Source organism: Corylus avellana, chromosome 3 (assembly GCF_965113065.1).
Source record: "Corylus avellana chromosome 3, dhCorAvel1.hap1.2, whole genome shotgun sequence".
Taxonomy (NCBI): Eukaryota; Viridiplantae; Streptophyta; class Magnoliopsida; order Fagales; family Betulaceae; genus Corylus; species Corylus avellana.
The window spans coordinates 24041675-24183083 of NC_142492.1; the positions used below are offsets into that span (position 1 = coordinate 24041675).

General features: G+C 34.9%; 14 protein-coding genes, 1 long non-coding RNA gene, 4 other non-coding genes and 1 pseudogene across 27 annotated transcripts; 9 read left to right on the forward strand and 11 right to left on the reverse strand.

Annotated features, from left to right (window-relative positions):
* Positions 1-1176: 1176 nt before the first annotated feature.
* On the reverse strand, positions 1177-6889 carry LOC132173930 (phosphoacetylglucosamine mutase). The gene is made up of 9 exons (XM_059585612.2): positions 6713-6889; positions 6337-6602; positions 5762-5881; positions 5415-5557; positions 5079-5327; positions 4466-4884; positions 4204-4379; positions 1882-1978; positions 1177-1530 (listed from the first exon to the last, which is right to left on the reverse strand). Exons 1-9 carry the CDS (start codon positions 6771-6773, stop codon positions 1376-1378), a joined length of 1686 nt encoding a protein of 561 aa, XP_059441595.2. The 5' UTR covers positions 6774-6889; the 3' UTR covers positions 1177-1375.
* Positions 6890-8028: 1139 nt separating this feature from the next.
* On the forward strand, positions 8029-8535 carry LOC148586978 (uncharacterized). Its single transcript, XM_088514433.1, has one exon. The coding sequence runs from the start codon at positions 8029-8031 to the stop codon at positions 8533-8535; it is 507 nt and encodes a 168-aa protein (XP_088370559.1).
* A 222-nt stretch (positions 8536-8757) lies between these two features.
* On the forward strand, positions 8758-9224 carry LOC132176191 (allyl alcohol dehydrogenase-like protein). The gene has a single exon (XM_059588327.2). The coding sequence runs from the start codon at positions 8799-8801 to the stop codon at positions 9087-9089; it is 291 nt and encodes a 96-aa protein (XP_059444310.1). The 5' UTR covers positions 8758-8798; the 3' UTR covers positions 9090-9224.
* Positions 9225-11261: 2037 nt separating this feature from the next.
* LOC132175911 (eukaryotic translation initiation factor 3 subunit B) lies at positions 11262-14580 on the reverse strand. Its single transcript, XM_059588002.2, has 3 exons — positions 14154-14580; positions 13527-13673; positions 11262-11419 (listed from the first exon to the last, which is right to left on the reverse strand). The coding sequence occupies exons 1-3, from the start codon at positions 14487-14489 to the stop codon at positions 11297-11299; spliced, it is 606 nt and encodes a 201-aa protein (XP_059443985.2). The 5' UTR covers positions 14490-14580; the 3' UTR covers positions 11262-11296.
* An 872-nt stretch (positions 14581-15452) lies between these two features.
* LOC132175023 (Vacuolar protein sorting 55 (VPS55) family protein) lies at positions 15453-18240 on the reverse strand. Of its 2 annotated transcripts, none has more exons than XM_059586821.2 (5): positions 18058-18240; positions 16858-17009; positions 16684-16723; positions 15822-15906; positions 15453-15723 (listed from the first exon to the last, which is right to left on the reverse strand). In XM_059586821.2, the coding sequence occupies exons 2-5, from the start codon at positions 16957-16959 to the stop codon at positions 15531-15533; spliced, it is 420 nt and encodes a 139-aa protein (XP_059442804.1). In that variant the 5' UTR covers positions 16960-17009; positions 18058-18240; the 3' UTR covers positions 15453-15530. The 2 variants fall into 2 exon arrangements, with proteins under 2 accessions (XP_059442804.1, XP_059442802.1); XM_059586819.2 differs by having other exon boundaries at positions 16858-16994; positions 18058-18239.
* A 2307-nt stretch (positions 18241-20547) lies between these two features.
* Positions 20548-27538, forward strand: LOC132176548 (Man1-Src1p-carboxy-terminal domain protein). 3 transcript variants are annotated; one of them, XM_059588789.2, is made up of 10 exons: positions 20549-20879; positions 22004-22131; positions 22254-22325; positions 22461-22606; positions 22721-22835; positions 22921-23001; positions 24833-24970; positions 26110-26197; positions 26981-27094; positions 27215-27538. In XM_059588789.2, exons 1-10 carry the CDS (start codon positions 20618-20620, stop codon positions 27253-27255), a joined length of 1185 nt encoding a protein of 394 aa, XP_059444772.2. In that variant the 5' UTR covers positions 20549-20617; the 3' UTR covers positions 27256-27538. The 3 variants fall into 3 exon arrangements, with proteins under 3 accessions (XP_059444770.2, XP_059444772.2, XP_059444771.2); XM_059588787.2 differs by having other exon boundaries at positions 20548-20879; positions 22254-22606; XM_059588788.2 differs by having other exon boundaries at positions 22254-22606; positions 27233-27538.
* A 4219-nt stretch (positions 27539-31757) lies between these two features.
* On the forward strand, positions 31758-39795 carry LOC132173943 (S-adenosyl-L-methionine-dependent methyltransferases superfamily protein). Its single transcript, XM_059585633.2, has 7 exons — positions 31758-31877; positions 33105-33770; positions 34869-35079; positions 36383-36665; positions 37706-38092; positions 38564-38641; positions 39207-39795. Exons 2-7 carry the CDS (start codon positions 33132-33134, stop codon positions 39442-39444), a joined length of 1836 nt encoding a protein of 611 aa, XP_059441616.2. The 5' UTR covers positions 31758-31877; positions 33105-33131; the 3' UTR covers positions 39445-39795.
* Positions 39796-58123: 18328 nt separating this feature from the next.
* Positions 58124-66161, forward strand: APRR2 (CheY-like two-component responsive regulator family protein). 3 transcript variants are annotated; one of them, XM_059585560.2, is made up of 12 exons: positions 58124-58308; positions 59086-59287; positions 60022-60101; positions 60304-60370; positions 60628-60674; positions 60835-60912; positions 61030-61587; positions 62735-62875; positions 64282-64554; positions 64698-64766; positions 64883-64963; positions 65369-66161. In XM_059585560.2, exons 2-12 carry the CDS (start codon positions 59158-59160, stop codon positions 65537-65539), a joined length of 1695 nt encoding a protein of 564 aa, XP_059441543.2. In that variant the 5' UTR covers positions 58124-58308; positions 59086-59157; the 3' UTR covers positions 65540-66161. The 3 variants fall into 3 exon arrangements, with proteins under 3 accessions (XP_059441543.2, XP_088370735.1, XP_088370736.1); XM_088514609.1 differs by lacking the exons at positions 58124-58308; positions 59086-59287; positions 60628-60674; XM_088514610.1 differs by lacking the exons at positions 58124-58308; positions 59086-59287; positions 60022-60101 and having other exon boundaries at positions 60325-60409.
* A 4584-nt stretch (positions 66162-70745) lies between these two features.
* TOM2A (tobamovirus multiplication 2A) lies at positions 70746-76261 on the forward strand. The gene is made up of 7 exons (XM_059587683.2): positions 70746-70852; positions 71498-71811; positions 74315-74414; positions 74675-74755; positions 74837-74941; positions 75650-75850; positions 75959-76261. Exons 2-7 carry the CDS (start codon positions 71573-71575, stop codon positions 76064-76066), a joined length of 834 nt encoding a protein of 277 aa, XP_059443666.2. The 5' UTR covers positions 70746-70852; positions 71498-71572; the 3' UTR covers positions 76067-76261.
* Positions 76262-81332: 5071 nt separating this feature from the next.
* Positions 81333-91156, forward strand: IP5PII (myo-inositol polyphosphate 5-phosphatase 2). 4 transcript variants are annotated; one of them, XM_059585567.2, is made up of 12 exons: positions 81340-81708; positions 81784-82735; positions 82852-82957; positions 83041-83133; positions 83710-83797; positions 83883-83987; positions 86418-87252; positions 87810-87994; positions 88396-88504; positions 88640-88788; positions 89433-89650; positions 90858-91156. In XM_059585567.2, exons 2-11 carry the CDS (start codon positions 82610-82612, stop codon positions 89641-89643), a joined length of 2007 nt encoding a protein of 668 aa, XP_059441550.2. In that variant the 5' UTR covers positions 81340-81708; positions 81784-82609; the 3' UTR covers positions 89644-89650; positions 90858-91156. The 4 variants fall into 4 exon arrangements, with proteins under 4 accessions (XP_088370773.1, XP_088370775.1, XP_088370772.1 ...); XM_088514646.1 differs by lacking the exons at positions 89433-89650; positions 90858-91156 and having other exon boundaries at positions 81338-81708; positions 88640-88792; XM_088514647.1 differs by lacking the exons at positions 88396-88504; positions 88640-88788; positions 89433-89650; positions 90858-91156 and adding an exon at positions 87543-87607 and having other exon boundaries at positions 81333-81708; positions 87810-87967.
* Positions 91157-92685: 1529 nt separating this feature from the next.
* Positions 92686-96209, forward strand: LOC132173896 (Peroxidase superfamily protein). Its single transcript, XM_059585568.2, has 4 exons — positions 92686-92921; positions 93315-93506; positions 94632-94797; positions 95786-96209. The coding sequence occupies exons 1-4, from the start codon at positions 92703-92705 to the stop codon at positions 96202-96204; spliced, it is 996 nt and encodes a 331-aa protein (XP_059441551.2). The 5' UTR covers positions 92686-92702; the 3' UTR covers positions 96205-96209.
* Positions 96210-97499: 1290 nt separating this feature from the next.
* On the forward strand, positions 97500-100735 carry LOC132173897 (S-norcoclaurine synthase 1-like). The gene is given in 5 exon segments (XM_088514957.1): positions 97500-97947; positions 98018-98265; positions 98433-98491; positions 98494-98744; positions 98832-100735. Coding segments are annotated over 5 exon segments (1086 nt in total). The 5' UTR covers positions 97500-97659; the 3' UTR covers positions 99072-100735.
* On the reverse strand, positions 99078-102804 carry LOC132173899 (uncharacterized). The gene is made up of 2 exons (XR_009439357.2): positions 102453-102804; positions 99078-99339 (listed from the first exon to the last, which is right to left on the reverse strand). It is a non-coding gene; the product is annotated as an uncharacterized LOC132173899 (long non-coding RNA).
* On the reverse strand, positions 101337-101428 carry LOC132176796 (small nucleolar RNA Z101). The gene has a single exon (XR_009439657.1). It is a non-coding gene; the product is annotated as a small nucleolar RNA Z101 (small nucleolar RNA).
* Positions 102499-102593, reverse strand: LOC132176795 (small nucleolar RNA Z101). The gene has a single exon (XR_009439655.2). It is a non-coding gene; the product is annotated as a small nucleolar RNA Z101 (small nucleolar RNA).
* LOC132176807 (small nucleolar RNA snoR14) lies at positions 102805-102889 on the reverse strand. The gene has a single exon (XR_009439667.1). It is a non-coding gene; the product is annotated as a small nucleolar RNA snoR14 (small nucleolar RNA).
* Positions 102890-103008: 119 nt separating this feature from the next.
* LOC132176801 (small nucleolar RNA U61) lies at positions 103009-103102 on the reverse strand. The gene has a single exon (XR_009439662.1). It is a non-coding gene; the product is annotated as a small nucleolar RNA U61 (small nucleolar RNA).
* Positions 103103-104906: 1804 nt separating this feature from the next.
* Positions 104907-109331, reverse strand: LOC132174696 (ribose-phosphate pyrophosphokinase 1). Its single transcript, XM_059586339.2, has 8 exons — positions 109002-109331; positions 108405-108578; positions 107330-107578; positions 106833-106976; positions 106584-106751; positions 106340-106409; positions 105584-105665; positions 104907-105407 (listed from the first exon to the last, which is right to left on the reverse strand). Exons 1-8 carry the CDS (start codon positions 109161-109163, stop codon positions 105227-105229), a joined length of 1230 nt encoding a protein of 409 aa, XP_059442322.1. The 5' UTR covers positions 109164-109331; the 3' UTR covers positions 104907-105226.
* Positions 109332-110724: 1393 nt separating this feature from the next.
* TOM2B (tobamovirus multiplication 2B) lies at positions 110725-114599 on the reverse strand. The gene is made up of 5 exons (XM_059587208.2): positions 114437-114599; positions 112514-112579; positions 112334-112398; positions 111238-111328; positions 110725-111091 (listed from the first exon to the last, which is right to left on the reverse strand). Exons 1-5 carry the CDS (start codon positions 114566-114568, stop codon positions 111056-111058), a joined length of 390 nt encoding a protein of 129 aa, XP_059443191.2. The 5' UTR covers positions 114569-114599; the 3' UTR covers positions 110725-111055.
* Positions 114600-132143: 17544 nt separating this feature from the next.
* Positions 132144-134038, reverse strand: LOC148586979 (uncharacterized; annotated as a pseudogene).
* Between the last annotated feature and the right edge of the window lie 7371 nt (positions 134039-141409).

The following is a 141409-nucleotide window of genomic DNA, read 5'->3' on the forward strand; positions in this document are numbered from 1 at the left end:
AAAAAAAAAAAATAGTGAAAATCTTGTATTTTCCTTCCTGTTTCCCTCGTATGAGAACGAAAAAAGAAGAAGGAAGCATATAGGGAATTAAATACTCTTTTAGTCTAAGCCGAGATGTCCTTATCATTTGAAACCCCAAGGAGTTGGAAAATTAAGAAGAACCGACAAGTTTCTAATTAAATATACTACTTTTGGGCCCTTCCACCGCATGTGTGAATACTGATATAGGGGTCCAACTCCTTATCATAATCAATATGACGATCAAAGCTCTACCATCAGCACGCATAATCAATGACACGGTCTATCCCAAACTTACTGGAATTTTAAATTCTTTACTAAAGAATGATTTAGTGTTGGAACTTTATCTGACACGTGGGGCATTTTTTTGTGCTTTCTTGTGTCATTTCTTCAAGGAGAAATGCTAAAGGCCCAATTTTTTTTGTCTAACAAAAGTTCAACTTTTACTTTTTTTTTTTTTTTTTTTTTTTTTTTCTAAAAAAAACAAAATGGAAAATGGAAAAAATGTTTTAAGCAACCCTATCTATTTTTGGCCTTTCTTTTATTTAGTATTTTTTTAAAAATGAAAAATAGTATTTTTCTTCATAATAATGACATTTTCTTAAAAAAAATGACATTATTATGAAAAAAAATATCATTTTTCATTTTAAAAAAAATACCAAATAAAAGAAAGACAAAAAAGAGATAGGGTTGTTTCAAACATTTTTTTTCCATTTTTTATTTTATTTTATTTTTAAAAAATAAATAAGGCAAAAGTTAGACTTTTGTTGGGCAAAAAAGTTGGGTCCCTATCATTCCTCTCTTCAAGTGCTATCAGTAAGTTGCAAAAGAGTTGGTAGATTTAGAATTACTCTTTATCCAAACAAGAAAGGAATATAGAGATTGAAATATATATAACTTTCCAGAATACCAAACCATATTCACCTATAACAGTGAGAAAAAAAAAAAAAAATAGACGTAATTGCAGAGAAGAGAGAGAGGCTAAAGAACATCAAAGGTTCGGATTTTAAGGGCTTTTGCTTTGTTTTATCGAGCGGGAGTGCTTCCTAGGTTCTTGCATTATTGCTGACATTCTTCTTTATATCTCCGTTTATGTCTTTTGGTTCTTTCTTCTTCTTGGAGAGAATGAAAAATATGCTTGTGTGGCAAGTAGAGGGACAAACCAAGATTCAATGCATTCCATTTTGTATCTAGTTCATCAAATTTAGAGAAGGTAATCATAGTATTAAGTAATTAGCCACATTTGCAATGATCAATATCAAATATCACAACATCAAAATCAAACTGGTCTAACGATGACCCTTTCCATGTAGCACATCTGTCAACTTAGTTGAAGGAAAAAAGATAGAGGTTACGTTTATGAACTGCCAAACCCTAGGAACTGGTCCACAAGTCTTGCTACAGAGTTTGCTAGGCTGTCAGCTGCTTCCTGCGTGGATGCTTCTGCATACACTCGTATCACATCCTCTGTACCTGATGGTCGTATGAAAGATCGGCCTCGAGGGTATTTTGCTGCGGTATTGATTAAAAAAGTCTTATTAACAATTATTCATGGCCTGTTTCCTCTACAATATTGGAGAAATTAGTTGTTCAAGAAGTTATGATTATATCAAACACTCATTAAATTATCCAGGATCCCTACATATATGCAAGTTTCTCTACCCATGCACAGCCAAGGTACATGTTATTATGTTAAACACAGTCATGACGATGGGGTGTATATGTGTACATTTATGTCTTGTATTCTAAGTGCGCTCGGATCATCTAGACCAATGATCATATTAACTAATCATGATGCATGACCAAGGACTAATAATATCACATCAGTTTAATTTAAAACGGCTATCAATAATATGTTATTACCGGTCTCAGCATTAATGGCTTCTTGAATGCCAAGAGGCCTCACAACCACAGTTTCTGCATTTGCTGTGATTACAGCAGTTCTGTCCACAACTTTTACCTGACAGCATACGAAAGGCGATTGAATTCAATTTCTGAACTAAAATAGTAATAATAATAGCAATAGAACAATTATATTTCATTATAAAGAATGCCAATGCAAGCATAAAAAAAATACATCTCTGGTGTACAGGGAAAATTCTCTCCTTCAGCATAAAAATATTGAAGAAACATCAACATTTTATTTCTGAACTAAAACAATACTAAGTTAAGGGCTTCTTGAATTCCTCTGGCATAGGAACGGCGGTGGAACCAACTTCTGAACTAAATTAACAATAGAACAATTATATTTCATTGTAAAGAATGCTAATGTAAGCTTAAAAAAAAAAATACACCCCTATTCTACAGGGTAAATTCCCTCCAGTATAAAAATATGGAAGGAACATCAAACTACATAGAGGATCATTCGACTAGAAGCAGAAAACGAGAAACTCTAACTAATAAGCACCAGTACACTATTAGACAAGCTCTACTGATTTTGATGAAAGACAAAAACTAAACTTTGCGATCATGACATGATCTGGTCTCAAGCAGAAGATGCAGCATGTAAAACTTGTTACATAGCAAACCCTGTCCTAATATATCATATACTAACATGCTTATTTGGAATTTGTTCCACCCCAATGTCCAACATCAAGTAAAGAACACATGATTTCCAACAAATGGGGTCAGATTTTGTTGAGTTATCAAGGAGAAAGTAGGATTCATACTTCACTTAACAAAGCTTTATCCCAACAACTTGAGGTTTACTGAAATAAAACTTTTTCACAGTTCTGGCCTACATATAACCATGGCACAGGATATATGCTCGACTTTCTTTTCTATTTTCAAATCCTTGAACTATTCACATTCCAGTCTTTCCAATTATGCTATTTTAGTCAAGTTGGGCCAATTTAAGCAACTCTGATTTGCTAACTACATTAATCAGTCCTCATCTGTTGCAGCCAATCACTTACCAAAATATGTTCATTATGGCATGTCAGATCTTACCTTGTTGCTAATCCAGCTCAATATCCGTTTTCCCCCAGAATTAGGTATGCAATGACATGACCGGCCAGTCTTTCAGCCATCATCTATTCAGTCCACTTAACTCATACATGGCTGAACACACTACGTGAATCACCCTACCTTGTTTATCTACCTTGTGCAGCTATAGGAGAAGTTTGAGAGTAATGGATTTTATCTAGGAAATGTAGTGGATGAGTTAATTATACTATTTTACCTTTGAAATTAGAAAGGAAGATTTTCCAAATGGGTGACTTGCATAGATAGAGATCTCTCTTTTCTTTTTTTGATAAGAGATCTCTTCATGTATGATTCTGTAGATTAACTCAATAACGTATATTTACATGTGATTATTTCTAAGCACCATTGAACTTTTGCCTTTCGCTGTTTATGTTCATAATTTGGCATCCTTTTTCTTTTTTTTTTCTTTTTTTTTCCTTTTGTCAGGTGACAGAAACAGGGGATTCTGTTGGGGTGGAGATTTCTTCCTCTTGATAACCTTTATAAACCATTCAGGAAATTGATGAGACATGTCTGAAAATATCCTAAATCCAAGTGTCCACTAGGGATATTAATTCAGAGAAGAATCACAAAATCATGTACTTGGCTAGTTCCCCCCCCTCCCCCCCCCCCCCCCCCCCCCCCCCCGCCCCCCTTTTTTGGGTCTGAAGGTATTCGACTCGTTTAGAGGAAATAATCCTCGCATGTCTGCTATTTTTAATTAAAGATGTCTCTAAAACATTTCCATTCAGCCACTAAAAAGATTGAAGATCAAATTAATCTTCCAACACCCATGTCAATTAGAGAACAATTAAATCTCTTCATTGTGACAGAAAAGGATGTTACACTTATTCTTCATAAATACTAACTGTAAAGAATTTGGGACCTCTTTTTTTTAGTCTCAAATGATTCAACAAAACTCCAATATTTTATTTTCAGCATATGCGCGAATAAACATCATTTAGTGATGCAGAGGAAAACTAACTGGCCCTTGAGTTGACATTTCATACTAGACCCGAAAGTTAGAACTGACTGGACCAATTATGAATATAAAGCTCCATCAAAAAATTTTTTTTTTTGATAAGTAAACTCCATTTAAATTTTAGAATCCACAATGCCTACAAAGAGCTCATATATAGCGCAGAAAAGGGAAAAGCACATCCACCTTCCAATTTCAGGATAACAAGATTGTCTTCATAGAAAGTGATCAAGAAAACTGACCTTAAGCTGCCTACTTGGTAGATCCTTATAAAGCTCACTCCATCTCTGTATTGACCACCCCATATGTTGCAAAATGGCCTCCACCAAGAGCAACCCACTCAGAGCATCTCCAACTGCTTGGTTAATCAACTTACTGACAGCCAATAGTCTCAAAGCAGCCTTTTGCTGTTCTGAACCTGAATCAAACAACGAAATCATTCATGAAGCACATCACTTAATCATCATATTAGGAATGCTACAATTGATGAAAATATGATATAACCTTTAGATACTGAAGAACACTCCTGATATCTGGCCTCTAACCAACATAGGAAAGATTCTGAGAATATGATGGTTCCATGGCCATTAGCCTCAAAATAGATCCCAATATCATACTCAGCTGCTTTCTCATGCAAGTATTTGACTCCTGTTGGAGCAAACACAACTTCTAAGCCCAACTTTTTGAGGTAATGTGTTGATGCTCCATTCGCATATGCAGTCTGTACAACACCAAGACGAGCATGATAACTACTGCTCATATTTTCAGTACCCTCCTTGCTGAGAGTGTTTAGTTGCTCCTTGATGAAGATAGCAAATAAAGATAATATCTTGTCCCCATCAACAAGATCAATATTATTGCAACTTTTTGATGGCACAGAAAAATATACCAGTCGATCAGCATCCCCATCTAAGCTAGCACACCTGAAATACTAGAACCAATCACAAAATTAAACTCCAACTCACATTAGTCAATGTCATACTAAGCATCAAAGATGCTTAACTAATTGATAAATTTTCAAGTTTGATTCATGTCAAAGTCAACTTAGAAAAAAGGAAACCTTTATTGTACAGTTGACAATCAAGAATCATTTACTATCAAACAAGAGATGGCTGACCTTAGTCCACCGTCCTGGGAGCCAAAGCCACTTGGAGCAAACTTCTCCTTCTGCACATAATCAGCACCAACACCTTCATTGAGCACACCTCCATCTTTCCCAGAATTACGAATCTCAACAACCATACCATCCAACATTTTCCTCAAAACTTCAAGCTTTTCTCCACCCACACCATTAGCCCCATCAACAACCAATTTTTCATCCACCTCACTTATCTTACTTCCACTTGGGATCAAATCAATCAAGCACCTAACCAATAACATAAACTCTATAGCACAGGCCTATAAAGACAACATAATATCAAACAAATCATATTCACCTTTAGCTCAAACAAACCTGAACGAGCTCGATAGTTGTTCAAAATAATCAAGTTCTGATGCTTTTATGCCCTTATTTCTCGCACGCACCATCCAATGCAGTTGTGGGGTTGTCACAATTCCCATATCAATGGCAACTGCTCCAAGAATTGAACTGATTCCCTTCAACCAAACTTAAAACATAAGCAAAACGTACTTAATGCAAGTGAAGCAATGCCTAATCCATTTGTACAAAGTTTGTTTTTTTGATAAGTAAACGAAATATCATTAAAAAGTGAAAGGCACAACCTGGGTACACAAGAAATATGCAAGAGAAACACCTAAATAGAAGAAGAAATTATTAAGGAGAAAGAGGCTATGTAGTACTTGTTTAGCAGCTTCAAGTAGAGACTCCCCACTAGGCCTTGTGTCTCTCCCCAACAATATCTCAGCCCGCCTCACTCCCTCCAACGAGATGTTTTCCTTCTCCACAAATTCGCTTATCAACTGTCCCGAAAAAGAAAATAAAACAACATAAGCATATTCCACATTTCGATACAGGCATTCCAAGTAAAATCCAATAAGACATACAACCCCCTACACCTACTTTCAGGAACTAATCCCCACCCCCAAAAAAAAAATCCCATACAAAAGGTCTTCAAATTAGTATCTTCGAGTCTCTAACCTTCCATTTAAAATTTAGCTTCTTACAAAAGAAACCCACTAAAAGTAGTAAATTTGAATTGTATTTTATATCCTCAACTCTTTCTAGAAAATGTTACTTCCATTCAACCAAAAATATTAATAACAAAACGGTAGCATATCACCCTTTCCAGCTAAAATTAACATTCTCTTTGTCCCAAACAAAACGAATCCTTCAAAACAAACAAATGGGCACTACATACATACATAAATACATATACAAAAAGATTAAAGAAGAGAGAGTGGGGAAAGAGAAAGACTTGGAGGAGGTGCTGGGAAGTGGGGGCATTGGCAAGGGCGTCAGCGAAAGGCTCCCAGCTCTGGGACAGCATTCCACCACTTGGGTCAGCGATTTTGACTCCGTTATCCGAGACCCTGTTGTGCGAGGCCGTGAGCATCACCCCAATCACCGATCCATCCATCTTCAGCGACCTCAGCGCCGCTAGGATCCCCACTCTGTACACTGTCGATTCCAGCAGCGCCGCATCAGCCCTGAACCCCGCCGTACCGTATGATAACCTCACCCCTGCACAAAAACACACACACATATATTTATTATCATTTCATTATCATCAATTTTTTTGTTGTTGTGGAAAACAGAGAGAGAGAGAGAGATAGAAAAAGGAAAGGAGGAACCTTGGGGAGGAGGGAAGCGAGAGGAGGAGCTGAGGAGGAGGGAGCGTTGGTCTTCGTTCATGGTTGATGATCAGCAATGGTGGTGGTAGTGGTGGTGGATTCTCTCACTGATTTCAACGGCTACGCACGACGTCCATTTGATGAAATACTGTGCCTCCGTCAAACGCAATGTTCCCACTTTTTTTTTCTTTTTTTTTTTCTTTATATATATTATATAGGATCTTATCCAATTTTTCATTTTGTAACTAATTAAAGGGCAGGGATAATAATAAAATCCACCCTAAAGAATACAATAATATTGAAATATCATAGAAGTAGCTTAATCGGTGAAGGACCATGTCTTATAAAGTGGAGATCGTTAGTTTGAATCATATTCCCCTCTTTTGCAAACATGTAAAAAAGAAGAAGAAAAGAATACAATAATATTTTCTTATCCCTCTAATTCCCTTATCTCAAATTCACTCACATGCCATTAATCCACAACAATCTCACTAAATTTTAAATTAAATTAATTCCCAAAAAGAAATGCTAAAAATAATTTTAGTATAATGTCAAAAAATGAGTATTTGAAGAATTTTCCTTTTAGTATTACTCATAAATCATTGACCAATGGGTGAAAAGTCCAAACACTAAAGCTATTCACACCCCACCACGCCTATTGAATGCAAGTGCTACTGTAAGTGAACTTATCGATCCTGATTCAAAATGGTGGAACATTGAGCTTATTAATTCTCTATTCAGCCCTGAAGAGGTAAAAGTCATTTTGTCCACACCAATTAGCAGCACGGACCAGCAAGACAGACAGATTTGGAGGGGGACAACGACGTGGATATTCTCTGTTAGGAGTGCGTATCACCTAACTATGGAACTAGACGGCCAGCATCGGCCGGAATGCTCTTCCCAAGTTGCAAAGAGTCCCATTTGGGGAATCATTTGGAGTCTCAAGATTTCAAATGCTGCAAAAAATTTCATGTGGCGTGCATGCCACAATTTGCTACTAACGAGGGGCAACTTGTTGAAAAGGAAGATAGTGGCGGATCCGGTATGCCCATTATGTAATCTGGAAGTGGAAACGGAACTTCATATTTTGTGGGGATGCCTTGCGACTAAAGACGTATGGGAGGCTAGTATTCAGCCCATCCAAAAGTGTGTTTTCACTAGTTCAAACTTCGTGGAGTTGGCGGAGCTTAGTTTACAGAAGGGGGGTCAGGGAGTTATCCACTTTTGTGGGGATTGCAAGAAGTATCTGGTCTCATCGGAATGAGGTAATCCACGATGGGATTTTTACCCACCCCAACACCATTATTCAAAATACGATGAAAGCTCTGGAGGAATTTATGGAGGCCAACGCAAATCCCGAAACTCATGTGGATCGTGTTGTTCCTGTGGTCATGTGGAGTCCTCCGCTGGCGAATAAATATAAAGCAAATTGGGATATCGCCTTGAATAAAAATTCTTCCCGTATAGGAGTGGGTGTCGTTGTAAGGGACCATGCAGGCTATGTAATGGCTGTTCGTAGTATCACAAGAACGGGTTTGCTTGATCCTCTTGCTGCAGAAACACTAGGTGCTTTTGTGGCAATGCATTTTTGTCAAGAAATTGGGCTGAATGATATTATCTTGAAAGGTGACTCTTTGCAAGTGGTGAAAGCGGTGTCTTCATTGGAAGAAGATTGGATGAAAAATGGCCATTTGGTAGAGGATGTAAGATCAGTTCTGCGCTCTCTACGAAGCTGTTCTTGCTGCCATGTAAGTAGAGAGGCTAATCATGTTGCCCATAAAATGGCAAAGAATGCCACACAAAATGTCCTAGATAGGGTTTAGTTGAAGGAAACTCCTGATTGTATCAGGAATGTTATTTTGATAGAGCAATCTGCTCTGTCAGTCCCTGACTATTTGATGAAATACAAAAGCATTTTTTTTTACTTCAAAAAAAATCATTATTCCGAAAAGAATGATTTATCTTCTGAAATTCATCCATCAAAACCAAAGGCTATTTCCGTCATTTTGTCAAACCCTAATCCCCAATAGTATTTAGTGAAGCCCTGAGCCCATTCCCTCACACGGACACACACCATATCCAAGCCATGGGTCTCCTCTCTTGGTTCAAAGGCAAGCCACAGCAACCCGACTCCAAACCCAAACCCGCGGAGAGTCCGAACGCGAAACCCGCAGCCGAAGTGCCGGGCATGCACGGCGCCGTGGAGGTGTCCCGACCCCCCGACATTACGGTGTTCGAGTTCGGGTCGGTGGCCGCATCCGCCGACAAGGTCACTCTCGCCGGCTACTGCCCCGTCTCCGACGACCTCGAGCCCTGCCGCTGGGAGATCCTCCCCGCGAGTGATTCCGACGCGCCCCAGTTCCGCGTGGTCTTCTGACTGAGAGCGAGAGTGTGTCTCTGAGAGGGAAAGGGAGAGTATTTTTTTTATCTGTAAGAAGAAATTGAAACTTAGAGAGACCCTTTTTGTGAGTTTGTTTGTTATATATGTGAAATTTGAAAAGGTTTCTGCGTATACTTTTGTTGGAAATGGGTAATTTCGTTTTGCCCTTTTTTTTTTTTTTTTTTCTTTAACTATAATTTGTTTATCCAAAATGGGTTTTGGTAAATCAGCTTGTTCTTGATTAGCCTAGTTAAGGTATGTGATTGACGTATGTCCTTGTTAAAAAAAGCCCTTTACTTCAGTTTAGATTTTGTGTGCTTTCTAGAGCTAGACTCGTTGAGGTAAATTTTTGTGCTTTCTTGTTGAAGGGTTGTAAACGATTTACTGGATTTTAGTTATAGGTTCCTTGGATACATTTGTTTCATTGGAATGATGTTGTGGCTGGGTATTCTCTGTTGTAAGTGTTCTGTATAACCTGCACCATTGACATTGAGCTTCTTTCTTGCTATACCTCAGGCTTAGGTGCATAATAAGTGTAAAATAGTTTTCAAGTATGATTAGGATTTGGTGATCTGCATTATTCTTTGATAATTGAGATAGTTTTGGGTTAATGCATTTATATTTTAGTTCTCATAAGTTAGAATGGTTGAGCTAGCTTATATGATACATGTGTATACATGTATTGTATGTGTATGCACTGACAAATATTAGGAGAGGAAAAGTAATAATTGCTAAGGGTATGGTTGATGATGGTTTTTGAGAAGTGTTTATGCTTTAGATTTGATGTGATATAAAAGTTTTTAGTATTTTTTGGTGGGGTCACATTTAAGAAGTGTTTTGTGTTCTGAATTGTTTGTTAATAGTTTTGAAAAAAAAAAAAATAGAGAAATATTTGAGCCGGTACTAAACGAGGCCTAAATAGTGTAAGCAGGTCAATATTAAGTTGCCTTTAGTTGATTTGAGTAGAAATCTTGTGTAGTTTTGGAACTCCATATCCAATTAAAAGTGTTATACACACAATACAACATTTTTTCATGAATGTTCGTTCTCATAAGCTAGTTAAACTATGTGGTAACAACTCCTTGTTTCTTGATATGTATTGCTTTGTGTTTCTTCTCAGATTCAAGGATGTGATGAGAATGATTCAAATCATGTGGTTTTGATAGTGAATTGTGTGTATATTTTTGTTCATGATAGATTAGAGACGGAGCTATGAATTGGTGAAGCCCTTTGGTATTCTGTAGAGAATGTGGGGGTGATTACACATTAGGACTTGGTAGGAGAGAGTGTTGCGTATTGAGTAGGGATTTGTGGTTCTTTTTAATTTGAATGGACCATCCAAGTTTTTTTTATAATAATATGTTGTGAGCAACCTTAGAATGTTGAATTATCTAGGTGTTAATGATAATATGTTCTGTACCAGCTGTTAGCAAGATATTTTCAGTTTATTTAAACCCCGTACCCTGTTCCCCGTAACCATTCCGAGCATGTTAGCATATCCAATGGCTTAGCCATATTTTTATCTAAAAAAAAGCCACTTTATTTATTTTAGTTACCGATTGATTATCAATTCTCTCTACATTATTTAAATCTTTTTTTCTTTTCTTTTTTTTTTAAAGATTTTTTTTTTCAATGGTCATTTTCTAACTGTCATATTTTTCTAAAACATTTGCAACCATGAGATGGGATGTTTTCATGGGAATGCAATTAATTGTGTTTTGCATGTTTTAGTTCTCTGTAAGATGGCAAGTTTTACATCACCTGCAAGAGTACATTATTCTGAAAATGCACAACCATATGCTCTTAAGAGCTGCCAAGATTACCAAAAGTCACAAAACAGCAATGGGAAATATGTGCTCATTTTTTAATTACATTTTTCGCTAATGTAAACTGAAAAAAAAGAAAAAAAAAAAAAAAAGAAAAAAAAAAAGGGTTACAAACTGCCTTGTAGAAGCACAATAAAGACTAAAGAATACGAAGGCAATAATGGCACACCAAACAGTTCATGAAATTTTCCACAAAACTTGAAACATTACATGGTACTTAACTTTGAAAGGACTATGTCCTCAAGAGGTAGTTCAATCGGCAATGAACCACACCTCATGAAGTAGAGGTTGCTAGTTCGAATTCTCCTTCCCTTTACTTTGTGTGGACATGTAAAAAAAAAAAAAAAGATTGAAAGGACTCAAAACTCATATTCGCCCCTAATTGAGCAATTCCTCTTTAATGGTCGGTACTTCCTTAATGTCAACTGACTTAATCTCATCTTCCTCTTCATTTGCTTCTCCATCTCTCAAGACTTTCTGATCCCATTGTTGCGAATTTTCCTTCAATAAAATTGATTACATAAGATAGTATTGTACCAGAATCTGTCCCAATGTTTCCATCAGAAAAGCCTATATGCTAAAAGAAAGAAAATCTATTAAGCAAGAAACCGACAATATTCCATGTAGACTTAAAAAAACCTTTCCAGCGCTATCATCACAAGAGCACTTGCAAACATACCAGTAAATTCATTCACTAAGCTCCTCCGAGCAAAAATGTTTTCTTATGCATATGGTTCCACCAAAAGAAAGGCAACTTGCAACCCTTTACTAAATCAAATTGTTGGGTGGTCTTGGGCTTCTTTCAACCCCAAAAGTTAGCTTAAGAGGTGAGACTTTCCCTCACACTATAAAACTGACCACCAGACCCTTCTACAACCGATGTGGGATAACCCCAACAATCTCTCCCTCACACATCGAGCCCTGAGTCAGAACAGCGACAAACCGTTTCTCCCGTGGACTATTGGGCAGAGACTTGTTGGTAAACTTGGGCTCTAATACCAGTGTTGGGTGGTCTTGGGCCTATCTCAACCCCAAAAGGTAGCTCAAGAGGTGAGGTTTTTTCTCACACTTATATAAAGTGATCACCAGCCCCTTCCACAACCGATGTGGGATAACCCCAACAATCTCTCTCTCACACATCGGGCCCTGAGTCGAAGCAACGAGAACCCGTTTCTCCTGTGGACTGTTAGGCAGAGACTTGTTGGTAAACTTGGGCTCTGATACTAATGTTGAGTGGTCTTGGGCCTCTCTCAACCCTAAAAGCTAGCTCAAGAGGTGAGGTTTTCCCTCACACTTATAAACTGACCACCAGCCCCTTCCACAACCGATGTGGGATAACCTCAACAATCTCTCCCTCACACATCGGGTCCTAAGTCGGAGCAGCGATAACCCGTTTCTCTCGTGGACTGTTAGGCAGAGACTTGTTGATAAACTTGGGCTCTGATATGAGTGTTGGGTGATCTTGGACCTATCTCAACCCCAAAAGCTAGCTCAAGATGTGAGACTTTCCCTCACACTTATATAAAGTGACCACCAGCCCCTTCTACAACCGATGTGGGATAACCCCAACACAAATCGATACAGACATAAACACAAAGCGCCCACACACTCATACCAGCAAATTTTTGTGTTATATCAAGTTTCAAACCCAAACATAAAAATATTAACATATAAAATACCAGCAAAAGGAAACCAACAGAAAGAAGTGCTGAACTAAAACGAAGAACAGCAAAAAAATATAATGACCAATTTCTTGCTTGAAGCATATAAGACCCAATTGCAACACCATGCAAGAATGAGATTGAATGTAGAAGCTAACTCATTTTCTTTTCTACATAAGTTGCAACATAAAAGAACCAATACTATGTTTTAGACCAGACAAAAATGTCTTCATAATTTGCTTAATCTAAACAAACTAGAATTAATCCCTGGCAAAAATAAATCTTAAAACTTCATCTTCTACACTATAATCCCCTACATGATTGTCAAAGTGAAAATTCTAAACATCTCACTAAATCAAACTGAATTTCTGTATTTGAATGATAAAAATGCAAAATCAGTGCCCATGCCTAGTGTCATGGTGCTACTGTGATAACGATTGTGTGCTACCATTTTAGGAACCATGAAAATCATTCAGAAGTGGAAGAACACAATATATAGAGCAGCGAGGTTGTGCTTACGTAATCCATGCATTGTGATGAGTTGTACCTTGGGCATTTAAAATTTGAGACATTGAAATACATCTATGGCACAGCTGTGTAGTGAGATTGTTCTAGAAAACTTTTAATTGGCAAGTAGTACTTTCCCACAGTTGATGGCTGGGTTGCAAATGGTTTCAAACGACAGTGAGAAGTCAAGGGAGAACAGTTTGTTGGCCCAAAGAGCTGTGTTTTTCACCCATAAGCTTTGTCAACGAAATCGTGCCTTATCATGTGAAGAAGTAGGATACATCTCAGTGATTATCGAAATTATATGGTCTCCACACTATATAAATTAGAAGCCTTGAAGTGGCCAAGATTCATGTAATAGATCAAATTATAACATAACATATTTGCTTGCTCAAATTGAAAAGAAAAGAGGTGGTTTAATATCAAGTTGAGACAATTACGCTGTCAAAGTAGGGTGCAGTCTCCGAAGGAGTCCTCGCATCAGGAGTGTCCATAACCCTGTCGAATGCTTCGTATAAATAGGCTGACAATGTGTGCTCCTCGTCCATCTTCTGACCATTTATGTTCTTCTGAGCATTCTCAGCTTCCTAAGATGAAATGCCAGCAATAAAAATTAGACACCATATATGCATAATGATTTCTACAAAATTAGAATTTAAGAAACTTAATTCAAAAAAAAAAAAGAAAAAGAAGAAAAGAAAAACAGAACAAACTTCACAACTAGATATCAAAAACAAGCCTGGTGGGCTTCCATTTTTTTTTTTTTTTGCTAAAGAACTCTTGATTTTTTGCAGATACAAAATTCATTGCTACATAAGATGTTGCTTCAAATTTACATTTCGTTTCCACACAGAAAAACCTATAACTAGAGTAGAGTTCAATCTCAGAGGACCCATTCTGATACCATGATAAATTTCTACTTATCTTATGCTAAATAGTAAATTTAATTATTCAACCATCTAACAAACAGATTCAGAAATACAGGGTCCAAAGAAAAAAAATCACAAAATAATTTATATTAAAAAAAAAAATTGAGAGAAAAAGAGAAATTAAAGAAAACCCAGTACCTTGCGAGTGTTATAGTCGATGAAGCAATAACCTAAGCTCTCCTGGGTTCGCGGATTGAGGGGCATCGAGAACCCATCTTTCTTAATCACACCGTACTTGCCACAGTTCATCTGAACCCAAGATTCAAGCTTTTCCACTCCGCCAGCTCCGACAACTGGAAGATTGCCCACCACAACAACGTTGTTGAAGAAACTGGTTTCGAGCAGCCAATCGTAGTTATACTCTTCATCGTTCGGTGTGCCATCGTTGTCAGGATGTGGGTATCCGGAGTCTAAGCTGAGTGACGCAAGGTCGTGGCCGAGTTGCTTGGCTTCTTTGGCTTCTATGCTTTCCATGGAGTCGGGTTTGAATTGTTTCTTTGTACTATGATTGCTTACATGCCAAGTTACAGCCGCGTCTGTTCGATCTCGAATGTAATAGCCTTCTTGTGTTCTTTGAAAGAAGATATTGCCGCTTAAGAAAAGGGTGTTTTTTCTTTGTGTTTTTTTTTTTTTTTTTTAAGGATTTTTGCTAAATATTTCTTTCTTTTTAAATCATCTAGGTTGATGTAGTATGGAGATTAGAATGGATCAAATTTGATAGTGTAGGATGATTTTAAGATAAAAGTTTAAAAACCCATTAAGGCTCATAGCTCTGTGGAGTGAAAGTTTTGAAATTTGCTTAAAATGATACCAATCAATTTAAATTTTGTATTAATTCGATAAATATATCAAAAAAATTAATAATTAATCAGTGATAATATATAATGTAATATGGTTCATAGTAACGGTTTAATAACAATGATAATAGCGGTAGCGAGAGTGGTCGCCACAAAGTGACGATAATAGTTTGAAAAGAAATCAACATTGAAAGTTTTAAAATCATAACTTTTAAGTAAAATCTCTTCTTAAAATGACTCATCAAAAGGTAAGATTCTTGATGGGTTTGGGTTTTAGATTTTAGTGTCTAAACTTGACCATGTTGCATAAATTAATTGTTAAAGTAAATACTTAATACAAATGAGACTTAGCCTCACGATTTTTATAAATGCATCAATTTAGCCTTCACCTCCATTTAGAATCAGCATTGAGATTAGCCATTACAAGAACCACCCAACTATGAATTCAATCTATTCTTTTAGCATGGATATCGAGAAAGAAACTAAAAGATAGTTCATCATCATTTCAGCCAAAATTTTTGGAAAAAGAAGGGACACAGCCTACGTGCTTTAATGATAAAAACAGAGTCTCTCTGCAACAAAATGTTTTAAAACACTTCTATTGAAAATCACTCTAAATCGACTAAGGCAAAGCTCAACAATCATGAAACAAAAATCCTCTTATACGGAAGCAGAGACTGTTTACACAAATAGAGCAAGGCACCTGGAGAGCCATATCTCAAAGCACACTGTAATCATCTTCACTATTCATCCTAATGTAACACATTATGGCTAAAACAAATATGAAAAATGATGAGAACTCCATTGCCAGGGCCCCCCAACTAATAACACCGGCATGCTTTAATATGGCTGGTATGGCAAGGCTTCCAATAGTTGAAGCTCCAGTCAAGAACTTAGTCGCATTCACCCAGCTGTTTCATCATTTCATAGGAAGCAATTATAAGTTGAATGATATTTGAATAATTCACCAAAAAGTCTTCTTTCCGGTTAGTTTTAAGAAAGGACATACTTGTTGTCAGATTCAGAAAACAGAGATGAACTATCAGATCCGGCAAAGAACAGCAAAGGCATGGGAAGAAGCACATACATCGATACTGCAAAGAAGTGCCAACATTACTGTCGGTGCAAATTTTCAAAAGAATAAATGAACAGGACCAACATTAATATAGAAGAAAACTCAAGCTCACCCCATTACACCGTTAGCAACATTTATCCAATTGAAGAATCAAAATGAAAAAAAAAAAAAAACAAAGCCTTACACACTCACAAGTTTCGATCATATCAACGTGTGCAGCAAAGGAAAATTACCAAACTGATTAATGAAACCAAGGAAAAAGAATATTACCACGCATACGCAAGTTGCAAGCAACAACGACAGGCATGCATACTCTTCTGCTTGCTCGCAAACAGTATTGTTTGTATATAATATAGTATCTTATTCAAGATTAGAAAGTATAAACCTAGGATTAAGTATTTTGAGTTGAATTTGACCACCTCTGACAAAGTATTTTGTATCCAATGTTTATAGATTCCTGCAGTTGCACCTAGTCATGTAGGGTGGGACCATTCTGGTAAACAGACAACCTAAATCCTTGTGCTAAACTGTATAGTTCAGGGGAAAGTATATTACGACTCTTTTTCGACTAATTTCTAGGATTCTACAAAACATGATCAACATTACCTATTTGGGTTTTAGCATGTCAGCCCTTAACAGAACTTGATAAGTCACAGCTCTCATACACACACACAAACCTACCCATACTTGAACGTGAAAATTTATCAAGAGCACCAGAGTGGCACCACCAGTACACACAGTCCCTTGGTAACTAATCCAATGCTAAAACCCAAGACCAAAAACTTCAGTCACTTACCCGTTACCATCGGCCACCAATTGTTGTACAAAGCACATGCCTGCAGCATCAGACGTAATAAGTAAGAAAATAGTAAATTGACTTTTGTCACAATAACTTTTTTTCTTTTTCTTTTTTTCGCTTCAGTTTATATTAATAATTCAAAAATGATCAAAAGGAAAGAGCACCACTGACCAAAATTTGCAATACAATCCCTCCAGAGACCAAAATTGCCAAGAGAGCAAGTTTTCCAGTATGCAAGCATGAACGCACATAACCTGGTATGTCTGCCATCATCAAACTTGTCTGCCTCACCTCATAGAGGAAAACAACTGAAACAGAACATGCTATTAAAGCAGAAATTTAAGAAGCAGATCCATCATATATTATGTCATACCACAATGATTGCAAATTTGAGCAAGCCATTTATTTACCAGATTTCCAATCTATTTGCTTCTTAAGAACAAGTTCATGTGATGTTTCAGGTCAAATACTTAGCAATGTGGGTGTAACCAAGAGAACAGATTTTAGTTGCATTAGTTTGACACACATAACATATCCATACAATACATTTTTTTCCTGAAAATCAATTCCAAAGGTTTTTAATTGCATATCACAGTGTTCACAAAAAAGAAATGAACTAGGGACTCAAGACCAAGCAGCCATACAATTTGCAAGTAAACACCATATAATAATTAAAAAGCTTAATTTGAGTTAGCTGTTTTGCGTACCTAGTATTAGCAATTACTACATGAATATTCTGTAAGATCGGTGTTCCTTACAAATGCATCTTTTTGAGGAAAAAAGAAAAAGAAAAAGCATGAACTATATTGCACAAACTGCAATATCCAATGATGTCAGCAAGTGAATTGATAGCATAATACATACTATAATTTCTGATTTAAATACATGACATTAAAATTCAACATGGCCTCATGAAATGTACGCAAAATAAAAAAGGTTGTTCTTTTATATTGAAACAATATAGATTTACACATAATAGATAAGTAGCTAAAAGATGAACCATAGGAACAATACATTTCCTTTAGATTTACACAATTCTAGAAATCAAGATACACTTGAAACCAAAAAAAAAAAGCCCCGTTGAAAATTCCATTAATTTCGATTTGTAGAGCAAAATCATCATAAGCAGAAGTTGTTCTTCGTTTCTCTTTTCTTTTTCCCCCCTGTTTTCTTCTCTACAATTCCAGCGTAAACATTGCAATTCCGATTAACTCCATAATTGAAAACCGTAAAAACCACTTTCAACACTAAAATTTAGGTGGAAATTAAACCCAATAATCACAATCTCCCCCTCATCTCATCCACAAAAATATATAAACAGAACAAATCGAAAAACACCAAAGTGAAAACTTTTGGGGAATGCGAGCTTACCAAAATCGGATTCACAGAGTGTTTTCCAACACGTTTACACTGAAACGCGATTTTTCGATTTGGGTTTCTCTGTCTGAAGTTCTAAGCCATGGCCGTGGAATCTACCAGACAGTGTGAGCGCCTTTTATGGGTAGAGCTACCAAAAAAATAAAAACACACAGGGCCAAGAAGAGGTGTACAGCTAGAATTTGGATGTAGTGTTGTGAACGGTAGAGGTGAGGTCCATCATGCTCAAAGGATCCCCGCTGGGGCCCAAATTGACGTGGCGGTGCGACTGGATAGATAACTACTTTTAGGTGATTGTAGAGTGTTCGTTCAAAAAAAATAAATTTAAATAAGGATAGAAATTTCCTCAAAATGAAGAAAATATTTTTTAATTTATGTAAAATAATGTTAAATGTCTATAAATATTTAAAAATATTTAAAATGTACATTAAATTTTTAATTTCATTAATAGCAGCTTATTAATTTAGACTAAATTTAATATGTCTTTTAAATATTTATAAATATTTTGCACTATTTTTATGGTCCTAGTTGTTGGGCTAAGGTCGTGAATAATGCTTTTAGCTTTCGGGTCCAGAAGAGAATGGTTTGAGTGGGAGTATTTTGCTCATACTTAGGAAATGGTTTCCTCTACTCTCGGAAAAAGTCTACGTTTGTAGATATATTCTATAATCTAAAGATCGGGCTGAGATAGCAGATGTTTGACGTCATAGATTTATTTTTTATTGTAAGATCTGTTATGTTTTCGATTTTTTAACGTGTAATCTTTTAGTTTCGACTATGATCTTGTAGAATTGTATTGTAAAAGCTTTTATGCTTTTGACCACTATTAATGAAATCAGATTGATTTTTCAAAAAAAAAAAAACTTTGCACTATTTACATGGGTTGAAAAATATTTCCTCCATACCGGTATAGAAGAAATTTCTATCCAATAAATAATCAATTTTTATTGATTTAGTAAAATAGGATAAATATAGGAGATAATAAATGTTTGATGGATAAAAATGAAAAATATAATTGAATAATAATAAGATGGTAACAGCAAAGGTGTTTTGTAGGTGTAGTGCAGGTGATTTGGATCCTTTGATTTTGGGTTTGCTGGGGCTTAGCGGTAAGTCAAATACTAAAATACAACGGCCGACCGTTTGGGAGGCACACAACCACAAGGATCCAAAACTGAAGGAACAGTAGGTTGGCTGAATCTGGGCTTGAGTCGGCGGAGGACAAAAAGGTAATATGAGCATTTTTTTTTTTTCTCAATAAAACAAAAATACCTTTTATAAGTTCATAACAAATTAAAAAAATAAAAATAAATAAATAAAACCCAGAATAAGTAAATAATAAGAAAATAAGGGCCCGAAACTCATAGGACTATAAGGGGTACTTGGTAGCCGAGCCACCCCAAAAATGCTTGGAGGTTGGAGATAGTCCGGCCACCATTTCCTAAGTGTTGAGGTGGTTTGGCCACTTTTTTAAAAAAATATATATATATTTATGAAGGTTTTTTTTTTTTTTTTTTTTGCAATATCCTTCCATTTATTATTAAGATTGCAATGTTCTCTTTTACGCCTAAAATGTTAAAAATATCCCATTTTTCAGCTTTTTTTTTTTTTTTTTTCAAAATGAGACGGTTTTTCTTAAAAAAGTGGATAACCAAATATGTAGAGAGATTATTCACAATAACCTCTCCAAATTTCTATCTAAAGCAAACAAAAGTGGAAATTGACCTTTTTTTTTTTTTTTTTTTTTTTTTTTTTTTAACTATATCTCTTAATTGATATAACAATTAAATGTGGCAAAAAGCTCCCTCAATACAAATGTTAAAAATATAATTTGAAATCTCTACAACTCAAACACTATCTATGACGTACACAATAGCTTATCGAATTATTACAAGACAATATCCTTGAATATCACGTCTTTAACTGCCACTTAATTATTGAATTTTGGGCTTTTTCATTTATGCTATTAGTGTATTTTCAAATGCAAACTATTTTATTGCCTCTACTATAGTGACAATTCTTTTATATGCCTGAAAACTCTCCCGCATTAATCAATGATTTACTCTCCTAAAAGAACAAAAAATAAAATAAAAGACACATAGGAAACCAAATATGATTACTCTTAAGGATTCGTATAAACAAAACCTTAGAAAACAACTAAACCTTCCTCTCATAGATTGATTTTGAAATCAAATTTAGAGAGAAGACAAACAAACCAAAAAACGAAACACAAAGAAACATAAAAATACATCACAATTAATAATTTTGGGGAGATATTAACAATAAAATGATAGTTTGAAGGAGACATGTTTTCTTTTCTAAAAAATAATTAAATACTTTTTTTTAAAAAAATAAATAAATAAATGTTTGATGTGGTTTAAACTGGTTAGCCCATAATGGCCCTATATCTATATGACTTGATGGGCCTGGCTCGCATGGGGTAACTTTTTTTTTTTTTTTTTTTCTCTCTCACATTACTTTTTTCACACTTCGGCTTCCTTTCTTTACACTTTCCCCGCAACGCTGCTCCCGGCCACAACTCACGAAGGAAACCATGTCTTCCATTCCAAAGAAGCGCCCAAAACCCAATGCTAAACCGCCGCCTTCTTCTTCTTCTTCGACTTCTTCGATGAGCTCTCTGATGGAACCCCCACAGAGTTTCTTTCCCTCCACCAACGAGTTCCTGAGGCTTGTGGCCGTGCTCGCCATCGCCACCTTCGTCGCTCTGGGCTGCAACCTCTTGGCCACCACTTTCAACCGCCAACCTAAGCCCTTCTGCGATAGCGGCGACTTAGACTCACATGATGCAATCTCCGGTGAGTTCCCTCATTTTTTTTTTTTTTTTTTGTTTAGTTCCCGAGAAAATCTAGGAAAATGAAAGTATCCGACTCTATATGTAGTTTCAAACCCAAATTTATTTACTTTCTGGGTACTTAGTTGATGCTGATAGGGTAGTGGTTTCATGGTTCTGTGTTCAATTTTGGTGGTTATGGTATGCTTGTTTGTGTGAGGTGTGGCTTAATTTGTGCACAATGTGATTGATTCTCCACGTGAATTATGATTGTATATATGTTCTCGTTTAATAATTAGTGGGTTATAACTCAATTATTTCTATAGAACAAGATGATTGAATTTCTGTTTGGTGGCTCCGTTATCAATTATCATGGCAAGCTGAGTTGCGTGGTAGGTGGTGCGAGCTGGACTTACTTATCTTATTTGCTAGTAACTGGTAAACGAATAATGAATGACAAGCTTCTTGCAGTTTTTGAGTGCGAGTGAGCTTGTGTAATGGGCTCCAAGCTATGCCTTGTTCATTCAAAGTCTGATGGTTGGATTAGGCAATCCTGATTTTCTAGATTGTGATCTATATGTGTCAGCTGAAGAAAATTTCATAGACTGACTGATATTCTTTTTGATGAACATAAAGTAACAAGATATGAAGTGGACTAGTATTCCATTGGATATAGAACACCTTTATGGGTCTCAAAGCAACAACAGATATATGTTGCAACTTTCTTGAATTATAATCCACTGAGGATAGATGGTTGTCTTGGTATAATGATCATATACGGGTGTTCGATCTATTATGTGCTTCTGCATGGTATGAATATCTTGTTTTGAAGTCCCATCTGCCATATAGTTCCATTTTCATTTAGGAGTGTCTCACATTTGTATTCCTGCCTCATTTTAGTTGATAGCTCCTGCTTTTTCTCTACATGTGCTCTATGCAATGCTTGTTGGTCTTTCCCCTCCCCAAGCATGTTCTTGTGAACACATTTTCTACCCTCGACTTTGTGTGTGATCTTCAGTGATTAATCTTATCTGTTGTTGTATACTACCGTTTCCAATATTAAATACAGTGGTCTTTAGAAATAGGCTGCTGTGTGATGTTTAATACTTATATTGATATTAAATTTTAATCAATTTGCATCATGTACAGATTTCTGTGAGCCTTGTCCAAGTAACGGAGAATGTTATCAAGGCAAGTTGGAATGCATGCGCGGTTATACACAGCATGGGAAGTTCTGTGTAGAAGATGGAGATATTAATGAAACAGCTAAGAAACTTGTGTGTCCTAGGAAAACTTATTCACTCTGGTATACTGATGTATTTGGATAGTTGGATTAGAAAATTGCAAATGAGTATAGTGTATATTTTTCTAATTCATTTTATATATAATGAAATTGCAGTCGGAGTGGGTAGAAATTCATCTTTGTGAAGCATATGCTCAATTTTTGTGCGATGGAATTGGGACAGTTTGGGTCTGTCACCTTGGCCAACCTCTCAACCTCATCAGAATTGGTTCTATATTGTTGTGTTATTATAGACCAGTGAATGCAATGTGCTTGAGTTCTGTTGACAACATTTGTAGTTCTAATTATATACCCCATTTTCAGGTAAGAGAGGATGATGTATGGAAGGAGTTAGATGGACATGAGCTGATGAAAAATGTTGGCTTGGACAGTGCGACCTATATGTATGCAAAACAAAGGGCAATGGATGCCGTTGGCAGGTTATTGGAGACAAGGACAAATCCTCGTGGGTATGCCATTCCATCTTCAATTTCAAGTCTAAGATTTAATGAGTGCTGCAGGTCCTCAGGTTGGATGTTCCCTGATCATTCTTCCTTTTTTTTCTTTTTCTTTTTTAAACGTAGGATCAAAGAGTTGAAGTGCCCAGACTTGTTAGTTGAGCGTTATAAGCCATTTCCCTGTCGCATCCGTCAGTGGCTAATTGAGCATGCTCTTATTATTTTTCCAGTTTGTGTGCTGGTATTCTCTTTCTAGGAGACTTATTTCAATGCTTATGTTATGGTATCAATATGTTGAAGGTTGTTGACAATGTCAAAATTCGCAGTTTCTCGGATGCACAATTCTTCTCCTGAAAGTTCGTCGCAGACAATATCTATCAAGCAGAGCTGAAGAACTTTACCACCAGGTATACAAAGCCCTGTGTTCTTTCCTAGCACAGCCGACTGAATGTTAGTTTCTTGTTTCATTACATTGTCCCCTCCCTCGCAATCTAAAATGTGCTGATTTGGAATCTTAAAAGTTCCAATGGTTGATTTTGAACAACATATAGCTGGTAGATCACTAATAGGCTGTAAGTTAGACATGAAACATATATCCATTATATTGATGGGAAGCTGGCAAGCAGACAGTGCCCAATGCATAATATAGTGGTGAATGGAAAAGATTTGTTGAGGACGGTTGAGGCTGATGTTGAAATTGGAATAATAGTGAGCACTGAGCAGTACCAAGAAATGGAGATGTGCTATTTATTAGCAAGAAAGAATACCTCTATCCCTTTAATAACTTTGATTCAAACCATGTGATTGGAGAGGTTTGGGAGGGGTAGAGCTATCCTCAAGTTGAGCACCTTACTATCCCTGTCCAATCACCCACACACAAAAAAAAAAAAGGGTGTCCCACCAAAATGATAAGGCTGGAAATTCAAGACTAATCACCTTATATAGCCTTGTTTAAAATTTAAATTCTTTGTTTTAATGGTAAAGTCTTGATGTCAAACGCAGTGTACTGGTTTGAGTCTTGACAGCATTCATTTCATACAAAAATGCTTCAGGATAGGACCATTCTAAGTAAGCCCTCCCAAGGCCATTTTTGATATACTCATAGCCTATATAATAAGAATCAAAAGATCTTTGGAAGAGCATAAATGACACATGATATAAGAATCAGCAACCTTCTCAGTCTTTGTCCACATTTCATTGATAAATAAACATTTACATTTTTGTGTTCTGAACATATTTCTTTCAAACAAAGTGGGGTTGGTCAACACTTTAATTAGAATAAGGAGTGAAGATACTAAACATGCTCAATGAAGGCTATATCAGGATATCTAACACTTAGCATTAAAACCTCCTTAAATTACACTAAAGTACAAGCTTTAGATCCAGATAACAAGATGTTAAATTTATATGTTATCTCTGGATCAATTTTTAAGTTCACCATAATCTGAGAGAGAATACAAAATAAAGAAATCAGTGAGCAGGCATCGTTAACTATGTCCAACAACTGTTTAAAACAATTAATATGCTGGACACATACTTTATTTCCATGGAAGAATAGAAATCATTCACCTCAATGAACATCATTGTGTGCACCTGACTTTCCAGTAGGTTACTTCAGCATACTGGAGTCTGTATTTCACTTAAATTTTTTAGTGATAAAAGTTTCCATTCAGCATGGAGAGCCACCCATGTATGCTTGATTTTGGTGGCTTTGTGACAAAACTTAATTGTTGAACCGGTGAGGGGGTCAAACATTTGTAAAGGATTTTGAGGCGACATTCAAATGAATGTGAATGGCAGGCTCTTACTTTTTATGACTTTATTTCTGTATGGACTTCTTTCTTTAATTTTCGCTGTAGGTACTCCACCCTTGTGTACTTGCTTGGCACCCTATAAGCTCTCTCTCTCTCTCTCTCGTTCAAAATAATTCTCTTATCAACAAAAAAAAAAAAAGAGAATGAATTTATCTTCCTTGGGACTTGGGACTTCCATGATGGCTGGCATTTGTTTATCTTCTTTAGCATAAAGCGGTTTTGATGAAATCTTTTTTTGTATACTTAGTAATGCATTGGTAGATGTGGATCCTTTTCTTGTAATTTGATATTGATTTAATGTACCCAAATTCACTGATCTATGCGCACTTTAAGAGAGGAAAATTATCCTTTATTTTATTCCTATTGATTCAATTTGCTTAGTATTTTTATTCAAACATAAAATTCTCTGTGGCCAATGTGATAGGTTTGTGAAATACTGGAGGAGAATGCGTTGACGTCGAATAGTATAAATGGGGAACGCGAACCTTGGGTTGTTGCTTCTAGGTTACGAGATCATCTTATTTTGCCTAGAGAGAGGAAGGACCCTGTGTTATGGAAAAAGGTATTCTCTTGTCCAGATCAGAGAGTATAGCGTTAATAACTTCTTTCTGTTGTGGATTGGTGCAGAATATTAACAGTGTTGTAAGCAGTTTGTTTCCTTGATATTCTAGTAGATAACTGTCTTTTTGCTGTAATCTCAATTTATCTTAAAAGGCCTCATTACTGGGAATCAGCTTAAACTACAAGAAATTATTTTTGGCCATTCATCCTTGCAAAGCCATATCTTTTGTTCAATATTGGCAATCATGTACAGGGCTGGGTATCGGTCGGTTAGGACCGGTTAATGGGCTTATCAGTCGGTTAACCAATAAGCTATCGGTTAACCAAATCCTAACCGATTACCGACCGATAAGAAGTGTTAATCGAAAATTATCGGTCATATCAGTAATCGGTTAACCGGTCGGTTAAATCGGTTTGGGCTTTTGTGGGCTTTTTATTGGGCTTTCACTGGTTGCTAATTGGGCCAAAAATTAATTGTTTTGGAGGTCTAAATATGTTTTGTTGGGCTAAAGCCTAAAATAGCTTATTAAAAATTAGTTATTTTAGAGTATATTTTTGGCTAAAATACCTTATTAAAGCTTTTTTTTATATTGATCAACTACAATAATAAATATAAAATTCTAAAAAATTAAAAATTAAAATAGCTTATCGGTCATATCGATCATATTGGTTTTTCGATAAAAAATTTTTAACTGACCGATAAGCTTATCGGTATAAAATTTTTAACCGATAACTATCGGTTATGGTTAATATCGATTCGGTTAAAGTCGGTAATCGGTTAATCTACCCACCTCTAATCATGTATTTTCTCAGAGCTTTGGCTCTCGTTCTCTTTGGCCTTCCTCATTCCCTTTTGATCCTTTTACTTGAAACAAATCACTCCTGCTAGTGCAACTCATAATTTCAGTAGCTGATAGTGATATTATCTACTTCACTGCCTCCCAAAAGTTCTTCATAAGTAATTATGACCTTATGAACTAATGCGAGTTTCAACCCAACTTGTTGAGGACTACTATATTTATTGTTGTATCCATTGTCACTGCTTATATCTTCTCTTTTACTAAAGCCGTACCACTGATGATTTTTACTTTTTTGAGCTTTAAATTAATTATTTTTTAATAATTTCCACAATATTTGCAGGTAGAAGAATTGGTTCAGGAAGATTCTCGAGTAGATCGTTATCCAAAGCTTGTGAAGGGTGAATCAAAAGTAGTATGGGAATGGCAAGGTATAAAAGGTGTTCCAAAATGTTTTGGTAAATAATAAACAGGGTGTTACAACTTGGTCCAGTCTCTTGTCTGGCTGATGTTGTTCTTACAACTTGAAAAAGTTATAACATCCAAAATGAAATTTTGAGAAACAAGGGGCCTTTTAGGAAATAAAGATTCAGTAAGATTATGTTCAAATAATTTTTCACGGAAATGTACTAGTGCGAAAGTGATTTATTTCAAGTGGGGAGAAAAGAGGTCCAGGAAGGCCTAAAACAACTACGATTAGACGTTGTGAAGAAGGATATGATAAAGAGGAAGGTGACAGACAATATGATTATGGACTGGATGAATTGGTGAGAAAGGATGCATGTCTTGAAAAAAGATCTATAAAGCTGACCACAATTTAATTAGGACTAAGGTTTAGTTGAGTTGAGTTGAGTTGAGTTTTGCAGTTGGGAACCAAACGAAGCTGGCATCCTGTAATTCCACCTTGCTGTTGTTCACAAAGTTGAACACAAATTATCTTTCTTTCCTTTTTCTTTTAAATCCCGTTTAATGGATTAGCCGATTTTTAAACTAGCCTTTCTAGCTTTTGTTAGCATCTGAGCTTGCAATGTCCAATCTTGTGATGTCCTTAATCCTATTTGAGCATTCATTTCCTAGCTAACATGTGTGTAATTGTTGTTTGTGAACATACATATCTTTAGCTTTTGGGGTTCTATAGCTATTTCTTGTATTGCCCTTTCATCTTCAATTTTAACACGTTTACTCTCTCTCTCTCTCTCTCTCTCTCTTAATAGTTGAAGGCTCTTTGAGTTCCTCAAGGCTGAGAAAAAAAGTAGAGGCAAGCAAATTGAAGTCTGCTGAAGGCATGGGCATAAATTCTGATCAACAACGCAATGCATTGGAAGCTGGTGAGCCACTAAACTACTGGTTGTTGTTGTGGATCAATTGACATCTTCCAAATGCTCTGTTTTGCTCGATATTCTTTCATATCCTCTGTGCATTGATATAGCTGAGCTAATATGTATTAGACAACAAATTGCATGCAGAGCCTAAGGCACTGACTTTTTGACGTGGGGTCAGCGTCCTCTCTCAACCCCATTTGCTGAAACAACTCAGAGCCTAGCCAAGGCCTTTTGTAATATTAAGTCTAGCTCTTTCTTTTGTACTTTATTGGGGATGGAACAAGACGTCTGACTGATGGGAATTTTGTAACCTTACGATTGAAGAATATATTATAGAGCTTGTATCAGGTTTCGAGATAGTTCATAAGGTCCGGTTATATCCTGTAGACCAGTGTTCTGTTTGGGTCCTGTGAATAATTTAGTCAATACAAGTTTTAGATTGTCATTTCATCTGTTTATAGAACCAAAATGACTAGCAAATGGAGCGTTAATCTTCGTACTCTGAAATTTGTTTGCTTTATTATTATTTTTCTTCTCTCCCCGTGTGCAATAGGATTTGAACTCCTTAATGTAGTGGCAGATTTAGGAATTCAATGATGCAGGGGCGTAAATAAAATAATAAAATATAATGATAATTTTTTTTTTCTCTTTATATATTATATTTTTATTATAATATGGTAAATACAATTAAAAATATAAGTTATAACACAATATGTATATCACAAAAAGCATATATATATGCTAAATTAATATATCAGTTAACATGTAGGCACTAGTACAAAAATAAAGAAAAATACGAAATACAAAGTGTATGTTCCAATAGCTATTAATCTAACAAAACAACAAATGTATGAATAAAAATAACAAATAAAACACTTGAAATTGGCAATAATCTACTGAAACTTGTTGATGCTTGATAAAATCCCAAAATATATATAAACCTAAAAAATGCCAATATTGTTTTAATCAGACTAAGAGAAACAAAATTGTTCATCAGCGTACTCCTAATCAATCCCACCAAGAATGAGAACAAACCACTATAAATCCATAATCCAAGAACGGAAGAACAAGAACCAGAACCAACCCATTGAACCCAATAACACAATTAAGCATAATTCGTTAAAACAACACCACCCGTAAAGGTAAAGCCCAAACCCGTCCCTCCAAAAGAACAACAAAACAATAAACACCCAATAACCAAAATCAACCAAACAACACTAATAACAAAAATTTCCCCAAAACCCCATGAACCCTTGAACTTAAAGAAAACCCACATAACCCCCGCACACCCCCCTTCCCCCCCCCCCCCCCCCCCCCCCCCCTTCTTTTACAACATACTCAACATTTACATACTCAACCAATTACATAAACATGAAACTTCAAAGTAAAAACAAGAAACTAACCTCAGGACTTAGGAGGCTGGAGCAGTGGAGTTGATATAAGCAAGAGAAGAAGTGAAGAACTCGTTGACCGCGTTGACAGATTACAGAGAAAGAAACGATAAGGGGCTGAGTTTTTTTTTTTTTTTTTGACATGTCCGCACAAGAGGTAGGAGAGAGATTCGAACTAGTACCTCCACTTTATTATGCGTGTTCCCAGCCGATTGAGCTACCTATTGGGGACAGAGCTAAGTTAGGTTTGGTTGGGTTTTTTTTTTTTTTTTTTTTAAAAAAAAAAATGGAGAGCTGGGCTATATTTAAAATTAAAAAGATTTTGAATTTTTTTTTTTTAAGAAAACTTAAGCAGGGGCGCCAGGTGTACCTGTATCCACCCTTGCCTTAATGAGTGTCATGTGTACATTGTGGTTTTTCCTCTCTCTCTATTTATCTATTTGTTTTGTTGCATTTAATGGTATATATGGTATCACGTTATTAACAAGATTTTAATTTTATGGCAACATATTCATTATACTTGGACATAAATTGATAGAATATCCCATTCCTGAAAATTTGGACAGCTCTCTCACAAAATGAACTACACACTAAAAAAAATTTGTAAGCAAAGACTATAATATGAGTAATACTATTCTTCACACTCATTTATTACACTTATTTCATATCGATAAAAATTAAGTGTTTTAAGTGACTTCCCATATTAACTACTTCAAAAAAATAAAATAAAAGTCATTTAAAATATATAACGTCAATCAGTGTAAAATGAGTGTGATACCCATAGCATTAGTGAAAGTTATGCACTTACTTACTCCTTCACCATCTAAGACCTCTACAGTCCAAGATTATATTTTCACATGACTGGAAAGGTGTTAGCTGTGTGTGAACTCTTTTGCTAAGATGTGTCAGCTTGTGGAATAGGAGATGCTCTGCATTAACATATTGGTCACCCTCGTGCTTTCCATTTATGGCTGTAATGAACCTCACATGCTTAGGCAATGTACATGGGGCCACATATATGCAAGTGGGGGGCATAATATAATTCCCCTCACATAAAGTTCCATAGAGTATTTGGATCAAGGGAACATGGGTGCTTAAAAAGTTCCCCATACTTGGCTTGTTTACTACTAATGTTGATCCATGCCATTCAAACTAGTGTTATTTTTGTTTTAACAACATGTGCCAATGATCTATGACACCAATCTTTTCTTTATTAAATTGTCAAGCTTTGTCTCAGAACATAAATCCCACAAAAGTTATTCTTACAGAAACTATAATCATATTGCTATCATCCAAGGCAAGAATATAAAAGACTAATTTGAACAGGAAATTTTGAATTTATTTGTATGCCAATAAACCCATGTATAAAAACACAAGTAAATCTCAAGCATTTGAACTATTTCTAACTTAAGTATTAGATAAATAAGAAAAGGAAAAAAAACATACAAAATTAATCCATGTAGTTACACTGAGCAAGTAATACTAGCCGCCCTACTAACGTCCTATTAGCGTCCAACTCTTTTTCTGTTACTTTTTTTAAATTTTTTTGAAATAGGGCTGATGTGACGTGGTTGAGTTCACGCCACATCAGCCCTAGTTGGACTCTAGTAAGCTGACAAGAATTACCCTACACTGATATGTAATAAAATCATGACAAAAACCGTTAGTATGTCCCATTACCGTCAATCATCCCCTCTAATAAAAAACAAAAATAGTGGAATGAAGTGTCAAGAAAGCTAGAAATTAATGGGCAGCATTTATGATTGAAATGTATATCCATGCACTTCGAGTATGGGCTTTCGTGTCTTTGTCTATTACTCTTTACTATATTTATTTTTAGACAAATACCTACTTTGATTTTTGAAATTTACCACAATTTTGATTTGGTTCTTTAACCCTAAATAATAGTAAGTCCCTAAATTATTTAAATTGTCCGTCTATTTTAATATCAGATGCTAATGGATGGTGTAACTTGTAACGATTTTATAATTAGTGAAGGTTAAGTGCTACTTTCTAAAATTTTGTGCTCTAAGTTTCGAAGGGGTAGTAATTTAGAGGTTAAAGGTATTTATTATTTTTTTCAAAAGTAATTATAGTGTTATTACTATTATTGTCACTTTGGTAGTGTCGGCAATGAATCTAAGAGTCAAATTAGGATGTGTCTTTGTCTTGTTAGAGGAAAATAAATGTCACAGGCCACAAAATCATCGGCCCTACTTAAAGAAAAGTTCCATTTCTTGGCTACTCCTTATTATTATTATTATTTTCATTATTACCTATAAATTGATATTATTTATACATAGTTTTTGTATATCTGAAAATGTAATTTGATTTTGGATACAATCTCAACTTGTAAACCATCACAAAGTATTATTGGTTAAAAACGAGATGAAAACTAATTTAAATTTGATTTCATGTTTTGAAACATTATCACTATGAAATAAATATAATATATATATATATATATATATATATATATATATATATATATATATAGTCCATTATTTTTTTGAAAAATATCGACTTATTATCCTTCTTTTTTTTTTTTTTTTTGAAAACTATTATCCTGAATTTTAAGCCAATATCCAATCACTCTCTGAATTTTTAATTTTTCCAGTCAGCAGTTTTACCCATTTTTCAAATAAATCATCTCGTCCATTTTTGTAGTTATTTTCAATCAAATACTTATAAGAAAACCCCACATTACCTCTCAATAGATTTTTTTTTTTTTTTTTTTTGACAAATTGTTTTTGGGTATACTTGTATTTTATCTATTAGAAAATAAACGAAATATATATATATTTTAAAAAAAATAAAAACATCAAATATATGAAACTGATTGCAAAATTTAAAAACTCCAAGAAATGTTCTATTTGAAAAACTCTTTGAAAAAAAAATTATATATATAAAGCATAACACATTAATCAATATAAAATTGGTGCGAAGAGTAGGGTTATATATATATATATATAATAATAATAATATCTAAAAGTCCACTAAAGTTATGCACTATTAAAACCAAAAGCAAAAATCTTTGATTTAGAAAGAGATTGTTTAAATTTCTCTGTTTTAGTTTAGCATTGTGTCGGCGGATAACTCCAAGCCAGCTACAGAGTCCTACAATGTCACTCCTCCTTTGACACTTCGTAGTCCCCCACAGTCTATAGTGGACTACTGTAATTATCTCTACTAACCACTTCTACTACGTGCGCATATCTAGCTTATTAACTCTCTCTCTCTCACGCTTGGACGCGCTGAGCCACTGAGCCTTTGCCTTTTTCAGCATTTGGGGGGGTTTAGAGTGAGAGAGAGCTCCGAGTTCATAAGCTGGAAGCTCCCACATGAAATAATCTTCACTTTGTATACGCTGAAGGGTGCTTTCTCTTTTTCCAGCTAAAGTATGTGATCTCGTTTTATGATCTTTATTTTCGTTGATTTTTTTTTTTTTTTTTGCTTGCTGTTTATTCCCATAAGATCTATGTACTTGTAATGCCATCCATTCTCATTTTCTTTTTCTGGGTATGTGAAAATGAAGAAAAATTGTATTTACTTGGTTTTCTTTTTAGTTTCCCTGCTTGTTGTTTATGATGCTCTTTTTGGTTCTTTAGGCTCAAACATGTCAGATTTGGTTGTAAATTGAAGAGTTTTGCATACAATATGATTGAGAAAGTGTTTCCCTCACTGTTTAAGATCAGGCGGTTGAACTTCATTTATAGAGTATCTGATGAACATCACTTTGTAACCGTTTGATAAATACAATTACAACTCTTGATTATGTTATCTGTTATCGCTCTTATGTTGAGATGGGTTCTTGATTGAGATGAAGTCTTTGATACGGATGAAACTGAAGCTTCATTCTGATTGTTGTCATCAATACTGTTATCCATATCCTTAACATAAATTTCCGTTGTTTATTCGGGTTGAGATCACATTTGCAACAAAATATTTGAATTGTTTTAAGACCCAAGAGGTGTGGGCTTGGCTTTTAAGCGATGATTTTAGTATGAGTTTTTGTTGCTGACTCGAGGTAGTAAATCCTGGGACCAACTTGATAAAGCAAAAGAAGAGATCTCTGTAGTTGTTTCCGCGAAAATAGCAATGAGAATTGACCTACTAGCAAATCATTGTTTGTAATGGAAAAGATGCTACTCCTTAGTTTATTGCTCTCTCTCTCTCTCTCTCTCTCTCTCTCTCTCTTGATGCCTATCCTTTATTCATCATAATGTATTGCAAGTTCACATTTCTCACTCAAAAAGTTGTTATTCTACAGTTTGTACTGCAAAGGTCTTTTATGATTGCAAACATGATGTCTGAAGAGTGGAACTAGAAGAAGATTTGGATAGATTTTATTTGTCGTAATTGGTCATTATTTTGAGACATAAGTCGACCTAAATTCATAGAATTTTGTTATACTATTTACTTTAAATTACACGAAGCCTGTTGGATACATAACTAGTTAGTACATCTAAATGCAGTCTTCATAGGTAACTATTAGAGTTGGAACAATTCTAAATGATTTCTTTTTTTTTCCGCGTAGATTAATATTACTATTTAGCTTTGGCTTCTCAACAATTGATGACTTGTTTCAAGTTATTGCTTTCTAATTTAGCTGCATAATGCAATAGGTTTCAGGGAATTGTCTCAATCTTATCATGGGGTCCAAGCATAACTCACCAGGCAACAGAACACGCCCATTGTCTATATTTGTTATTCTTGGTCTCTGCTGTTTCTTTTACCTTTTGGGAGCATGGCAGAAGAGTGGTTTTGGAAAAGGAGACAGCGTAGCTTTGCAATTAACCAAGCAGACGGATTGCAACATCTTTACGAATTTAAATTTTGAGGCTCATCACAATGTTGTTGAAATTATTCAACCTTCCGCACCTAAAGCCACAGTGTTCAAGCCATGTGATGTGAAATACAGAGATTATACTCCTTGCCAAGAACAAGACCGAGCAATGAAATTCCCAAGGGAAAACATGATATACAGGGAAAGACACTGCCCTCCGGAGGAAGAAAAATTGCGCTGTCTTATTCCAGCACCCAAAGGATATCTGACTCCATTCCCCTGGCCTAAAGGCCGTGACTATGTCCACTATGCTAATGTTCCTTATAAAAGCCTGACGGTTGAGAAGGCCGTCCAGAACTGGGTGCAGTTTCAGGGAGATGTGTTCAAATTTCCAGGTGGAGGAACAATGTTCCCTCAAGGCGCGGATGCATATATTGATGAACTTGCATCAGTTATTCCAATTGCAGATGGCTCTGTCAGAACAGCACTGGATACTGGTTGTGGAGTATGTTGATTGTTCAAATTACCGTTATCTATTTCTTTTTTGTGTATGTGTCTAAATATATGCCCATGATATTCATCATAGTTTAGAACTCAATTTGGATCATTCTTCCTCCTCCCACCCACACACAGCTATTGTCTTTTGGTTTTGAGACAATGTTGAAGGATCCAGAGGATTCCAAAAATTTGCCACTTCAAAGACCTGTCACACTTCACCCAAAGTTGCGTCTTCCCCTCTATTATACATGAAACTATAAGATAGTCGTACCTATGCATAATGTCTCTCTTGATGTCATTCCCAACTTGTCATGCTTGAACTGAGGCCTGGAACAACTGGTTGATGTGTCTTCCTTGAAGGGCTTGATATATCGAGAATCAGCATTAGCTTTATGCTCTTGAATGCTACTCTTATAGGCTCTTTTCTGGACCACTTTACTTATGTTTTTCCTTTTCTTTATCTTGATTTATAGTATCAAAATAATGAATGTGATTTCTTGCTGACAAGGTTCACATGATATAATATAATTTATAGTCGGATTACTGTCTATGGTTACAATTTATGGTGGTGTTCTTTCTCGTTCCTCTATATCAAATACATGATACCCTAGAAAGTTATTCATTATTGCTAAGTCTCACATTGGCTTCTTACTAGGTGAGACTATACTTTATAAGTGATTCTATGGAGCTTTAATTGTCACTTGATTAGTCTTTTTAGAGTGATAGCGCAAATGTGGCTAAATGGTATTAGAACAACCTAGTAATATCATGTGGTGCTGAAGCGTTGCATGATGTGAGCCATGATGAAGACATCAAGGATTAAGTGAGGGAGACTATGACATCTCAGAAAGTTAGTCATGAATACTAAGTTTCACATTAGTTCATTACATGAAGAAAATGGTCTTTATAAGTGATTTTAGGGAACTTTAATTATAACTTCATTAGTTCTTTTAGCATGATAGTGTAGATGTGGCTGCGGTTTCCTTAGGTTCTCACGAAATATATGCTGGTAGTGACTCTTATGTTCTTCATACTGGCTGCCTTAATCTACTCATTTTCAGTTGGCCTTTCAATTGTTGGAATAATAACTCTGTACACAACACAGGTTGCAAGCTGGGGTGCATACTTGCTGAAGAGAAATGTTTTGGCGATGTCCTTTGCACCAAGGGACAATCATGAGGCACAAGTGCAGTTTGCGTTGGAGCGAGGTGTACCTGCTATTATAGGTGTTCTTGGATCAATACGTCTTCCATACCCATCAAGAGCCTTTGATATGGCTCAGTGCTCTCGATGTTTGATACCATGGGCTTCAAATGGTAAGTGCTAGGAATGATCAACATCTCAGTTGACAATCATGTATTAATCTTTATACTTTTTGTTTTATGTAACGAGCATGTAAACTTATATTTAGAAAATTAAATCATTTAAACTACCCTATTTTCAGACAAAATATAGTTACAATTATGATTCTGACCTTGTTTGTTAAACAACAATGGCTTTTCCATGGCACTGTTGACATTAAAAAAAATTAAAAAAGAAAATAATGATTGGTATAGAAAAGTAAAAAAGTGGCATTGAAAAGTGGAAAATTTTGTTTTGTAGTTTTTTTATTTTATTTAAATAGTAGTAAAAAGTGAGAATGTTTTGATGTTGATTTTTTTGAAAAAATGAGATGAATAGCGTGGTGTTTGGTGTTGTTTAACAAACACCACCAGACTATTTCATCACAAACTTGAGTATGAAAGAAATCATGTATAGCTAGACAACGCAATATTTTGATGATTAGTGATTCATTTACAATTGTTTTTAGTGTTTAGACATTCGTTCCTTTATAACTAATGCTGGAAGCTACATCTGTGATCACAAATGTATAAAAAATTCTGTTCCATGTTAGTGCTGCCACAAAGTGGAAATAAAATTCATTGTTTACATGAAAGGTCATGAACTTGTCCAAAACAGACTATCAAGTAATAGTGACAGGGTTTCTAACTACAACTCAATACTTGTTTCTATTGCTATAGTTATCTAATTAGAATGTTCAAGTTTGTAGAGTTTGAACCCACATATCTTCAAGTTCCCAAAATTACCATGTAATTTTGACTTTTATGATGAAGGGATGGAATCAAATAGTTCATACGAGCATTATAGAGAGAAATTTAATTTGTCTTGTAAAAAGTGAAAGAGAACTACAGAAGAAATAAAGAAAAGAAAAAAAAAAAAATTGAACTTTTTAATTAAAAAATATTTTATATTTTATTTTGCTTTTTTACTCACTATTCTATTTCAAAAGTCAAGTATAGAATGTTCTTAATTTCCAAAATTATTCATATAGAGGAAAATTTAACAGGTTCTTGTTAACATCTGAGTGTTTGTTTTGTTGATTCACCACTTTGCTTTTAAAGGAACATGTATTAAAACGGGGATCATGATTCTCTAGAATTCCTAGAACATTCTATCAAATATATTTTTTCAAATCTCAACCATTGTTTTTAAATTAAATGATGCAAAATTTGACATATCAACAATTTTGACTTCATTATTTACCATATGAGCCTCTCTTTACATCATTTAATTTAATGGAAGTTGATGATCTTTTCGCATGTGAACCTCTCTTTACAGATGGCATGTACCTAAAGGAAGTTGATCGAGTCCTCAGGCCTGGTGGATACTGGGTCCTATCTGGCCCTCCAATCAATTGGAAGACCTACTATAAAACGTGGAAGCGATCTAAGGAGGATGTCAAGGCTGAGCAAAGAAAGATCGAAGAGCTGGCTGAACTTCTCTGCTGGGAGAAGAAGTATGAGAAGGGAGATATTGCTATCTGGAGAAAAAAAGTAAATGCCAAATCCTGCCAAAGAAAGTCAGAAAATATATGCGAGTCAAAGGATGCTGATGATGCCTGGTGAGTCCCTGTATGTCTAAAGTTTACTTAATTATGCTCGATGATATTATTTGCTATTAGATACAAATTTTTTTATTTTACAACAAGTCAGTAATTTCACTTCTTTACTTGATTACATTTGTACTTAGTTTTGCTGAAATTTATTCTTTATTTATAAGTAATCAGAAATTTATAGAAAGTGTAAGGTGCCCCTAAAGTACAATGAAACTATACAAAAGGACCACCAAACAAAAGAGCAAAAAGAGCACAGGGAAAACCCAACCAAAGACACTGGCAAAAACCCAAAAAGAAGAAAACTACAAACAAAAGCCACCCACACTTGTATGATGTCCTTGTTACTTCATTCATTGGTTGTCTGTTCCGGTCAATCAATTTTGAGGAAAAAAAACCTTTGCTTTGTTTCTGTTACATTTATTCACTGTTTAAAATCTGAAATAGTTATATAAAATCTTCAATACTTCATTCAACAATTTTCAGGTTACGGTTATAAATGTTCGAAAAAAAACATTATGGTTGTGGATTACTTCAATGATACCTTTAAGCTTTGTTTTTTCAAACCATATGGTTATAAATGTGTGTTTGTATCAATGAATTAATCTGTTGGTTGGCATGTACCCATGACAAGTAATTGTCCGATGTATGGGATATCAGGGTATACAAGACTTACTTTATACTTTGAAGTGCATAGGTTTGCAATGTCCTGCATTGGCTATATTAACCAAATATGAGCCAATATGGATGAACACTAGCACAATACTTGACTGGAAATTCCTTTTTTTTGATAAATTAGTTTTAGCATTTTAGGCTGCAACCATCTAATTTCATTAGCTTCATGTGGAATTTCTTCGTTTGGTAAAAAGGCATGTATGAATCTACAATTTATATGGATTTTTGTTACTCTAGTTATATATCAGAGTTGAGTTTTAATGTTATGCAATTCCACGGTTAGACTTTTCTGGTGTTTTTGTTTTTCTCAAAATTGTTGTTATTGCTGCTTTTAGTATTGTCATCCTAATTCTTAGTTTTGTGGTGTATGTTAGGTACAAGAAAATGGACACCTGTATTACTCCTTTCCCTGAGGTAACTAGTAAGGATGAGGTAGCAGGAGGAGAGTTGAAGAAGTTTCCAGCTAGGCTTTTCGCAGTCCCTCCCCGAATAGCTAAGGGGTCCATTCAGGGGGTTACAGCTGAATCTTACCAAGAGGACAATAAACTTTGGAAAAAACGTTTAACTGTCTATAAAAGGATCAATAGATTGATTGGCACTACAAGATATCGGAATGTGATGGACATGAATGCAGGACTTGGAGGATTTGCAGCAGCACTAGAGTCACGAAAATCTTGGGTAATCAATGTTGTGCCTACGATTGCTAAGGACACTTTGGGTGTTATTTTTGAGAGAGGTTTAATTGGCATATATCATGACTGGTATGCCCCTACAAATTTCTCACTCTTTGTTGTTCACTTAAGGTCCTGTAGATTTTCTCTGCATTTTTGCATACTGAAATTGCTGAGAAATTGTTGCATGGCAGTTTTATTTGAAATTTTGACAAAGATGAAAACGTGTTATTATATAATCAACTTTAAAGCTTACCTGCTTATGAGGCGGCCATTGTGTGTTAAAATTTATTGGTACATCCTGAGGAATTCCATCTCTATGCTTTCCTTTTGTTGGTAATTTTGATAGCATATCACTTCATTTGCAACTCATTAAGCATCATATGGTTCTGTATTGAAATTGACTAAAACTTTTCTGATTCTTCTTATTACATTGCCAAGGGCAATATAAGAATGTCAAATGGTACAAGTATTTCATTTTCATTACTAGTTATGTTTCTTCATCACAATGACAAAGGCTTTGGAATCTCAGTTACATTTTTATTCCCCATCTTTTTTCAGGTGTGAAGGCTTCTCTACTTACCCGAGGACATACGATTTTATCCATGCTAGTGGTGTATTCAGCTTGTACCAGAACACGTAAGCCTCATCATCATCTTCTTCCTGTATGCCAGAAGTATATCTGATTTGGGCATTATAAAATTATTTTACATGGAAGCATTCCAATCTATTTTGTAGTCAAAGAATCTGAATTTCCAGAATACTTCATATCATGTATATTATTTTCATTCTAATATGTTCTACTTTGTGGAACTCAGCAAGAGTCTCTAAACCATTTAGGAAAGCCCTCTCTCTATCTTTCATGAGATGTTCTGAATTAATGATAACATGATTGAAATGGCTCTCCAAGCTTGAATTTTTCCGAGGGCTAAAGTTGAAATAGCTTCATCCATGCAAAAAGCTTAGTGGGCTTCCTTAATCACCATTCCTTTGTCAACTCACCCAGTTATTCTTCCTTTTCTTTTTCCTTCTCAAAAGTTTATACATCTTTATTTCTCATTTGAAGTTAGCAGAAAATAGGTTGCTGCATTTTATATTATCTTTATAAATGATCCTGATTATATGGAGTCTTCTTCTGATTGAAAACTCTCATTTACAATAATTTTTTACCACGTATAATTTCTGATAGAACATATATAAATAGGTGCCAACTGGAAGACATCCTTCTGGAGATGGATCGTATCTTGCGGCCTGAAGGTGCTGTCATCTTGAGAGATGAAGTTGATGTTCTGAACAAGGTTAAGAAAATTGCTGGAGGCATGAGATGGAATATCAAATTGATGGATCACGAGGACGGCCCCCTTGTGCCCGAGAAAATATTGGTTGCTGTCAAGCAGTATTGGGTTGGCAGCAGTGGAAACAGCACATCCAGTGATGAATAAATCAGGTCATTGTTTGTTGGTGAATAGAAGCAATGCTCTAGCAACAAATGATATGATTAAGTTGCTCTGGAGTGGAGGAACTCAAAGAGTTCTGAACTTCTGATACTCAGAAATGGCATGTATTGTGCCATTGATGATATAGAGCTGTATGATGCTTATCTGAGCTTTTATTCTTGTATTGATTTTGGGGGAAAAGTTAGAAAAGGTTGCCCAAATAATTGTCTCAAGAATACTACAGTGATACATTATCATAATGATGTTTTTTTTTTTTTTTTCCAATTGACCTTATAATGATACATGGCTCTCTGGATTAACATGGTGCAACTATCTCAATGGAATTATCTTTTAATTCTTCCTTTCATGCATACATAGGGATGATTTTTAGGTAATCAGGTAAACATGAGTCTACCACAGCATATGCATGAGTTAACAAAGTTTAAGTTTCTCATGCAAGTCACATTTATTACTTTGTTCAGCTCAATATATATGCAACTTTTGATGGCAAATAGGCAATAGCCCACAAGCCAAAAAAAAAAAAAAAAAAACTAGTAATTGATGGCGATGCCTTAGCTTATATCTTACAAAAATTTCAAGTAATTTTTTATATTAATTGTTAGATCAAGAAAAGAAATTATGAGATATTAGAGAAAACTACAAGTTATTTATTTGTTCAGAATTTTTTTGGCGATTCGGTTATTGCAACACAAATCTTCATGGAGTCCTACTTTCATTTGGTTTGTTAGTAGTGTTAATGGGTATGTTAGGTTAGATTAAGTTGTTGGTGGTTCTGTTACGTTAACTTTAGTAATTATCTCTTTATATTGTTGTTGGGTAGAGTCATTGTCTTATCTTTTTATCTTTATTGCTTTGATGATGTTATTGAATATAGATTAATTGGTAGTCTGTATTAATGTGATAATATTTGTTTTATTTTGCTCTTTAAATATTTAAGAAATAAAGAAACTACTCAAAAATTAATTCAAACCTTGTGCGTTAAGAAAGAATGATTATAATAATTTTTCAATTCAGAAACCAATTACACATTGAATCTCTCTAGAACTCAAGAGTCAAGAATGTAACAGACTATGTGTGCCTCAATCATTGTAGGGTAACACACATTTAATCTTGCTTACCTTTCACCTAAAGTAGGGGTGAAATTTAAAACCGCCTAACCGCAACCGCTAACCGTTAACCGCTATAACCGTTAACCGCTAACCGCCTAACCGCTTTCAAAGCGGTTAGTAAAAACCGCTAACCGCCTAGGCGGTTACGGTTAGCGGTTAGTGGGTTTTGAAAATCCGCTAACCGCTTTTTTTTAAATATAATATATATATATATATATTAACAATATGTTGTGAGTTTATGAATTTTTTTTTGGTTGATTGAAATGGGCCTCAAGCTTCAAGTTTAACCATATATGTTGGTTTTTTTGTTGCTTGTGAGTTTATGAATTTGTTTGTGTTTTATTTTATTTCTATGTGTGAGTTTATGAACTTGCTTCTGAGTTTATGTATAAGATTACAAGTGAAGTGATGATTTTGTTATAATTTTATTTGTATATTATATGATGTGTAGATTTGTAGAAGATGGCCAACAAGATTTTGGTATATAGCAATTTTTAATGCTAAAATGGCCATGAAAAGGGAAAAAAAAAAGTTTAAAATGAGAAAAAAAATGTTTAAAGTAAGCCCAAAACCGGCCCAATTTCGGTCCAAAGAAAAAAGCCCAAAAAAGTGGTTAGAAAAAAAGCGGTTATTCCAAAGCGATTAACCGCCTAGGCGGTTAACCGCTACCCGGTTAGCGGAGGCAGTTAGTAAAATTTACTAACCGCCTAGGCGGTTGCGGTGAACGGTTTTAGCCACTAACCGCTAACCGCAACCGCCATTTCACCCCTAACTTAAAGGAGCCTAAAGCTCTTAAGTCCCTCGGTCAATGTAAAAGGTTGGAAAATGCCGTCACTAATAGGATTAATATCAACAATGACACTAATAACATGATAATAGACAATTGTTATCGCCGATAATTATTACCAATGACAACTATTAAAGTCGTTACTAATGAGTCTCTAATGGTGGAGCATCTACAACCACCGTAACAATGACTTTTGTAGTCGCCAATAGTCATTAGCGGCCACTTTAATGCCTTTAGTAATGACTTTTGATCGTCACTAAAGATCATTTTTTCTTTAGTATATGTTGAGGCCACTTGAATCCTAATGGGTAAAAGCATATATCATAATGCTATGAACATAACCAAAAACAACGGCCCCACTTAATTTATCAAGTTGAGGGACAACAGTCGACGGTATGCAATGGACATGGTACCCCCACAAGGGTGCAGCTCACTCATACCATATCAGAATACAAATAAGATGCAAATTACAAAAGGCCCGACAGGCCCTGCCTCTATCTGTGCAGAATCATTTCCCACTTGCAGAAAATTCAGAGGTGCAGGCTGACCTTGTAAATGTATTTACAGCCTTACAGAGGCATTGCCACATAACAATCCATGTTGTTTGTTACTACCATCCGCATCAAATCCATATATAGAAGAACCCTGAACATTTTATTTGAAAATTCTCAATCATGAACCAGATTTACACCGGCTATGTTTGCCATTGGACTTGAAAAAGGAATCGGCCTGAAAGCAGATTTGATTCATGTGAGAAAAACAATAAGAATGTTTTGTATGAAAAAGTTAAAAAAAAAATAAAAAAAATAAAAAATAAAAAATGTTTTGTAATAATTTTGTTATTTGAATGGTAATAACAAGTGATTGATGTGATGTAAAAAGTAAGAATGTTGGAGGTTGATTTTGAGATGAATAGTTTGGAACTTTTTTTAAGTCCATTGGCAAACACATCCAGTTATCTGCTAGTAAAGGGCAAACATAAATCATACAGCTGCCTGTTGCTAATATTTGAGAGATTCCAAAGTTAAAAGCGGCTCTCTTATCAATAAACTAGCTTATTGTGAGATCCATGCACATAGCAAAAGTATATATAGCCGATCTTTTCAAGGGAAGAAAACTAATTGCACCTTTATTACTATTTAATATAATGTTATACGACTGTAATACAAATTGGATGACATAATGGTAAAAATAAGCTCTTGATTTTTCTTTTTTTTCTTTTTTATAAGTGCCGATCGAGGGGTTGATTTTCATTGTCACGTCATCAAATTGTATAATAGTCGTATAATAAACTATTAAATAGCATTGCTATCCCTTATAATGCAGACATAAGAAGGGATTGAAAATTTCCTTACAATGACTAAATTACAAGATATTAAACAAAATAATAAAGATGTAGCTGTTTGGAGTTCCATGTCAGGTGAATGTACATCACCATATTAATTTCTTGTCCTTTTTCTTTCTCTTCCTTATTCCATCTCAGTCTAATAACTAACAACTCAAACAGATCCGAATTCATGTAACACACCTCCACTGCCTTAAGAAAGCAGAACAGGTTGTTCCTCTTTTCTTAATTACCAGCCAGTACAGGGAAATTATTTACAAGCATTTCTGTTTCTGCCATGACATTTCACCTAAAAAATCTCGAAGATCATCATTCTTGGTGAAAACTCCGTCATGATGCAGGAATCGAGTTCTGAATTCTCTGTAGGCTTGTGAGTTGTGACTGTATATATATATATATATATATATTTGCTTGTTCTTAGCTAAAAAAAGTTCGCCATCATTGAGTTGAAACCATTGGCACATTGATTTGAGCACTATTTTTAAACCATGCTTTCTTGCCTCGTGTTAGTTTTCCTTTGGATCCATAGCAATCAATCATATATGGTCGACAAGTGGGAAAACCACCTGGATGAATGAGATACCACATCCTAATAAGTCCAACAATTTATGTCAGTTCATCAAGGGTTTCAAAGTTTAAATTACCCCTATTATGCCCTTATATTATTGGCCTGGCGGCAAGTACTGTATCTGCTAATTTTGGTCCACGCTTAGGGAAAACATGGGGTCACATACAGTTTAATCATATTATTATGTACCTAAGAGAAAAGTAAGTGAAAATTCCTCAATGTTGTTCATGGTGTTAGTGGAAAATATTGAAAATGAGAGAGGTGGCTCAATGTGTTTTCTGCAGAAGTTGTATGGAGATGGAGTGTATAGAAAACTTGTTTTTTGAGTGTGGTTTTAGCAAAAGATTATGGAAGGAGCTGATGAGAAGGATATTTTGCCCTTGATATTTTGTATTAACAGGGTTTTGTGTTGTTAGTTGGGTAAGTCAATTTGGTTGAATGAACGTTTTTTTTTTTTTTTTTTTTTTTAATTAAAAAAGGTTGAAAATGGAGACCAATTGTGACTATTCTACCTGAGTGTGACCATAATAGCACTAATTTGCAGAGGACTGCTCAAAAGGGACTTAAACAGCAAAAATCACAGACGCACCCTCAAGACCAGCCGAGCCATAGCTTAACCGCCCACCCTACCAGGGTATCAATGGGAATTAAAGTAGTTTATACTAATCAAGCATGAAAATTCTCCATTGTCGAGATTTAAACGCATACCCTAGTACTTACCTAACTACTTGAAAAAAAAAAAATTGGGCCATTGAAATTCCCAAGGATTGGTTGGGTTAGTCAGTTTGGTTGAATGTTAGTTTTGATTGTATTATTGACAGATTTGGTTGATTGTTGTTTCTTTGGTGATCTAGCTTAATGCTAGAGTGTGGTTTATTTTATTTTAGCCTTCTATGTTAAAATACGATTTTTTTTTTTTTTTTAAGAAAAAAAAAAAAAAAAAAAAAAAAAAAGGAATTTGGTCCATAAATGATTCCAAAAGGACCATAAAAACGACATGGTCCTCTAACTCTTAGGCAAAGGCTAAGAAAATGTGATCTGCATAAAGCGGATACAGCACCAAAACAAAGAGCGTGGGCAGAAATATGATGGTTAGGAGACCTTTCAATAGTTCAACCCTAATACAAGAGACGCAGATAAAGACATAACCTTCAAAATATCTTTCAAACCCTACCTAAGCCTTTTTTTTTTTTTTTTTGACTACCTAAGCCTTATTTAGGCTTTGTTTGGCAACAGCCTTGACCCAGACACTGTTCAGTGTCTGAGTCAAGGCTCGGCTTTTGATGTAAAAATTTACCAATTTTTCTCTATTTTGCCCATACTGAATTTTCCACGCTGAAGAAGGAAAAAGGCCAGTGTGAACATAGTGCCCCGAAACAAGGGAAACCCATTTCCGATTCTCCCTCCCCCCCCCCCCCAACCCCCTGCGCACGACTGTGTGCTTCCCACGCTGAAGAAGGGAAAAAGGCCAGCGTCATTGGAACCCAGTGCCCCGAAACACGCGTCCGAAGCTGCGAAGAAGGGAAAACCATTTCTGATTTCTCCCCCCCCACCCCCTGCGCTTTGTGTGCAAAATTTCTCCCCCCCTCACACGCGTCTGAAGCTGCCTAAGGGAAACCATTGCTTGGTAACCGGGTTCACCCAAACACAGTTTGGGTGCTGACTATCGCCCAGCGCAAAGCAGCCCGAGGCATCAGCAAAAGGGACCATCGGAGGGGAGACAAAAGTGTTGGTGGTGGTTGGCCCGAAATGCTGCGGCGGAGAGGAGAAGAGGAAGCGGGGGTGGTGGGGAGGGAGAGCTTGGAGAAGCCGCGGAGGGTGAGGTCGTTTGGCTCGAAGAAGAGCCTCTTGGGATTGGGTTCGGAGTGGGAGGGGTTAGGGTGTAGTGGGTCTTGGAAAGAGGAAGACGAGGAGGGAGAGCGCCGTTTCATGGGGTTGGAGCCAGAGCAGCCGCAAGTGGTGCAGGGTTGGTGGTTCTTGGAGTTGAAGCTGTTGAGACGGAGCAAGGCGAAGGGCGGCTCCACCGAGTCTTGGAGGTCCTCTGGGTTCAGTTGCATCACTTCTTGATTGTTATTGCTATTGGGATCACTCATTTCCGGCAATCTGATTTTGGAGGGGGCATCTCTTGTTCCACAAAAATGAGGGAAAATTGGAATTCTGATTTTGGAGGGGGCATCAAGCATGGCGTGGTTTTTATGGCCGTGAAATCAACACCTGAAAATCAGATCAGACCATGAAATACAGGGATAAAAATTCAATCAGACCATCTCTCATCTCTTGGCGTCATGGGTTGGAGAAATGGGCTACAAAACCAAGCCCTCATCTCTCCTGAATTCCATTTCCACACTGAACGTCATAGCCATGGCTTGGTGGAAGTGCTTCTTCTACGGAGAGAGCGGTGGAAATGGAGAAGAGGAAAAGAGAAGCTGCGCCACTGTTTTTGGGAGAAACATCTGAAGGGCAAAAGTGTTATTTCACATTAAGAAAAGGACAAAAACAGTGTTTAGGCCTGGGTCAAGGCCGTTGCCAAACGCCCCCTTAGTAACAACAACCACCCTAAGATTGATAAGTGGTGACTTAACAGGCCATATTATATATAAGACAAAACTGAAAAAGTGAAGGTTGCAATTGGCAAATATCAAACTTCCTGAATATTTTATTAATTTCCTTGATATCGATCCTTCTGTTTACATATTTTCACCTTCAACAAAGCAGTAAAGCCTTATTGCTGAAACAATCTTAACGTACGTTGATCACCACTCACAATATATATTTTGGAAGCACATGCACATCTGCTTTTAGCATTAATTAATTAGTTGCATGCTAGTGAAAGTTCAGCATGGGATGGAGTTGTAGCATCAACATAAAGAACAAATTAAGAAGTCAAAACTTTCAGAATCACATAAAATGATCATTAACGTTTAATTATAACGTACATAAAATGATCATCAAGATCACTAGATCATTGTACCCTACATAAAATCAAGGTTAATGATTTCAAAAATGCTAATGCAAGGATGCTTAGAAAGAAGAGAAAGTGGTAGTGCTTTACCTCAAAAGTAGTCGGCACTTATCATGGGTAATGTGAAGGTCAATTAGGATGCAGCTATCGAGAAGTACAAAGAAAATATGGGTATTGGTGTAATTGTAAGAGACCGTAAAGGGAGATATTACAACACATTATAGATATCCAGCTAGTAAAAGAGAATGCTCTCCGAATCGTGCAAGCACCAAAAAAAAAAGAGAAGAAAATAGTTTATTAAAATTCACCATTATTGAGCTGAAACCACTACTATATATATATATATATATATATATATATATATAATGATTGAGCCATAGTTGTAGCTCCATGCATGCATGACTTCCTCGTGCTACTTTCCTTTGGTCCAACCCCCGATCAACCATCCATGGTCGACAAGTACTGGGCTAAGGCTAACCATCATGGATGAATGAGACACCACACCCTAATGAGTCCAACAAATTTGGTCTGTTTAATTATCAACTGTTTCAAACTCAATTATACCCTTACATTCTTGGTCGGGTGACAAGCCCGGTTGAGTTGTGGCCGACATGAAGGACAACTATGCCGGCCATCACATCTAATTTAATCATGTTTTTATATATGCATGTCAAGTGAATTTTAATTAATTACCTATATATATATCCAAGCCACTACTTAATTGTAAGAGAAATATACTAGTTAAAAACAATTCAAATTAATTAAATTAATGGAAATTATCCCAATTATTACAGCTATTTGGGGTTTATTAATTCGTGATTATGCACAGGTGTGTATAGAGTTTTTGCTTGTTAACAAAAACAACTATATGTTTAGGGTTTAGAAGATATATAGTTCGATTTTTCAATATGGTGTGGTCTCCCATGTTCCAATTTCATGTTTAATTAGTGTATGTTAACCACATTAGTTTCTATTAACTTAGTCGGACTTAAGAGAATACCTACGATTCCGATCATTTAGGAACTAATATGAGAACTGCAGTGACGTCGGCCTGGGGAGCCAAGGGGAGTATCTGGCGATTAAGTAGAGAGGCTCAATAGAGTTTCTTTTTTGGGTATTTGTATTAAAATATTGGTTAAATTATTAAATTACTCTTTTCTATAAGCTTAAACTTTTGGAATAAGATGTGATTTAACATAGTATCAGAAAAAGAGATCATGAGTTCAAATCTTGACTTTACAATTCACTGTTCTCATTCAATTAAGGGTTAAATGCGTACCTTTGACCCCTTGTTGTTTAACGACTTTATTTTTTGCCCCCTCGGTTTAGTTTTGTATCATAACTGGTATCTCGGTTATGGATAAAGACGGAAATGATACTTCCATCTAACTTTCGTCCAAAATTTGATGAAAATTCACGTCAGCACCCTTAAAAACTCGACACGTGTCCATATATTAAAATAAAAATTTTCTAATTAAAATTAAAATGATTAAAAAATTAAATTAAATTAAAATTAAAATTAAAAATGGAAAAGGGGTGGCTTGGCAAAATGGTGGTGACCGGTCACCCCCATTTTGCCTTAAGGGGTGGCCGATTTACGGGTGGCTGAACCACCCTTAAGTTGCAAAATGGGAGTGGGTGAAATTCAAGGCTGTTGAGGGTGGCTCGGTCACCCCTGTTTGGCCTAGGGTGGGTTTGGCCACCCTAGATCGGCTGGTTCTAGGGTGGCCGAAACCCATTTTGCTTAAATTTGGCTTAGAATTGCTTAAATAAAGATTGTCTTAGTTTTTTAGTATAAAATAAAAAAAATAATAATAATAAAAAGATAAAAAATAAAATAAAAAACAGAAATTGATAAGAACTTTGTGGAAGTAGAACTTAAAGCTGACTGTATCAAGTTTGAAGAGAATTCACTAAAACCCAAAGCATCACATTCTTTAAAGGAACCCACCCACCATCATATATGACAAACTTTGCTACAGAATCCATAAGGACCCTCCTTGCCAAATGGCCCAACCCAAGTACAATTTGTAAAGAATGCACTTTTACTATGGTTTATCTTTTCCCATTTCACATCATTTCAAATTTTAAACAACATGATAATAAATGCACTACTGAATATATCAAATTTAATTTGAAATTATGAAATAATAAATTCTATCTATTTCACTTAAAATGTCCCCCTAAAATATAATTTATAGGAAAAAAAAACTTTTTTGTTTTCTACTCCCATCATGTTCTTATGATAGATGGAAGACATGTAAGACTTTTTCACAAATAAAGATAAAAGAGGGTAAGAGACGCAATCTAATCAATAAGAAAGGTATCATACTCAATCTAATTCTTTCAAAGCATTATTATTATTATTATTATTATTATTATTATTATTATTATTTTGGGATTCTTTCAAAGCATTATTAGGAAAAGAATATGCTAATCATGTTATATTTGATTCATCATCCCACTAATCTCCAATAGTGATTAATTATAAGAAAAAAATGTAAAATCAGTCCATGTCGTTTATTTGATTTGCAATTAACTCATTGTGGTATCAAAATAAACTCAATGGTCCCTGAGATATGCCAAAAAAAAAATTTAGTCCCTAAACTCAAAATGAACTCAAATTTCATTCACTAATTTAACATATTCTGGTAGCGTGAAACATCAGAATCAATAAAATTATGATACTTGTCATATTTAAATCAGTGTTGCAATAATCGAATATGTTAAATTAGTGGACGGAATTTAACTATATAGACTAAGTTTTCATTTTTCCCTAATTATAACACTTTAATTACCAAATGTGGATCAAGGGTTTGCCCATGATAAAAAAAAAATAATAATAAAATTTAAAAAAAATTAAATTTTTTTTAAAAAAAAAAAAAAACCACAAGTCGGTGTGAGTCCATTATTTTGAATTTTCAATGATTGAAGCCTTTGAAATTTCCAAAAATTTGAAAAGGGAGACAAAGATGTATATGATTATATCATGGTGGGGCTTCCACTACCCCTTAGCAAAGAGAAAACGCAAAGGATAAGGTAGCCTCACTTTTATCGCCGGAGCTGTCAATTTGCTACCCCAATATTTTCCTCAGTGGAATATTGACAAATCTAGAGATTGATTAAATTCAAACATTGAACAAATTAATAAGAACTTAAATTTCTTTGCTCTTAAATTCAACATTACCCATTGAAGCCATTAATGAGTTGAGACTTTCATCCTCACTAAAATCCTAAAATCCACAGTAATATTCCCACATGTGTTGTGAAAAAGTTTCAATAGCAATGAGACAAGCAATTGTACTACGCAATTGGAGATGATAACAATGCATTTTGACGTTTTCTCTCCATTTTATTCAAGAGGAAGAAATCCACTGAAGTGTCCTAGCTAGCTTCATTCTCTTGTTTGTGGAAATAAGAGTCACTGAAGTACCCTTATGTATGTATATAATGACATGGACCTATTTAAAGTAGAGATTAGGCTCAATCTTGAGGTTCTCTGTCTGTATTTAACTTAATGCAAGGACAATAATAAGCCCAATATAGAAAGTTTAAATTTGAAGCTTAGCATGTGATCGACTAAGCTTCTTCTTCTTCTTCCTTTTTTTATAATTATCCTTGGCCCTAGCAATATTGGATAAACTTTCGAAATTTCTATTGAGGAGAGTTGCCTCTCAAAAAAGGAAGCATTTATTGGACCAGAAAGCAACGTTATATCTATTTTGTATGAGAAGGTACACGTGTTTGTGGTTGTGGCCCTTCAATGTTGTTCATAGCATAGAATTTTGTTTTTTCCACCTATTTTTATTTATTTATTATTTATTATTATTATTATTTTTTTGTGTGTGATTATTGGTAGGCTACATGTTTGCACTTTATTTTTCTCATGGGCGCGCAAATGGTTATTTTTCTTGTGGGCAAATGGTTTTTTTTTGTTTTTGTTTTTCTTTCTATGGAAATAACTATTATTCTCAATGATGTGTAATCATATAACAAAATGACTATCATACTCTGATGAACTTCGCCCTTTTTCCCTCTTCCCTCCTTCCCTCTCCATTTTTGTCTTTCTAATAACAGTGTTCAGTATCTTTTTTGTAGTCTCTTTTGGTCTCCATTTTGGTGATTTTGGAGTCTTGCGTGCTGGAGTGTGTTTCTCACTTGCTAACGCGTGGATCTCACGCGCCAAGTCATGTCTTACCGAGATGTCTACAATGTTGTGCTTTTCTGATGCTGCTTCTGATGGGATTTTGTTGTTTTTAGTTTTTGGTTTTGATTTATTTTTTGTTTTTTGTCTTGGCTTTTGGGTTGAAGACGTGAGTTGAATCTTGACCTTTGGGCCCCACCAGGGCATCAATGAGAATCTAAGGTGGCTAATACTAATCAGGTATATGTAAGGATTCTTCATTGCGGAGATTTGAGCCCACGCCCTAGTACATGCCCTGACCACTTTGGAACTTCCTTGAGCTATTGAACCACCACCCTTGATGGTACCCATGCCTCAGATTTAGTTTGCCTAGAGTAGATCTGTTTCATAATTAAAGTTGTACATGGGTTAGCAGAATCTAATGTCATAGATAAAATTTGATTGTAAGAATTTTCTTGTTGTATCTATGACTTTGTAACTTTATAGCATTTGACTATGTTTTATCAGAGCTTTATGCTCTATGATGTAAGTGTTGTTATGCTCTTGATCTTTTATCAATAAATTCTAAAAAATTCCAGTTCCAAAAAAAAAAAAAAGTGTAATTAAGAGCATTTATTTTACGATTTAATGATGTATATATATATATTGTTACATAGTGAATATATTGCCACATCTTTTAAAATATTGAACATGATATCACTTACTCTATTAGATATGATAAAACAAAATCTTAACCATGAAATAAATCTTCTTGATAATGTAATCCTTTTATTTCTTTTATTCTTATGTTGTCTTTGCTTAGTCATAAACAAGTAAAATAGTGGGCTAATTGACTGAGGAACAAGTAATTTGGGTACTTTTCTTTTCTATATAATTTGGGTACATGATATATATATATAAGGTGCTGGGCTAATTTTGGAATGAAAATGAAATGACAAAACTAGGGACGTGCTCTATGAGATTACACTACAAGATTTGAAGTTGTCAGTGAGGATGAGACGTTGACAGTGGCCAAAACAAGTGGAGAAGACGCCCGAAGATAGTACTATTGCTACCCTTTTTTACTATTCGAAATGGCTAACTAATTAAAAGAAGGAACTAAAAACTGAAAAAAAAAAAAAAAATCACAATATTAAGCTTCAAGTCATGAAATAAATAATAAACATATTACTAACATATATAAAAAAAATATCTATATATTGAATTGATTGAATTTTTTTTTTTTTCTAAGTAAAAAGGGTAGCTGAAGAAACTAACTGTGCCTATTCTATTTGAGCGTAATCATAGTAACACCTATCTACTAGACATGAATGGATTTAGGGGGAGATCGGTAGTGGCCTTAGTCCCACAAAAATTACAAGAAAAACAAAATTTAAGGCAACCAAAAAAAAATTAAGGTAAAAATAAAAAATAAAAAATTTAAGGTATTTTTTTATCAATTCGTCTCTCTCAAAAAAAAATTTTGACCCTTGATCTCCCTCAAACTCAAAGCTGGTTGCGTTACTGCCATTAGGCACTGCTCATGAGAGACCTAGACAGCAAAATCCTAGGCGCACCTTCGCAACCAATAGAGTCATAACTTAGTCCAGTCTCACCAGTCCACCGGTGGTAGATTGATTGGACTTTGAAGTAAGAATAACAATAATTTTTTTTTTTTTTTTTTTTTTTTTTTTTTTTTATCTTATACCTCAATTAAATACTCCAAAAAATTGCCTTTATGGACCATAGAGCTTTATGAGCACATGGTTGATTGTTACCGTACGCTATTTCGGTCTGAAAATGAACACATGAGCCGTCCATGTCAATCGGAATTCTGATCTGTCGTTTGCTTGGCTGAGTTGGCTCCCACCCTCCGTGTATAGTGTGTCATGCAATAATCTTAAATTATCGTTGGAAGCTCAAATTAATTAAGACCAAGCTCACATACAGTACTCTAAATTCAGACAGGTAGCGGCCATCAATTGGCAGCCAAATCAAGCCATTTATCTTTGAACAGGACTTGAAAGTGCATTATTGTCAACTAAGGCCTTGTTTGTTAAACCACACCCCATCTCCTCACAGTTCTTCACATTTCATCGTACTATTCACTTTTTTTTAAAAAAAAAAACATTCTTACTTTTATATTAAATCAATCACTTTTTATATCATATAATTTACTTTTTATTACTATTCAAATAAAAAAATTACTATAAAATAAAATTTTTTGCTTTTTAATACTACTTTTTCATTTTCTCATACCAATTATTATTTTATTTTTTTATTTTTTTTACTCCTAAACAGTGCCGTGGTGTTTGGTGTTATTTGCCAAACACTACCTAAATGGGAGGTACAGTTTAGTGGGGCTTAATGTATATACAATGTTTCTTATGAGAAAGCTGGTCGATGTGGGAATCAAAAAGGACATCCAAAACAAAATCTCTCCCTTTCTCTATGGATTTTCTGAGCTATGCGTGGGGCATTTAGATTGCGAAATATGTGTGATTTGCTCTAGTAACAAACAAACCACGAGTTGAGAAGAGATTAAACGTGGAGACATGAAATCAATGTGAAACAATCGATCAAAGATTCGTACGTTTTGATGTTTTCTAACATTTGTTTGAATATAGTATTTACATCAACGTAAATTCCCTCGTCAATGAGTTATTTGAGTGAATGTTGCTAACGATCTGGTAATCTTGGATTGAAAATTGTCTCTTAAGGAATTATTGCCCCGACAAGATTTGGTATAATACTCCCAACTTTTTTTTAGGTTTGTTCGATGGTCGCACAATTTATTTATCAGTATGAACATAATTAAAAACAAATAGAAAGATGAATGGGTCGTACCCGGCCATTTGGTTAATATGCTTAACATAATATAATTTGTGGGTGATTAGTTGTATGTATGAGATTTCTTCTCTTTATCTAAAAGAAATAGAGAATTCATAAATGTTCTAATGGATGGAATGATTTTTTTCTAAGTTGCAAGTGAGCTATTGAGTAAACTAGAGAAGGAAGAGTTTGAACCGATGGCCACGGTGGCAGGAGGGATATGGCTACGTAGAAATACTGTGATATTTGGTTGAGAGTTCTTACACCCGAATCATTTTGTCAAAAAGGCACGAGAGGCTGTGGAGGAGTTCCATTAGGCAAAACAAACAACATAAAAATAATAAGGGGATTCGACAACTAGATAGAGGCGCGGTTTCAAAATTAACTAGGATGTGGTCCTTAATCAAACAAGAAAATTGATGGGTATGGGCATTATTGTTAGAGATTACGAGGGAAAAAAGTTATAGTAAAGATATGTTCTTCAATGAGGTTAATCATTAATCCAACTGTGGTGGAAACTTATGCGGCTTGGAAAGCTGTGGTCTTTTGCAGAGATTTGGGTCTTCTCAATGTTATCATGGAAGGATGATGCTTTGGAGATTGTACATATACTTCGTAAGGAAGAGCAATCATGAAGCAAGTATAGGAATTTGATAAATTATTCGAAATTAATTCTAAATAGTCTCCAATCCTAGCAAGTGTTGCATACTATGAGAGAAGCAAATATACAAGCCTATCTTTTAGCAAAAACGATTATCCAACAAGATGTGGAGAATATCTGGATAAAAGAATATATTGTTTTTCTTTATGATACTGTCATATTTGAGAGTTGTATGATTTGATGTTTTATTAATAAAAACATGATATTCATCTTAAAAAAAAAAAAAAAAAAAACCCCAAAATTATAATTCTCATATTCAAACATTAGGTTAATCAGGGATTTAAATATAGATCAATAATGTAAGGAATACACTCATCATTTACCGGTTGAGACAATTTTAAAGAAAAAAAAAATCAAATACTAACTTGTAAGTTATAATATAAAGAATTGAGTAGAAAAGAAGAAGGTTTTTTTTTTTTTTTTTCAAAATAATGAAATTATTAATCAAGTAATTATGGTTTCCGTGACCAGCAAGGATGTCTCGAGTGGCACGTGACCCTAACCTTTTCACCTCCATCAAAGTTTGACATGACATGTCATTCAGTACATTAATTAACAACTTTGGATAAAATTTAATTCAAACTTGTCACAACATGCTGGGTTCCTTTGTACGATCCTGAACCGTGCACATGGCGTCTCCTCATTGGTTGGAAAGATGAATCATTGTTTGCAAATCTGTAGTCGAGTGCACCTCATAATTACTCTTTAACTAACTTATTAAATAATAAACGAACTAACTACCAACCTATTCATATTAACTACTCTTTAAGCATGGATCATCACCTTTAAATTACAGGTTTAGCCTTGCATCATTTTGGTATTGCCGAGTGTGCTCTTACCACAAAACCTATTTTCAAGTTTCCTTTGATTGCGATCATACTCCCTAATAATTTTTCACACGGTTCGTAAATTTGATATAAATTTAATACAAATTTAATAAGTTATAGCTAATAATTTTTATCTGTTTAGTTAAATAGTTCGAATTATAGTTGATATATATATAGTACTGAGTAATTCTAGAAGTCCCTCTTGTGTCTCTCTTAAGTCCCTCTAAGAATGATGTGGCTATTAAAATTACTATTTAATTAAAATTCAATAATAATCAATTACATGCTCAATGATGATTTTAATAGTCATATTATTCTTGGAGGGACTCAAAAAGAATATAAAAGGGACTTGTAACATTACTCATATAATAATATATATGTTTCAACGTGACTCAAACACAACACCCGAACATGAATTGCTACCCCTACTTATAACTTCATTTTTCTTCTTATGGTTGATATATTAGGGTTAGCTACTAATTTTTCACACTGATCCGTGAATTCGATATGAATTTAACAAAAAATTAGTAAATTAAGGTTAAGAATTCTTACATATTTAATTAAATGGTTCAAGTTATGATTAATATATATATATATATATATAGTCTTATATCCATATCTCAAAGTGAGTCAAATTCAACACGGAAACACGAATTAATACCCCTACTTATAACTTCATTTTTCTTCCGCTAAGTTATGAAGAACAATTTAGGAGGCAAATGCATTCGGTCTCTGCTATGCTCTAAGCCCTTTGAGTCCAATAAGATGACATTATTTAGACTATTATTTCATTGATTATTTAGTTAATGAGTCATATCATGTTTTCCCAATATTGTGTTTTATTTTCTTTGGACAAAAAAATGAGAATTAAGATTATGGGAACCAGACTAAAAGGTTGGTTTGAAAGCTCAATAGCAACCTAAAGAACAAATAAATTTTAAGAATAATAACACTTATTTTGTACTTGTTGACTTGACATATTTTTAGTATTTTTTTTTTTAAAATAACTGATATAAAAAGACGTAACATATAATAAATGATTACAAAAGAGTAACATTTATCTAATTCCTAAAGCATTACATGTATGTGCATGTTACATTTGACATTTGTTGTGACAAGACAACAACGAACCAGACTAAAAGGTTGGTTTGAAAGCTCAATAGCAACCTAAAGAACAAATTAATTTTAAGAATAATAACACTTATTTTACATTTGTTGACGTGACATATTTTTAGTAATTTTTTTAAAAAATAACTAATATAAAAAGATGTTACGTCAATTGATATAATAAATGATTACAAAGAATAGCATTTATCTAATTCCTAAAGCATTATATGTATGTGCATGTTACATTTGACATTTGTTGTGACAAGACAACAATGAAAAGAATTTTTGTAGATGGATATCTATAAAATTAATTCATAAATTTCAATTTTTTTTATTAAAAAATAATAATAAATTCCATAGGGTAATTTCAATTACAAACATCAAGTCGAAGGATGGGTTGTATTGCACCTTAAGAGAAGTCAATTATAATCTCAATGAGGAAGGAAATCTGGGTGCCCTACTTTGGCAGGAAGAATTCCAACCACGTACCTTTCCTAGAATGGGAATAAAGGGGAAAAGATATCAATTAAAAATGGTCAAAAGTCATATCATTATTCGCAATTATTGTTAGGTTAGTTTGTAAAAAAGGTTCTCATCAGTAATTATTATGTCTATATTTTGCAGTCAAGGAAGATAGCATGGAACTTCATTAAGAATCAACTTATGAATGAGACTTTCTTAATTTATAATATATTGAAAAACACAATTATACCATGCTATCATATGGTATATCATGGGTTTTTTTGTTTGTTTGTTTTTTTTTTTTTCTATATTATAGTGCTTAGAAAAACCACTAATCTACAAAAATCTTCAGCATAAAGTCATTATGATATAGTGATGATTAGTTAATTAAGGCTATCCACTACATAGGTTAGGGGTTTAGAGTTCTTAATTTGAGCAAAGTCTTATAATATTAGCATTTAAGTTCCCTGACAAGAGAAAGAGAGACATTCTTACCCGACAAATCAATCGGAGTATTACAACTTTTATTATAATTCCCTTATAATTTTACATTACAATTTATATATGACACTATCTATATGAGTGTCATATGATGCCATGTGGGCAGTTCCTATTATAGAACTACAAACTTTATTGTAAATTTTTTAATGACTGATATGATAAGTGTCACATTAATTTATAAAACATTTGTAATAAAAATTATAATACACCTAACAACAATATGTTGGCCATGAGTACATTTAAAGAAAAGGCATAGCAAAATCATAAAGGGACCCTTTTGATAAAAAACAAAGATTGAAAAAGTTGGTATCAATATGATCAATAAGTTAAAAGGACATCAAATTATAGGTTTTGGTCGAGTGTCGAATGATTATTACCTCCAAAAGCCATGCTCTAGATCTAATGCTTTCCAACACATTACACATATAATTTAAAAGAAAAATGTTATATACTATATGTTTAACTTACAACTATCTCTCAGTATTAATATGCAGTCCTAACAAATATTTGATTACTTTACAAAGACTGATACAATGTTAGTTGAGATTGCTGCATCAATATTGTATGATAGTTGTGAAATAAAAGTATAATTGGCCGAGTGTCTAATGATTATTACCTCTAAAAGCCATGCTCTAATGTTGTCCAACACGAGTAATGCTAGAAGTCTATCTCGTGTCACTAAAAAAATAATGTAACTTTTAAAATTACTATTTGATCAAAATTCAATAATGATCAATCACAAGCCTAATAGTAATTTTAAAAGTCACATTATTTTTGAAGTGACACAAAAGAGACATAAGAGGAACTTATAATATTACTCATGCAACACATAATTCAAAAGAAAAATGTTATATACCTATTTTTATCTCACAATTATTTTTCGGCTGATATGCAATCCTAATAAAGAATTTATTTTTTTACAAAGATTGATCCAATATTGGTTTAGATTGCCACGGGTAGAATAAAAATAAAATTTCTACCATTATTCAATTTAAAATACTCAAATGAATGTGATGCAACATTGTTCTTTGGCCTAGTTTGCTAACACCTTTTCTCTTTTTGTTTTGTTTTTTTTTTTTTTCTACCAAAAAAGTTAAAATAATAATAATAATAATAATAATAACTTTAAACACAAAACATTAAATAAAAAATAAACAGATTTAAATAACATTCCTCAATTTAAAGTACCCAAATGGATATGGTGCAACATTGTTCTTAATTTATAATATTTTTCTGGGTAGTTTTGGGATATTCACCCTAAAGGAAGTGTGAAAAAAGATTATTGACCTTTTGGGAAGAGGCTTTTGCATATTATGTGGTCCGGAACGTACACACGATGGCAACTGTACAGTAAGTCACAGACCCCCCTCGGAAAGCGCACTTAAACCTCTCTCTCTCTCTCTAAGTTCTATATACAGCCAAAGAAGAACAAATGGAAGAAGACTAGACTTTCTCAGGAGAGAAAGAAGAAGGGGTGTTTCACTGATCACGGAAGATAGTTCAGAAGATTAAAAAAAAAAAAAAAAAGAAGAAGAACAGATAATTATCATAGTGTATATCCTTTGGTACGCTGCTTTACTATATGCATGCTGATTTTTCTTTGTCTATGTTCTTTTTAAGAGAGAATTAGTGGATTTTCTGATGACTTTGTTCTTGTTGAGTGCATGCATGTGTTGGTCTTGTAGAATTGTTACTTTCTTTGTCTTTCTAGTTTCACTCTGAAGAAATCCCAGGTTTTGTTTTTTTCCACTTTGCTTTAAATTTTTTTCTTCATCTTTTTTTTTTTTTTTTTTTTTGAAATGGTTGATTTTCTCTCGTCTGTTCCTCTGTATATCTGGTGTGGCTCACATGGGTTTTTGTCTATTTGTTGTTCTGCACAAGTGGCACTAACTAATAAGATCTTTACACTTTGAACAAAAAATCCTTTTCATCTTATTTTTAGCTTACATTTTACAAACTCCTGTTTAAGATTTTGATCCGTTGCTTATCTAGGATTTTTTTTCTTCTTCTATTAGTTCGTTTCTGGCAAGTAAGTTGGAGATTAGTGAATGGTCAAACAGTTGTTCCATCCATGGTCTCAAGGTTTTTGTGGGATAAAAACTTTTCATGACTCAATCTTCAGAGATCAGTCAATATTTTGGTGTTTCACGGGTCATTATTGTGTAATTGTAAACAATTGGCAATATGTTGCTCCCACTATGTTTGCCTTTTCTCTGTTTCTTTCTCACTTCTGTTTTTTTAGTTTTATTATACAATACACCCTTTTAATTTGGATTAACAATATAGATTTTTAGAAACAGAAAATAGATAATTCTGATGAGTAACTCATTGGGTTCGTGCAGAATTGTTTGGATGTTGGTAAGCAGTGATCTGCAAGATTTGTCGGTGCCCTGAGAAACGATGCCACATCAGCTATGGTTTGCACTACTAATGATTTACAGGAGTGGAAAGACTTCCCTAAGGGACTTCGGGTGCTTCTCCTTGATGGAGACAGTATTTCTGCTGCAGAGATGAGATCAAAGCTTGAGGCAATGGATTATATTGGTGAGGGATTTCAGATTCCCCTTTTTGTTCTTAGCATTTTTTTTTTCCCAAACCAGAAAATTTGGTTTCCATCTTTTCCCACTTCACCTATCTTTTTTACCATATTGGTAACCCCCTTAAGGTGTCTCATTTCTTTACACAATCTGCATATTGTTTCTTTGAGAAAATTTGGTTTTGGATTTTACTTCTATGGAGCTAAGAAAAGATTGGGGTTGTTAAGATCTTGTAGATTAATCAATTGTTTTTTTTTTTTTTTTGGCTATTGTCAACACAGCTTTTAATGGTGGGTTTTAACTTTTAAATGATGGGCAAAAGCTATTAAAATTCTAAGCACATGTGAACTTTTGTACTTGTTGAAAGTGGTCCAAATGGTGAAAATTAATTTGTTGCTATATTTGGTCCTAATGGTGGAGATTAATATGCTGCTATATTTGGAAATTTCTGATTACCCTTTTCAATATATTCTTTCTTTAACATCTTGTGAAAAAATCTTTTGATCTTAGTGTCTGTCATTGATAATTAGATATTACTAAGAGCAGGGTAAACACCAGAAATGTTGAAGAATTAGTGATTTAAAATTATAATGTTTTAGATCTCTCAAGAAACTATCTTTCATTTTTTTTTTTATTGGATACAGCAAAATTCTTATGTTGTTTTGTTTACTTTCAACTTCTCTCTCACTTTTTGTGTTGCCTTTGTACATATATGTGACGGGCTCACCATTTCTTTTACAGTTTCTACATTCTGCAATGAGAATGAAGCTTTGACAGCAATTTTAGACAAGCCTGGAAGCTTTCATGTTGCTATTGTAGAGGTAATAATCTTTGATTGAAATCACAAGTTATAAAAGTTGTTTTTTTTCTTTTTCTATTTTTTTTTTTTTTTTTTTTTCTAAAAAAAAAAAAATTAAAAAATGCATTATTATAATAACTTACTATTTAGATAATGAGCCTGTATGCTATGTTACATTGTTCCTTTGTATGTTAGGTATCTCTCATAATTGCATGTGGTCACAGGTAGGTCCAAACGACAGTCATGGAAGCTTCAAGTTTCTGGAAACTGCTAAGGACTTGCCGACCATTAGTAAGTTTACAAATTAATCCCAACTCGCCCAGATTCAATGTAAAGGCTTCTTTTATCTTATCCTTATACTCAATGTTTAACTTTCTTTCAGTTATTTGGGTCGTAGTTTATGTTTGTCATCTCTCTCAAAATTTTGTTTAAATGAAACTTGATAACTGCCAATGTCGGTATAAAAATGGCATTAGGAAAAGAGTTTTGGAAAGACTCTCTTCCTTTATGCAATTTCTTATGCCTAGCAATATGATTTTCTGTTGCAGTGACCTCAAACATTCATTGCCTGAGCACCGTGATGAAGTGCATAGCGGTAAGGTTTCATTATCAATGCACATTCAGTCATGCAATCTACTCTTTGGCCTTTCTGGCATTTTCTTTTCTTTTCTAATGCTTTTTTCCTTTTGTTTTTTGGTTCTTTAAAATGAATAATTGATACTTATTAATGCTTCTATTTTGCTGTTTATTTTCAGCTTGGTGCAGTGGAGTTCCTGCGAAAGCCGCTCTCAGAGGACAAACTCAGGAATATTTGGCAGCATGTGGTTCACAAGGTCTGTCTTGATTCTGGGAGCATTACTATGTTGGGACTTACTATCATATATATATATATATATATATAATACAACTGCTGAAAGCTAAAAATGTCTTATGTTGTTAATCCTGAGCAGGCATTCAATACCAAGAGTAGTTTCCTTTCTGAATCATTAAAGCCTGTCAAAGAGTCTGTGGTGTCCATGCTGCAGCTACAACTGGAAAATGGAGAACCTGACAATAAAATATCAGTCGAAACAGAAAATGTGTCTCTTGTCCATGAAAATGACCAGCACTCAGTAGGAAGTGATAAGTACCCAGCTCCTTCTACCCCACAATTGAAACAGGGAGCGCGGTTACTAGATGATGGGGATTGCCAAGACCAAACTAACTGCTCAACAGAAAAAGAGAGCGGTGAGCAAGATGGGGAATCTAAATCTGTCGAAACTACTTGTGGTGAATCAATTGCTGAAGGTACTCTTCAGGAGGGCGAACCTCAAATACCAGGAAAGAATCTGATCAAAGAGGAAGAGGAGTCTGCTGATGGTTTTAAAAATGAGAGAAAGGCGTCTCCTCACCGGCATAATAGAGACGGCCGCAGCAATATAGATGGTGGTGGTGGTGGTCTTGAAAACCTGAGTAAACCATCTGTAAATAATTCTAGTGGGGCTAGAGCTAATCGGAAGAAGATGAAGGTAATCTTGTTAAGAGTACATAACCTAATTTCTCTCATATGATCCAACAATTTGAGAATTCTCGAGAACTAAATAGGAGTATAGAATAGTTTCTCAGTTTTTGCAAAATAGTTTCACATTAATGTTATATGTTATTCTTTTGGTAAGCATTGTGCCCCCTCCCCGAATCCCCACATGGAAAAAGAAAGAAAGCCAACAATATGAAGATCTGCACAGATGCTTGCATACATGCTCATACACGCAAACATATGCAGGAGCTCAAAACCAAAATAACTGCTAAACAACTGAAATTCACTCTTAAACATTCTCCTATATTTCCAAGTATTTGCGTTTAGTGTTCATTAGTGACGCCCTTCAACATTGGAATATGATTACCAAAAGCAAGTTCTTTTATTGTACATTTGAAACTTATGTTTTTAGAATCTTCATTTTTAACCAAATGTGATGTTCAGCAACTCACATCTCCTTCAAGTACTTATTAAAATTTCCTGAATGAGAGCATGCTTGAAGTCTAAGCAAGTCATCAAGACCTCTGATCCATAATGTGATAAGTTATAAAAGCTCTCACTAAAATAACAACAATATTTTCAAAAGTATGAGAAGGTTTAGCAGCTAAGAAGTCTTTTTCACAAGACATACACTTTATATCATTCTTATTATACATAGGGGTTCCATAACCACAGCATATTGTTAAATCACCATTTGTTTTAAAATCGTAAACTGATAAAAAAAAATTGTGAATTTAATAATTTAATTAATACTTCAACACTTTCTCTCTTGTGTGGACTTAAATTCCTCTTTAATAAGTGAAGCTCAATATGTGGAATATTTAATTGAAATAGAAGGTGAATTACAAAGATAGGGTTCGATCTCAGAACCTCTGCTCTGATATCATGTTAAATCATCACTGTCCCGAAAGCTTAAGCTAATGGAAAATGATGAATTTTATTATGTATATAATACTTTAACACATATCCTTTTTGTGTGTTTGTTTTCTTCTTTTGGTCATATCTTCATGATTAGATCTATAAGTAGTACTCCTGGAAGCAAAATTATTCCCTAATTCGAATTGGCTTAAGGATAGCTATTGGACTTGGGAATGAGATAAGAATATAGATTGGTGTTTATGTTTTTGTTTTGGTTTCAGGTAGACTGGACATCAGAACTGCACAAGAAGTTTGTGCATGCAGTTGAACAACTAGGTGTTGATCAAGCCATTCCTTCTCGGATACTAGAGCTCATGAAAGTGGATGGTTTAACGAGGCATAATGTAGCAAGCCATCTCCAGGTTGGCATTGGATGACTCAAATCTACTTTAGTAATGTTTCCAGATATTGTAGCTAAGTTGTTTCACGGCAAGCCTTTTCCAAATCATTCCATCTATTTAAACTTTTAAACTTTAGTTGAATATGAATTTTTTTTCCTTAAGGAAATGAAAATGAAAAAAACAAATCAGTTTGAAGTTGACTCATAATTTCCATCCTGCATGAGTAGAAAGTCTTCATTCACTTGTGTCCAGCAAGAAGAGAACACCATGTTTTTGCCATTGTTGTTACTATGACATTCAACAATTTTGATCGTCTTTATAAAACCTAGGAAGCTTGGATACTTCCAAAGCATGGAAATAACCTCCTGCCATGTATTTTAGTGGGGGAGACACTCTGAAAAGTTAAGTCTCACATTGGGTGGGTGATTGTGACAGTGTACATGGTTTCAAGTCCCACATTGGTTTCTTAATAGATGAAATTGAGCGTTATAAGTAATTTTAGAGAGTTACACTTTTAGTGATGTGTCGATTACTTATAAACAATAAACATCAACTAATATTTTTTGAGTAATAACACATACGTGGCTAGCCCTTTCCTTAGGTTGTGATAGATGCAATATTAAAGTGCGTTGGGGTCAAATATTAGAGAAGGGATCAGACAAAATATTTTGAACATTTGGACAGAATAGCAAACTGGTTATTGTTTTTCTGAAATATTTATGAATATTTTGAGGATATCTATAAAAGTTAAATGTGGATCATAGTAACTTTATACTCTAAATTTGTATTTATTTCTTGTCTATTATTACTTTAATATTAATATTAATATTAATTTTAGATATGTTTTCTAATCTTTGGCATTTAACTAATCGACAAGTTCAAGCTATAACGAATCATATTTTATCATGAATTGTTGTATCATCGAATCACATGCTTGTCTTGCGTTGGTATGGGTTCTTCTAGGTCAAATATGGTAGAATATAGGATTGTCGTATTCAATTTTATACTTTCCATATTGTTTGGGAGAATGATATATTGGCGAGTCTTTTAATGGGCTTATAATATAGCATGTTGAGATACTATTGAACTCAAAAGCTTAAGTCTATGGGTTTGTGCTCAACCATACTATATTAACAACTCAAACTAGTGACATTTTTTCAATGTGGGATTTAATCTTTTTACGCCTACACTTGTAAACTCGACACTTATTAATGTATTCATCATAGTTGGTTTATTGTAATAAACCCTTTTTTGTATTCACTCCACCTACCACATTTATATTTTTCCTATAATAAGGGGTCATTTGTATTGTAAAGACAACCTAGACAATAAGAGCAAAATTTTAATCTTATGCATAAAATCACTTTCTAAGTAAGTTTCAACAAATGGATTAGCTAATCGGATAAATTACCATTGTTGTAAAACAGAAATACAGAATGCACAAGAGACACATCTTGCCCAAGGAAGATGAACGAAGATGGCCACACACAAGAGATGTAATGCAAAGGAGTTATTATCCACAAAGACCGATCATGGCCTTTCCCTCATATCATTCTAATCACACCATCTCCACGGCTCCGATTTATCCTATGTGGGGCTCACCGGGCGGCCACCCCGCCGGAGTCCAGATGTGGGGTTCGCCTGGCTATCCTGCATGGCAACCAACAGATAATTGGCATTGGAAGCAGCCTTATCTTGGGGTAATGGATGTCTTTGTCAAGACAAATGTGCTTATTATTGTCAACAAGCACACCCCACAAACTGGAATTTTAATTTGACTAGCATGATGGGGATTGGTATTTGCATGTCAAGGTCTGATATCTGGTTTTTGTTGAATTTTCAGATGCCTGCTGATACCTGGGGTTGCCCTGTCATGACAACTCCACATAATCCTTATCCTTCCTTCCATCAAGTGAGTATACTGATGAAGATTTTCACTGCCATGTCAAAAAGTGTGCACTTGAGAGTGTATAGCATTTTTTTTCTTATATATGGTCTTCATCTTAATTCCTATTTTCTGAAATGCAGAATACTTCAGGATTTCACCATGCTGGTGCAGTTCATAATAATAGCTGCGGCATCTCACAAAATTCTTTTGAAATTCATCCGGTAAATACTCCACCTTTTCTTGCCCATTATTTTGTTGTAACAAATGTGGTGACCAAGTGAACAGTTTCCTAGGATTTGGTTATGAATTTTGGTGCAGTTTACGCAATGAAGAACATCACCTTATCTTACTGTTGGAAAATAATAAAACAAATTGTAAAATAGGTGGAAATATTTTCACAAGCCAGGAAAGTGTTTGTCACATCTAACTCCATAGCCTAAAAAGGATTAATCCTTTAAAGTCACTGATATAACATAATCTCACCTAATACACAACTAAGGTGTCACTTTGATACATACACACATAGGGGTGGCAAGTCGGATTCGTGTATTGTGTTCGGATTGTGTCATGGTTTACGGTACTAGCTACTAGCTAGCCTTGACATTAATGTGATGTGTTGTATGCAGGCAGAGGAGGTAATTGACAAGGTTGTGAAGGAGGCAATTAGTAGCCCATGGCTGCCATTGCCCTTGGGCCTCAAGCCTCCCTCCACAGAGAGTGTACTAACTGAGCTCTCCAGACAAGGCATCTCCAGAATCCCCCCTCACATCGACGGCTCTAATCATCATCCCCACTGACGTGGCACCGGTCCCACAGGGACTCGGTGGTCTCAACTCAATCAAGTCACATGATCTGTCAGTGGAAGTTTTACAAAAAGTTTGACAGGTGTCATGGACCTGATTGATTGGGACCACCTACACCATTCCCCTCTCAGCACCACCTAACCTGATCCAACATAGAACAACTCACGTGGCCTTTGTGAAGATTCCGCTGAGTGGTAATGTCAGATCGATGACACGTAGACAGAAAACGACACTGATCCTATCCATCGCCACAGTAAAAAGGGGTAAAAACGACAGCCTTTTTGGTCGACAACTTGGGCAGTCGAGAACTGGCCACGTATGTGGCTGCTGTTCCACATGTGGAAGCTTGTGGCTATAAATAGGCCGACAAGAACGTGTTGTTTTGCATAATTTTTCTGATGTAAAAAATGTACAATATTTGACGGTGATGGGAAAAGGGTCCTTCTTGGTGTTGTTGGGTAGGACCCGCTCTGGTGCTTTCTCTAATAATGAAAGGGGTGGTGGACCCATTGACCTCTTCCTTCAATGGGTTCTGGTTTTGTTTGCCCACTGCATGTCTTGTATATAATATTTGAGGTAACAAAACGTAATAATAACAATTTATTTTTGGAGTTCATTTTTTTGAATGCATGATATGGGAATTACTAGAAAGAGAGTATCAAAATAGTCTATGGTGTACCCAAGAATAATTTTCCCAAGTAAAGGGCTCCTTGACCCAAGATAAGCCAATAGAGTCCACCACTAGTAAGTTAGGCTAGGCCAAGGATTGAGAAAATGAGTCTACTAGGTTCAGAAAGACCGCACCCGCAGAGGAATTAGAATTAACTTAAGCATCAAAGTGATTCTTCGTTTGTTGACACATCCGGTAAGGTCTTCTGTTTAGGGTTGGTGTCGCCTGAAGAAATAACATTGAACTATTTGTTCTACCTGATCTCCAAGGTTAGCCTAATCCTTAGGACTAACTTGAGCATCAAAGTGATCCTTTGTCAATACACCCGGAAAGGTCCTTTGTTAAGGGTTGGCGTCGCCCGAAGAGATGACGTTGGACCATCTGTTCTACATCATCCCCAAGGTCAGCCCAATCCTTGGGACTAACTTAAGCATCAAAGTGATCTTTCATTGACACACTTGGTAAGGTCCTTTGTTTAGGGTTGGTGTCGCTTGAAGAGACGATGTTGGACCGTATGTTATACCTAATCCCCAGGGTCAGCCCAATCCTTGGGACTAGACTAGACTACAAAACCAGAGGATCTCAACCGTTGAACTGCAACTCCAGCAGATAGAGCTGAACATGAACAACAGAACAAGCTAGATTATGCACCACAGTCTATGTGCCAAAGCAATTTCCCTCTAGTTTCAGGTTTTTTTTTTTTTTTAAATATTGTATTATACATCAAAGATAAGATTTGTCCAATATTGGAAGAAGGGAAGGATTTAACACTCCTACTAACCTGATTGACTAACAAAACCTGAGAGTTTTGAAGCTAGAATTTGGGCCCTCTTTGAAGGCCATGCCTACACGGGAAATTTATCGGGCCTAGAAAAGTGGTGCAGCCCGGTCTATGTGCCAAGAGCCTCAACTCACATATAGTCCAACACTGAATGGGCTATTATAAGCCCTGTCTATTGACTATTGCAATCTTCACAAGCCCACTAAAAAGGTTGTGTTTTTCACTTTTTTATTTTTCAATATCGTATTTGGAAATTATCATTTAGGATGGCGGTTCAATCGCCTCAAAAAATTTCTCAAAATGGTTAAGTACACATTGGGACATGGGTTCGAATCCCGCAATGAGAATTTTCATACTTGATTAGTGTAAACCACCTTGGTTCTCGTTGATGTTCAGGTGGGGTTAGGTTGGGCTATGACTCTGTCGGATTTGAGGAAGTGCCTGCGGACCAGGAAGTAAGTACTACGGGTGAAGTAAAAGAGCACACGGCGTGCAATTAAAAAAAAAAAAAAAATTTGCACAGGCGTGCACAGCACGCCGTGTGCTGTGAATCAAGACTCAAGTACTGCTATGGTCACGCTCAAGTAGAAGAATCAAAGTTGATCTCTCCTGCTCTTTATCAATTAGAAAAGAGTAGATCACTTATTTTAGAGATTGCAATTTTGAAACTATTACAAATTTGTCGTAATTGTACTATAAATTTGGACCAATTTCAACCAATAAATTGTTCAACAAAACGTACTTTAATGTTCTATTCTGGCCGTTGCAGGCGTGGGGTATGATTTTTGCCTTTAGATTAGGCCCACGCCTATGTGGAGATTCTACTCCAATAATCCTATTCTCCAACGATGCAATTATTATTATTATTATTTTCTCTTTTTAAATTCAAAAAGCACACCTTTTAGAAAACAGTTAGGATGAAAATACTAAACAATAAATCTTTTCCACAAACAAATCTTTTCAATATAGATCCTATTGGAAACACTTTTCAACTTTCCATTATATCAAAAACACTTTTCAAATCAAAACACTCACTAAAAATATACACTTTTTCTTTGTGCCACAAGAACAAGTTGATTGATTGAATCATAGTTGCTTTTATTTTGGGTACAATACTCGAATTTCTGGGTTTTTTTTTTTTTTTTTTTTTTAAACGAGTTACTATTTCTTTCTTCTCTTTTTAAAATAAAAATATTAACAAATAATCAAAAAAATTCAATTTTTTTTTTTAATATTTATGTGACATTATAATACTTTTCAAACAAAAGCTAGAAATTACCCTCTAAAAGACTAAAATGTATTAACAAACCTACCAAAATTTATTTCCTTTGGCATAGAATGGAAAAAAGTATAGGCATGGGATGGGCCTGCAACTATTACCCTACATGCTCTAACATGGGATTTGCCATGTTCTGGTCGGAAGACATAATAATAATAATAATAAATTTAATAATTTATTATTATTATGATGGTTTTGATCTTCTTGAATCTTGACCGGTAGTTGTTATCATTGAACCACCGGTAGGACCTTTTCCTTTATTTTCCTTTTTAAGTATTTACAAATTACACTCTGGCAGATTCTCCCGCCAATGCTCCTACCTAGTTTTTTTTTTATTATTATTTTTTTTTAGTTCAAATTATTATTATTATTTTTAAAAAAATTGAAAATTATTTTATTTACCAATTCAAATCGTACTATTACAATTAATTAAATACAACTTAATATAAGAATGTTGATTATGATTTTAATAATTTGGAATAAATGTAAAATTAATTCATGTGATTAACTTGATTCGTAATTAGTTCACTGTAATATCAAAAATGAACTCAGAGATATACACTAAAAAAATAATTTACTCCCTACAGTCAAATTATGTCTACTGACTTAACAGATTTTCAATAGATTTTCGGTAGTGTGACACATGTCCTATTTAAATCAGTGTCACACTAATATAATTTGTTAAGTTAGTAGATATAATTTGACTATAAAGAATAAATTATTTTTTTTTGGCATATATCAAGGATTTATGAGTTCATTTTGATACAATTAAGTAAACCATAAAGATTGATTTTACATTTTGTCCTAATAATTTTATAAAAACTTAAAACTCTGGGAACCTCAATTTAAAAAATGAAATTATGATTTGCAAAGATAATAGATTATAAATTTATAATGAGTTTTTTTTTTTTTTTTGCTATTAATATTTAGTGATGGTAATAGACTTTATTATTATTTGCTACATCCTTTTCTAATTCAGTTGATATATATATATATATATATATATATATATATATATATATATATTATTGTGAGATGAATTAAAATCACCTGGACGGCTGGACGGTGGACCACATCACCGGCCTAGCACCGATTCTTTAATTTCAACCGTTGATTGTTACTTGCACCGATATTGATTCTGACACGTGTCCTGTTAACATCCCTTACAACGTATAACTGTCTATTCCACTTGTCTATGTTTTCTTGAACATGTTTAGTACTACTAGCAATTTATTGTTTTAATGAAAACAAAGCTAGGGATGACAAATATATTTCTATTTTAAGTGGAAGTTTGTTTTTATTTAAAATAATTATTTTGTTCTTGTTCCTGAAAACATTTGTTTCAAAATAATAATAATAATAATAGAACCGTTTTGAGTATGGCGATTAATTTATTGATCTTCTGAATATTTACATAAAATAAAAACAAAAACAAATAGAATTCAAACTAATGAGCTATTAGTTTCCTTTTGTTGTCCAATTATATTTGATGGGTTTCAATATTTCCTCAGCTTTTTTATTTTTTTTTTATTTTTAAAAAAGAAGACACCAGAATGTGATTATTCTTTTTGGGTAATACTTTTCATCTTTTTCTCTCAATTACTTGGGAAAAAAAAGAGAAGAACACGACGTCGTTTAACTATTGTAAAGTTAAAAAGAAGTGATCCGGGCGCTACCCTCTTCGAACAGTGGTATGATCAACAATGCGAATTGACATTATTAACCAGACAAATATGGTGCTTTAAATGAACGTTTTTCATTTTTTTTTTATTTTTTATTGTTTTTGTTTTTGTTTTTACTATAGACTTAATTCACATGGGCTTCTTTTTTTAAAAGCCTTTTTAAGAGTTTTTTTTTTTTTTTTTTTTTTTAACGTAAGCATAGTCCAATTTTTGAGCTAAATGCATTTATAAATGGTATAAAAATAGTTTTATACTTATCCATATCTCATTATCCGCCTACATATGTGTAAATAGCAGATATAATATCGGTCAGCTCGATATTAGGAACTGAAAATTTGCAATGGATGCCTACATGTGTATAAAAATTTAAGCTAAGCACAGCTAGGGAAAACAAAAACAAAGAACCATCCATAGACACTCATCCTAACTAGAAAAAAAATCAAAGTTAAACCAAACAAAATTAAAAATGGGTAAAAGCTCAGTTTTTAATTTGAACTATCTATTTTTTTAAAATTACACATGTTTTACTATTTCCTCTGATTATTTTATTTATTTATTGTCACTATTTTTAAAGAGAAGAGGCGATCATATTAAAATGTTTTTATTAGTTTAATTGTGGATTATTGAGCTAGCACCCGGCCAGGTTACTTTGAGGAGAGAAACGTAATTCTGCACTGAAATGAAGACAGCGCAAAGAAAATGCCAGCTGTTCACACAAAAAAAAAAAAAAAAAAAAAAGAAAAAACAAGAAAGTGGGGCCTCCTTTTGTTCCATCCAGTTCCACCTTTGAAGTTCTAGACTCTCTCTCTCTCTCTGTGTTTTCAGAATCAGAAAATAGGAAAAAAACAGAGCTCGCAATCTCATATCTCTGATTGTGGAACCATCGGTTATATCTGTAAGTTCTTGAAAATTTCTAAGCTGTCTCTTTCCCATGTTTGCATTTTTAGTTTTGGTGAAGAAGATCTAAGCTAGATTATCCTAATATTTTCAACTTTTTCTTAAAAATAAATTGGATTGTTTGTGTTTCATTTTCTTGATGATTTGTAATTAAAGATGGGAATTCGCATGCATTGGATGATCGGAGCTTATTGGACTCGGATTTTTCTTTTGAAAATGTTCGATTTTGATGATTTTGAGGAATTGCTAACATATTTATAAAAATTCTGTTTGGTTGCTGAGAAAAAGTGATGTAAGAAAGAGAAGTCCACACTGGAAGTTGAAATCAAATGCTGTTTTTTTATTTTTTATTTTTGGCTGGTTATGGTCGAAGCTCAGCTAAGCCAAATGGTTGATTTAGGCAGTATGGCCAAGCTGAATTGAAATTCGTTTTTATGGGTTTTTGTTTTAAAGTTTTTATTTTTGGGACCCCAAATACTGAATTAATCTAAAATGACTAAATCTTACTAAATCTTCTTTCCTTGACTTTTCTCAGCAAGTATATGGATTCATTACTCAATTCTTTGCCCGAGCTTTAAAGATCTTGTAAAATTGATATGCTTATGTTATTGATATTTGGGGTAAATGTGGTGGATTTGTGTAGAAGAAATTGGCAATTGGATGAAATAGGAGAGGCCCATTTGGAGTTTGATTGAAGGGATTAGAGGAATTGTGAACAATGGCATGCAGAGGGTGCTTAGAGTGCGTATTGAAGCTTCTGAACTTCTTATTGACTCTTGTGGGTCTGGCCATGGTGGGCTATGGGATCTACTTACTGGTTGAGTATGAAAGAGCTGCCAGTAACTCCCTTTTGGCCTCACCGGTGAGCGGCGATGAAAGTCTGATACAGCTCGGCCGACCCCTGCTCATGGGTGTTTCCCTGTCAGCTAGTATTTTTGATGACCTTCCGAAAGCTTGGTATGGTGGCTGACAACTTTGGCTTTTATTTTTTGGGTTTCTGAGTTGTAGCTAGTTTTGGTATGGTTGAACTTGTTGAATGACTACTTTATATTTTGAATTCGACATGTCTGATTCCTATTGATTAGATGTTTTATAGCTCAAATTTCTTGAGTTCCACTTGATTTTTGGATGGAATGAGGAAAGGTGAAGGAAAATAATTTATATGGTCATGAAGGAAGGCCATGTTTTAGATTCTCTTGCTTTTCCCTCATTATTTCATTGAGAAAAGAATAGAATGTGAAGTGGGTTTACTTTTGTTTTGTAACTGTAAGTAGTATTGGAATCCTTGCATGTCATCATTGACTCTAATGCATCCTGCTGCTCACGCCTATCTTCTATTCTGTTTACTTATCAAAAAAAAATCATTGACTCTAATGTAACAGATTAAACATGTCTTGGTAAAAATTATTAACAAGATGCTATGGTCATGTTCTGGTGCTGCATTGTTTTCCTCTGGTATGTATTCAATAAATGCTAATGCTCACTGTTAAACTTCTAAGGCAACTTGGTTAGGTGATTATACAATGATCAAATGAAATTCTATTGGGAAGAAAAGAAAAACCTTGTGTGATATTGACAGTGATGCAAGGGCTAACTATATCTCATGTGAAACAGGTGTGTTATGCATCGTATGATTATTCTTTTAATTAAATTTTATTATTGCTTAGTGAAAGCCTGTTGCAAGATCTGCCTCACACACTCTTGAAACTTCTTTTAATACATGGGTCTTTAAACAAATGCATATTAAATGTTTAAAATGTTTTGGTTACATTTAATTGCCGGAAGCAACGATTGATACTGGTTTGAGACATTAGATATTGGTTCCATCTCTCTATTGAGAAATTCCAACACCTAATCAACGTATGTATATGCTACTCTTTGCCAAAGTTTCTTATGTCTGCAAGTTCCAACTTGTTTACTAGATGGTGTGAGATGTTGAGGCTTCCTTAAAAGAGTTTTGCAGTTAGGTTTTTGATGCAATGATGTTTGTATGGTCAAGTTTCAAAAGGATGATGGTATCTGGGCCCTTGGGGATGTTGATAATATGATGGCGATAGTTCTGTAGAAATCGGTATAAGTGTTATATGTACTTAGTTTTTAGTATCCAAGAATAACACACCAATAAGATCTATGTATCTTTGCCTTTGTGCTCGTATAGTTAACTTATAGAGTTATAATACTCGGAGTTGCTAGACAGATTATTCTTTTTGCCTGTTGATCCTATATAGAATATAGTGCTATGCACTCCCATCAATCTTTTCTCATTGAATTTTCTCTTAGAGTCCTTCCTCTTTTGTTATTGGTGTTACATCGACCTTTTTCTTTTCTAAGAGTTACACAAGTATAATTGCTTCATGTATAGCATATAGATTGATGGCCCAAATCAACTAACTTAAATTTATCGAAACCTACTTATCAAAAACAAAAATTAATGAAACCTGTGTATCACAAGCACTTGGTATTGGCTATACTAATTGATTTCTGCCACTCAGGCCAATTGTTTATGGTATTCATCAAATAATTATGGCCCATTATATTTTTGTCTCAACTCATATTATTTGTGGCCTCCATACATCTTTATAAGGCCTCCAAATTGAACAAATTGAGTCAGAACGCTCCTTTACTTGATAGTTAAGATAGCTAGGCAAGGCTAATGGATGGCCTCTCTGGAAGCTAAGCTTATTGGAACCCAAAGGCTTTAATTAGTCAACTAATCAGCATTACCAACTTTGGCTTTCTTGTGGGCTTGCTGCACTTGACATTCCCTAACCAGTCTAATTGCAATTAAGGCAGAAATGCTACCATTGTTCAGCTTCTGTATAACTTGAGCAATTGAACCAAAATTAACCTCCTCTACATGCTGACCAGCCTAGATCAAAAGCTGAATCATGCTTAGCTGAATTTGGGTTGAGAGTCTATCTTGATTTCAATGCCTTAAGCAGAAAGCTTTGGCTTCTAGGCTTATAGCATCTCTAATTTGATTTATTTTTTTATAACCAGTAGATTTTTTTGTGTGGTCAAGAGGCGATGGGGTCAAATGGCATCTCTACTCCCCATAAGCATGGATGGTGGGTATGGTCACAGGTTCAAGTCTTGTGGTGCTTGTGAGTTAGTTTCCAAATGAAAAGGAAAAAGAAAAAGAAATTCATCAAATATGAGTTTACGAAACTTGGTCTTAGGCATTGGCTTGTAGTATTTCTAGTTTGCCCTTTTTTTTTTCCTGCATCCCAATATATATATATATATATTTTTCCTACAACCATTAGTTATTCCGTTTCTTGTATTATATGTATATATGTTGTTCAATGAACCTATACTGACTCCTAGAGATATTCTTATTCATATTTTTATATTTATAGACCATTTGGAGGGCTTCAAACGATGCAATTGACTGAAATTATTTGCACCATTTATTGTCTAGGAATTGCCTAATTCTGTTTTTTGTATCATGTCTCTGCAGGTTCATATACTTGTTTATTGGAATAGGACTGATTCTCTTCATCGTCTCTTTTTTTGGTTGTGTCGGAGCTGTAACAGGGAATGGATGCTGCTTGACTTGTGTATCCAAATAACCGAGATATTTTTCTTAGAATTGATATTATTCATTAGAAAAAAGCAAGATATATATGTCATAGCTTATCCATTGAAGAATAACTACAATGCAGCCATTGTATGCACCATTCCCATGCATACTATTATCATGCATCATGGCATGCCATAAAACATTCAATGGCTTATAGATTGCTCTTGTATCATGCTCCTTTTATGTTGTTTTTGTTTTTGTTTTTCGGGTATTATTGGTTTCCTTAAGCCAAGATAGTACTCGGTATTGGTGATCTTGTTGATTTTGTTAGAGCTGGGATTTGCGGCCTTCATATATTTTGACAAAAGCTGGGAATCAGTGAGTGTTGTTTTAATGGATGTTTTCAAATTTAAGTTGGTGTGTTTGGTCACCTAATTAGTTGTATGAGTTTGTTTCTAGGAAATTCCCACAGACAGCACTGGAGATTTTGAGGTGATATATGACTTTCTGAAAGAGCACTGGGAAATTGTAAAATGGGTTGCTCTTGGAGCTGTTGTTTTGGAGGTAAGCACAACATGAATCCCTTCACTTTTGTTGAAGAATTAAGATTTTCAAAATGTTAAAAATCATGTCTCAAGAATATTCAGTGTTTGTGTAGGCTCCGTTTGATGAAGTAGAAATACGATGGGGTTCTTGAGCATAAAGATGCAAAGAATTTTTGAATGACAATATTTCTTTTTCAAATACAGTAATTCACCTTTTATATTTGTTCCTTTTGTCTGGTAAGAGCCTTGGTCTTTGTGGTAATCCATGAGGTCTAATGGTCGAATCCCCTGGGGTGCAAACAATTCCTTGGGGCCAGCCTGCCGGCAAGGTCGGAGTATTACCCGATCTGTGTAGAGAGGGTGTTTTACATGGGTCCGAGGTTTACTTAACCAGGGGTGGGTACATGGGTACATGAAGTGGCCCTGCCTTGGAGGGGTTCCTCGTTATAAAAAAAAATGTTCCCTTGTGGACTTGCATGCCATCTTGATCTATCCCCTCAACCTTTACCATGAAAGGACGAAAAGAAAATTAGAGACATGTATAAATATTGGTGTGGATGAAGTAAGAAATAAATATTGAGATGGGAGTGTTTTTGTGACGTTATTTCAAACCCTCTCTTTCCCCCCAAATGATTTTGGACTTTTGTATTGGGTACAATCTGAGAAGCACTGGTTAATAAAAGTGTTCATTTTGGCTCTTTTATTAGGATTCTCCATTGAATTGCAGGCACTCCTATTCTTTCTGGCGCTTGTGGTCAGGGCAGCAAACAGACCAGTAGAGTATGACAGTGATGATGAGCTCATTAATGCCCCAAGGCAACAGATTAGGCAGCCATTACTTCCACCAGCTGCAGGTGTACCTGTTGCTGGCACCCTTGACCAGCGTCCTGGTAGAAGTGATGCTTGGAGTGCACGCATGAGAGAAAAGGTATAATCTGTTCTAGCTGAAGATTTCCTTTTGAGTATTTTAAGTATGTTTTTTCTGGGGTTTCCATCTGGCAGTCTTGAATGATCTTCTGAACTCTATATGAACCAGTATGGGCTCGATACGTCCGAGTTTACGTACAACCCATCGGAGTCGCACAGGCTCCAGCAAGCTGCCACACAGCCAGCAGAAGAAAGGAGCCGTTGCACCATCATGTAATGACTTGATAAATTTTGTCGGGTTGGTTTTTGAAGGTAGCTGCCATGGATAATTGTGTCTAAACTTCAAATTTATCTGATGCTGATCTTTTTCTCTTTGTTGAGTTTGTGTAGAACACAAATTTTTCAGGATCTTTTCTTGTTCCCCGACCCCCTTGTGATTTTATCCCAAAAACAAATCTTTTCCTTTGTAGTAGTACCATTTGGTGTGTAAATGAACAATTCTTTTCTTATGGAGTTGCAGGTGAGCATTGTTTATCTACGGAATTATGAACAAATTCTGCCCAGTTTCTTTAATATGAAAAAAAAAAAGAAAAAAAAAAAAGAAAAGCCCTAAAGTTCAACATGATTTCGGCAGATAGATTGGTCAACATTTTTCTAAAAGAAATAAAAAAGGATTCACATACCAAACCCTCATTTACAAAAAAACAAAACCCATAAAAAGAGTAGAAACAAAAATATTGAAACAAGGCTACGGAAGGGAGATCTTCTACAATTTTTTATCTAACGACGAGAGAAGACGAGAATTGTAAAAAATTAAGACGAGAGACCTCCTTGCCCGAGTAGAGAGAAGGAACCGTGGGCGCCCTAATCCATAGGTTTTACTATGGGGGGCCCTCCATAGTGGATAATCGGCTGGGTCGTGACGGTCGACGTTTGGGCCCAAAACCGTTGCCCAATTTGATCTGGCCTCATCTGTCTGGATGGGATCGCCCCCACAACAAACTTTCAACACTTGAAACCGCGTAAAGATTGATTACATCATTTGTGATTAACATATTCAATTACACGACATGCGTTCTTTCACTTTCATTGCCTTAAAAAGTTATCAATTAAATATCTAAACGCAGAAGGTTGAAAAAGACGAACTCATTTTCGTCGCCATTTAGAGGGTCCCCATTGTTAGTGCATGTCGGTATCAGTGGTTCGGTTCTTCGCCATTTCTTTTTCGGCAACCAAACTTGGTGTGTGGTCCAATTTCTCTCTTGTTGGACAAGGACACTCAAGTTGGTGGGTTTTGCTCAAGGTATACCTGTGTGCTTGTTTTGGGATCTTCTTGTTGGTGCTGGAGAATGTAAAATGATCATGATAGATGTTTCCAGTATACAAGGGGCTCCATCACGTGTGGTGTGACTATAGTAGGACCTGCTTTGTTTGTGAGCTGCATATGAGGGTCAAGATGGTAGAAATCGCAGACACTCCTTCAAATTCGACTGAGTTATAGTCTGATTCAACCCCATCAAGGTATTAATGGAACCAAAAGCTGCAAATACTAATAGGATTGAAGATTTCTATTTTGAGAGTCAAACTCTCACCCTAATACACATGCCCAACCACTTGGAGATTTCCGTGAGGCTACTAAACGACTAACACCGATGGTTTTGACATGCTATACGTTAACTTCTACATTAAAACTTGAATCGTCAAATGGGGTTAAAGCAACCAAATGATGCATATATCGTACAAAAACATGTATGCCGTTTTTGCTATAAATTGAGGTGCAATATAAGTACAATTTCTAGAAAATATTAGATTATAAATTAAATAATTAAATTCATCAATTCTTGTAAACTTAATTTTTTGATACAAGCAATGATTTAACATTATACATATTATTTGCCAATTTTATGAGGGTTTTATGGACTTAATTTCCTTTTTCTTTGGCAATACTAATAGTTTGATAAAGACATTTTTGAAATGTAATGCATATATGCATGAGTTGACATATCACATATCCTGTCCAAACAGGAGATGTTGCCTTGGTACGTGCTACATATTGGAGTTATTCTCCTTGGACTCTTCGCTAACTTCATATGCTTATAATTCAATCCCATTAAGATTCAAAAGCTCTTGTCAAATTCAATCCAATTTATGGATAGAGACCACTACACTAGTTGCTGCCTTATCACTTGCTTGGATTGAGACTAGCTACTTCATTGCCAGCCAAATTAGTAGATTATTGTACAGTACTTAAGATGTTCTTTTTTTTTTTTTTTTATAAGTTACGCACTGGGTGGCAATTTGTGTTAACGGGTCAGGTTTGGATCGTATCAACCCTAATTATGCATCTATTCAATACATCTTGAACCCATATGGTACACTTTTTCATGTCATATTTATAAAATGAGCAATGATATATAGAACACCCAGCGCGAGTGAACAATGTTTACGCTAGGTGAATAGCAGTATAGATTTTAAAAAAATAATATTAAAATTTGTTTGAAACAGTAATATTCGTACTGTTGTTCACTCACGCCGGGTTTCCTATAAATCACTACTCTTATAAAAGACCTAAGTGCTGTTTAAGATATAGGTAATTGGTATTTGTTTTTTGAAAGACTTTAATAGGTCGGTAGCATATATCTCACTGTTCTTTTCTAGCATGTTGAATTGAGTAATAGGGTTCACAGTTGTGCCAAAATAGAAAAAGAAGAAAAAAACAAATGTCTTGGTGCTGTATACAATGTCCACCACCTGCTACAAAGAAATATATAATTTATTTTGATTTTATGAATCAAGGCCAGCAGGACCACCGATTCAAATGTCTGTTCTAACCAGATTGTCAAAAAGGATCGATGGATTCTTTCTTTTTTTGCCTCTTTCTTGTTTTGGTCGGTTGAAAGTGTTTCATGGATTAAACAATAGAAAGCAATCTTGCTTTTTCGTTAAATTAATCCTACGTTTTTGAGATTAGACTAATTAAGTTAATTTATGCCTTTGAACAATGGGATTTTTTTTTTTGAGCAATCAGCAATGTCTTTTTCTGGTAAGTATTATTTGTTAGGCCATCCCAATTATTTGTGGAGTTAATGATATTTTTTTCTTTGGCTCAAAATGGATGTGTGTGAGTTGCAAATGACATAATCAATCCATTTTCAAATATGGAATTGTCATTGGTATTTGAAATATTTGTAGGCATTAGCCCTTTAAATTACTAACCCCATTCATTGCATTCAATGGGTTATGCCCTTTAAAAAATGAAAAAAAAAAAAAAAAAAAGAGACAAAAAACTACTTATTTATTACATTTGTTTGTAGTTGTATCCAACTGATCTTTGGAATATCAAAAATACCAAACAAATCTATGAGGCATGCTATTTTTTCAAAATGGTTTATGTTGTCAGCTGCTTGATAGAAACCTTTAGAAACCTTTAGATTCACGCATGGATTCATGTCACAATCAATTCTTAGTTGACACTTGACATTATTGATGATTCAACTTAATGTAAAATTATAGTTTTAGCCTTAAAAAAAGAAAAAAGAAAAAGTAAAAAAGAAAAAAGAAAAAGAGGGAGGTATCCCTCACCAACTAAAGGGCAACCACTTGAAAGATTTAGGAGGGATTAACCTTTTCTTGCCATATGAGGGGTGGTCGATCACCCCTCACCTGGGGAAAGAGCGACCTTTCCTCATAAGGTGGCGGTCGGCTGTCCGACACGAGTGATGGGTGGTCACCTCTTAGAGAGGGGCAAGCAAGGCATAGGTCTAAATTTAAATGAAAGAAATTTTTAGTTGTATTTGTATCATTTAAGATGACAAACTTTACTAGGGATAGTAAAGAAATCTTTTGTTTACTTCCATTTTAGCATATGTCCTCGTTATATCCTTCCATGTTGTTTGTGTGTCCGTTGGTTTCCTTCAAAACTTTCAATTAGTGGGTACTGCTAGAAAGTGCATACAAGTTGAGTGGGGAGTAGCAAAGCCTTGTTGGGACTTCTCTTGAGTACACAAATTATGGATCTTTCCACAATGTTTTTCGCATTGAGGACCAAAAATTACTCTTTTTGTTACCATTGATGCTTCCATTGTGCTGTCCCTGTCGAGAAATAATGTTTTTTTGTTTTTCACTAATGAGAGAATGTTTAAAGCTCGTTAGTGTGGGGGTAAATGTCATGCCCCAAAAGTTCCCACCTTATAAAGTAGAGCATTGAACTTAACTGTCTTACACTTTCACCCTTAATATTGCCCACACATGATGGAGACGAATATTATACTGTTGGAAGATAAACCAACTTCCCTTTGCTTGTGAGCTTTTTTACATTTCTAAGAGTATCTCATGTCAAGAGTTGACGATGGAGACACAACTCTAAATCCGATTTGATACCATTTGTTGGGAGATAAAGCGGTTATGAAATTTTTTTTACCAAGAGTACATTAATATACATAGTTGAACACAACTGTAGCTCAAAATTCTAAGCTAATGGGCTAAGGTCTACTTAGGTATATTAAGTACTTTTTTTTTTTTTTTTCTTAATGTGGGACACAACACTCACAAGTGCACAACATATACATGTTGCTACAAATTTTGTTTAAACTATAGCCGCATTAATGGAAATCTTGGGAATCTGAGCAGGATATGCGAAGCATATCTATATCCACATCTGTTTGATGTTTGAAGTCCCTTTTATGATATTTGTGCCATACATGAGATATGTGAAAATGCATGCATGGACTTGAAAGTCAGATTTTTATCTGGGGTATTGATTAAGAAAATTCATTTCATTTTCAAGAAGCATATATAGGACCATTTCCCAGATATATATCCACCGACCCTGATTGTGAGATGATTAAGGAAGGATTAGGTGAGACGTAATTGGAATGTACGGAAATGGAGTTAAAAACATATAGGAAAATTCAAATTATGTGTCGTGTTTGAACGACTTGAGATGCGTTCAAACGAGACAACCCGTTAACTTGAACACCATTCAAATATTGTTCGAACGAGATAAGGGCGGTTCAAACTCGATGTCTTTGTGTGCACTTAGATAAATTCGAAACACGAAAGCTAGGGCTTTAAAACCCTAGCCAAACCCTTCAACCACCATTTTGTGTGAGAACCATTTCAAGAGATCGAGAGAGAGATCGAGAGAGAGAGAGAGAGAGAAGAGAAAAATGAGGGAACTTTTGGGTTAAATAATGAGTTTTAAAGAAAGTCCTCATAGAAAGACTTAAGCTTCCTTATAAAAATGTTCAGTCTTTGCATCATTCCTTGTTTTTAAAAGTGCAACGGTCATTTTAAAAGTTAAATTGTAATTTTGTTAAATATTAAACGCGTTGTTAAAAAAAATACGTTCTTATTAACCGCGTTATAAAATTATGTACCTTTTTAAACCGTTAAATGAAAAGAATCCTTAAAGATAATTATTTTTTGAAGGGAAACCAATAAAAAAATGACATAGCATCAAAAACTAATTTGTCCTCCTCCTCGTCCATAAATAAAAATCCTAAAGAGTCACGGCCTTAATACTGTTCCATCATTTCAAATGTTCACTGTGGAATAAGCCCGCAATGTAGAAACAAGATATGAACACTTTGACATATTCCACCCCCCATTTTGGATTGCTCCCGCTCACCCCACAAGTGGTACAGCTGCCGTACCCATGTTCACAACCTCACAGAGCCAAACATAATATTGATATCTCCCTTAATTTCCGGCCGCCCATTTCTTTGTTATTCTAATTGCATGGCTGATATCAAAAGTCTTCAACGTTGTTGTCGGTCTTCTTTTCTTGGTTGTGTGTGTGTGGGTAATGGTTTTACCAGCGAAAAAGTGGTAGGTTTTAACAGTGGAAAACTCAAGAGGTTCTCTCATTCACATATAGTGGAGCAATGGGTCCATCTCTTTGGTCACGTATTTTGCAGGGTATGGGTCATTTTCACACGCAATATTGTTATATAATATTTACATGGTTGGCTTAATATTATTATATTTATGCAGTTGGATATGAAGATGAAGTCATAGATTTTACAGAGAAATTACGGTGGACCGCCCTGCCAATGGGTCTACAGCTGCCCTCAACATAATATTTGTTAAATTTACTTTTGATTACCCATTTGACTTGAATTCTATTTTTTTAGTGTCAACCCGTTTGTTTTGTTTAAGGATATTTTATTATTAGGACAGCCAATTATGGCAGTTACATTAGGGGCCTGCGTTACTGCACTCTTGAGTCTAGATTTGTAGTGGGGAATACCCACTTGGGTTTTCTTAATTCTTAAATGTAATAAGCTTTTGGGTTCGTTAAGTTGTGGGCAATTATTGTACTTGCTTGTATTTGAATATGTAATTGTGTTTTTTCCCCTCCCCTAAAATGGGGTTTCTTAGATTATATCTTGCTTTTCACTCTTCTGTCATTGGCTTTGGCCATTCTGCCCACCAACTTGCCAAAAAAAATAAATTAATAAATTGCTGTAGGATAAAGGGATTTCAGGGCTATATATATATCTGTTTTCATGAAAATGACGTTTTAGCTTTTTTGGAATTTTTGAGTTGTTATTGAATATTCAACAATATCATGCTTTTTTATGTTATGTATTTGAAAATTGCAACATGGGGGAAGGACCATGGAGTATTCTTTTTCGCAAGTTGAGGTTGAAGATGTCTGATAGATATGTCCACACTTTATCCGTCCTTTCTATTTGGTCTTTAATATGAATCTTCCTTTTATTTGGCATCAAATAAGCCTACCCTTTAGACCTTCTCATCTTGTTGTGTCTGAGAAACCTATATTTAAATATTACTTTCCTTGAACTGCGACAATTGCATGCCAGTGGCTGCTTCAATATTCAAGGACCTCTGCCTTGAAAGTATAGTATATAAGTGTTGCTGGCCTCCAGTGCTAATTCCTGAGCTTGAAACAATGAGAGCCAAGCGAGGGAAGCGCCCTGAGGTATGCCTGAATGTCATCTAGTTCTTGTTTTAACCAGTTTTTGTGTGTTAAGATTATATATGTATATATACATATCGTAGTTGATGATTTATTTGGCCAATTGCACTTGATTGCAGCCCTTTTGGCCTTCCATTGTGGTGAAGAAATGGTTAAATATAAAGCCTCAAGTGTATGATTTCAGTGAAGATGAGGCTGACACTGAAGCTGAGAGTGAAGATGATGGTATGGTTTTAGCTTGTTTACCATGTCAAGTTAAATGTTCTGCTTTCTGTGCTTTGATCATGGTTTCTGCAATTTTTGTCCAGCTTGCTCTGTTAAAGATGCCAGAATTCACGCGGATGAGGATCATGCCCATAGGACACAGGGGAACCAATCCATATGCCCCACTCAAACTTCAGGCACTACTTCATTTTGTTCTGTTTTTTGGGTGATTGGTCCTATTAGAATGAAACTGCTTTCTCAATTAAATTCTATTCCATGCTTAAAATTATTCATATTTGTTGGCATCTTCACTATTACTGGAATCTTTTACCATTTACCAGTGCTTATTTTTTCTAAGAACATTTGAGGTTCTGCTCCTTTTTATTTTAATTATATAATATTGTGGAACTCTCATCTGTCTGGTATTCCTCTTTTTGTCTCTATATAGTTTTTCTATTACTTCTTTGTTGAAATTCAAATTATTTATTCTTATTTGGCGGCTATTATGGCCAAAATCTGTTTTTCTTTTTTCCTTTTTTATGTCATTGTTGTGTGGATCATGGAAAGGACAAGAGAAAGGGTAGCAGAAAGATTTAAGTTCGTTTAGAACAGGAAGTAAATTTAAAGTAGTTTTGAGCATTTTTCTTTCGGTTTCATCATGCTTTCTGAGATCTGAACAAAGTAACTTCTTCATCAATTAGCTAGCTCAGTAATTTTTAAGGCTATTGTCACCTGATAAATATCATCTATGCTTTTGATTTCCATTAATCCAGATACACCTTCCAATGGCTATCGGTTAAGACACAGGAGAGGAAAATCAGAAACTTTGCGTGCGCAGTACATAAATACAAAGGATATGAGGTTTGGCAATAACCTGCCTATGCTATCTTTAAGAAGTACTGTTTTGGTCCTTACCGGTATTCTAATGACATTTAATTTATTGTAGGGTGACAATTGGTACTTGGAATGTTGCTGGAAGAGTTCCAGATGAAAATCTTGAGATTGATGACTGGCTTTGTACAGAAGAGCCAGCCGATATTTACATTCTTGGGTGAGTAATTCCTCATCCCTGGGACTGGTGCTTTATTAAAAGATGGGTAATGGCTAAGATATGTTTGATTATAAAAGCTAAAAGAGCCTAAGAATTTTTTTTCTTTTGAACAATTTATGGTCAAAGAATATTTTCTATTCAAAGCCAATCGAACTAATAAGTTCAAGAATAAACAGTGAATAACAGTAGAATAATGAACTTAATTAAAAAATGACAAACTTCTAATGGGCTGCTTGGATATTGTATGAAAATTATATATTGCATAGAATTGTTTAATTTCCTTCTACTTTTGATAGATTTAGTGAGGTTCATTACATTTCTTATGTGATTGGGCTATAGTCTGCCCCGGGGGGGGGGGGGGGGGGGGGGGGGGCGGCGTGGTGGGTTTCTTCTTTTATTTTCCTTCATGATTAATTTTTTTACACTTATTATGTAAAAGAGACTAGATTGATTTAGTATTCAAGGATGTTCGAACTACCCATAATCATATAATTTGATTTTCTTTTAAATCCTAAATGACTGTATTTATATTTGTCAAGTTTCCAACCACTTTTAGAGTAATAGGTGCAGCCTGGTGAAAAGAAAGTTTAAGTCTATGCTATTAGAGGAGAGTTACATGTAAGAGGAATTGAATCCCAGTTTCCAAACCCTAGGATCCTAGGTGCATGTTGTCATAGCATTAATGTTTATATGTGTTAGGTTTTTTATTGGCAAATTTAGTGACAAAATGACTATGGATGTAAGTTTTAGTACTAGGGTTGAATCAAGACATTTTTAGAGCTTAAAGAATAAAATAAGAAGCTGAAGAGTCACTTGAATGAGATCAGGTTCATTCGAACAAGTTGCTACAGAGTTCCAAAATGCTTTGTTTGCTATCTCGGTCAATTCTAGTCCAAAGGAGAATCAAAAGGAGTTCTAGAAAGCCGCGTTCTGTGGTTCGGTCGAATGAGTGGAACACATAATGCTTTGGTTGAAATCTCGTTCGGAATTGGTTAGGAAGAAGCAAGTTCGTATAGGTGAAACCCTAGAGTTCGTTTGAACGAACTTAAATTCATTCAAACAAAAATTGCAGCAGTAAAAAGTCACCCTAGCGAACGTCCCAGCTTCAATTTTCTTAATTGCAAGCATCTCCGGGACATAATCTTTCAGCTTGCCGACTTATTCCAAAAAAGGCCTTGTTTTCTCCCGGTCTATATAAGCCTCACATACCACGAATTCTGAACATTGAGATAGGCACTATTACTTTGTTTAGCGAGAAGTTTGCCATGGATATAGAGCCTAAGCATATCATAAACTTCTCTTAGTTTATTCATAGCCTTTCAACCCACAAAATAGCTTTCAAGCATTAGAGTTATGATTTGAAGCAGACGAGGTTCGTTTGTGAACATGACCCATATAGAAGAAGACTAGAGGTTTTGGAGACACTGAGGTGGGAGGTGAACGTGTTGTAACGCATTGCATTTCAAAAATGGATCGATATCTTTTCTTGTTTCAGTTTTTCTTCATCTATGAACTTGTTTTTGTGGTTTTCCCGACTCTGAAGTTATCAGAATACATGCATCCTCAATGTCTAATAAGAGGCTTCATTCTAGATTTGATAAGAATTTGTATCAGAATAGCTATGCAGAACACGATTGTGTGAATCTTTTACCATGGACCTCCATGTGGACTCTGCATAACTATCCTTTTATATCTGCTAGTCTACAGAGATTGTGGAGGGCTACTTATTGGGTGATTAGTTTGAGCTGCATAACTAATATGGTATATTTTCCTTGCTTGACAATTGTTCTTGGCAAAGGTTCTGCGACCAACCAGCTTTCCATGATTTTGGCAGTCAACTATTAGTGTTCACCTTGTGTCTGAGAGCATATTGTGGAGTAATTTCAAACCTTGATGGATTACACTTTAGAAGAGAACGTTAAATTCTTATGCAGACACATTAAGAAAGAAATAGTGTTTATCCATCTGTGCTACCAGCATAATAATGGACCACAATGACTCCTCCAAATTCAGACTCAAAATACTTCAAGGTCTTTGAACTGGAATAAATTCTGTTCATATTGCATTGTTACAAATTTTTTAAATACTTTGGAAACAAGCGGATACTAATATTTAAATGTGGCCTCAAATGTGTCCCTCATTTCAAGAAGCGACATGTTGCATGGTCATATGTTCCTGTTTGCTTAGGCTGTAATTTTTTTCTGTTTACACATATATCTTTTATATTCAAAACCTCAAAACTAAAAGTTCTTGTGCTGTCCTTAATGATTTGAGAATTTGACGTTGATGCTTTAACTGCATTGTAATGCTTTCTCTCTCTCTCTCTCTCTCTCTCTCTCCACAATGGTCATTTTTTGGTTGTGACCAAACTTTTGGCTGAGAAGTTTCATACATCTACTGATTTTCTTACAATTTATTTGCCCTTTCCAGTTTCCAGGAGGTAGTCCCTTTGAATGCTGGGAATGTACTGGGAGCAGAGGATAACAGGCCCATTCCAAAATGGGAGGCAATCATACGAAAAACTCTCAATAAATCTTTGGAACCTGAAAGCAAATACAAGAGCTATAGTGCCCCACCCTCCCCAGTGTTAAGAACTTCTTCTGTTGCTGATGAACTTGCAGCTGAGGTTGACGCTCATCCATTAGACATGATGAACGAGCAATATGTCAGCTCAGCACAACGTTATGACATGGAACAAGAGGCATTAGATAGAGTAATGGATATTGGAATGAATTTACAATTGAAGAGAATATATGGTATTGATTGCGACCGCAGATTAGACTGGCCTGAGCACTCGTTAGATGCTACGCCTCAAGTGATCTCCTCCAATTCAAAATTGCGGAGAGTATTTAGCAGTTCTGGAAGAATTGGCTTCAACTTGACAGAGAATTCTCTACTATTAAGTCCAAAATGTTTTGCATTAGATGATGTTAGATTGAAACGTTCGCACCATAGCTCTGGTAATCTAGGCTTGATGCCGATGGAACAGCAAGAGAAACCTGAAGTTCTTGATTCTATCTCTGATGCATCCAGCACATTTTCTGATGAGGAAGATGACAACTTCTGTGATTTTCCACAGGAGCAGCATAATTATGAAGTAATGAAAAATAGTGGGAAGTCACGTCCTACATATGTGCGAATTGTCAGCAAGCAGATGGTAGGAATTTACGTATCGATTTGGGTGCGTAAGAGGTTGAGAAGACATATCAACAACTTGAAAGTTTCTCTTGTTGGAGTTGGCCTAATGGGCTACATGGGAAACAAGGTAATGCCTATACTTTTCATGCTATTAGTCCAAAAACTTTTGTAGCAAATGTGTTCCCCTTCCTCAACGTGCACATACACACAAAAAGGTGGGTTGGGAAGGGGGAGTGAATTTCCTTTCCCTGAGGCCACCTCGGGAATTTGAAAACTGTGTTGATTGTGCTGACATTATTCTGTCTTCCAAATATATTGATATGTATAATGACCCAATCGGAAAAAGGAATTAACATTGCAGTGTCATGATTGGGTTCATAACCTCTACAATTTCTTGTTATTACATTATTTCAACAGTCCACAGAGAATTACATCCCACTGCATCATGCTATGAAGGGGTGCTGCCTCCATACTACTATATGGTGAGCAATATTTGGTTAGTTCACTTTATTTATGTTTATAATACTGCAAGAGCGCCCTCCATATTGTGATGCATTGCAATGTGACTGGTGGCAGGCAGGAAATTGTAGAGGAGATGACATGTCACTATACGTATGATGATTATTGAACCTGATTGTTTTGACGTTACTGGATGTCTTAACAAACTGCTGGTTGCTGATGTAGGGCTCTGTTTCTGTTAGCATGTCTTTGTTTCAATCACGGATGTGCTTTGTATGTTCTCATCTGACCTCGGGTCAGAAGGATGGGGCTGATCAGAGGCGTAATTCTGATGTTTTTGAAATTATACGACGAACCCGTTTCTCATCTATCTTCGATGCAGATCAACCACAGACAATTCCTTCTCATGAGTAAGCATCATTTTGGAATTTGAAATTCCATTTACATTACACAATATGTTCATGTGATCTTTATTTTTTTATGGAAACTTGTTGGAGCCTAGAATTTGGACTTTGTCATTTGCCTATGTTTCTGAATTATTATTCAAATTTGTTCTCATGTTGGAGGTTTGATTTTGCTGGTTTTGAGACTTGGCCGGGCAATTATGATGTTTGAGTAACTTATAGAACATTGATACTAGTATATGACTTATATTGGACATATACTCATGCTTCCTTTTCATAAGTAACAAAAGTCGTTAATGCAATTGCTTCATATAGTAATTTTAACAGTTGGATCTTCTCATATATCATTTTGTCTCCATAATTTTTACCTTGAATGTGGATTTGTGATTGGATGCCACTGTAAACAGTCAGATATTCTGGTTTGGAGATTTGAATTATCGTATCAATATGTTGGATACGGAAATGAGGAAACTGGTTGCTCTGAGAAGATGGGATGAACTTCTCAACAATGATCAGGTGGAGAGTCATAATGCTCTAATATCCCACGGCTGTTGCTGTTTTTTGCTCCCCCCCACCCCCGCCCCCTCTTTTTGAAATTTCATTCTTATTTTTGATTGGATTAATGTTTAATGCCATCATCTAATGCTGCAGTTAAACAAAGAACTCCGGAGTGGGCATGTGTTTGATGGATGGAAAGAAGGGGTTATAGACTTTCCACCCACTTACAAGTATGAATTCAACTCTGATAGTTATGTTGGTGAAAACCCAAAAGAAGGGGAGAAGAAGAGATCTCCAGCCTGGTAAGTACTACTTTCTTTGGACTAACAAGATTGCACACATAGGCAGGAGTGGAACTAGAATGTTAATAATGTTATTATTAGCATGTATAATAATACATGTATATATACATATATGATCCTAAAAATAATAATATGTAACGGGTCCTAATGAATCAGTAACAAACTAGTGGTTAATGTAGTATATACTAATATACAAAGTATATTAAATAATTGTTGTGCTTTTTTCAAGTTCATCAGTTTGTCAAAATTTTGAACCCAACACCAAACCTTTCTTACTGGTTTTTCTAATTTTGAAGCCAAACCAACCCATCAACCTGTAAAGAACTAGTCCAAACACATTGGTATGGGTTAGGTTGGTTGGGTTAAGGGTTTTTCGCACACCCCTAGCTGTTGCTTCAATACTCAACAAGTTGGCTCAAAACTTGAATGGGGGTACATTTGATCAACTGTTTTTTCAGATCCAGTTGATAGAGCTCTATCCCCAAAACTTGAGACTTTGTGAGTCATCTTGAGCATGTTCAATGAAATATATAATGATCAAATTTTGACACACTGTAGCTTTCTTTAGTGTGCACACACATAATTTTTGGATAGTGAATGAATGATAGACTAGTTGCTAATTGGGTACTTGATCTATTATTTAGGTGTGATCGTATACTGTGGTTAGGAAAAGGTATAAAACAACTTTCCTACGAACGGGCAGAACTAAAGCTCTCGGATCATCGACCTGTTAGCTCAAATTTTTTGGTTGAAGTTGAAGTCCTGGACCATCGAAAGCTGCAAAGGGCTATCAATTTCACTAGTGTGGCTGTGCATCCTGAAATTTTCCTTGATGAAGAGTTAGAATCTCAGTGAATACCAGGTGAGTAAAGATCCATCAAAGACAGACTCTAGAAAAGGCTTACAGCCAGGATCAGTAGTAGTTTCAAATAATCATTGCCAAATGTGCTGTGCTGTAAAGATATGAAGTGACTAGAAGATCATCACTAGGAAGTACTTGTAAATGGATTTTTTTTTTTTAAAAAAAAGGTAGCTTAAACTTAATGTTAACTGAATCCACTAAAGAGCAGTGGAAGAGCCAAGATTTCACTTCAGAAGGAAATCTTGTCATCTTATTTATGATCCCTTGTCATTTCAAAAAATGCATTCATATCTTTCTTCATTAGCAGAATAAATCAAACTAAATATACAATTATGATTTGATAATAAGTAGTGCCATATTGAACATTATCAAACTATTATACTTCATGATAGTCTTAATCATACTTTATATGATAGTCTTAATCATACTTTATATGTGTAAAACTATGAACAATCCCTAGCTAGCAATGCTGAAAGATAATTCACACTTTGATCATTTAATTAATATTATAACACTCTTTCTCAAAAAAATAAGGGTTAAATATTATTCCAGTACCTGTGGTTTGCACCAAAATCAAATAGCCACCTAGGTTTTCAAAAATATCACAAATAGTACTTGTGGTAAGCCAATAAACCCACTTGATACCTTTGTCAAGATTCCATTAAGTTTTTTAACGGAATGCTCACTTGTATACGTGGGCGCCACATGGCGTAGTACCTGGGTTTTTGGGTGCCATGTCATATTTTTTATTTTTGTTTTTATTTTAAAAATAAAATATGACATGGCACCCAAAAATCTAGGTACCACGCCACGTGGCGTCCAAGTGTAAGGGTGATGTGGTGTTCTGTTAAAAAACTTAACGGAATCTTGACAGAGGTACCAAGTGGATTTATTAGCTTACCACGGGTACCATTTGCGATATTTTTGAAAACCTAGGTGGCTATTTGATTTCGGTGCAAACAACAGGTACTGAAATAGTAAGTAACCCAAAAAATAATGCCAAACACATAGAATATTTTAACTAGAATGGGAGATAAACTGTGGAATCAGAATTCGAACTCTAGACTTAGGTTCTTATTCCATGTTAAATTATCAGTTGTCCAAAAACGTTGATTAGATGATCAGACAACCGTGTTGTTTTAAACTTTCGTGTTTTGGAAATTTGAAGTTTACATACATGTAGTGACATAATTGATCTCTCAAACAGGGGGGATTGCAAATCATTTTGGCAAGGTTGCAAGATTGGTATCTTGTTTGATAATGGGAGTTCAAGATGCCACCCACCAAGATCATCACTGTCGATCTGAGTAGCTTACAAGAAGTGATAGTGCTGTTAAGTATTAATGCAGCTGTGATCACAAGTAAACCCTGAGTTAGGTTATACAAGCCAATAATAAGTTAACGGGAATAACGGGTGAATGTATATAGTTAAAGCTAATCCATTTGTGTTCTGTTTTAGATTACAATGTGTTGTGGGTGTGTGTATATATGGGTTTGTTTTTTTGAGTTTTAATTTTTTTTTTAATTTATTATTATTATTATTATTTTATTATTTTATTTTTTTGGGTGATGGTTTTGTGGAGTTAATATGAATGTCATTTGACAGCTTACTAATACTTGGAATAATACTTTCAATTTTCAACTTATCTGGGCATATACCTTCAATATACATGGGTCAGGTTCAGATGTACATATTATGTATATTCTTTCCTCTTCTGGCTGTATATTATTTCCCTTAAAAGTTGAATATATATATATATATATATATATATATATATATATATATATCAAATTAAAGTTTTTACCTTAAAATCGGAATATAAGCAAACCTTGGGAAAATGCCAAAAGTTTTTACCTTAAAATCGGAATATAAGCAAACCTTGGGAAAATGCCAACAACTGTGATAATTTTTTATTTTTTTTAACAATGTTGTTTTGGCCCAATTAAGTTCATCCAAAATATTGGTATTTGGAAAAGCTTTGGATTAGAGCTGAACCTTGGAGATGACTGATAATAATTTGTGATTTTATGCTTATGTTTGTTTTGACATAAAATGTTTTCTGATGAAAAAATATCTATATTGAAAATTACTAATTTCTGTTTGGATGGCACTTTGAAAATGATCCAAAAACCCTTTTTTTGAATTATATATATATATATATATATATATATATATATATATATATATATCAAGTTAGAGGCTTTTTGGGGTGGTCAATGACCAATTTTCGCATGAATTGCAAAGGATCCAATAAGCTAATTAACATTGATTCCTTCCTACTTGTCAATTGGGCAAATGCACCCATAGTGACTTAGATGATATCTTGTATCCGAAAATTAGTAGGTTGGATGTCTAAGAAAAAAACGACCTTTAACGAATTTTGTATGAGAAAGTGCAAAGGCATGCATAAGTTACTTTATGCCATAAATACCTTATTTTACGTCACTAGATTGCTTTGATACAATTTGTAGCAACTCAGAAAAAACGCTAATCACATATGAATTATAAGTAGTGATTTAACATTGGGCAACTTGAAGGTATTTTTTATAATTTGTTGACATGTGTCAGCATGTGATTAATGGGTGCTCATAAAAAAATTTAGTGGCTAGCGTGTGTAATTCCAATCACATATTGATACGTGTCAGCAAATTGTAAAAGAGTTATAGGTATAATATTATTCATAAATTTATAGGCATGCAAAAGCTAGCAGATATACCGAGCTAGATCGGATTTGTAAACTTTGACAGACAGCTTGTAATATTGCTACCGATAGGGCAGTTAAATTAATATAGTAATGGAACATTAGGTTGAGTTAGTTGCATCAAACTTTGACAAAAGCCCTAAAGGAATTTTTTCTTAAGACATGTTGGTGAGAAACACAGAAAGAGACATGAGGAGTCAAATGGTATAGGGTAGAACATCATTGTCAGACATTTGCCTAGGACTTATAGATAGAGATGCAACTGCAACATTCCTAGCATGCACAGTGAAAATAGTTCAATTAACTTTGGCAATTCTTGCATGTAACAATATCTCTCTCCATTTTCTTCAATGGAGGTTGTGAGAATATTCATGGTTGCCCTTTTTTTGGCTCTGCGTGGCACTCAAACCCTGAGTGTGGATGATGGGTCTCTAGCCGTCGATTATTACAAAGAAAGTTGCCCCTTGGTGGAAGATATTGTGAGACGTGGTGTTGAGACTGCTGTGTTTAAAGATCCTCGCATGGCTGCCTCCCTCCTGCGCTTGCATTTCCATGATTGTTTTGTCATGGTTAATTAACCCTCTCTCTCTCTCTCTCTCTCTCTCTCAAACACACATCAGAACACTTTTTCTGCAGTTCTGCAGTCAAATTGGACCAACCATCCAAATTATTTTCTATAAATTTTCTCCTTACTTTCTGCAAAAGATAGAATGTGGTAAAATGTATGTCTTTTTTTTTTTTACTTCGTTTGATAAAACTTTTTCCTTTTTCTTTATGGTTTCTCTTTTTAAAATAAAAATAAGAACTGCTTTCATCTTTGTGTCACGTTAGAATACTTATTATAACAAAAAGAAAATCGTTTACAAAGCATTAACAAATGGTGTTTGACCAGTACTTCCCATTTATTGTATGTATGTGTTTAAGATTTGAATTAGTAATAATTTGGTGATGGCTATATATAGGGGTGCGATGCTTCAGTTCTTCTGGACAGTGAGGGGAGCCTGGTGAGTGAAAAGCAAGCTGGGCCTAACCTGAACTCCCTACGTGGATTTGAGGTGATTGATGAGATTAAATATCTTTTGGAAGAGGCTTGTCCTTCTACTGTTTCATGTGCTGATATTCTTGCCATTGCTGCTCGTGATGCTGTTGTCCACGTACACTCTCTCTCTCTCTTGTTCAATAATGTTACTTGAATGATTTTGCAAACACGTAATAGGATAAATTTTAGATTAGAGAAATGCTAGAGATCCGGAAAATTTTCCAGAATTTTAGTTCCCAACTGACGTGGCTGTAGTTAAGTAAACTACAGTTAAGTTTTTTTGTTTTTGTTTTTTTTAATAAAAAGTAAACCCACTCACCCACCCCACCCACGCATGCTATCCCCTTCACCTTCAGCATGCTTCTCTCTCTCTCCCAAAAATCACGCACAGCACATCACAGTTCTCTCTACCCAACACCAGCAGCATCAAGGTTGGTGCAAAATAATCTCTAAAAGGAATTCATTGGCTCCACAGGAAATAAAGAATACTGCAGATCTGTGAAAAGTACCAGCTGAAAAAAAAAAACAAAAAAAAAAAAAATCCCTCTTGTCAACTGCGGGTGTCGCCGAGAGAGAGAGGAGCGTGGGGAGAGAAGCACCGGATGGTGGACGTCAGCTCCGATCTGGTGCAGTGGGTCGGCGTGGGCGTGGGCCTTGTCGGAAGCCAAATGCGTGAGGGTGGGGGAGAGAGAGCAGACCTGTGGTGTTGGGGAGAGAAATTTTTTCTTTTGGGGCCGAAGGGGATAGGTCTATTTCTTTTCTTTTTTTTTTTTTTTTTTTTTTAATAATAGTAACTTAACTGTAGTTTGTTTTACCAACGCCACGTCAGTCGGAACCTCAATTCGGGAAAATTTTCGGGACGCGTAGCAGCTCTCTTTAGATTATAAGAAAACTTAGATTTTAGATTATAAGAGAGCCTAGACCTTTTAGACTGATAATTCTTATCTCTAATATTTAAATCATAATCCGTACTTTTAATATTATCTATAAAGATAAACATATTATCTTGAGGTATTTTAATCTTAAAATACTTATATTATTAGACCCCTAACAAATAAACCCCCATTTTCTTGACTTGGAATTTATACCTTGAAGAAACAGTCAAACACTTTTGTATTTTTTAATTATTGTATCATTTTAGACCATATTATCTATTTTGAAATGGAATGATGAGTAATAATTTTGTATATTGTTGTAATAAGTTATACTCTTTTTATTTTTATTTTTTTTATAAAACAAGCAAGGTGGGCCAGGATGGGATGTCTCGAAAGGCAGGAGAGATTCAGTGAAAGCAAGCTTCAATGGTGCCAACCAGTTCATCCCTGCTCCCAATTCCTCTCTGGAGTCTCTCATTGCCAATTTTCAACAACATGGCCTCGATGTGGGAGATTTGGTTGCTTTATCGGGTGAGATTTTACAACAAATTAGTGCATACTTCCGTAGTTAAGCTTTTAAACAAATTAAAATATATATGAACTAGGTGTGAAAAGCGATTATGGTTGGCGGTTATTGACTAAAATCGCTAACTATAACCGCTTAGACGGTTAATAAAATCCACTAACCGCCTATGCCTGTTGGTGGTTAGCAGTTAACCGTTAATCGTTTTTAAAAAAATAAAAAATAAAAACCAAAACAACGTTGTTTTTATGGTAATATAATAATACCCTACTACATACAACATCATTTCTAGATTTTTATATATATTTAAACACAAAAACGATGTCGTTTCATATATTTTTCTATATATAAATATAATATGCATAAAGGCAATTAGTGGTTAAGGGTTAGTGGCTTGTAGTTTTTTCAAAGCCTAAAACTGCTAACCGTAACAGCTTTCACAAGCAGTTAATGGTTAGTGCAGTTAGTATTTAGTAGGCAGTTACGCCTTTTTATCTTGAGAAGTGCTAGGGAACCAAATAAACGAACTCAGAAAAATTTTCAAATTGACGTGGCAGACCGTGAGTGACAGACAAGGGAGAGAGAATTATATTTTTTTAATTTAAAAACCCTTGCCACGTTAGTTTGAAAATTTTTCTGGATTCATTTGTTTGGCTCTCTAACACTTCTCTTTTACCCCTAGGAAATATGATAGTCTTTTCTTTTTTGTTCTTTTTTTTTTTTTACGGCTTCACTCATTTATCGAATTCAATGGCTTAACACTATACCCACGCATAGTATCAAAACATTTTAACCCGCCTATAAGTCACCCTCTCTGTAACTTGATCACAAAACTGTTATCATTTCTATCCCATAATCGACTTAATGGTTGTTTCTAATACCAAATGATGCAAGTTTCATGTAAAATTCATCATTGAAAACCGGCAAGCATAATCTTTCTCTATATTTTTCTATGTTATAACACCATGCAATCTTCAAGGGCTTGTCAACATGCAGGAAGCCATACAATGGGAAAGGCAAGATGTTTTAGCTTCAGGCAAAGGGTGTATGATGTGAGCACCCAACATCATGATCCTTATAAGAGATACACAACCTTCAGAAGAATCCTACGGTCCATATGCCCAGAGTCAGGAAAGGACAACGAAATTGCACCACTTGATTTCACCACCCCAGCTAGGTTTGACAACCACTACTACCTTAACATTCTCCAGGGAGAAGGCTTGTTAGGGTCTGATAATGTGCTGGTGACCCAAGATCATGAGGGGGAGATAATAGGGCAAGTGTGGGCTTATGCCTCCAATCAAAAGCTTTTCTTTGATGCATTTGCCAAATCCATTGTCAAGATGGGTAACATCAATGTACTCACTGGAAATGAAGGAGAAATCAGGAAGAATTGTAGGTTCCTCAATTCCTAGCTCTGGAAAAATGGGGCTTCTTAATTACAACTATACCTACTTTTTGTACTAAATTTATAATCAGAATAAATAGTTTGCAAGAATTACATCTTTGTGATACTATATGTTTGGTTTAACAGTTTCAAAACGTCCGGTTTCAAAAAATAGTAATTTCAAAATACAATTAATGAACATACAATTTTTCAAAAATGTAATTAAGCATTTGAGAAAAATACAGTTTGCCCTTTAAAATAGTGGTTTTGTCTTCAAAATTGTGTTTTTTAATACGCACTCCCTTATTAGCTAGGCAAAAACCTGAATTTTTTCATATTTTTAAACTATCATTTTTTTCAAACGCAATTTCAAATGAGACTTTTCATGATTTTGTCAAAAAAATATGCTCATTTTGCCTACAAAATGTGGGGCTGAACACCCTTTGACCCTCATAAAAATAAAATTAAAAAAAATAAAATTTTTTTTAAAAAAGTGCTAGTATAAATTAAATATTTGAGGAAATTTAGGCATGTTTCGTTTCTAGAACAGTGTTTTGTCAGGCAAGCCCCAGCAACTACCAAGGTTCTCATTAACTCTGCCTCTTATTTCTTTCATAGGACTAGGTTGTCCATAACTTGATTTGCATAACTACCTAAGAGCATTTAGGTGCGGCTAAGCAAATATTTAGTTATAGAACATTTTTTTGTTTTTTTTTTTTGTTTTAATTACCAATTTTTTTGAAATATCTATATCCAACTAAGCATTGTACCTATATATATATATATATATATATGATCTATTTTCACTATTCTTAAAAGAAGAGAGAAAATAAGATTTTCTTTGTATTAATTTAACTTACACATTGGTTTGTTGAGCTAATCAAATCCTTAATCAAAATATATATATATATATATATATATATATATATATTTTCTAGAGGTCTAGTCAGAATAATTTTTTGGCTATTTTCGCTAGCCCAGTATTATATAGTGTCATTCCGCACATGATTGTTACTTGGGAGCAAACTTAGCCTAAGAGCATTCACATCCGTCACATCAAATGCTTAATTAAAATTTAGCTAAAAAACACATTTTTCAATTTTAGTTACTCACTTTTTCAAAGCACCTAGATCGAGTTCAATATTTTAGAAATCAACTTTCATTATTTAATTTGAAATATTTTTTTTCTTTATTCATTTCCAATATTTCCAAAGAGGAGAGACACGACCATATTGATTTTTTTATTCATTATTGAGCTACGGCTCAAATTTGCTGAGACGATGAAGGCTCTTTTTTTTTTTTTTTTTACTACAGCTAGCCCGATGTGAATGTTGTAAGCATCCTCTCCAACCAGACAAACTTTCCATATCTGTTTATAGGTAACCATCTGGACAAACTCACCAAAGAGGATCTATTGCCGACTTGCCGTCAAGAAGCGTAGAATCTCTCGATTCCACCAGCACATATGGTGCAAATATAAAACATGCCATCCTGCAAGAATTTTTTGATATTATCCTCGGAAAACATGGACTCTGATGAGGTGCTTAGCAGAAAGGACTTTGGTGGTTCTCTGCCTGTTAAGAATGTACAAGCTCTGGCGTCCAAGAGCTTGAAGGATATCCCACCACAGTACCTCTTGACAGAGATGGAGAATGAGGAATTGTTCATTGATGATTCTCTCCAAATTCCAGTGATTGATATGAGCAAACTTGGCTCTAAAGATGAACTGGAAAAACTTCATCTGGCTTGCCGAGAATGGGGCTACTTTCAGGTATGTCCATCCAACCCTCCCTACTTGTTCTACTAATCATAGATTTGGTGTAATTCTGCTGGTGAACCAGTTGATCAACCATAGAGTACCAGAAGAGGTGATTGAGAAGATGAAGACTGACACACAGGAGTTCTTCCAGCTGCCATTAGAGGAGAAGAAAGTTTATGCACAGCTACCAAATAACATTGAAGGATACGGCCAAGCCTTTGTTGTATCTGAAGATCAAAAACTTGACTGGAGTGACATGCTCTTCCTGCTTCCCCAACCTGTCCATCAGAGAAATATGAGATTCTGGCCTACCATTCCCACTTCTTTCAGGTAAAACTACGCAGTTTCAAATTTTCAATATACTGATACTGATACGAACGAGAAATGCTATATACTACATCAGCCCAATAAGATGGGGTGTATTTAACATTACTAGACAAGAATATAACATGCCCAGAGTGACGGATGTACCCATTTGATGGTCATTTTCTCATTAGAGAAACTTTGGACAAATACTCATTGGAGCTGCAAAGACTTACAATCAACCTTCTGAAAATGGTGGCCCAGAACCTGAGAAGCTCACAAGCATGTTTGAGGATGGAACACAAGGGGTCAGAATGAACTACTATCCACCTTGCATTCAAGCTAACAAGGTTATGGGCCTCACGCCACACTCTGATGCCACTGGTTTAACTCTGCTGACACAAGTTAATGACGTCCAAGGACTACAAATCAAGAAAAATGGTAAATGGATATCCATTGAACCCATCCCTGGAGCATTCATTGTCAACATTGGTGACGTCTTTGAGGTAATTGGCTACAACTGCTAGGATATTCATCCATAAATAACATATTATCTTCACAACAAGCACAACTCTTTTGTACTATCAATGCAGATCATGAGCAATGGAAAATATAAGAGCATTGAGCACAGGGCTATTGTGAACCCAACAATGGAACGTCTTTCAATTGCAGCATTCCATAGTCCAAATATAAGCACTATGATTGGTCCTCTGCCAGATATAATGAAGGGGGAAAAAGCTATTTACAAGACTTTAAACCATGAAGACTACGTGAGAGTTGTTTTTGCCAACAAACTTGATGGTAAGACCACATTAGACCATATGAAAATCTGATCAGTGAAAGACTGATGAACAAGTTTGTCGAAGATGAGCAAATAAATTGCAATGGCAGTGGAATTGCAGTTATTTATGCTTACAAATCCTACTTCGTAAAACTCTCACAAGATGACTCTTGTTACCCAAATCCTAATTACAGGAGATCATAAGAAAAAATTGCTATCAATAAGACTTCATATAGTTCTTCACTTCACGGCAGCCAACTTTTCCTGTTCTTCATTTCCAGGACTTCTTCTGATTCTGCTCCAGATGGTTTGTAACAATTCTATTGTCAAAGCAAAGCACATATAAATATTTAAGTTCAAATTAGAATATTTGCATAAGCCTATCATCAGATAAGTGAAAACAGTTTATACTGGATCACAAGGACAAGCTTTTTTTTTATATGTTACGCAATGCAAAACTAAGACCTAAAAATAATTTACACATGAAACTAACACAAACATTGATAAAACAATCAACTCAAAAGCAAAAGGACATTAATAATTAATAATGCCATTAAAACCTAGATACTAGTAACATAAAATAGAGATATCCAAAATCTAATAAAACCTTTACATTTTGCTCATCAAAATTCTAGGTGGCTAAGTGTCATTTGCCATTAACTTGGACTGTGCCCTTTTACATCAACTTAAGGCATGTGCACTTTGTCACCTAGAGGGTTTTATTAAATTCTAGCATTTCTCCATAAAATATGTACAGAAATTTCATCCAAACCAATTTTAAAGAAATTTCCTTCAACCCACTACAATAAATGCCGAATGTCCGAGAAAAAAAAGTTATACCTTTAACATGTGCACTCACATATTAAAGGGCACTTGGTAGGAGTGTCAACACGGTTGGTTAAAATAGTTGTGTCAACACGGTTGGTTAAAATAGGGTACAAACCAACTATTAGATGGTCCCACTCTAATAAATGACAAATGTCCTCTAACATGGTTTTATTATATTAAAAAGAAAGTTATTCCTTTAACATGAGCACTCATATTAGAGGGCACTTGGTAGGGGTGTCAACTAGGTTAGTTATAACCAGGTATAAAAAGGTAACCATGTATCAACTGGTAATCGAGGGTAACCGGTTTTCGGGTTTTTATATACCCAGTATGTATATATATATATATATATATTAGGTACCAGATTTTTATATACCCTGTAACCCTATACTTTAAACATCTCTATTGCCCATCTTCTTCAAGCCTTTTCCAATAAGTTAGTCTAATGCATTCTCTTATAAATGAGCAAACTTAAGAATTGGTGTTTTCTTATCAATGTGGGACAATCTTTGGTAGTTCTCCAATTTGTCCCACATTGCTAAGAAAACGCCAATAACAAAGTTTGTTCATCTATAAAAGAATGCATTAGGCCAAGCTAGTCAAACAAAAAGGTTAATTGTTTATTAAAACTAATAGGCTAAAAATGGTTAAATTAATCTCAAACATTAAGCTCAATACCTAAAAAGAAGCCCAAATGCCAAAATTTTAAAAAATTAGAACCAGCATAACCGGTTAACCAGGAACCTTATTGTTGGTTTTGGCCAATAACTAGTAACCAAGATCGGATTGACACCCTAAAACTTGGCATTTACTAAAATGAGTTGAAAGAAAGTTCCTCCAAATTTGAAAGAAATTTATTTCAATAAAATATTATGTCTCATGAAAGGACCTCCATTCAAAATTCAGCATGGTCTAAAAACTTTTTCTTAAAGATTTACTAGAACATGCTAAATTTTAAATGGAATTCCTACCACTATCACAAGTAAACTGAAATGTACAAGATATTCAGCAGCCCTAAAATCAAACACCTACAAACTTTCATAATTTTTAATTAGACATTTATTTAGCAAAAGTTCTAAAGCACATGTCACATCATAATGTTCGTGCGGATTTAGATCCCGTGCAATAGGGCTGCCCTATCTCATTGCAATAGGACAACCTTATTGCACGGGATCTAAATCCACTCAAAGGACAAGAATCCCATTCAATAGGGTAATAGACTCAAGTGAGATCCAAGCAACCTCACATGAGCTGCCCTACTATACCGAATAGGGTCTTGCTTGAGCTTATTGCATCCCAAAATCCAAAAGAGTTACACTACTAATATTAGACTTGGGATCAATGTGCATTGCATGTGTCTTAGATAGAAACCTTCACCATAAAATACTAATTAATAGACGTACACTTGGAGGATATCAAGAAAATCACCCGAAAACAGATAATTATAGACAATTTTTTTTTTTTTTTTAAAAAAAAGGAAAACAAAGAAGAAAGGCATCAGAATCCAACATGAATCGCATCAATGAAAATATCAGACGCAAATTACCCATTTGATGTGTTGAGATTCATCACATGCGCAACCTAATAGACAAAAAGAAACAATAAAACAAGGTAAAATACACTATCCTTCACCCAAATAGACTACACATCACCTATTTGACCACAAATAACCACGTTGTAATTTCGAGTGATGATTCACATCACGCCGGCGTGCATGAACAGTCATGCACGCCCGGCTAATTTTTTTTTTATAATTAAAATATAAAAATATATTTTAATTATAAAAAAAAAATTAACCGGGCGTGCATGACTGTTCATGCACGCCAGCGTGATGTGAATCATCACTCTATAATTTCTATAGAGCCATTTTGGGCAGAACTGATTTTCCTTAGAATGAACAAAGAACTCTTCTAGATGCCTCTAAAGGAGTCTTCACAATAGATCTTAGAAGAAAATCAAATCTTCTAAAAAAAATTCTGTGTTCTTCTCAAGGGGCAGTTTGCGATCTATTTGGCCACACAAACAAGCCAATCTCCATAAACAGTTCATTTTAATTATATGGAAATATAATTGAATCCAAATCATACCATATCTCCTTGAATACCTTTAATACTATGTATAACAGTCTCAACCAAGATTATCATATACTAGCAGTGAAGGGCATTTAAAGGGATTGGCATGACACAAATTCAATTATTCAACCAACTTTGAACTCTTCTAAAACTTAGGCAACTAAAGCAAACACTTTGGCCTCGTTTGACAACGCTTTTTGGAAATTTTCCAAAAAGTGTTGTCAAACGAGGCCAAAGTATCTTATGCCACAGTTGCATTATATCTTCATACCACATTCATGAATATATAACGTAACGAGACAGATTAATTTTCATACTAGACGAACAGAATACTACAACAATATTCATATCACACAAACAATACATCAGTGTAAACAGGTAGAGCCATCAAATGCTAAAACTAGCTACCAAATTAGGCACAGTATAAGAAAGTGAAAGCCAACATCCAAAGCTTACAGTGGCAAACAAACCGCTAAAAGCCAGCTAAGCGCAGTACAATGCATTATAAGATAACCAGAGAATAAAGGCATTACAATCTGATACGGCTTGATGCATGGTCCTCCATAGATCATCAATGAAAGAGGGCATCAGTTCTCCAAGGTGATAAAACATCAATGAAAGATTTCAGACGCAAATTACCCATTTTTTAGAATGAGATTCATCACTTGCCCAACCAAAGACACTTTAAAAAAATAAGGTAAAAAAAGAACCTTTCACGCGGAAGTATAAAGCATCAATGAGATTCATCAATTACCCAACCAAACAAAAACCATCGCTATTTTTTAAAAAATAAATAAAAAAAAAAACAAAAAACAAAAAATGCAAAAAGATAAATCGTACAAAATAAAGTGACCCCATTTGTTAGAATTTGGTACGAGGAAGATAGCGATCAGAACCTGTCGGGATTCATGGAGTCGTCACATTATAAGTTCAGTGGATTGACAGACATGAATTTCTATCATCACCTCGCCTTTCACCTTCCCATACCTCACCACCACCATAACAATGTGTATAATAAACAAAGATAACGGTTTTAAAAACAGCAAAATAGATCATGAAAAAAACAAAGCATAAAACAAAATGAAGGGAGAGCTCAGAACTTCTTAGAGGGTTGTGTTGCCGTCAACGACGGAGTCTCGTTAGAGACCGTCTCTGGTACACAGTTACATCTTCATCACAGCTTCACCTTTTTCATACAATGAGACAAGAAGAACAAGTGCAAGAGAAAGAAAACAGAGAGAGAGAGAGAGCGGGAGAGAGGGGCTGATAATGGGAGATGGAGAAAAGGGCGTTGAAGAGGTGATTTTTATAGACACACGGAAACCCTAATCTAGGGCAAGCCTAAGGGCGGGTCGGTCGGGTTTGAATTTGGGTTTGGGTCGGATCATTCTTTATAACAATATTTTACAGATTAATTTAGTATATGTATCTTGCTGAAACTAGAAAGCAATCCGTATAACATGTAAAAAAAAAAAAAAAAAAAAAAAAAGGAAAGCAATCCGTGTATTTATTGATTTATTTTGAATAATGCTATGCACATTTATATATATATATATATATATATATATATATATATATATTTATTTGTATATATTTTTAGGTGACTTTTAAAATAATTATTAGATTTGGAATGAATTTTTATTAGATTTTATTCAATTATGAATTTAAAAGCCACTTAAGGGTGTGTAAAAAATTAGAAATGAATATGAAAAAAAAAGAGTGTAATAGCATTACTCATTTCCCTTTGTTTAGTTGAAACAGAATTTATTTATTTGTAATAAAAATTGTTAGGTAAATACATAAAAATGTTTCTAAGATTTTATTTGTGAAAACATTTTTTTTTAGAAAATGAAAGTTACCTCTCCCCAATCGAGTAATGTTATAAGTCACTCGTGTGTCCCTCCAAGAATGATGTGACTCTTAAATCACCATTGAGTTTGTGATTGGTTATTATAAGATTTTGATTAAATGGTGATTTTAAAAGCCATAAAAAAGACTTTTAGAATTACTCAATGTTGATGGTGTTGAAGATGGCACCGACCATAGGTACACAGAATTATTTATGGTTAATTGTTTCCCAGTTGGTTGGGTTGGTGATTTTAGTGGAATGGCAGAATGGCCGATTGTTTGTGGTGTTTTGCTTGGCTTGGTATGGTCTAATTTACTTGGGTGGTTGTTGATTTGTTAGGGTCTATTTGGAATTATAGTTTCAATAAATGTAATTTTAAAAATTACGTTTTTGAATTCGCTTTTTTTAGAATCGCAAAGATGTTTGGTAAAACAAGGTAAAAAGTATTTTTTTTAGTAAATATTTGTTATGCGAAATTGTTATTTTTGTTTAAATTCACGCTTTTTAAAATAAGCACCATCTAACTTGCTTATAGAAATCGTAATTTTCTTTTTCCTATTTTAAATTAAGTATTTTTTAAATCACAATACTAAATACCTTACGTTTTGCGATATCTTTTAAAAACGAAAATTATTTTTTTAAAATCACATTCCCAAACACACCTTTACTTTGGTCTGTTTCACCGCCCAGAGAGAAAGAAAAGGTAGGGTACTAGGATTAAAACACAATAAAAATGATACTTAAAGAGAGGTAATTAGGTACTCCACTAATTTGTAATGAAAAAGTAGTAGTTAAACTAAAATAAGATAAAAAGTGTATTTTAAGTAAACAAAATAGCCATTGCTGCTGAAGATGGACTTCAGAATTTGGAAAAGCCATTTCACATTCAATATTTTATTTTGACTTATAAAAGAAAAAAAAAAAAAAATTTGTATCTGACATTATACATAGTGTTAAATAATATAACAACATATTTACCATGTAATAATATATCTACCATTAGATCTGTAAAATTTAATATTGACCATGAAATGACTTTCTTAAAATGGGGAAGATCATAATCTGGTGTAATCCTTCTAACAAGAAGCAGGCTGCATTAAATTAAACTAATGCAACATACTTTTTAAAACAAGGAAAGAAAAAATGGGTAAAAAAACATAATGATAATGGAAAGAACATGAACCAAAAAGGACATGTATTGGAAGAAAAATTACACCAAAAAATGCAGAAAACAATAGAAATCTGCAATGAAATTGACTATTCCATCTGTTTTCTTCTCTCTTTTCAGCCATTAAATGCCCTGGGTTTACTGGCGATAAAACAGGCGGTAATCCCTTTCTATTCTCTAAATCCTTTCCATCCTTGGTGAATGATGGACTTTGTATACGTCTCTGGTATGATGGCTTCAATTAAGTTTATCAGCTAAGCTACTCAACACCTTCAACTCTTCCAATGATTTCATTGGAAAATGCTACTCACTGAACAATCATCATGAACACGCCAAATAGTTTCACCCAACAGGTTTGCTACTGAAAGAACAGTCAACTGGGGGAAGTAGTTCTTCTCTGCAATGGGAATCGTGTTTGTAATAATCACCTCTTGAAACAGGCCGCTTGACAACCTCTCAATTGCAGGAGGGCTGTCAAGAAAAAGGAGTTAATTGAATTCAGGAAAACTGAGAGATGATTTAATAAGTTTAAGTTTCTCCAACTTGATCAAACTATTTAGATTCATCTCATAATAAAGTTAGCAAGTTTGTCCTAAGCATCTAGAGAAACAACAGAAAATATCAAATGCTGTGAATTAAGTCAATACCTGAAAACGGCGTGAGTGCAGCATGCATAGACCTCCCTGGCCCCCTCTTCATGTAAAAGAGCTGCACCTTTAGCAATAGTCCCTACAGCCCACAACAAATTTACTAGTTATAAGTTGATAAAGTTCAAAGGAAACTCATACTATCAATTATGTTTTTTTTTTTTTTTTTTTTTTCTCAAGCTTCAAAATAAAATCCTTTCTATGATTCTGTCTTTAAACAAGTTATTTCCCAGGGTACAGCCATTTCTTTGATAAGAAACATCAGTTCCATGAAGAAACCCAATAATTGGAGAAAACCAAAGTTTGCAAGAATCAACACATTGTTTTAACAGAAAAAGAAAACAAGAATTTGAGTTATGACTTCAATCACAAGGGGCATAATTGTGTACCAGCTTCATCATTTAAACTGTAGAGGATAAAGTTGCAGAGGTAATCTAGAACTTAGTCATGCCTTCATTAAATATCAAAAAGGGGCATAAACTCATGAGAAAACCTAGTGACGAGCGCTATTCAAGGGAGAAAATCGGGTATAAACTCATGCCAACTGACTAGCAGAAAAAAAGTTAACCAAACAACAAAATGAAGAAGAAAATCATTAGCAATTGAAATATTTTCAAACATACATCAACACACCATTAAAGAGATTCTAAATACATATTGATTTCCGTTCTTTTTTCTTTTATTTTTCATTTTTTTAATATCCGGTGTGCAGGAAGGTTTATGATTGGAGTTTGGCATTAAAAGCACTTGACTCACCAGCAGTGTCAATCATGTCATCCATCATAACTGCAACTTTTCCTTTCACATCTCCAATCAGATTCATCACCTGAGAAGCATTAACCATGAGTTTTAGGATATGAAAGATATCACACACTAAAGAACAAGTCCTCACAGGCATCTAGCTTAAAATAATTCTGACAAGAATCAAGAGTTTGATCAAAGCACATGTAAGTTGGAAAAAAAAAACAGATAATGTCAAAAAATACTGGTCAGAAACTACCTCAGCAACGTTATGTCCGTGACGCCTCTTGTCCACAATGGCTAAAGGCGCATCAGATAATTTTTTTGCAAAAGCACGTGCCCTGGCTACCCCACCAACATCAGGGGAAACCACTACCAAATCTTGAGAACTAATCGTCTTGCTGGCAAGATAATCAAGAATCACAGGCTACAGCACACATAACAAACAATACTATTAGAGACCATTAAATCAGTAAAAGTCAACAATCAGGATGGTGGACTAATTTACCTGAGCATATACATGATCCACCGGAATATCAAAGTAACCCATGGACTGCCCAGAATGAAGGTCACAAGCCAGAACACGGTTTGCACCCGCTTCTGTGATAAGGTTCGCAACTAGTTTGGCTGCAATTGATTCACGTCCTTGAGTCTGGAAAAAAATTACAGATGGAGGAGACAATGTTAACTCAGGATGTACAGAACACAAGATGGTGCAAATGCTTATGAAAGTCATAACCCCCTCCATTGACATCTACGAAGGATCATCCAGTTCTTTTTTTATTTCTAAATAAAAATTAGACAGAAAAAGGACTGAATGGCTGCTCATCTAGGTCCGTTGCCTGGCCCCCAGATCACCAAAATTGGGATTATAGATTCCCAATCATCATCATCTCTGTCAGATTTCCTTAGTTCTGTCTGTAATAAGTAGTGTCTATACATACTCCAAGAAAAAATTTATCACGGATAACTTCATTAATCTACACTGCAAAACTTAGAACTTGCCTTTCTGTCAGCTCTGGCATATCCAAAATATGGAATCACTGCAGTAATGGTCTTGGCCGATGCTCTACGGCAAGCATCTATCATTATTAAAAGCTCCATGAGATTCTCATTTGCAGGAGGGCAGGTAGGCTGTATTAGGTATACATCACATCCTCTGACACTCTCTTGCAACTGAACATATATTTCACCATCAGCAAATCGTTTTATGTTGATCTTTCCAAGTTCCAGGCCCATGTACCAAGCAATTTCCTAGGGGTAGTAAAGAACAGAGATTTTAGCAACTTAAGCACAAAATTTCAAGAATTATAGGTTGGATATATACATGTATATATGTACATATTGCCTATAAAAGAAATGAAGAAAAGGAGGATAAAAAATTCATATTCCTAGACATGATTAAGTAAATAAAGATTTACATTCACCACATTTTTGGGTGAAGAAAATTTATTCAAAAGCAAAGTTATAAACATTTGGGCAGTTGGACTTGAAACAGAAGGATACAAATCCAATAAAATCCTGCAAATTGAATAGCCCGAAAATTCGTTTCGAAGTACGGGCATATCTACGAATTTCTATCACATATTACTCCTTTAAATGGGCGAAATTTAGATCAACTCCATCAAAGACATTGAGATTTTAACAAATTATCATAACCAGATTAATGTAGACATAAGGCACTTTGACCAATGGAAAGCTCACAGGCATGTCATGAGATAACAAAAAACTCATTCAATGATTACAAAAATCACAACTAGAAGACATTGATCACTCCCCAACACTGGTCTGCACATAACGTTCAGACCAATACCATCAAAGAGAATTTCAGCAACCACCATAAGAAAAACAGCTCGAAAAACTTTACAGGATAAACCACAGACAAATTGCCAAATTGGTTACACCAAGAGCAAAAAATGAATGATCGACATGCTTACTAGTGAATCATCAAGTATTAATGATAATATAGAATATGATAAGAAAGCCCTTATCCCATTATCTTCTCCCACCATTTAATCAGAAAGCATTTGACTAACAACAGAACATTCATCCACCAACCAAAAGAAAATACTAGTCTTACCTGAGAAAGTGCAGGATTTGCAGTGCCAGAAAATAGCTTGAGCCTGGTACTAGTCCTGTTGACCGTTTTCTCCATGCGTGCCGTTTCCAAGAACTTGGGTAGCGTCCGCTCGTTAAGGATGGGAACAATTGGCTTCCCATTTACATTTTTGAACGGTTCTGCGAGATCACATTTCTGCCACCCAAAAAAAAAAAAAAAACACCCATATTAATTATCTATGACATCAACCAACCTAATTCTCATATACCTCAAAAAACAGGAAAAAAAAATCACAAACATTGCAGGTATAACCATAACAGTGTTAAGTCACAACAATAAATAAATTATAAAACGAAATTCTTTGCAGCTGTCTCCCTCAGACCTTCATTCCTCATTTTCAAAATGCAAAATTTCACCCAGTTAACCCAACCCCACAAATCAAAGAAAGAAAACCCATTGATATTGCAGCAAAAACAAACAAAAACCAATGAAACAAGGACAAAACTCGAACCAAAAAATTCTCTTTTCCCGTCACTTTTTGTCATTACAATCATACTGAAATTTCACATCTTCTGAAGCCACAGAGAGAGAGAGAGAGAGAGAGACAGAATTACGTACAACGCTGTTGGGAGCGTGAGCTCGCGAGCGAGAGTCGTAGGACACGAAGCGTCTGTGGCCGAGAGAGCAGCTCCGAGAGAACAGCGACGAAGACGCCGCCGCCGAAGACGACGAAGCAGACGAAGAAGAAGCACACGGCAGAGTCACTGAGGCAGCAGCCATGTCCGTTGTGCGAATAAATTCTAGGGTTTCAATATCAGCAACACACCCCGCGAGAGAGAGAGAGAGAGAGAGAGAGAGAGAGATTTCTGTTTGCTTCTTTCCTTTTCTTTTCTTTTTTTTGTATTCCTACATTTATGAATGGCGGGTCTTTGCCTTTCCACGCCGTTCGGATTTTGTAGAATAAATATATATATAAAAAAAAAATATGGAAGATTGGTGGTGAGGGTAGTCCGTACTCTGTGGGACACGGCGCCGTTTAGAGTGTTTAATGGTGTGGTCGGTTTTCGCTTTCTATGGTAACTGGGTTGGCCATTGGTTTGTTGGATTTGTCATCATTACTCTCAAATCTTAGTAACCCCAGAAAACATGGAATTAAGAGCAAAAAATAAAAATAAATAAATAAAAAGGCATTGATTGAGAATCCCACTCTTTCTGGTTCTTCCACGTGGCAGACAACATTCCAAGTTTGAACGATGCATATGAGCTTCTTCTTTCCCACCACAAAGAAGAAGCCTTTTTTTTTTATTCTATATTATTAAATTGATTCTCTCTAGGTCCAACTGTGTTTGCTTTACATTTTAATTTGACTGATTTGGATTAGTCCAATTCTAATTGAAATTGGATTCGCTACAAGAGACGTCTTAATCTCAACATGTGATCTCATGTTTAAGCAAAAGATCATAAAATCAGAATTATTTATTATTTTTTAGTTTTTTTTTTTTAAAAAAAAATTGTTCTGATGTGAAATATTTTGTGGTTTATGTTAGTCGTCACTAGTTTTGTTCATTTAAAAAAAAAAGAAAAAAAAAAAAAAAGAAAGTGTTATCATAGGTATTTTAATATTTTTCACCGTTATAACAGACCAGGAGTTACTAAGGATCCAAAAACAAAAATTCCCAAAAAAGAAGCTGTCTACATTAGCATGCACCGACCAACCAACCAACCAACCATCCATGAACATCCCAATCTTGTCATGTGATGCTGGCTGTGGCAAATATTAAGAGGAGCATTCAATGCACTCAAAATTTGCAGATACGTTGAAATCCATAAGGATTTGAGAATTAAATAAATCCCATAATCATCCCCAAGCCACCAACTAATTGATGTGTATTACGATCTTTAAGAGTTTTATATGTGGCTTAAATACAATCTTAATCATGTGTATATAAATTTTTTAACGTTTTCTTGTCACAAGTTGTTTATAAGAGCGAGTTATACCTAAAATATGTATCGATGTGTTCATTCAAAGTTTTTATTTTTATACACAAATTCTTGTATCATTGGTCGAATCTTCAGTCAACCCCGAGTTAACGCTCTTAGTTACTGCTCTAGTTGGTAATTATACCAAAAGTGTAGTGCATGTGCACAATATGACACGCTCACCTAAGAGTCTTACCTGCTTAGATAGGTGTTCTAAAAGTCTGAGCAAGTGAGATTTGAACCGTTCAAATACCTATTCGAACAACCAATAGCATGCGTGAGAATGGGTGTGTGAGTGACTGAAAAAGAGAAAGGGAGAGTTGCTTTTAGAACCTTTCAAAGTCTGCGGTCAATGGGAAAAGAATCAAACATGCTTCCTTTATAAGCCGTAGACGTGTTTTACACGCATAGAGAAATGAAAATGAGACGTATATCTGGTTACATTCATGGTAGACGGGCATCCCTATCCCTAGAGAGCACATTTTATGTGCAGAACATCACAAGATGGAACAGAGTGTCTTTTCATAATCGATGTACACATGATTTTTCTGGTTATATTCAATGTTAAACAAGGACCACAGACAAACAACATGTGAGCTTACAAGGAGTCAAAAGTCATACTGAGATAGAATTTGAGTGCATGCCATCGCATTTTAGTCTTCATCAGCAATGTGAATTCGAATTTCAGTCAGCTAAGGAATCTCTGAAGGTTTTACCAACTCATGTTCCTGAAGGAAAACGCAGGGAAATTGAAACAGGAAATGTCACCAAAATTGGGTTTAAAACAAGCATTAAGTCAACTTTCATTTATGGGCCTTTTGTGGAGAAAGCTTTGAATGTGGGGTAGAAAGAAAGAAAGAAAATTGTGCCATACCTCTTGAGAGAGATGAGCTTGAGAGATAGAATTAATCTGGCAGCTTTCAATATTTGCAAGTAACTGGATCACAATTTGTAGATGAGGAACACTGCAAGAAAATATTACTCAAATAAGCCAAGAGAGCCAGATATGAAATTTTGTGGAGCTCAATACCAGAGAGATAATTGATTGATTTTCCTTCTTTTATTACAGTGAAATATTTCTGGTTTATGTCCCATGCAGCATCCAGACATGCATTTAATGCAGCACAGCATTTGATCAATGGTCACTACAATGGCATCAAAATAGTCAAGGATGGTTTGTACTCGACAATAATTACTAGCCATTTTACATGCAAGTCAGAAAGATCCCTTAAATGGTCCCAATTTTATTTTAATGCATCTATCTAACCGCGTACACCATTTAAATGACATTAATATATACACCATTGAAATCTACTTTAGATCATGAAATGGATAGAGGTTAGAAAATGGGGCAAAAATGTGTAAATATGAACTTATTTTGACCTCCAAATAATAAAAACTGAAGAAATGCATTCAACATAGAAAAATACTAGACTTACAACTTTTTTACAACTTGCTAACACATGTTTGCACATGATTGAAATATGTTAAAAAAATTTTAGTGGCTAACATGACTGTATGTGTAGCATTACTCTTCAACATATTACAATTTTCATTGCATTTTGCTGCCAAGAACAATTGTGATTTTTGCACAATTTTAACATGTTTCCGTTTGACTCATACACCAAAGGAAGTGGCTGCTGAGAAAAGCTGAATGACTGAGAAGGAAGTTTTTAGCCAATTCCAAATAAGCTCTTCTTTCTGCAAGCATCATCATGGATCCTCAAAACAATGTGTTTCCAAATTTAAAGTTACAGGATCTATAATATGAATGGAGCTTTAAAAACTGCCCCATTCCACCAAGGGACGACACTGAAAGCATTTCAAAAAGTGTTAAAAAACTTGTTATACAGGCATCCAACACCTGTTTACAAGTTTCTTGTAAAATGAGAGTTACTTCAGAAAGTGATTGGTGCATGTTAAGACTGATGGTAATCTCAAATAAAACCAGCGTACTACATAAATACAACCTTTGTAATCCATTCTCCATATGTGCATCTAAGGATGAAATGACTCGAGGCATCTGCTCTAACACCTGCAGCAAAAGAGGAGAGAAATCAAAAGATCAGTCATAAGGGTTTTGTTAAAGATATCCTATACTTATCAAGAAACATATCCCATACTTATATTTGTACAGCAGACCTACATACCTGCCCAGTATTCTTGATTGCTGAGGTTTTTGCCAAAAGGTTCTTTGGAAGCTTTATCAGTTGGGCCTGTAGATGTGATCATAGGTTAGAGCAACATTGCACAATTGGCCATAAAGGAATATAAGTCGGTTTGTGACAATTTAAGATGCTTTCAGTATGCATCACTCTCATATGGATGGTTAATGAAAGAAAGAAGGTGATTTATGAGTAACGTTTTGCAAGCAAGAAAAAAAAAATATTGCACCTGATAACCTCACTGATTTGCATATTTCAACAGAAATCAGGATCCTTCTTACTTTTTTCTCTGGTAGATTGTAGTTTCTCTATTACCTCACCAATGTTGCATAAGTTTTATCTGTTTCATAACTTACTTTTCAACGACTGTAATTAGCAGAATGACCACACTCCCAGCATTTCAAGAAGAACTCTAATAAATCTAAATTGCAAAATTCTGGATTTGGTTCTTCAACTCAACATGCAAAGCAGTTGTTTGTTTCACAAATGATAAAAGTAAGTTAGACCCACCAAAATGCACTTCTTGTATATTTTTCCTCCCATTTATAGATATAAACTAAGAAGATTATTATGTGTAATACAATCTCACTATCTTTGAGTTTGATTTGCATTGCAAAAGTAAAAAGAAGCACTAACAGGTGATATACAACTTGCATCACCAATGTAAAGGGATAATAATGCATACAAAGAAGGTTCTTAAAAGAAAAGTTATCAACTCAAGAGACATTTACGTGCGGAAGCACAACCTAAATAATTCTACAACATAAATGATGGTACGAGTCAGGGCAATAGCAATGATATAGCCATTAACATCCTGCATTCTTGAACATGGATGGGATCATCTCCAAAATTCAAGTCATCTCCTATCCATTCCAATGCGTATGACCTGCCCATCAAGCCTTCTAGTCCCTCGCAGTCTTGACCACAGCTAAGGGACCACTCATAGCATTTACTAGACAATAACTACTTACCTGCTTCCCAAAGTGGGCAAAGTCACTTATCAAAATGCTGCTCACATATCGCACTTCTTATTTTACCCAAATTATCTATAAAGATTTGGTCCCAGAAACCTTCACATTTCTTTTTACTTCAAATTCCAGTATAAATTTTCATTCTTCTGTTGAAATAAGTTAGCATTTTGTTTTTACATATGTCAATAATTCATTTTTTTCATTGGTAACTTACATACGCATCCAATAGGTGTTGAACCCATGACCTCAACCTCTACCCTACTCTCTTACAGGGGGAGGATGTGCTATTTTCGGTAGAGCTCATTGGCACATTATACAAATATTACATGTGGCTCTATCATGACCATAAGGTTGATCAAATTATTCCCATATTATTAGATTTTACTATACATATAAAAAAATTGATCAAAGTTTGCCTCTGTTACTTTCATGTCCTTTCCACTCTAACTTGCTACTCTATCTGCTTCTTCTGCTTGTCAACCAGGTAATGGCTGTTCACATACGAGCAACAGATTGTCTGATGAGAGGAATGGAAGTGATTCAAAAGGTTCTCACCTCTCACAAAGGCCAAACGCATCTAGAAAAGCTTCGAATCAGAATGGAGAAGAAACAATCCCATCGTTCAAAGTCTACCTGACCCACATAGATTTGACAAAACATTTTCTGGGAATTCCCCATCCCAACGCTATTTTCTCCGACTCCATAAGAAAAAAAAAACAATTTTTTTACTCTGATGCTAAATTAAACCGAGTGTATCCAACTTTCATAAACATGTTCACAACATACAACCACAACAATTTTCTCAAGCACATTCAATCTTCCAAATTGAACCAAAACCCATATGCAAAACGGGTTTATTATGCAAAAGACGAGTACAGCTGAACACTTCAATCACACAATTGCATATATAATAAGAGAGAGAGAGAGAGATGGTTGCCTGGGAAGCAGAGGATTGTTGCATGAGATGGAGGAGATTGGAGGTGGACTGAACGGTCTGGGAGATCTGATCGGCCACCATGGCTTTGGCCGTGCCTTCTCTGCTGTTCCCGCTGGTCGTTGAAGTTGCCATTGTTTACGGTGTCTTCTCTGAAAATGGCCCAATTGTCCATGTTTTTCTCCTTTTCTTCTTTAGAAGACCTTTACTATTGCTACTTAAAATTGGCCCAGCCCATTCTCAACCCTCGGTCCATTCTCACAGTTGTATTTAGTATTTACTATTCTAAAGTTTTAAGCTTTTGATCTCTCTTATGAGTCTATGACACAGATAAAGATATAATGGTTTTAAAAAGCTTTTTTTAAAAAAAAAAAAAAAAAAAAAAATTGATTTGAAAAATATTTTGATGTGATATAAAGGTGAAAGTGTTTTTTTTTTTTTTTTTTGGAGTACACATTTTAAAATATCTTTAGTGTTTTGAATTGTAGTTTTTAGTTTTGAAAACAAAAGAGGTATTTTATAGCATTATCAAATGAATGATATTACAAAATATGGTAAGTTGAATCACCCACTGTTTCAAAATTTAAGTTGTAGACAATTACGAATTAAATTATTTAATTAATATTCTAACTCTCACTCTCAAATTGGACTTTAAATTCTTCCTCAGTACATGAGGTTTAATTGACAATCGGGCGTTATGAAGCCATAAAGGTGCCTCGTATGGTCACATCATATATCATTTACAATGATCAACCAATACTATAATATTAAGGAATATTTGGGTTCAAAGTGATTTTCTCTTTTACAATTTTGTATTACATCTTTAATAGTGAATTTATTTATGATCACTTTCACTGATAACATACGTCACAATGAGAAAACCACGTAAATTTTGGTGTTATCGTGTAATTGTCTTGTCTTATTTACAGTAATTGTAATCTTCTGTATAATAAATAGTTTACTTAAGTTAAGAAACAAGGGTGTCACCAACTCTATTGTAAGTCTATCCTCAAACTTATAGCTATTAGTAATGGCAGGCTTGGCAGCTTCTGGAAACAGTTTGGCTGCTCCTTCAATCGTCTCCAGTGCAGCCCTGTTCCGGGTTTCAGATATGTATCACTTGCAGCAAGCAAGCATCAACTTTTCAAAATATTTCTCCTCGTCACTGCATGTCACAAACTGCAGAGAAAGATAGTTTTGAGATAAAAGCATTTCTTCCTGTCTCACCAAAACCATTTTTTTGGTTATTTTGGTGAGGCAATTTAACCAAAATGGCCTAAATATCCACTTTTTAGCCCCACTACTTTAACAAAAAAAAGTAGTGAGGTGAAAAGTACTCACCAAATTTAAAAATTACTATTCACTCACCTATTGATTAAACAACTCATTTTTCACTATTTCTTTTTGCTTTTCATTTATCTCTCTTCCTTTAATAGTTAAAAAAAGAATAAACAAATATTTGAAAAAATAATATTTAAATAAAATAGTAAAAATTGATTGTTAAAATTGTGAAGCTGCTGGGGTACTTCAAGAAAGTGAGTTGTCAAAATAACTAAAAGTTTGGTGAGTAAAATTTGGTGATGCTGCTAAGAATGCTCTAACAAAAAAGACATCACCAAAATAATTTTGGCACATGACTTTCTCTTAGTCTTAGATCACTAGCAGCAAATACCCTATAGCCCATTCCATTCCCTATGTTTAAAAAATAAAAAATAAAAAATAAAAAATAAAAAATAAAATAAAAAATAAAAAATAAAATAAAAAACATGAAAACACACCTACATCATAATCCCATATTTAACCTACACCAAGGAGTAGCTACAGTGTTTCCCCATGTATTGGGAAACACTGTAACTACCAAATGCTTTGTTAAATTATAAACAAATCATTCTCTCTTTTTCACGCTTTCCCATGAATACAGTGTAATGATAAAAAGAAGAAAGAAAAAAAAAATAGAGTAAAAAAGAGTATTTAATTGATATGGAAAAATATATATATATATATATATATATATTATGAAGTGTTTTTTTATAGGGAATCAAAAAAGTAGTTTTATTTCTCAAATATAGGGAAAATGGTTGGAAAGCTGCTGCTAATACTTTTAGACCACAAACTTCACCACTTAGTCAAGAGGGAGGGTCGGCTCAATGGCTAGGCCACTGAAGCGGTCGCCTAGGGCCCTCATTTAGTAAGGCCCAAATTTTTTTTTAATAAGGCCCAAAAAAAATTGTTAATTTTATTTTACCTTAAGGCCTAATTTTTTTTTTTTTTTTTTTAAATAAGGCCCAAAATTTTTTCCCATAAAAATTTAAGGCCTCTAAAATAAGACCTTAATATAATAAGCCCATTGTAAAATAAGATCAATTAACCAAAAAAAAAACAAATATGCCACATCAATTTTTTTGGACAATTAGTTAAAAGTTAAACTTAAAAGTCATAAAACAATAATGAAAATAATAATAATATTATAAAAATATAATAATATTATTAAAATAAATATTATTTAATTAATATTTAAATATTAAAAAAAATAAGGTCCAACTTTAAAATTTCGCCTAAGACCCCCAAATACATTGAGCCGGCCCTGTCAACAGGAACAAAATTTAGCTCATGGCAACTTGCTTACCAGGTCTATGTACATGTTGCACAACTTACTCAAAGTGCAATTGCAAAGAATATATTGTATAAGGACACAAGCACAAGGATCTGCAACGACCATAAAATAATCTCAAACACCACTTCTGATATAAGCATGCCTATGTTGAAGAAAATTTATGATAAGATATATATATATATATATATATATATATATATAGACACACGCAACTGAGTCCAGCCCCTTAAACCTCTAGAGGAGGCATGTCAACATTGTATAAGATAGGAAAGATGGAGGCGACCCTGACTTTAGAGGTATCATTAACCAATAACCACCCTGATTTATGGTTTCACCGTGACAAACACTTATACTATGCAATTTACATATGTACATCTGAGTGTTTTGACATTGGGATTGACACGGAAAACAAAAATTCCTACAGCTTGGAAGGGTGGGGAAGTCAAAATATGTGATGGATTAGGGTTAAATGCAAGAATCATTCCGCAATTGTATTGATTTAAAGGAATGTAAGGGGAATCCTGATACTTATATCTAGGACTAAGGATTTTATTGCAAAGTGTTATGAAAGAGATATAACACTAAATCATGTGCCTTTCTTACATCCTTTGACAGGTTTCCAAGCGTTTTGTATATGTTTGGCTTCAATTGATTCAAAGCTTTGTTGCTTGTTGTAATGATTTTTCTGCCGTTGCCTTTTTGCAGTTCAAACTAACAGAAATCCCAACTAAACCCAGAATATGATCAAAATCTAGCAATTTGCAAAAGTAGCATACTTCATGCTCCAAGGGATTTTATCAAACACATGGCAGAGATAACATACGAATAATGAATTTACATAAACGGAAACAAATTCATACACCGGCAACATCAAAGGAAATGGGTCTTGCAGAAAAAATTCCCTTTTCACCAAAGGAATGAGACTCACACACCCAAACTGAATCGCCAATTCCCTTACGTCTTGGCTGTTTCTACAACACTACAAACTCAATCACTTACGTCCAGGTTTTCCTCTAATTCATCTCCTTTTGGGGCAACCAAAGTTGTAACACCCCACCTTAATGACACACAATATTGTTCGCTTTTAGCTCCCTCAAACCAGACTTCCCAAGAGGTCACCCATCTTGATACTACTTTAGCAGAAGCACGCTTAATAGCGGAGTTCTGATGGGATCATGACCATCATGTACGGCTTTAAAACGCGTTGTTGTTATTAAGGGTGTAGTATACATTTAAGCACATTCTCATCTCCATACCCAAGCGATGTGGAACGTCACAATTTGTAACATTCCCAGCCCGTTAGGGTTAGGTTTGTTAATCCTTTTTCTTACTCGCAAAGATCCATAAGGTTTGCCAATTTTAAAAGACTAGTAAAAAATGAATGCATGAAACTCTAGAATATCATGTCCTTAAAATAAACTGAAATATTTATGCTTAACAAAAATATGTCTCACAAACGATAATAACGTTCCTTATAAATTCATAAATCTCTGAAAGAAAACTATGCCAATGTACTTATTAACTTGACTAATATGAAATCACATGAAATCCTAAATACGCCCGCCCCCATTTCGGCCTCCTAGTGCAACCTGATCACCACCTGAAACAAGAAATAAAACTGATGAGCCCAAAGGGGGCCCAGTAAGTGAAATCCACAACCATAAGCAGTTTTACTCCTTATCCTGTTTTAAAAATTTGAACTCATAATTACATATGTTCCTAGTATATTTTTTAAAGAAAACAGAAAGCAAATAAAATATATTATCATCAATAAAACTTGTGATAGTCTTTATCTCATACTCGGCCCATGTATACTGTTACTCCTGTATATTAGGGTTGCACGGTCCTTGTGACCTAAGATGAGATACCATGGTCGCAGCCCCGTCTCCTGGCCAGCTGATTAACTCTGGGTGCACTCAACATGGCAAAAAAAAAACAATGATGGAACCACCTTTTGGCAGAGCCTCTTTCAATGGTTGCGCCTCTATCTTTAGCATCGGTACCGAGCTTCTCTCTTATTTCTCTTAGGGCCAAAAATACACTCCTCCCTACATGTACCCACCTTTTGGCAGAGCCTCTTTCAATGGTTGCGCCTCTATCTTTAACATCGGTACCAAGCTTCTCTCTTGTTTCTCTTAGGGCCAAAAATACACTCATCCCTACATGTGCCCTCATTTTATAACACTTTTTTCTCATTTCTTGTACTTCTTTAGGTAATCTTAGGGCAACATGTGTAACGCCCCAAGTTCTAGAGGTAGAGCGATTGGGAGCAATTGTAACATATTCATATTTAAACAAAATAAAAATAATTCTCCTAATATAAGATCATAACGTCAACAGAGTACTATAATTTTTCATTTATAAAATCACAAACACATAATGTGCTAGTATTCAATAATCTCATAAGCAATAAAATTACACTGTCTATGCTTAGCCCAAGCCGTCTATAGATTGGAGTCCCAGACACTTCTACTGCTATTGCTCCTGCTAGACCATAAAGCAACGATAGGATTTTTTTAACAACTAAGAGGCCCACTGATACTCATGTCTTCAATATTACGATATATATATATATATAGAGCAATCTGAAAAAGATATATAGGGAGAAGGGGTGAGTTCGACAACTCAGTAAGTAGCCACAAGACCAAGATGCTATAAAACATGCTATACAGATTTCTATGTCAGAATCTCAGTTATGCACAATAACAATTTAGGCAGAATAATATAATTAACAAAATAAGCATGATAGTTGCAAAATGAGTAGTTGACAATTAATACAAGAATCGCAAGTAAGTTATGAGATATGCAAACACTTCATTTTGCTTTTCTTTTAAAATTATTCTTTTACCCTTTGACCCGACGCCACAATTTTACCGTGAGCAGCGCACGTTGGCATGTCCCGAAGGACCTATATGCTCATCCTGTCGTCACAGGGGAGAGCTACCAGGTTGGGAACTTTCCTAAGTGAAGGCCACCCACACACCTTCTCGTAACCGTCCTTCAGTGTGCTTGCCATGCTACCCTATATGGTACCGATCGTCACTGTAATTGTATCTCGGGTTAAACATTTTTTTATCATGAATGCACATATAACATTTCATATGATTTGTAAACTCATCTGTAACTGTATACTGTGCCATGAATGCACATATAACATTTCATATGATCTGTAACTCATCTGTAACTGTATACTATGCCATTGAATGCACATATAACATTTTATACGATTTGTAAACTCATCCGTGCCATGAACTTTGAGAACTCTTTTCATTCATAATTGCAGTCATGTATAAATCATGAAATATGGTAACTGTATCAAAATTCTTAAACAATGACATATGAATAAATAAAACTTGTCATTAAAATATGGAATGAAGTGCAATTGAAAATCATATAAGTGGATTCTTTATAAAGTCCCCAACATTTTTCTAAAAGACTTATAATAAAAATTTGTTGGGGTTTTTGGTGTTGTGTCCCCTTACCTGACATTGCATGCCCTTATTTTGAATCTGCATCCAACTCACAATTCCTACAACGGAGGTAAAAGTACCTTAGTCATCAATTCGTTTTCAAGTCTCAATCATGCATCACTTTAGTTGTTAAGGATCTTAACTCTAATTTCTATCCCACCATCGTCTATCCTTAACCAAAAACATTATAGTGACATCAAACCCCACCATGCTTGATTTATATGCTTCCCATAAAATTCTAATAATCAACTCAACTAAGGCCTTATTCCAAACCATTGCTTTACACTAAAACACCAAGGTTATAATATTCTTATTATTATAGAATCATCAAGAAGTTTATCTAGCCATACTATTAATCTCCTCCTAAGCCATTTAATTTAGCAACTTACTCCCAATATCAAAAGGCTAGAAACATTTATAAAAATCACTCTAATTATCACAAGACGTATTAGCGTCTAAACCCAATAAGTATCAACTTCCATGGATCCCATAACAAATCATGATCAATTAACACTCTAAATATAATTAACTTTTCCAAATAGCAATTCAAGTGTTCATACACTAAAAGCCCCAATTTAATTCCGACTACAAAATTAGGGTTTAGCTTCATACTAAAAATACCATAAAAGATATGAAAATATTACCTTGGAGAGTTCTCATTTTTTTTTTTCTTCATCCTCCTCTTTCTTTCTCTTCTTTCTTTTCTTCTTGATGAGAATCAACAAGCACCATTAAAGAATCCATTGGATGTTCCAGTTGGGCCTATATTTTGTGCAATCTGCTCCGTGAATAGCTTGGATCAAATTTATTATGCCTTCATCTCCCTTTGGGCCAAGCTTGGAATGCCCCATTTTAGAATCAGCCCAAATCTCTTGAATCAGCCCATTAAGTGCTTCTTTGATTTCTTGCATCTTGCTCTTAATATAGGCCCAACTGGAACATCCAATGGATTCTTTAATGGTGCTTGTTGATTCTCATCACTTCTTCTCTCTTTTCTTTCTTTTCTTCTCTTTCCATTCTTTTCTTCTTCCGGTTCTCTCACTCATCTCACGCTCACTTGAGCTGTGAGCAAATGGGGAAAATTTCTCCCCTTTATAAGATGAAGAGCTGGCCGTATGTGGGACATTTGTCCCACATACACTCTAGCCACCTGCTGAACCAGTACAAGTGTCAAGTAAGCTTGACACATTAGCTGCCCAGGTGTTCACCGAGAAAGCTGTGGGAGCATGCTGTATGTCATCTGTAAATTTAGGTGTCAACCAAGCAGCTTAAACTTGGTCCCCAAGCAACTTCTCATACAATGCCATGTGTCATCTTGAGCTTGGTGACTTGTCAAGCTTTAAAATCCTCATGCATTTACATTAGAACGTGGTCATGAAAATCTATAATTAATCCTCAATGAACCTAAACCTTTTGACTACCACATACCCAAAAATCGTGGCTTACGGACATCAGTAACCCATCCAATTAATTTTCCAAATTGCAGGTACTTCAACTACTCGACAGCTTGACCTATTAAACTTGAAAAAATCATAACTATTTCAATTTAACTCCAAATGATACAAACTTTGCCTTGAAATTTTCCTCATTCAAAGATGCACAACATATCCAAAAATCATAGTAACCCATAACTGTTTGGTACCTCAAAAGTCCCACGAAATTCGGTGCCTCTGTTTGACTGAAATTCCTGTTTTGATACTTGCATCTTCTAAAAATCATAACTCCTTCTACAAGCATCCAAAAATCATGAAACCACTTTTAAAATCTTCATTTCTCATCATTCTATAAAGTATTAAAACAGTTTTATTTAAGGTCACTCAAAGAATTTTCGGCGTCCAAAACAATATGACTTTTCTTTCAATAACCCACTAAAATTATAACTATCAATTTCCATCATCTTTCACATTAAGTCTATTTACCTAACTCCATATAAATCTTAATAAAATTGCAAATCCTCCTTATCTTTGATAATAAAATCACATTTATTCTAAGTATAAATTTCGGGGTATTACAACTAGGGCTGTTAAGTGAACGAAGCGTCTCGCGAGCAAGCTCGGGCTCGGCTCGTGCTCGACTCGAATATTAAATGAAGCGCTTCATGAACACAAATCCTAGCTTGAATATTAAACGAAGCAAGCTCGGCTCGACTCGGCTAAGCTCGTGAACAGCTCGTATAAGCTCGTGTGTGTATATATATAAAAACTAAGTAATACATAATTAATTATAAATCTCATAATTATTAAAACCTTAAAATTGCATTTATATTTAAGCGTTAGAGAATGAAAAATTCTAGACCCTTCGAGATCAAAAAGAGAGAGAACAATCATTAAAAAGACCTCGATTCAATTAGAGCAGACCCAAACGAAAAGAAGAAGAACCAAGCAGAAACTATTGAGGGAGATTGCGAAAGGCATAAACTATTAAAGAATCAACCAGACTCAAACACTATCGCTACCTGTCTGGTGAGCGAGAGTGAGAGAGTGGGAAATGAGAGTTCAGGTGGAAGATCCGTTGTGACTGGTGAGGGGGATTGAGAGAGAGACATTAAAAAAAATACTTTTTTGTAGGGGGCGTTGTCCCAATGCAGTCTGAATGCAACCTGTTAACTTGTCCCACATTTTTAAGAAAACATCAATCTTCAAGTTTGCTTATCTATAAAATGATATATATCATCTCTCTTTGAAACCAAATCCCTTGCTGTATTGACTCAGGCTCCATACTCGACTAGCTAGGTTAAGCAAATACTCATATGCAAACTAACTTCTTAAGCCGTTTAAGAGTACTTGAAGTTAAAAAAAAAAATTTAAAACAAAAATATTAAATATAAGAGCCAGCTCGCGAGCTGGCTCGGCTCGACTTATTATTAGCTCGAACTCGATTATTTTGGCTCGCCCTTAAGCTCGACTCGAGCTCGAGCTTGAGTAAAATTTAAACGAGCCAAACCTGAACAAGGGAAGCTCGTTCAAGCTCGGCTCGTTTACACCCCTAATTACAACATGTAGGAGGGTTTATTATCATTTTCTCAAAATTCTCTTTATAAACATCAATATTTTCAAAAAATTTCTTTTTCTCAAACTTGTCATGCATGCAGCATAATTCCATAATATAAACAAAATAATCATTTGCAGTTTAAAACAAGTTTGCATAAATAGTATGATATGATAATTTTTCTGGAAGGGATAGTAAATTCACTTACCTCTTGACTACAGTAAAAATTTCCTCTAACTGTTAACTAGTCTCTTGAAGGAAATATAGACACGTTACTACCCCCATACATGTCACAGTAAAGCATTCTATTACTACTATGAGTTGGCTTGCTAATCAATTGAGGATGAACTTACTTGGATATTAAGTATGCTTTCCCATAAAATTTCTAGAACTTATTTTATTCCTTATATATATATATATATATATATATATATATATATATTAATGTATTTTGAATTATTTGTCTATAAAAAAATTACTCTCATTTATTCTATATTTATATACATATATAGCTAAGTATACTACAAACCTTGTTGAACCTATATATACACGCCGAGGTACTGCATCTGTATATATATATGAATACTAGTTTGAACCATGCCATCATCTATATATCTTGAAACATTCCAGATGTACATGTATTTATAAATACTTCCATCATTATATATATATACACTTTAAAGTAGTCCTCATGTATATATTTATAAATCCTTCAAAACATTATATATATCTACATATTTTGAAGCAATCCATATGTATGTATATTAAAAAATACTACAAATCATTATATATATATAAATATATCTCTATACTTTAAAGTAATTGAGAATTGCATGTGGGATTGACTTACCCTTTTGTGGGTCTAATAATATATTTTTCATTTAAAGTTGAATATTATATTAAATTGAAAGTTTTAAAGTTTAGGAAATAATTACATAAGTACCAAAAGTAAAAGAGTTTTAAGTAAAGTTTTTTCTTAATTTAAATAAATTAGAAAAAAATAAATAAATAAATTAGAGCCGTGTGTAATAGGGGTGGCAAAATGGGTACCCATACACGACCCGATTATGACCCGCGGGTACCCGTTACACGATTAGCCTATACCCAGACACGACCCGTTTAGCTAAACGGGTAATCGGGTTTGACACGATTACGATACGAAAATAACCGGGTAACCCGACACGACCCGTTTTACCCGTTTAAAATAACCGGGTATAAACGGGTAGACACGACCCGATTACCCTAAACTATAATTTTTTAAAAAAAATTAAAATTAAAATTCAAAATTGTAATAATAATACTAATACATTATACATCAATATAGTCAATGCAAAAAATTGAGTTCTAAGAGATTAAAGGCTTTAATAAAGAATAAGAAAAAAAAAAAAATTGGAAAGTGACCGTAATTGACAAATTGTACTCCAAAATAAATTACTAAACTCATAATTTCACCTAAACTTAAAAGTTAAAAGTTAAAACAAGTAAGTTCATTTATTAAAATAGTTCACTTATAATTTAGTCCCACATGTAACAAAAGTGTTAAAAAATTAATTTGAACAAAGATACAAATTTTCAGACATTTTTTTTAGCATCCAACCCTGGGCCAAGACTCAATATTTTTGAATTCCATGAGAGCCATAGAAGACCAAGACCCTTATTTAATTGTGCAAATACATTTATCAAAATGTGTAATATAATAGAATAGCTATAATTTAAGTGATTTTCATTTTAGCAACGATAAGGTAAAGTTACTAAAGTACAGTAAAGTTTTTTTAAAGATCACAAATTTGCTATCCGAAACAAACAATGGCATCAAATTGAAGATCCTATTATAATATTTTTTTCAATATTTGATTACAATAATATTTCTTTTATTTTAAAACATGATAATCAATATAATGATAAATTGTAGATAAATAAAAGTGGTAATAGCTAATATAATAAAATCATAAATTTTTATCTAAAAGTAATAATTAAGACTTAAAAAAATATTAACTATACAACATCGTTCTTCTTGATGATAGATTACACTCATATTTATAAGATTTATTTAGCTAAAAGAAATTCCAGTTATTAATTTCCATCTCTTATTACAAAGAATTATATATACCACAGGATGCGATGGCTACTTACCACTCAAAACATCTTTGTAAGAAGATAACATGTGAATTACAAAAGGAGTAAAGTAAGTAAACTGACCACTGACGTGAGGAGTCTGACTATATTGTCACAATTGAAAGTTTAAAAAAATATATTATCATGGGTTATATACTTTATTCCTCATGTGGTTTAACTTCTTTATTTTTTGTTCCCTAGGATTTATTTTTTATCACAAGAGCCCGGAGGTACCTATGGTTTACCTAGAGACAGAAGATGGTATCTCCGTCTAAATTTCGCCCAAAATTTGATGGAATGTCACGTCAGCACCAATAAGGAATTAACATATGTCACTATAATTAATTTTAAAAAATATATATATTTTTTTAAACTAAAAACATTAAAAAATATATATTTTATTAATTTCATTTTAAAAAAAAATTCGGCCTTGACCATTTGGGGGGTGGTTGGGCCACCTCTCTTGGCCATGTGGGTTGGTAGGCTAGAATGAGGGTGGCTTGGAGCCAAAGGGGTGGCCGAAACCACCCCTAAACCCTCATACGAGCCACCCCCAAATGGCCGGTTTGGGGGTGGTAGCCACCCCCTTTGGCTCATTGGCCACCCCCAATTTTTTTTTCTTTTTTTCTTTTTTAATAAAAAAATTAATTAAACATAATATTTTTATTTTAAAAAATTATTATTATTTAAATTAATTATAGGGACACGTGTCAATTTTTTTATTGGTGTTGAAGTGACATTCGGAATTTAGATGAAGGTACCATCTCTATTTTTATGCAAACCAGAGGTACCTCCTGTGATAAAAAGTAAACCATAAATGCAAAAAATAAAGAAATTAAACCACAAGGAAAATGTATTTAACCTTATTATCAATTAGGTGGTAATTTGAGAGATTAGGTAAACTTTCCCCTGAAAAAATATAAACCCACCAACTTTATTTCTTGTTCTAACATTAATCATTAACAAATAGAGGAGGACCACATAAAACTATAAAGTAATGTTTCTTGAAAAATAAACAAAAAAAAAAAAAAGTAACGAAAAATTTATCTTAATATTTTCCTTTTTAAAAAAATATGAATTATTTCTTTGGTTTCTTCTCCTTCGCTTCTTTATGCGGAATCGTCCCTCCCATAGTCCCATGGCTTTACCCGCACTCCAAACTTTCTCTCTCTAAAATTTTCCTTCTCGTTTTCTCCGAGAAAATTCGTGTGTGCATTGGTGATCCCTGTATGTCTTTTTCCTCCGAGATTTGTTCTTTGATTTTCTTATCTGCGTAGCATCGAAGGTGAGAGCTCAACCTTCTTCAATCTCTGAACTTTCTGTGTGCTGTTCTGAATTCACAATTTTCAGTCTGGTTTGTTTGGTGTCTTGAGCTCTGATTTATCGGCTAATCAAAATGCAGTTGGGAATTCTGTTTGGTTTCAGAGCAAAACTGAGAAAATATAAAAGAAACAAAAAGAACCATAAATAATTTATATAGGAGACTGATTTGAGTGAGTAGTTGCTTGAGATGGCTTGGTTCAGCGGAGCTGATTGTTCGGTAATAATAAAAAAAGTTTCTTCTCGACGACCAAAAATTCTGAGGCAGTGAGGCGAGACCGCGAGATTCGTGCGTGCGTGAGGCGAGAAACCGGGTCGCCGGGTCCAGAAAAAAGGAAAAAAAAAAACCGACCCGCCAAACCCGGATACTATGCGGGTCTGGCAGGTCGACCCGCCAGACCCGCACAGTAATCGTGTCTGGCGGGTCGACCCGTCAGACACGAAATTTTCGGGTCTTAATCGGGTAGACCCGATTACGACCCGAACCCGATTAGCCCAAACCCAATACCTGTTTTTTCGTGTCGTGTTCGTGTCGGATTCGCGGATCGTGTCAAAATTGCCGGCCCTAGTGTGTAACAATTAACGTAAATGAGAAATAGTTCTCTCGTGTGAGAGAAATAGTGCTCACACGAGAGAAAAAGTTCTCTCGTGTGAGAAAAAGCAGTGTGAAACGGACTCAATTTTTGTAAAGCGAAATTGTGCATATAATGAACTCTGTAAAAATATGCATAACGAAAAAATGAACTTTCTGCTCAATCCGCAAATAAGAATGATGGAAGGTGTTGTTGGCCGTGGGAATCCTCCTCCATCTCTGGCGGCTCCTCCGTCTCTGGGCTCCGTAAGCAAGACTTCTCTTGTGTATGATTTCGCAAAGGACATGGGAATTGCGATCGTCTCCGCTGTCACTGGCATCATTACTACTTTTCTTCTTACCCAGCTGTGGAAATACATCAAAGCCAATTGTAACACACCAACAGATGCGGCACCTTCATCTGGCCAGGAGGCGATTGATCACTCAGCTTCATCCAGCTTCCCGCAGAGGATTATTGCTCCACCATGCCCGACAGAACACTACAGTACGCCGCCCACCAGTCCATCTCATATGAACGGTGACGGAAATGGTGCTCAGCTCTCTGCATGAACTAGAGAAAGTAAGTGTTAAAGAGAGTTGAATTTTCTTGAAAAATATAACATCGATCAGTTTGCCCATTATAATATTTGCATATATGGTAGAACGTTTCCTTCCGTACGTGGCCATTTTATTTTAATAGAACGTTTGAAGCTGCATTTTTTTTTTCTCAAATTTATTTAAATTAAGGAAAAACTTTACTTAAAACTCTTTTACTTTCGGTAGTTATGTAATTATTTCCTAAACTTTAAAACTTTCAATTTAATATAATATTCAACTTTAAATGAAAAATATATTATTAGACCCACAAAAGGATAAGTCAATACCACAATTCTCAGTTACTCTGTTATTGGAATACTTCTTAGAGCCATATCTGAGACTTTTGTCTTAAAAGGAGAAACTAAAAGAAACAAGAACACAAATAAAAACAAGAAAAGTATTCGCAAAGTAGCCATATGATTTAGCCGGATTTCTGTGAAAGTGATAATTAAGAGAATAAATTTATCTGTTCTTATCGACTTACGTTTTTTGAATAAATTATAATTTGACATTCTTTTTTACCTTATACGAAAATACGAAAAATATATATTTTTTTCCTTTCCTTCAAAATATATTTTTAGAACATATAATTATCATATATACCAATAATTTATTTTTGTCCATTTCAATTCAAAGGAAAATTTGGTATTTCAATTCAAAATACCAAATTCAAAATACGAAAAAATATATTTTGAAGGAAATATATATATATATATATATATATATATATATATATATATATATATATATTTTCGTATTTTCAACAAAGCAGGGGTGAGAATATGATTAATAAATTTTCCACCCGAAGCGTGTTAGAATATGACCAGAATGGAAGGAGAGAAAGAAAGTGAAGGAAGGTGATGGAAGTAAAATACGCTTCGGGCCAAAATTTTTTATGCGAAGATTGTAATTTTTGATGGTTTTGGTCCAATTTTGAACTCTCATTTTTTACGATTATTACACTTTTTTCTGGTTATTGTAGAGAAATGCTAGAGATCTGGAAAATTTTCCCGAATCTTAGTTCCTGACTGACGTGGCTGTTGTTAAGTAAACTACAGTTAAGTTTTTTTTTTTTAAAAAAAAATTTATTTAATAAAAAAATAAACTATGGAAGTCACTCTCATTGTTTAACAGTTTTTTTTGTTCATAGATTTATTGTTTAATAGTTCTTGTTTTATAATTATTAATTGTTTTATAATATTTAATTCTTAATGATTTGTTTATTCTATTTTTTAAAATAAAATCCTATTAAGTGGGTGGGGCCCACAATTATTCCCGGTTCAAAACCGCATAGAAGCCGAATCCACCCGTAAGTTATCAACACAAAATCAAAACATTATCCCCAAAGTTTCAATTTTTGCAATTCACCCTCCCCCCCAAAGTTCTAATTTTTTTCAATTCAGTTTTTCCATCAATCAAAGCCGCTTTGACTGGCGGAACAGTGATCACGTATTGCTTATTTTTTTCCCAAAATGAGAAATTATTGGTGTTAATTCAGTGAAAAAAATACTGTCATGAAATCGGAAATTACAACCGGGAAAGAGAAAATAAATAAAGAGCCTTAGAACAATCGCAGGAAACTCAATGTTTCGTTACACTATTGCAAAAAAAAGGAGATCATGAACTACGTATTCCCATCGAGCTTTTGATACTTTTGTTTTCTCTTCTATTTTTTTTTTCCTAACTTAGAGAAAACAAAAACGAAATTAAATGATGAAATGAAATTAAAATTAGTAGATTTATGAAAAAAGCTTAGGTGATTTCCGGCAGCGGAGGGTGATTGAGATCGATATTGAGATGAGGAGTCTGCTTCTGGGCCTCCGGTTTCAAAGCTCAAGAGAGCTTACACTCCTCTCCTGGCATGGAAATCTGCAGTCAAAGAAGACCCACTGGGGATTTTAGACACTTGGGTCGACTCCGATGTTTGTTCTTACAAAGGAGTCTTTTTTGTGTAGATTCTCAAGATGGCCCTGTTGTTGTCAGCATAGATTTCAACCATGCAAATCTTCAAGGCACTCTCGTCAAGGAGCTCTCTTCCCTCACTGATATGTCTCTGCTTCACCTCAGCAGCAACTCTATTCCGGACACCTTCACAGATCTCTCACCGCTTCAAGAGTTAGGCCTTAGTAACAACCTCTTCTCAAGTCCTTTCCCAGCACCTACTCTATACATTCCAAACCTCATTTACTCGGACATTAGATTCAACAAAATCTCAGGTCCCTCGAGAATATCCCGGAGTTTTGGTTTCATGGGTTCTAAACTGAAGGAGATAGGCGCATTTTCGGTAGAAAAAGGTCAGAGGTTATCACGTGCGTCGCACGTGATCATTGTTCCGTCAGTCAAAGTTGCTTTGATTGACAGAATGGCTGAATTGAAAAAAATTGGAATTTTGAAGGGGTGGATTGCAAAAATTGAAATTTTGGGGATCGGATTGAAAATCATTGCCAACTTTGAGGGGTAAAATATAATTTTTCCAAACATTTTTGTCTCAATTCACGTTATGAAAAAATAATTAAAAAATAATAATATTTTTCCGAATATGTTGTGCTCGCCTCTTGAGGTTACTTCAATTGATAAGCAGATGGTGTCTGGTTTTCTTGCCCATTTTCTGATTTGGGTGAACAAGGTAGATATTTTCCGTCTATTAGTGTCTATGAGCGTGATTTTGGGCATTTGGGGTTTTAAGAGCTTCTGGATTACGTTCTTGAGGTGTAGCTATCTATGTGGATGTTTGCAGTTTGAATTACATTGACGGCGGCTTTGGGTTGATGTAGGTGGGTCATACAAAGAGTGGTACGCTGAACTTGTTTGGGAATCTTCCAGTAGGAATGGGCGATGCCATGGGATGGTGTTTCTTCCGGTGTTGTCGTCTACTTCCTTTTGATGTTCCACACTTATGTGTCTCTCTCTTATTAGAGGGCACAAATGACTTCATTTGTGCCAAGTCCTTATAAAGTTATTCTCTTCGAGAGTCATGGGTTCGTGAGAATGAGGGTGAATTTCAAGTGTGACTTGAGAGATGTTTTGTAAGTGTTGGCCGATTGGAGGAGGTTTTCTATTGATGGGATTTTCAGATGTAAGATGGGTTTGATTTTGTTAGGTGTTAACCGAATTAGGGGACGACTTTTGGTGTGAGTTGTAGCATGAGTTTGGCCAAATAAGAGGAGAAATTGAGTTGTTTTATGTTGTGTAAGATGAGCTTATGCTGTGAGTGAGTAATTTTGATGTAAGTAGGAGTTGCAGTATTTTAAGTATATAAGGACCAAGCTTTGTAGGATTAAACTAAAAATCAAATTACTTCGTTGTCTTAATGATGATTAAGCTCGGAACATACATTTAAGCTTCAAAATGTGAATCTTGTTGCCAGTGATATGTACATGGCTTGTATTGTAAATGGCAAAGCTCACATTCAATATAAAGGAGGAGTAGTGTATTTGGCAGGGAGCTCAAAATCAAATGGATATAAGATTCGGAGTATTTGCAGAGGGTGAAAGGAAATGCACATGAAAATCAAATGCTTTGTCATAGGAGAGGTCAAACTATAAGTAACACAGCATGATTATAAGATTCAAAATATCTGCAGAGGGTGAATGACAATCCACATGAAAATCAAATGCTTTGTCATATGAAAGATCAAACTAAGTTGTACTTTTCTCTGTAACTTATTATGCTTTCAGACTGCTAACCCCTCTGAGCCTTTCAAGCTTACTGTTCTTTAGCCATTTCTGGTTGCCATGCAAAAGATCTTATTTAAGATCAAAGGCCTTTGAAATGATTATATGATTAACAATATTTAAGAGATTGCCCATTATTCTGTGCTAATTACATATATGACTCTTTTGTGAAAGACATTTTTCATTTTTTTAATGAGCCACTGGCCCCACCCAACAAAGGACAATCTTCACTAATAAGCTTCAGATCCCAGAATGAGTTTGAACAGCCCCAACAAGATGAGAGTATTATAAACCTTCTTGCTCAATTTTATGATACAAAATCTATTAACCATTTATAACGCCATTACCATACACACAAAACTGTCTAGAACTTCTAGGGAAATTATCCCAGCCTTAATTCTCAAGAATTATGCCAAACATATCTAAAGGCCCTAACATCATTCCTTTTACATTTGATTTCTCACATCCACTGAGATACATACAAAAGATATCATAAAAAATCTAGTTAAGATTGATACAAAGCAAACTGCTAACACCTCATTCAAGGTAGCCTACTTAACTTCTATAAATCAGAAAGTGGAAAGAGCTCAATGAATAGACAAAGCTCAAAACACAGACAGCAGTGTAACCAACTGACTCTATTCTAGACAATCCTGTCACACTATGCATTGAATAGATAGTGACCAAATCCATGCCACTTCTTCACTGCATCCAGTGAATGGCCAGCGGCCCAGCAGGGTTTACTCAAAATAAAAACTTGATTACTTTATAATTCCAATGCAAAGCAAAAGCGAGATTGAGCATTGCAAATATTCAGACCTTGCTATGAGGAAGCCGCCTTTATAGCTCTCTGCAATTCAGATTCCACATCTGCCTTGAGAGCTCTCTGCAATTCAGATTCCATATCGCTCACCTGATTCAATGACTTTTTCGATTCTCTTCGCCCATTCTCTTCTCCACCACTTTTCTTGCTCCTCCACTGCTCGAACGTGCTAGAACTCTTACTTGTAGGTGGTGAAACACTCTTCCTTACACCATCACTATCCCCACGAGATTTTTTAGCAGAAATTCCTGTTCTCATCTCCTCCAAACTCTGGTTCATCTCTTTATTTTCCTTCTCCAAAACCTCCAAATCCCTTCAAAAGTTCCAAATCACCCGCATTACTCTCACCACTGTTCTTCACCTTCTCCACCTCCTTCACCTGCTGAACCCTCTGTATACCAATCTTACTCACCGCCAAATACGGCATTCTCTTTCCCAAATCAGACGGAAAATTCACGCCCCACCGCAAATTCACCATAACCCTTTTGGTTACTGGCAATACCGTCCTTGCCATAACCGCAACTCCAGACAAAAACCCATCTTTCCCACTGTTCTTCCAAGCCAATTGCCTCTTTGGCACAAACCCAATTCCACCATTTGAATGAATCCCACAATTCTCCCTGAAATCAGGGTTTGTAACTCCATCTTTGCTACTACAAGGCTCCAATTTCAGCTCCTGCCAAACAGATGACCCATCTAACGCAAACCCATTTCCAAACTCACCATTAGCATGTGACCCACAATCCGAATTGACTTTTTCTCCACCGTTGGAGAAAGGCCCAGAAATCTGATTAGAACCGGGGTCAGAGAAAGTCGATCTTTTGAGGGAAAAGTGGCCAAATTGCGGCTTCAAGTGGAGAGAGAAGATGGGGACGGGAGTGTTTGTTGGGGAGAAGGAGAAATGGGCGGAGAAGACGAGGGGGGAGTTGTGTGGGGAGCCAAAGAGGCCAAGGCCAGACTTGAGGGAGAGAGAGAAAGGAGTAGATGCTGCGGTGGTGGGGGTGGGAGAGTAGGAGAGTTTGAGAGAAGGGCCCGAGGGGAAGCTGGTGGAGAGAGAGAAGGAGAGGTCTGAGAGGGAGCTGCCGGCGGTTGCGGTGGTGGAGGAGATGAAGGGTTGGTTGAAGATGGTTATGGGCATTTTGGCCTTGAGGATTGGGTTTTCGTTGCGGTGGTGGTAGGGGTCGTGGGGGTCGTCTTGGAACTTGAGGGAGAGCTTCATATCTTATGGCTGTACGTGTGTGTAACGGATTGTGGGATAAGAGTCTTTGCAGACTGCAAGATTGATCAGAGAAAAAAACGTACTGCTGATTGGTTTGGGTCTTTGGGTTCTCAAAGTACACGGGAGCTGCAGCTAATGGTTGGAGGGGGACATGCATCATGGACTTCCTATGTTTGTCGCTGATCAATCTCAAAATGTGGTGTGTTTGATGTTTTTCTTCTACATGTTTTATTTTTTATTATTTTATTTTTAAAATTGTCATTAAATTTGTGGAACCTAGTTGCTCCTTCCTCCCAGCGTTGAATGCCTTCTCCAAAGATTGAATTTTCTCATAATTAGTAGTCATATCCTTGTGCTCTGATACCAATTAATAGGTCCCAAGCAGAGAATAAATACACAACTAATATTTAACACAATATTAAGATAATATAAGTTATAAATCTTTATTTATGGCTGGAGTTTTACTACAATACAAACACATAAATACACCTCATTTGTTGATATCCCTAGTGGGTCCAAGTCAAAACAAGATAATACTCCACTTAGGGTGGGAGTTGAACCACAACATAGAAGCAAAGAAATAAGAGAATCAAGAGATGGACCAAAACCAAACATTTTTCATCTCAAAAACATTATGAGAAATGTTACTCAGGTAACTCAACATTATCAAGTATCCATATCTCAACACATTCTCTTTATTCTTTTGCTTTTGAAAAAAACAAAGAAAAAAAAAGTGGATGTTAATATCTCAAGTAGTTAAGAAGGTTGGGAGATATATACTATGTTTAAGTGGTAAGGCGCTGTCACCCTGGCCACCCTTTCAATTTTTTTTTTTTTTTTTAAATTTTTATATTTACATTTTAAAATTAAATTAATATTTTAATGAAGAGAAACGGTGGGTTTTGATTGAGACTAACGGCTGTTAAAAAATTTTGACGGTAGGAATTTTATTGTCATTTCAATTGATCCAGAGAATAAATTTTCAAAAAAAAAAAACTTTTTAAAATTTGGGAGGGTTGACTCATTGACTTATTATATAAATACCCTAAAAAAAATATGTTTCTCACATAACATGTCATTTTTGGAAGCTATTTGTTAAAAAAAAAAAAAAATTCCTACAAACTAGATTAGAATTTTTTTTTTTTTTTTAAAAGATCTTGATATCTTACCCCCTTTTTTTTTATTTATTTTTTATTTTTTATTTTTTTTATTTTTTTATTGGTCTTATACAAATCCAAGATATGCATTTAAATTTTGGTAATTTTTTTTTTCTTTCACTTATTCCTTAACAAACTAGGTTATAGGAGTTCTTACAATATTCTAGCCTTTAAAAAGTAACACTTTTGCTATTACAAAAATATGTACTTCTCACATATTACGTGATACATATAAATTTTTTAGTTGTTTGGTTGTAGGAGTTCCTAGAACCCGGTTTATAGGAAATTTTTATCCCTCTAATCTTTTTTTCTTTGAAAAAACATGTTTTTATTTTGGAAAAAAAAAAAAAAAAAAACAATTTTTTTCTTCTTCATTGTAGTTATCAACCCATTGTGTTGCTTTACTACAATGCCTTTTGCTTGAGTCACTCAAGCTAGATCCATGAATAGAAATTTGTGTTCGAATATTGAATTTAAGTCGTGTCGAAATATGAGTATAAAAGTATAAAGTTCAACTCTAATTTAACTCATTTGATTAAACGTATCAGACTCATTAAGCTTATGTTAGATCCGCATACTGCGCCAAAAATTATGAACCTCAACTAAATAAAACCTCTTTTGGTTTCAATGGCAGGGACTCTGAGTTTGGGCCCTCCAGCACATCTGTTTACTACATTGCCTTTTGCTTGAGTCACTTGAGCTGGAACCTCATTTGGTTTAAGTGGGTAGGAAACTGAAATGGGAAAGAGGGCATAAGACAAATCAATTTCCATTCAATAAAAAATGAGACGGGTTTGATAAAATAAGAAAAGTTGCCAATTGCCAAAGCGGTCCCAGTTGGTTTGCTCAGGGGAGTTGGGAGTAGCTTTTGAGTCAGGCGGCACTTGCATGTAAAGTTGGTTCTGGTGCATAAGAAATTACTCACGAACAAAACAAACTAGGTGGCTGGGAACCCACTTCGGCGACACGTAAAATGAGCCAATTGTTTGAGTTCTGACTCCAGCTAGCCGAGTCCATTAAAGAAAATTTTAGGTTTTCAGTGTCATCACTGAGCAACAAGCCGGTTACCCTGGGTTTGAGTAGCCCCACTCTTACATATATAATTCTCATAAACTCCAACCATTTTGACATCACCTAACAATTCATTCAATAAAAATCAATTAGCTTAGGTTTCATTAGCCCTAGTACTCTTTAGCCCACATATTCACCGTTAAACAAATCTTTTCAAACTATAAAAGATAAGACTACTTTTTAGGTTAGAACCTTAAATTTTTGGCTTAATACCATGTGAAAATATAAACTTAATAATTTATTCAATAGTTTAATATTGTTGTTTCCTACCGACCAGAGAAAACTGGTCCCACACTGACCCCCTATAAATACACTCCAGTTGCTTTAATGAGATTCCATTCAGATTCAGCCCCCACTTCTTTTTCCCCAAAATCATTGCTTTGTGGAGATCGAGCAGAGGAGAATGCGGTTTTTGGTAGATTTGAGATATGTGGTCCCCCACTACTCAATCTGGGAAAGCCTTGGGCTGAAGATCATAGCTTGAATAATGAGATATTTGTCATTGCCACACTCCTCTTCCTCTTCACCTCTGTGAAGCTCCCTCTTAGCGTGGAGCCACTTCAGTTGAGGGCAGGGCATTTCTGTGCCCCCTCACACTTTCATTGCTGGCCTCCATCTTTTTCCCATCACCACTTTTCTGGTTGCTAATCTTGTCTCCTTGGTATGAAATGGTGTTGGATGTTTTGAAGCAGTTTTTGTTATGGGTTTGTGATGCCCTTCAAGCCCTTCCTGCCTTTTTCATTACCTGCATCACCCAAACTCCTCCTCCAGTTGAGCTTGAAGCAGTTGAAATGGAATAATGAAAAGGGAAGAGGGTGGGAGCCAGATAGAGCTTTCTTTCAGTTGACAAGTGATTTGGCATGCATGTTGCCGTATCTAACTTTTTAGCTAGGATGCTCAACTATCATTTATTATGTTTCTTTTTCTGTAGAAAAATCTCTCTCTCTCTCTCTCTATATATATAGACACACGTTACCCCGTGCAATATGATGATTTCTAGGCAAGAAAAAGAGGAATGGTGTGATATAAAAAGTAAAAATATTATAAAGTTGAAAAAACAAAAGTGGACAATTTCTGGCCTTCGACAAATAAGGCTGAAGAGAATTATAATCTTAACATACTTGTATGGTAAAACAAATTTGTACATGAGAACATGTAGACATCAAAATCATGTCTGGTAAAAAGTGTTTTTTTACCTGAAATGCATAGCAAAGGCAATGGAATTCAATTTATGAGCTAAAATAATAATTAATAACAGTAGAATAATTAGATTTCATAGTAAAGAATTCCCTCCTTCAGCATGAAAATATTGAAGCAACATCAACATTTATTTCATGACATGATCTGGTCTCAAGCATATATAAGATCATGCAGCATGTAAAACTAGCTTGCTGCATAAAGGAGCCTGTCCAAATATGTCATATACTAATATAATCATGTGGAATTTGTTCCACCCCAATATTGTCCAACATCAAGTAAAGCTAGCACACATGATTTCCAGCAAATGGGACAGGTTTTGTTGAGTTGTCAAGGAGAAAGCAGAATTCATACTTCACTAAACCAAGCTTTATCCCAACAACTTGAGGTTTACTGCTATAAAACTTGTTCACAGTTCTAGCCTACATATGTTGGTAGTGACAATAGAATCATCTTCGATACTTAAGTTAGTAAAGGTGAATTAGAAGAAGAGAAAATAATATATAGATATTAAAAAAATATCAGTGAAAGAATGAATAATCAGAATGTACAGAGCCTCCGTTAGGTGTTGAGGGTGGCCTGTATATATATATACATTTTACTATGAATGACATATGTCGTGATTTTATTGGCTCTAACGTGACATATTAATGAAATTCGTTAATTTAATTAATTAATTTTTTTATGGAATTGAAAATAGAGGCTAATTTATTATTTATATTATATATTTTAAATGATAATTAAATTTTATTAAATTAATTTTTGTTCTAACCCTATTTTTAATCTTGTCCTTCCATGGACCAAAATCTTTTCCTCCACCACTTGCATAATCTGAAGTTGAAATAGACGTGGCAAAATACATGCAATGAAGGGCCCATTGTGTTTGGACATCATAGGGACTTCACTTCTAAGATTTTTGTTCACTTTGATTTTTATTTTTTAGAGAGAAGAAATAAACTACATGCCACGTGTTTGATGTGTATAGGCTAAGTTATGGGCAAGTGGGGAGTGTATTTTTCGCAGCTCCAGCTGTCATTTTCCTAACGATACGTACACATATACATACTCGATGCAATGGCGGAGCCACGTTACCCCTTGGCACCTCCAAGGATTTAAAATTGTTTTTTAACCCACGGCACCCTCAAAATAAAAAAAAAAATAAAAAAAAATTCTTTTTACAATTTTACCTACCCATTACCCAAGACACAGCAACCCTTCTCCCGCACTCCTATTTAACTCACGGTAACCCTTCTCCTGCACCAAAAAAAAAAAAAAAAAAAAAAAAAAAATCTCAGCAATGAAAATTGACTATTCCAATGTCTACAGCAACCACCGAACGAGCATTTTCAACAATAAAAAATGTTAAAACATGACTTCGCAACAAAATAGAGAATGATTTTCTTGCAAATAGTTTAGTTCTCTATATTGAAAGAGAAATTGCTGAGAGCTTCAATTTTGATTCGATACTTGATGATTTTGTACTTTTAAGAGACCGTAAAGTACAATTCTAAACACTTTTTTTTTTGTATTTTTGATATAATGTTAACATGTTACATTTCTAATATATATTAATTTGAGCACATATTTATGAACTTTTATAGATATTTTTTGTGATGCATATATTGTATAAATTACCAAATTTTTAGGGTCGAGAAAATTTTTAAGACGTCAAAAAATTTTTTTGATATACTCTATATTTCTTGTCATTTTCAGATTGTTAATTATAATTAAGACTTGTTAATATTTTGGAGAAGCAACATGTTAAAATGTCAAGCATTGAGAAATGCTAGAATAAGGGTTAATAATTTTTTTGGTACTTAGATTTTGAGGTTTTTAATTTTTTTTCCTTAAGTTTTAAAACATAACAAAATTAGTACCTTAGATTTTTAAAAAGACCGAATTACCACTTCCAGTTTAAAGTCTACCCTTAGTTTGACCTCTCAGCCACTGCCCATGGGGTCAAGGCCAGCTCAATGGCTAGGCCATTGAGGCGGTTGCCTAGAGCCCCCAGTTATGAAGGCTCAAAATTTTTTTTAATAAGGCCCAAAAAAAATTTTAATAAGGCCTAAATTTTTTTTTAATTTTATTTTAACTTGATGCATAATTTTTTTTTTTTTTTTAAATAAGGCCCAAAATTTTTTCTCATAACAAGTTTAGGCCTCTAAAATAAGACCTCAATATAATAAGCCCATTGTAAAATAAGACCAATTAATCCAAAAAAACAAATATGCCACATCAATTTTTTTGGGCAACTAGTTAAAAGTTAAACTTAAAAGTCATGAAACAACAATGAGAATGAAAATAATAATAATATTATTAAAATAAATATTATTTAATTAATATTTAAATATTAAAAAAAATAAGGCCCAACTTCAAACTTTCGCCTAAAGCCCCCAAATACATTGAGCCGGCCCTGCATGGGGTGGCTCAGCCGCCCTCAGGGTGATTTGGCCACCCTATAGAATTTTTCAAACTGGATGTGGTGATCTGATTTTTTCCAAAATCTGAAGTATTAGATTTATCTTTTTTCAAACCTAAAGAAAAAAATAAAAACATTAAAACTCAAGTACCAAAAAAGTTATTAACCCTATTATGAATTTATTTAGAAATTACAGTTTTCTAACTTTTCTTTATTCTTCCCATATTCTGCTATATCAAATTTGTAAAGAAATTATATAGTTGGTTTTTTTTTTTTTTAATTTTCTCAGAGATTTTATTCAAAATTCTCAAAAAATTATATAATTTATTCATAAAGTTTTTAATTTTGGTTAAAGGTTGTTCTTTTGATATTTTCGTTGCTAATAAGAGACGCAAACAGAGTGACAGACGCAGGGAACAAGTCCAACTGTTCCAACGAGATTCTCTCTCGTCCTCGTCCGCGCATTCCTTCTCTCCTGCACGCACGCCAAACACAAGGACACGACACTCTTTTCACTTTGTCACTTAGAACTCTCCGCCACCCTCTCCTCTGCTCTCTCTCGAGCTTTCTCCAATGGCGACGATCAATTTTCCCACGAGAATGTCCCTGCCGAATCCCGACTCCATTATGGCCTCTGATCGCCTCGCAGCCTCCAAGCACTTGAGCGACTTTGTGTTCCAGTCGGAAGTGCCAAGAAGGAAATGCTTTCGGAAGCAAATCTTTGCTGTTAGATCGATGAGTATCACGGAGCAGGGTCAGCGTGGCCGGCTCACTTCTCCAAATGGTGCTCTGGGTGCTGTGAGTTTTGTTTTCTTTCTATTTCTGTATCTGGGTTTTTTGGGGTGTGGTTGATTTTTAGTGGTGTTCTATGTTTGGTTGCTGGGAAAGTGTGGGAAAAGCGAAAGAATTGGACTTTTGAATTGTGGGTATTCTTTTTTCGGTTTTTGGTTATTGGGGGACCTAAGCGGCAGATGGAAAACATTTTGAATTATGGGCTTTTGATTTTTCAAGAGCTGAGGCAGCCAAGTTTCCTTGAAATTTGGATGATATAATTTTACTCTGTTTTGTTACCGAGAAAGCGTAGGAAACACAGAGAAAGAATCTTGAATAATAGAGGTTTCACTATATGGCACCTGATATTGCAAAGGCCTTCTCTAATACAAAATCTCTAGACAACCCTTCTAGCGTTAGTTAGCTGATCCTAATGACACTAGATTTAGAATTTTCCTTTCTTCTCCCTGCGATTCTTGGCAACCAAATGTAGGGTGAATGTAATGGTTTCCTTAAAAAAATTTCTAGCTTCAGCCAATTATTTTCTCTCATGCAGACTTGCTGGCTAGTGTCAAGCAGTTTTTTTCTGGGGAGTTAATTACTGTTTTTCATGGATAATTATGTAGCGTTGAGTTATACTTTGCACATCAGTAACCAGCAGTGGGCCATATTTTAATAATTTCCATGTTGATTGAACACTTAAAATTCACTTTTATTGATGTTCCAGCCATGTTTTTTGTTGGAATTTTTTCTTCGTTGCCGCTGCATCATGTATAAAGTTGCATGATGCTATCTGAATCTAGGAGTTTTTCTGGGGAAAAAAATTATCTTGTCTTCAGATGTGGAGCCAGACCTGGACAAGAAGTGGAATGTTTTACCCTTGGTTTGTTTCATTATAAATACAAGAGGAGAAAGGGATACAGTGTTCTATATATGATTATTATAGAAAGCTATGTGGAGCCAAAAAAAA

Bases quoted from the DNA above. Each gene is read 5' to 3' on its own strand.
- LOC132173930 (XM_059585612.2), bottom strand. From the start codon at position 6,773: ATGAACGAAGACCAACGCTCCCTCCTCCTCAGCTCCTCCTCTCGCTTC. The intron at 5,558-5,761 runs GTACTACATAGC...GTTTGGTTGAAG, and splicing joins TACTTGAAGCTGCTAAACAA to GGAATCAGTTCAATTCTTGG. The intron at 4,380-4,465 runs GTTATATCATAT...TGTTTGATTCAG, and splicing joins GTGTTCTTCAGTATCTAAAG to GTTCAGAACAGCAAAAGGCT.
- LOC148586978 (XM_088514433.1), top strand. From the start codon at position 8,029: ATGAAAGCTCTGGAGGAATTTATGGAGGCCAACGCAAATCCCGAAACT.
- LOC132176191 (XM_059588327.2), top strand. From the start codon at position 8,799: ATGGGTCTCCTCTCTTGGTTCAAAGGCAAGCCACAGCAACCCGACTCC.
- LOC132175911 (XM_059588002.2), bottom strand. From the start codon at position 14,489: ATGGAAAGCATAGAAGCCAAAGAAGCCAAGCAACTCGGCCACGACCTT. The intron at 13,674-14,153 runs GTACTGGGTTTT...ATTTCATCTTAG, and splicing joins TCGACTATAACACTCGCAAG to GAAGCTGAGAATGCTCAGAA. The intron at 11,420-13,526 runs GTAATTGTCTCA...ATTTTATTGAAG, and splicing joins CTGCACCCTACTTTGACAGC to GAAAATTCGCAACAATGGGA.
- LOC132175023 (XM_059586821.2), bottom strand. From the start codon at position 16,959: ATGATGGCAGACATACCAGGTTATGTGCGTTCATGCTTGCATACTGGA. The intron at 16,724-16,857 runs GTCAGTGGTGCT...CTGATGCTGCAG, and splicing joins GGATTGTATTGCAAATTTTG to GCATGTGCTTTGTACAACAA. The intron at 15,907-16,683 runs GTAAGTGACTGA...ACTTCTTTGCAG, and splicing joins TTGGTGGCCGATGGTAACGG to TATCGATGTATGTGCTTCTT.
- LOC132176548 (XM_059588787.2), top strand. From the start codon at position 20,618: ATGTCTTCCATTCCAAAGAAGCGCCCAAAACCCAATGCTAAACCGCCG. The intron at 22,607-22,720 runs GTATGCCATTCC...TTTTAAACGTAG, and splicing joins ACAAGGACAAATCCTCGTGG to GATCAAAGAGTTGAAGTGCC. The intron at 27,095-27,214 runs GTGAGCCACTAA...AATATGTATTAG, and splicing joins ACGCAATGCATTGGAAGCTG to ACAACAAATTGCATGCAGAG.
- LOC132173943 (XM_059585633.2), top strand. From the start codon at position 33,132: ATGGGGTCCAAGCATAACTCACCAGGCAACAGAACACGCCCATTGTCT. The intron at 35,080-36,382 runs GTAAGTGCTAGG...CTCTCTTTACAG, and splicing joins GATACCATGGGCTTCAAATG to ATGGCATGTACCTAAAGGAA. The intron at 36,666-37,705 runs GTGAGTCCCTGT...GGTGTATGTTAG, and splicing joins AAGGATGCTGATGATGCCTG to GTACAAGAAAATGGACACCT.
- APRR2 (XM_059585560.2), top strand. From the start codon at position 59,158: ATGGTTTGCACTACTAATGATTTACAGGAGTGGAAAGACTTCCCTAAG. The intron at 61,588-62,734 runs GTAATCTTGTTA...TTTTGGTTTCAG, and splicing joins CTAATCGGAAGAAGATGAAG to GTAGACTGGACATCAGAACT. The intron at 64,767-64,882 runs GTGAGTATACTG...TCTGAAATGCAG, and splicing joins CTTATCCTTCCTTCCATCAA to AATACTTCAGGATTTCACCA.
- TOM2A (XM_059587683.2), top strand. From the start codon at position 71,573: ATGGCATGCAGAGGGTGCTTAGAGTGCGTATTGAAGCTTCTGAACTTC. The intron at 74,756-74,836 runs GTGAGTGTTGTT...GTTTGTTTCTAG, and splicing joins TTGACAAAAGCTGGGAATCA to GAAATTCCCACAGACAGCAC. The intron at 74,942-75,649 runs GTAAGCACAACA...ATTGAATTGCAG, and splicing joins TTGGAGCTGTTGTTTTGGAG to GCACTCCTATTCTTTCTGGC.
- IP5PII (XM_059585567.2), top strand. From the start codon at position 82,610: ATGCCAGTGGCTGCTTCAATATTCAAGGACCTCTGCCTTGAAAGTATA. The intron at 87,995-88,395 runs GTAAGCATCATT...CACTGTAAACAG, and splicing joins CAGACAATTCCTTCTCATGA to TCAGATATTCTGGTTTGGAG. The intron at 88,505-88,639 runs GTGGAGAGTCAT...CTAATGCTGCAG, and splicing joins AACTTCTCAACAATGATCAG to TTAAACAAAGAACTCCGGAG.
- LOC132173896 (XM_059585568.2), top strand. From the start codon at position 92,703: ATGGAGGTTGTGAGAATATTCATGGTTGCCCTTTTTTTGGCTCTGCGT. The intron at 92,922-93,314 runs GTTAATTAACCC...GGCTATATATAG, and splicing joins TCCATGATTGTTTTGTCATG to GGGTGCGATGCTTCAGTTCT. The intron at 94,798-95,785 runs GTGAGATTTTAC...GTCAACATGCAG, and splicing joins AGATTTGGTTGCTTTATCGG to GAAGCCATACAATGGGAAAG.
- LOC132174696 (XM_059586339.2), bottom strand. From the start codon at position 109,163: ATGGCTGCTGCCTCAGTGACTCTGCCGTGTGCTTCTTCTTCGTCTGCT. The intron at 108,579-109,001 runs GTACGTAATTCT...TTTGGGTGGCAG, and splicing joins CTCACGCTCCCAACAGCGTT to AAATGTGATCTCGCAGAACC. The intron at 106,977-107,329 runs GCAAGTTCTAAG...ATTTTTTTCCAG, and splicing joins ATGCCAGAGCTGACAGAAAG to ACTCAAGGACGTGAATCAAT.
- TOM2B (XM_059587208.2), bottom strand. From the start codon at position 114,568: ATGGCAACTTCAACGACCAGCGGGAACAGCAGAGAAGGCACGGCCAAA. The intron at 112,399-112,513 runs GTATGTAGGTCT...CTTTTGCTGCAG, and splicing joins CAATCAAGAATACTGGGCAG to GTGTTAGAGCAGATGCCTCG. The intron at 111,092-111,237 runs GTATGGCACAAT...GTTTTCCTTCAG, and splicing joins AAGCTCATCTCTCTCAAGAG to GAACATGAGTTGGTAAAACC.